General features: G+C 41.3%; 2 protein-coding genes across 5 annotated transcripts in view; one reads left to right on the top strand and one right to left on the bottom strand.

Moving 5' to 3' along the window:
* Window positions 1–25,481: 25,481 nt before the first annotated feature.
* LOC309590106 (rho GTPase-activating protein 8-like) lies at window positions 25,482–81,931 on the top strand (the record flags this gene model as incomplete). The annotated part of the gene is made up of 12 exons (XM_082311070.1): window positions 25,482–25,518; window positions 28,802–28,939; window positions 39,365–39,452; window positions 42,177–42,308; window positions 45,037–45,123; window positions 48,920–49,018; window positions 50,154–50,264; window positions 59,958–60,031; window positions 70,871–70,948; window positions 71,616–71,744; window positions 74,790–74,893; window positions 81,356–81,931. 12 exons carry the CDS (start codon window positions 25,482–25,484, stop codon window positions 81,551–81,553), a joined length of 1,275 nt encoding a protein of 424 aa, XP_082167196.1. The 3' UTR covers window positions 81,554–81,931.
* Window positions 81,932–104,229: 22,298 nt separating this feature from the next.
* Window positions 104,230–144,179, bottom strand: part of PHF21B (PHD finger protein 21B) — a gene marked incomplete at both ends in the record, with an annotated part of 165,933 nt that continues 125,983 nt past the window's right edge. For all 4 annotated transcript variants that reach the window (XM_082309743.1, XM_082309745.1, XM_082309744.1 and 1 more), the window contains 10 exons: window positions 104,230–104,454; window positions 106,960–107,063; window positions 108,015–108,090; window positions 109,122–109,280; window positions 110,672–110,694; window positions 114,293–114,347; window positions 117,232–117,308; window positions 123,294–123,345; window positions 128,616–128,738; window positions 130,508–130,858. In XM_082309743.1, the coding sequence (XP_082165869.1) occupies window positions 104,230–104,454; window positions 106,960–107,063; window positions 108,015–108,090; window positions 109,122–109,280; window positions 110,672–110,694; window positions 114,293–114,347; window positions 117,232–117,308; window positions 123,294–123,345; window positions 128,616–128,738; window positions 130,508–130,858 (1,245 nt within the window). The remainder of the gene's footprint in view (window positions 104,455–106,959; window positions 107,064–108,014; window positions 108,091–109,121; window positions 109,281–110,671; window positions 110,695–114,292; window positions 114,348–117,231; window positions 117,309–123,293; window positions 123,346–128,615; window positions 128,739–130,507; window positions 130,859–144,179) is intronic.

Below are 144,179 nucleotides of genomic sequence, written 5' to 3'. Positions count from 1 at the left end.
TTGGAAAAGGCAGCACGAGGGGCATACCATGCAGGCAAAGCTCTAAGGGCAGCCATACCGGGTCAGACCCCACATTCCATAGCCCCCCATACTGACAGTAGCCACCAGCAGAAGCCAAGGAAGGTGAGTCTGGCAGGATTTTCCCACAGCAGTGGAAGCATCCGGCAATTTACGGCGCGGTGAGGTGGTATCCTTGTGCCTCTAATTGTGTTTTTGTCCTTTTTTTCCCCCCTACCATTTATTTATCTCAGCTTATTTCCCATTCTTTTACCGGCAATGACCACCTCCTAGCATGAGTTTGAGGGAGTATAAAGAAAACATCAGGATCCTGGTGAAATTGTGGGACAAAAGATGAACCTGGAGTCTTTTGTCAGGATGCTGATGGTACTTCGGACTTCTCCTAACTGCATGGGGACACGGGTAGACCTAGAGGAGCTACCGGTGTCACACGCTTGTAAAAAAGGTATGCGAAAAGGATAAATGTTAGTCATACCGACTGGAAAATTACACTGGGCAGATATTGCCTGTTCACTCCCTAGGCAGACAGAGCAATGCCACCAAACGCTGGCCGCACCGAACCCGCCAGCACGCGTGTGCCTTACAGCGAAGGGCCGCATCTGACTCCTCTGCATCCCTTGAATGAATTACAAAGGGTGGGTCCCCCCCAGAGCTCTCTGTCAATATGTTCCTTGCTCCCCGCTGTAGTCAGATGGCGATGCTTGAAATCTTGATAACTCATTTATTTTTCCCCCTAAACAATAAAAAGGCAGCGAAAGGAGATTAATTTCCACATCGTGCTTATGCCTCTGGTTTTGTTTCCCGGCTTCAGCAGGGCCTGGGGAGTGGGCGCGGCGCCCGGGGCCCGGGCAGCGCCGCCCCAGCCCCACACCCCGCGGCCGGCGCCCTCCTCCTCCGGCCGCGAACCACCGGCGGGAAACGAAACCGAAAGGCCGGGGCCGGCCGGGGGCCGCGCTCTGTCGCCGACGCCCGCCGGCATTTGCTCTAAAAGCTGCACCCCCGCCCGCTGCACCTGTGCGGGAGGAGGGCGGCGGGGCGGCCCGAGCCTCCAGCACACCGCACCGCACCGCACCGCCAGCCCGGGGCCGACGACGAGAGCCCCGCTTCGTCTCCCCTCAGGAGCCCCTTCAGCCCCGCAGCCCCCCACGCCGCCTCCGCGTCGGTCAGCGGGGCCTGGTCCCGGCCCGCCCCGGGCCTGAGGCGAGGGCGGCCACAGCGCGGCCCAACAGCCGCCCCCGCTGCCTCCCAGGGGCCGGAGGCGGCCGCCGTGCCGCGGCCTCGCCCCTCCTCCGGCCGCCCGCAGGTGAGGCCGGCCCCGGGGCGGTGCTGCCGCAGCCCGCCTGCCTCGGCTCGGCCCGGAGGAGCACCTGTGGTGCCTGCGAGCCCCCGCCCGCCGCCAGGTACGTGAGGCCGGCCCGCCCCGGGGGGCGCGGAGGGGCCCAGGCCCGTCTGTCCCCGGCGGCCCGCTCCGCCCCGGCTCCTTGTCCTCGGGGCCCGCGCCGGTTTCCCCGGGGCGGCAGCGGTGACCTCGCGGTGAGGGGGAAGGTAAAAGCGGCTGGGGCTTCCCGGGGGGTGAGGCACTGGCGGCCGGGAGGGGCTTCGGGGGTGGAGGAGGCGCCAGGCGGGGCCCCGGGGGCTCTTCCAGGGCGCGCTTGGGCGGGGTGCGTGGGCGCCCCCGGTGCGTGTGGAACCCGGCGCGCTTCGCGCTGTGGCAGCTCCTGGTGCTGCCCCTGGGTGAGGGGGACCCCGCCTGACGGCGAAGCAACCGACGGGGTGGTCTGGGGTTCCCCCCCAGTTTTGCTCCGTGGGGTAGCGGCTGTGCGCGGGCAGGCTTTCGGTGTGTCCTTTCTGCCCGACGCTTTCATTTGTACAGTTTCCCACGTTAATATGACTCAAAGGTCGCAACGAGAGGCAGGTTCATACTGTAACAGGTATTACACGAGGCTGTTGTTTTACACCGGTGCTTACGCCTCAGTCCGCAAACTGAGTCTTGTGGTTGTTTGCACAAGGGTATGACTCAACTGAATAGGATTCTGCACATTAAGAATATGTGAAATAATTTGCCGGGTTTGGTGGTAGGTAGGTGAATTTGCGCTCTTGTGGCCGTCCGCACCGATTTCATGGGAGAACTTCATAGGGCAAAAAGTTCCTGCGTGTGAGTCCCCTTGCAGAACCGGAGCTTGCATCAATGTAAAAACCTCACAAGAAACACAGAAAATGGGGTAAAGATTACAGTAAACATTATGTGATTGAGGTTCAACACTATAACTATAAGCCATAAAATATCCCTTAAAGAACATCTCTAGCTAGGTATTGGTATGTTGTGCTTTTAGGGTTTTCTTTCGCCATCTTTGTTACCAGTCCTTTGAGAATGAATTCCTCATCACCCCCATTATAATAGATATATATATTTTATTAGTTCACTTTTCAGCACCCTGTCTATGTGTGTTCCGTCGTAGTTTTGGCATGTAGTTAAAATCTGTATCAGTGCGCATGTGCATAAGGGGCTGAATTCATGTTGTATATGAAACTTTCATTCTGACCTTTCCAAATGTCAGAGTGATGACCTTGTTATTTTGTAGTAAGTTTTCCAGACAGAAGGTGGCACAAGGTTTAGTTAAGGCCGATTTAACTCCGGGGCGGGGGGGCGGGTTGTGGAGCACAGACTGGAACCGGTTCCTCTTGTTTGCTGCCATTAGCATTCCTGCAATTCCTCCCATCCAGCCCCCCTTCCAAACGCACCCTGGTAGAAGTCCACGACAAGGCTGAAATCCTTCAGGGCAGACAAAAGAGGCTGAGCCTCTGTTCCCAGCCTTGCACAGCAGGTAAGCAGCTTGCCTGAAATCTAAGGGAAAGGGCCATTCCCGGTTAGGTGCCTTTTCACTTCCCGCAAGGGCGGCTGAGTGCGCAGCCAGGAGTTTCCTGTCCCTGATGCTGTACGTTGTATTGATGACCTTGCTGGGGGTTTGGCTTTTTTTTTTTTTTTCCCCTTCCACTTTAACACAGATGAGCTGTTGGCCTGTTACTGGGTCCATGAGCCGAATGATCACTGAGCTGTCTTTCAGTTCCACAAGTCCAGCCTAGGTGGCTGGATGCAGGAGTAAAGCTCCTCGTGGAGCAGTAGTCAGGACTGCTGAAGGCAGAAGCCTTGCCTCCATCTGACACCAAAGCCTCTTCCAAGCGGGAGTGACCCCTGCTTTTGGGAGGTGTCTTGGCATCTAAGTGTGATTTTTGCCACTAACATGTTATAGGCCTTCAGTATGCTGCCTAAAAGAGCATGCCATTTTAGCCTCAAATCTAGTAGTTTGCTGAGAGGTCTCTGAATAGATCTAAGTCAGGCAGTGATGTTTCTGTAACCAAAGAAATTCTTTTTTAAAGTTGCTTTTACACAACTCACTTATTCCAATGTCTTCAGACAAAAACATGCAGTAATGCTAGGTGGAACTAACTTTAATAAGGGAAATGAAACTGAGTTCCCTGTGTGGTTTTCTTCATTGTTAGATCAGGAATTCAAAAAGTAAATAAACATGGGGAGATGTAAACTGTATTTTTAAAGTTCTTCTGGATTGAATAAATGTTTAATAATAGTAATGCTGGGGAAATGTGTAAACAGTATTTTTTGTACTCACCTATGAACTCTTAAGCTTTTTTATAAGAATATGGATAGAGCCATGAAGTCATTGTGTGACTGAGCGGAGCAAGTATTCTACGTGCTTATGTGAGTATTGGTTTTTATTGGTTTTAAATGTAAGAGTGGGGTTTTTTTCAGATAAATAGTTCAGAGTCAAAACAGTCCTTGGTGTAAAGGGTTTGTGCATAGTATAGCTGTAAGTGTTTATGCTGTGTTGACTGGATTGGTTTAATTTTTAAATTCAGCTACAACAGAACAGCCATTGTTTAATAGGCATTGTGTTATTGAAACTATAATTCCCATTTTTAAAATTACAAATGTTTCAATTTTTTTTTTAATGGGATTTAACACAACATTATAACTCTAGGATCAGGATTGTCACCCTGCAGACCATACAAACCACAGTCCAAGATGTTACTGTGGCTATGGATGTAGGATGCAGCTCTGAGAAGTGGAAGTTAGGGGATCTAGACAGGCTGCTGCTCAGGAATGGGTGCAGCAGCCAAGGCCTCCTGGGAGTGACTGCAGACCCAGCATTAGCGTGAGTAGCTCTTGCTGCTCACCATGCCCACAGCTGGGGTTTCCGATTTCTTGCCAGCCTCCACACCATCATAACCCACTGCCAGGCAAATGATAGAGACCGACTGTGGGAACCACATATGACCTGCTTGTGAGTTATGCGAGGCTGGAGTCACACAGGTTGACCTCCTTGGCTTTTGAAGAAAAAGGAAATGACATTTGTACCTGGCAGCTTTCCTGCACATCCTCCACTTCATTGGCCCAGCTGAACCGCAGGAAAGAAGCAGCTATTTCACGTCCAGGAATGAAAAGGTCTGGTTAGGATTTATATTATATATTAAAAAAGCACATAATTTTTCAAGAAAAAACAGGCTATGTGGACAGTATCAAAATTTTAACAACAAAATAAAATAAATACAGAAAAAAAAATTTGGAAAATATAAAATCATACTTGTTTTAACTGATAGTTTTTTTCCTCAAGAACCCTTTAGAAGATGTGGGTAAAAGTAGAGATGAAGGAAGGTTTGAGTCAGCAATATCTAAGGCTGAAAAGGAATAAAAGTGCAGAGTAACTGTAAAAGTATTGCCAAAAGACCTTTATTTTAGCAACACTGCTGGATATTACTGTAATAAGACACAGATTCTGTTGTACGTATACACTGTTCAAGCCTGACAGCTTAAAAACTGACAACTTGGTGCCTTTTCAAGGAGACAATTATCAAAAAAGCCCTCTTTGCATCAAATGAGAGACTGGCAGTTAGTATTACCAGTATATTAAAAGAGTGGCTTAGTTGAACTATCAAATTTTCCCTGACCCTAACTAAAATAAGCTCTTTTGTTACAAAATATAAGGCATTTTTCAAAGAGAACTAAATATAATCATTGACTTATAATATATCTGGTTTAAGAAACAAGAACACTTGAGGGAAGAAAAAGAAGAAATTATTTCTTCTCTGCTTCTACTGGAAGTCTTACTTTGTTCATACTTACTGAATGTTTCATTCTGTATTACTGAATTCACTTTATATGATATTGAAGCAATCCATATTCTTTGAGAGTTTTTCTCCTCCTCCTGCTCACTCTGTCTTTTGGAGGCACAATCTTTGATCTATGATGACAATAATTTTCACGGCATATGCAGGCAGTGACTGCAGGTGGGGAGTAAGTAGCATGAGCTGACGAACATGTACAAAATAACAATCCTCTAATCATGCAAATATGGCATCCGATGGGTCAAACCACGCATTTCTAAGAAATTTTGAATCCTGTGAGTGCTGCCATTTACTACATCTGGGGCTGCAGGTGCCTCTGAGAATCAAGGACTGCGTGTCCAATGCCAGGCACTCAGCACTGAATTCCAGCTGTTGTTTGGGTTTTTCTGTAGACTGGTGGCTATACTCAGTTTTCTTTTATTATCAAGCCAGTTCTTTATGTCAGGCTAGTCTCCACATTCTTAGTTCTTTGAAGAGCAAAGCATCTCTCTCAGGAAAACCAACTATGTATGGGTTATTCCTTTAAGCTGTTTTATCATGCTTTTAAACTATTCCAAAAGTAAGGATTATATTTCTGTTTTCACCATTCAGGGAGCATGCCAGATGTGAGTCAAGGGGAGCAAGCTAGGATTGGCTCTCCTGAGGGAACTGCTCTGTTCATTTTACTTACATGTTGTCTCTTGGCAAGCTCGTAGGTAGTCTTCAAGTCATCTAAGAGAAGAGTTTTGTTTAATGACTTACAAAGTATCTCCTTGGAAATTGTTGGCAGAGGCAAAAATGGATTCCAGATCATCCACGTTAGCTCTGAGACCATCCCTTCTCCTCTTCCCTGTGTGCAAGCCTGACCTCTATGACTACATCCCCTGCGTTACTTAACAAGAGGGAAAGACAATCATCTTAGTAGAAACGAACGGTTCTTCTTCAGATCATGGTCTCCTCTGCAGAAGCTGAAGTAGGAATTGCATGGAATGAAAAAATACCGTTCTGAGCTTGTAATTAAAAATGTCTTTGCACACATGCACAGGGACCTAAAAATCCTGTTGTTGAGGCAAACTCATCTCTGGCATTCCTGAAGGTTTGCGTGCTAGGCTTAGGAAGTGCAGTGATACTCTTGTAACAAACTCTGTGGCTTATCCATAAATAATAAACTTTTAATTTTAAAAAAACCCATGGTAATTCTATTGTAGGATGTCATATTGACCCCAGTGTAGGTCATCATCAAGGCTGAATCTCAAGATTAGCTGTATGGACTTCTGCGTCTTGATGTGATGGAATAACTGACAGCAATTGTAGGCTGCTATTTCTGAGGCCAAGCAATGTAAGAGGATGTAACAACTGATGTGCCGATAGGAAAAAAAATAGTGAGATATAGAACAATCTTGGGTTTCATTTCAAGCTACGTTAGTGGGCACGGATTTTCTGCTTATTATCCCCGGTTGGGACTCATTCAGCTTCTCTCCTATCTCATTTCTTCTCTCTTACCTTGTTCAAATCCCATTTCTTTCACTTAGCCTTCTCAGTAACCCTTCCTGAACTCCCATCTTACTCACATGCTTCTTTCGAGGGTGGAAGATTTCAGCCCACAAATGAAGTTGTGAAGAACTGAAAATAGGGTCTCAGACTTGGAAGTTTCAGGTGATACCAACTAGACCATGATATCAATCCTGTCCTTAGTAAAGAAAATCCCCAGCACTGTAACTTCATTGCCTTTCAGCGATGTCTGCCTTAAGGGCTTTTTCTTTGATTTGTTCATTCTGAAGATATCTTTTATACTTTTACATTAATGTATTCTGGGAATATTTCTTTTAACTGTAAATTCTTAGCAAAGACTATAGCTGATACTGTGTGCTGTGCAGTGCTTGTATTTCACTGAGGTTTTCTAACGTTGAAATTAAGCCTGCTGAAGACTTTGGGCTTCCTCTTCTGTATGGCTCCCACAACCTCCAGGGAATACACTGGCTTTGGCATGATGCTGCAGGGTTGTGGCTGAACATCAGAGCTTCAAGAAGAACATTCACCAGGGATTAGTTGTTCTGTGACATACAGTGATGTTCTGTGACATAGTGACGTATGGTGACAGCATAGCGCAATGAAGATAACATTTAACAAGTTACAACATATACCAAGTTTCTGCAGATAGACACTTAAAACAATTTAAACTCAAGCTTAAAATCCTTACAGAGTTCTCGGGCATTTGCGTGCCCTCGTGGTAGCCTTCAGTAGCGGGGATTTTGCTGGCCATCGCAGGCTCACACTGATGAGCAGGGAGAACTTGGGCTAGATGCGAAAAGGGATACACAGGAAAAAGTTACAAGGTTGTTTACAAGGAAGTAGCTCTTCCCCCCCCCCCAGTCTCTGGTGAAGAATCTCTGTAAATATCCACATCTTCTTAATATTCTTCTGATATCATGTATCCTACACTATTCCTGTTTTGTCTGATGTTGCTCTCTCAAACCTCTGTTGCTTTATGCACACACACATGCATGTCCACTCAAAATTTTCCACTGAGATGCCTACCAGCTAAAAAGCTGTAGAGCCACCTCTGTGTGAACATTAAAGAAAACCTATTCCATGTCATTTGTTAGACCATGGAATGTAAGGTCTATAAACGCATGATAATGTGCACATTGACAAACCAGTGTATTGAATGCTACATCCTGAAATACTTTGTGGTATCTTGTATCACATAACTAAGAAGAACTAGAGAAGATTCAGAATATAAAGCTAGTGAGTCCATTTTTATTTTTAAGAAGGCATTGAATTATTAGGGAAGAATGTATAACCTGCCATATAAGAAATTGGAAGGATTGTTCACAGACTTTCCATATCTATCTTTACTATTATCATTCAGTATTTTAATCTACCATGTGAGGCAGAAGAAAGCACAAAAGTTATTTTGGTTGCTATATACATAATCTTTCATGTGTTTACACATATGAAATACATAAATAAATGGAAACAATTTAAGAAGTCAAGTGTTTTATGGGCTTTTTTTTCTCTAAATCGCACTCTCCTTTCTCATCTGGTAAATGTTACTAACGAAAGGCCTGTAGAGTCATGGGAACTTCCACTTTTGGAAGCTGTCCCAAGCTTGAGAAGCCACTTGCTTGAAGCTTGAGTTTGAGGCTGAAACTCAGAAGTTTGGCATGTTCCCTACAAAGCTGGCTTTGAAAAAAGCCTATGCACTAAGGGCTGATCTCTGTAGCTTCAGAGAATACTGAGGCTCCTAGCAGCTCGTTTATATCTAGCTTCAATAAGTGGTAGCATGGAAACCTTGGTAGCCAGAGCTTTAAATCTGAGTTTGATGTAACCACTCTTTTGCATGGATATAGCGCTTATTGTCACCTGTTGAACGAAATAGGAATTAAAAGGTCACTTTTCTGAAAAATATTCTATTGGTTTGCACCCTGTGTTTTAGAAGTTGAGAACTGGCAGCTTCAACCTACTCGTTGAATGTTAGCCGAGATTGTGTCCACAGGTGGATGCTAGGGAGTCCCCTGCTGAAGCTGGGTGCTGTGGGAGTGACTTGCCACAGAAGGCGGATAATTCTTGAATTCCTCAGAAGAGAGTTTTTAGTGTAAGCAATGATCCTATGCTTGGGAGGGAAAATACCTCACAACATGGGAGTGAGATCCTATCCCAGCTCGGTTGAGGTCAGTGTGAGTTATGGTGGTGACTTCCTTGGCCACAGAATCTCACTCTGTGTATGCAAGGATGCCATTAAACCTGTAGGTGAGTTTTCACGTAAAACTCAGAAGGAAGAAATAACCAGTGCCTGAAGGCTTAGTATCATCTTCCCTGCGCCAGTATGTCTGCTGGGCCTTGTTTATTTGGCAGTGGTTTCTTGATCTTCCCTTACGGTAGGAAAATTCTTTTGCAACAGTATTTGGGTAGTAGAGTAAGTTGTGGTTATGTTTGCAACTTTCTTTGTCTCTGCATCTGGACTTATTATACGTGCTGTTTTGCTTGACAGAAAGATTAAGCAGACTTGACAAACTCACAATTGTAACCTTATCTTTGCAGTCAGAAGCCTACAAGTCAGAATAAAAGATACGTTATTAAGACTGGCAAAGGAAAACACTGCAGGAAAAATGAGAGGGGGAAAAAAAAAAAAATCTGTGCTTGATTCAACAGCTGTCTTTGCAAGTAGAGCTTGGTCGTGTTTAACCCCAGTTGGCAACTAAGCACCACACAGCTGCTTGCTCACCCTCCCCCACCCCGGTGGGATGGAGGAGAGAATCAGGGAAAAAAAGTAAAACCCATGGGCTGAGACAAAGACAGTTTAATAGGACAGCAGAGAAAGAGGCAATAATAATGATAAAAGAATATACAAAACAAGTGATGCACAATGCAGTCGCTCGCATCCCAATGCCCAGCCCGTCCCCAAGCAGTGATCGCTGCCCCCCAGCCAGCTCCCCCCAGTTTCTATACTGAGCGTGACGTCATACGGTGTGGCATAGCCCTGTGGCCAGCCTGGGTCAGCCCCCCGGCTGTGCCCCCTCCCAGCTTCTTGGGCACTTGGCTCTGCCAACATGGGAAGATGAAAAGTCCTTGACTTATTATAAACACGACTTGGCAACAACTAAAACATCGGTGTGTTATCAACATTGTTCTCATCCTAAATCCAAAACACAGCACTGTGCCAGCTACTAGGAAGAAAACGGAACTCTATCCCAGCTGAAACCAGGACAGCCTGTCGTACTGCATATTGGTATTATACAAATGCAAGTGATATTATAGGTCTTTTTTACAAGTCTTAAGTTTTGTTCTGGGTGTGGTGGCCTCACTGGTTGTTTACTGTAACCTGGTGACATCCCATGTATAAATATGTGGTGATTTGCTGCAGTTAAAATAGAAAGAATTACACTGACATGAACCTGAAAGCTCGTAATTTTTAAGTAATTAATTGTAATTAGCTTCACATCTTGCATTTCTTATTTCCTCTGACAACGTGGCAACTTTTCCCTTATTTTTTATCACTTTAAAAAGGTTTCTTTCCCTTCTGCAAAAGACCTATGCAAGCAAACTGGTTGTTTACTGAAAAGTCTGTGAAGATATTCAAGTATCGAATGGTACCAACTAGGAACTATTAAAATTACCAACTAAAAGAAAGAAATTGTAAACCAGGGAGAAATCTTATCCTTAATTTCTTGTAGTTGTCTTTGCTCTTAATTGTACCAACAGTAGGTAGAAGTTTTTGGATAGAAATGTCATTTTAAGTATAAGATGCCTTTGAATGGTTAAAACAACTTCTTGTTCCAGCCTAGTAGCATCTAGTAGGGCCCAATTATTATAAATGGGATTATTATAAATTCACCTTTCAGTTTCTTCTTTATTTCCTTTCTCTTTCTTTCCTAGCAGACAGGAAGTGTGAATGAATTGGCTCTAGAGCCAAATGATCCTTATCTGCCCTTGGGATAACTTACTGAGGATTTTAAAGTCAGATGGTGAGAAAAATTTACACTAACATTTAAGAAGCCTCATGAAAGCCTACAGAAGCCTGACTAAATCTATGAAAAAAGAAAGAGGGGAATCATTAGAAGTCATATACCAAAGACTGGATGAAAAAACAATAGTACTTTACTCCCAAATGACACTTTTCAACACAAGCTCATAAAGAGCTGTGCTACGATACCGTTACCAACATTGAATAGCATGCGTCTCCTCGAGGAGTCCCGTTTATTTTCACGGAGTATCTACCAGGTGGGTGGAGGATGGGGTACAAGTAGTAGGTTTTGGTTCTAGCAGCTGTAGTCGGGGGGAGCAGAACCAAATTTCATTGTAATCCTGGTACCTATGAAAGTACTTTGAAGCAAAATATATCTCAACATGAGCTGAGAGTGGCAAGATCTGATTAGTTGAAGAGTGGCAGAACTGCTTCTTGATTAATCAAGCAGCTAACGCTTCTTTGAGGCATTGATGCATGAAAAGCTTGAACGCATAATTCATTTTAGCTGGACTTCAGTTGAGCGTGTATGTGAGCTGGTGCTTTACGCCTGTCCCAAATGCTTTCCTCAATCTGGGCCTAATAGGGCTGTATATCCATTTCACATTGAGACATGGCCAGTGACTTACAGGTGTTTGTTCTTAATATATAAATAAAAGTGAAGAAAAGGATACAAATCCATGTTTGGAAGGAGGCAGAATATGCTGTCAAGTGCTTTGTTGCATTGATGTGTTTCTCAAAGTTTACGCTTGAATGTGTCACTGTTCCTGAAAACTAATCTGGTAAGCAGTGTGCAAGGTTGTTTTTTTGTTTTGGTTGCATTTTTGTTGTTTGGTTTTTTGTGTGTGGGTGCTGTATAATTTTAATTGACCCTCTGAGAGAATAGAAGGCTGCTTCATCCTAGCCTTGAATTCTTTCCAGAGTTTGGCATCTAAGCTGCTTCTTAAAAAAAAAAAAAAAAAAAAAAAGCTGGCTTAGTAATACTCATTCTGACTGATTCATATGGCATTTATTGACTATGGCCAAGAGCTAGGACAAAGACAGCACTTACGTTAATCAGTCTAAAGAAATAATGTTTTTCTTGCCAACCATGTTGGTAAAACAAGTGTGTTACGTAGCATTTCTGGAGAGGTAAGCCATGTGTCCACATCCTTGGAAAGGGTATAAATGTTGTTCAAGAAAAACTAGGGATTTATGTAAAAGGTTAAATTTCAAATTATGGCAGTTAGAGGAGAAGGCCCTCACCTGACAACCTTATTTACTTCTGATCATTGCATTAATGAGTAATTTGTATGTTGTTCTTCTCTGCTATACGGCCTTGCTGTTTTCCACAGCTGACTTACGGTAGCCTTGTCCCCTTGCTTTTTTCTCACTCTGCACTCTTATGTTTATGTACTGTTTATTAAATATTTATTAAACGTATCAAAGGGAATATTGTTGGAAGGTGCATAATATGATAAGTTGCTGCCTGCACAAGCTTCTCTTTGAGGTCACCTGAAGGGCTTGAGTGCCTGAAAACCTGCCAGTTGTTCTGTAACCCTACTGCATTGACTTAATAAAACCCATAGTATTTCCCTCTATGCCTTGCTTAAACTCAGACCTTTGTGTTGCTTCTGTTGTAGTAGTACTTTAGCCTGTAACAACACTATAGACTGTAGCAACACTAAAGACTACTTCAACACGTAAGTAATACAAAATTTCTGCATGTTTTCCATTTTTGTGATGTGCTGACAGAGGAGAATGAGTAAACAATGTGGTCTTGTTAGACATTAGCATAGGTTTAAGTAAGCGTGTATACAACTGATGCACTCGTATTTTTAGATTTGTGTAGCAATTAGTATATGTATGTTTGAAAGTTCAAAAAGATCTGGATACCAGTGTTGTTTAAGTGCCTCTGAAGAGCCTACTAGTTGTGTTTCATGGAGATTAATGGCCTAATATGCGTCATTCCTGCAATATGTTACCGGTGTTAGATTTCTTATGTGGGAAATAGGATTTATTCTTTTCCAGATGTTAGAAATTTTGATTCCTTCCTAGGATGATAATTTGTGCCTGTTTGGGGGTGCAGTTAAAGAGGAACGGGTAATAAACCAGGTGCAATGACAGTAAGTAGTTTTATATGACAGTAGGGAGTTGGCAAGATTTCTTCTGAAGTTGACTTTTGTTAAAGTATGGAAAAGGTCTGATAGCAGGATCCAGTTAATAATGGTAAATCATCATTTCAGCCACCATGCTACTGCTACCACTTCATTTCTTTTTCTACAGTCTCTTACCTGAGAACTGCTCTGTAACGTGCATGAATATAGACAAATACCTTTGGATAAGGTGATGATGTCTTCAGGGTCGAAGCCTTTATAATGGGGCAGTGGTTCCACAATCATTATTACCAAATATACATGCAAGCGGATCAGCCAGCAATACAAATTTGATCCAGATCGTGCAGTGATGCACAATCCCATTTCTGTCAATTTAGTCAAAGTACATTGAGGCAGCAAAAAAGCCTAAGTCCTTGTTTATGTCAGCTTCAGGAGGACAGGAGATACTTGATGCCACCTAAATCTTTCTGATACAAAAAATTAACCTGCCAAAATTATTTGAACAAATTTTAATTTGTAGAGTTCGCTTACGCTGTGTCATTTCTTTTTTCCATGTGACCTCAGTTTTTCTGATCCAGTACAGGGAACTTGGAAGTCACACTTAATATATCATTAAACCATGACACAAGACACTTCTCGTGCGGATTTTAGCTAGTCTTTTTGGAGCTAGTCTTCTGTATGCCATACTTGATAAGAGAATTACACCTTTAAAAGATATGGGCATAGCAAACACAAAGGAAAATGGACAGGAAGCCGTTTAGCCATATTTCAAACTTTAAGTCTAACTTAAGGGTTGGGTGGGTTTTTTTCCACCCTTTACAATTTAGTATAAGAAGATCTGCCTTCTCCTCCCTTTTCCTCTTCTGTTTCTTTTTCTTCCTCTGGTTCCCATTACTCCATAGTCTTGGCTGACAAATTTATTATTTTATTCTGCAGTTTTGCACATACAAGAATTCTTTGTGCTCTTCCACAACCATTACCTATCACACAATTTTGCTCACAAAAGCCAGCAAAATAAAGTGTGTGTGAGATGCTAGGGAGTTTTAGTTTTGGTGGCAAGACGAGTGTCCTGCTTTCAGCTGGGATAGAGTTAACTTTCTTCCTAGTAGCTGGCACAGTGCTGTGTTTTGGGTTTAGTATGAGAATAGTGTTGATAACACGCTGATGTTTCAGTTGTTGCTAAGTCGTGTTTATAGTAAGTCAAGGACTTTTCATCTTCCCATGTTGGCAGAGCCAAGTGCCCAAGAAGCTGGGAGGGGGCACAGCCGGGACAGCTGACCCAGGCTGGCCACAGGGCTATGCCACACCGTATGACGATGACATGCTCAGTATAGAAACGGGGGGAGTTGGCTGGGGGGCAGCTATCGCTGCTCGAGGATGGTCTGGGCATCGGTCAGCGGGTGGTGAGCGGTTGCATCACTTGTTTTTCCTGGGTTTTGTTTCTCTCTCTCTCTCTCTCTCTCTCTCTCTCTCTCTCTCTCTCGTTTTCCTTTTCATTACAACTTATTATTATTTTTTAAAATTATTATTATTTTATTTTATTTCAATTATTAAACTGTTCTTATCTCAACCCATGAGTTTTCTTTTGCCCTTCAGATTCTCTCCCCCATCCCAACCGGGGGAGGGAGGGTGAGCAAGCGACTGTGTGGTGCTTAGTTGCCCACTGGGGTTAAACCACAACAATCAGCATTTTAACATTGTCTTTACAATTCTAACATCAGGAAGACAGTTGAAGCTCTTGAAATGTAAAATTGTTTTTCAATTCTTGTTCAATTGTAACTCCAAAGCATCTACAGAAATCTAGTGTGGGATGTGATTTTAAAAATTAAGATTCTGAGGATGGGATGTGCAGATGTGAATAGAGGGGAAATTTGAGGTGAACTTAATATGGAAGGAAGTTGCGTTCAAGGTTAGATTTGAAGTGGCTGTTGTTCCTGCTTGATGATATTGATAGTATCGAACGTGTGAACTGTTTTGGGCCCTGCTAAGCCCCTTGGCACAAGCAGATCAATGACTGAGTACTCATCTGAAACACTTGCCAGACTGCTTTGGCAGCTTCCTTGACATCATGAATTGAACTCATGTAGCAAAACACTACCAGGCTTTAGTGCTAAATTTCCTGCCTTGCACAGTAAGTTATGGTAAGTTACAATTGGATGGGTGGAAAACATTTAATCTTTATACTTGTGAATCAATGGGGAAATAGCTGTTTTGGGCAAACCAACAGCTAACTGGGTCTTCAGTGCACTGATTAAGAAACAAACCAGTGCAAATGGAGAAGCAGTGGAACAATAGGTGCTGTTATCGTCATTTTACTTGATTTTGAATTGAGATTTATAACTAAACATGGGCTATATATTCACCATATACAATGGCTTTTGGAACTTGCCTCCTTTGCTGTACAGTACTACTTCATTTCGGTGCAGCTTGGATGTGGGAGGGGTGATGGTAGGCCTGGGTATCGCTACATCTTGACAAGAACTGGAAACATTGGCCTGTGTTACATAAATATAAGAAGAATATTAATTTATTTTAAGAGCCCTAATTTATTCCAGCCAGAGGAATCCCCAGTGAATAATTATACAATTGAAAAAATCCTTTTTATCATAATACACCAACCCTTTGTCCAGTAACTTGTCAGATTAATTTAATTAAAAAACACAATCTTAAAAATATACTTGTCTGCAATTGAAAGTGTGTAATCCCTTGAGATGGAAGCGCTAGTTAAACATGAATTCAGCCCAACATAATTCTGCCACATTAGTGTGTATTACAGTATATTAATTTAGAGAGCAAGTTCCATAGATGACTGATCATTAATGTTTATTATGATTACATTATAGTAATCTTTGTTTAGTCAATAAACATTTACGCTGAACCAAAAAATGGTGGTGTAGTGTGTCATATTGCAGCCACTTATCCATGTTCAGATAATTTTGTCCTAACGATACAGCAAGCTTACATGGCTTTCTGTTAATTGGTTATACATTAGGCACTTTTTTTTCCATGTGCTTGTACTGTGCCAGATGAACGAGTGGATGCGATAAGAAAATAGCTGCACTGCTTCAGACAACAAAAGAGTATTTCCAAACCCTCTTTGCTAGTAATGGGTAGAAATAATCCCTTTACTTTAGTGCTTTCAGAACTGGGAATGGCTGATACATGCAGATATTTATACGCAGTAGGGAAACAATTTTTATTTCACTCTGACATGCTTAATTCTTCCCATAAATAGATTTTTGACTTCTTCCAGCAGAGAAGGTATGGCAGGCTGGACGGAAGAGATCGTGCTTATGTATTTCACGGTCAATGAAATGACAATGTGTCACTGGTTTCCCAGTAGAGGTGGAAAACAAGCGATGGGCAGTCTGTAGGTTCAAAGTATAACCTACTCTGTTTACATATCTGCTCCAGTCCTGCAACAGAGGTGATCATGCTCATTATAGAGGCCGGCAAGTTGCAATATACTTCGAGACTGGACATAGTACGTAACTGTGGGAAAATGTTTTATTAGGTGAGTGAGGTCTGCACGGCAGCCTGCAGTCCCAAGTCAGCTCTCAGAGGAAAGACGGGAGTGACAGAGTTGGGTTTATGCATCCCACAGGGGTTGTTCACGGCCCAGGCCAGCCTGTAAAGGACATCCCAAACCACAACGCAGCCCCTGCCGCAGGAAGGGTGTGCTTGTGCTGCGCTAGGCAGTAACCCTGTGCTTTCATATCTTTCCCACTCCAGCATCTTTACTATTTTAGGTAATTACGTCCTAAATTTTCTTGTATACAAACATGAGTGTATGTCTAAAATACCTAATGAATACATTGTTCTCCCCCAAGGTTCTCTCCGAGAGGAAAAATAATTCTGTCCAACAAAAACTAAACTTCTCATTTCAGGAGTGTGCTACACAGTGTTTACCATCTTCCCTGCTGAGAATTCACTTTCTTGCACAGTGTAGCATATGTTGCCTTATCTATTTTATATACAGTGGATGTTTGCTTTAAATGAATGCAGTGCTGGTTAAAAAATTACCCAGTTGATGGCATCGGAAACTGAAGTCTGATTTATCATCAGAGCAAGTAGCATGTAGGCACCTCCTCCCCTCCCTTCAACATTAATACATTTTTGTTCTAAACAAGGTTGGAACCAACGGGGGTTAAGAGGGTCCTTCAAAATTACATTTATCATCTTTGATAAAAATGCTTACCCTTTCTATTAAGTTACTTGTCTCTCCTGTCTTTGCTGCTGTACATCCATGTGGTGAACACAGAGTTTGCTTTGTATTCACACTGAATTCATGCTTGTAACTCAGTGATGAAAATTGTTTGTGTACCAGGTTATTGAGCCATCAAGCTTCACCAAACACTATATCACAAATGAAAACCATTGCTTAGAAAATTAGTTCTGGTTGCCAGTATAGTTGTAAGTACTAAGGGAATACGAGCAAATACATTTACTCATTCAGTCAGGTTTCATCATTAACAGTTTAAGCAGAAAAAGTATAGTGGGATGAATTCTTAAGCCTTAATAATTTAGGAAGTTGTACAAATAAGAGAAGATCTGTCTGCAAATTTCAGACAGAATTCTGTTCTAACAAATATCAGAGTAGCAGCAAGAAATGTAGTGGACTAAAGAAACACCTTTTCTGCAGTTAGGGACTTTTCATCCCCTTTCTTCCTGGAGGGTCTGCAACCCTGGAGGTTCATTTATTCATGTGCCGCCTGAGAGCTCGATATCTGATTGTGCCGGGAGTGGGTGAGATGAGAAGAGAGAGAACTTCAGGCAGGAGGACTTGGACAGCAAAGCAGAGGGTTGTGTTAACCAGCAGATTTGGTGGTGGTTGCAGGTGAAAAATTATGCACAGAGGAACTAAGCCGTGGTGAAGGAACTAGGGAGAAGGTGGAGAACATAAGAGTCATGGTGGAAGAGAAAACAAAGAGATGAACAAAGGGGAAGGCCAGACAGAAGCAAGGAGAAAGGAAGTACTTGGTGGATGGAAAGACAGGAAAACAAAGTGAGAGGAGTTAAATCAAGGGAGGAATAAAGAGCCACTTGAATGGGCACGGAGAGGTATGACTAAAAACACAGCCGTGGAGAGAGCAGCAAGTAGCAGGCCACTGACTCCCCCTCCTTCTTCACATTGCCAGCAAGCACCAGGATTACCAGAGGGTTGGCATTTGGCTGAACAGAAGGCAGGATTATCCCATCCCATCCCATCCCATCCCATCCCATCCCATCCCATCCCATCCCATCCCAAAGTGGGAGTGTTAAAAGAGTGTAAGCACAAAAAGCCAGGGGCAAGTTGCCATCAAAAATTGGCATCAAAACCAGAGTCCCTAGACCTAAGAGCAGTAACGCCTGGGAGTAAGGAAGTAGGGTTTGGGCTGCAGGCTCTGTAGGGAAGTCATGCACTGTGGGGATGAGGACCATAGAAGTGCCAACAACCCGTAGCACGCTGTCTACAGTAATTGCTCTGCCAAGTTGAGACACCAGCCAGGATTTCTGCATGGCGCTAGGCTGTGCTGGGTGGCGCTGCCATGTAGAGTGATTTTTTCACGGCCCAGATTTGCAACGCAGGTGTGCTCTGAGTGGCCCAGGTGTTGGAGGAGCAAAGCCACATTTCCATATGGCTTCAAAACTTGAAAGAAACAAAGCAATTCAGGTGTTTGGGGGGGGGGGGGGGGGGTGGTGCGTAATTAAAGAATAATGCTTTAGTATTTATCCCGGAGTAAATACTGAAAAGACCGCTGCATGAACTTGGGCTTCTTTCCAAGTTTAGTACAATATATACCATCACCAAGTAAATGCTCTTCTATTTTCCAAGCACTGAATGGATGAACCTAGTAGAAAATTGCTTTCAGAGAAATCAGTGCTGTTTGATCAGTGTGTAACTTGGTATGATAGAGCACAGAGGCTTGTGACAGGGAGACTGTCTTCCTTTCTTTCTGATTTTCAAGGCTGGGTCTCAATCCACCGCAGGAATTAACCTTTGTGTGTGCTCCTTCTCTGATCATTATATGAAAAGAAGCTCAAAATCTCCCAAACTAATGTGATATAGAAGGACAAAGTCTTTGTTTGGATTCTTTTTAAGGCCATATGCGTTTAATTTTTATTTTTACTCTTCCATTTTAACATAATATTTTTCATCTTAGCCTTAAAAACAGATAAGTTGTTACATTATTTCTGGGACAGAGAAGTGATAGTGCAGCACAGTGTTATTTTGTATGGAGATGGGTAGCTTTAACCATTATAAATTCTATACTGTTTTTGTTAATTCTGAAAAAACAGAGGTGTCAAATATACACGTAAGAACCCAAACCATGTTAAAATTTATGCACAAGTTTAATGCTGAACAGATGCAGGAATATTTCTAATATTTTGCTTTAAATTGCAGTGTGACATTTTTGTGTGTTAAGAGATATGGAAATCAATTTATATAGATGCAATTAAGAAAAGTGATTATGCATTTAAAGTTGATTGAAATATCCATACATAGTTGGATAACCTTTTGTAAACTGGCATATAATAATAATTTTCTAATTGTAAATATTAATTCACCAACCTGTGTATCATCATCCTTCAAATTCTTTAGTTTTTTTCCATTTTCTGAATTATATTTTCCTTTGAAAATGAATTTTTCATGGAAAGTTTTGGTTAAAAATATTTTGACATCGCAGAGAAATATGGCCTGTTCTAGCAATTTGTGTATATTTATGTTTACTGCACCAAAATCAGTGGAACTTATTACAGTAGTAAAATTAATTTGGGATTAGAGCCCAAATGGAAAATTTAATAAAATTAAAACTGTTTAAATTTTCCTGAATTTCAGGGTTCAGTGACACTTCTCATCAATAGTGATGTGTGGAAGTAACATTAGAATATTTACTTTTCCAGGTTTCACAGTATTTTTGTTTTGAAAAGGGTATTTCGGTTCTGTGCAAAACTGGAGATGCAGCCGTGCAGCTTTGGTTGCTGCATGCAAAGCCTCATCACGCAGCTGGCATCCTTGCAGAGGACGGGAGTCCAGGCTGTAAGGTGAATCTGTACTGGCTTTCAGTGTGGAAGGAGAAGTCATTGCAGCAAACAGGAGACCCCCTTTATTTTGAGAACAGTTTCATCCATCTGTCTCTTCTTTTTGCTTACACACTTCCCATTTCTCATCTGGTCAGTATGGTAGGTGCAGTTGGGTGTTTACATCGCGCACCTACGCATCTCTGCCACAGAGCATAGGCCTGACTTTAGGGCCCTCTATGTTCTCCGAAAGATGCAAGCTGCTGTCAGATATAACAGAGAGTGTGGCTGTGGGTTATAGGCTCCCTCTTCCTTCATCCCTTGGTGTTGGGTGAAGGTAGAGCAGCAAGCAGGGCTCTACCACACCTCCTCCCTACCTGCAGCCTCTCTCAGCGTTGCCCGCTATCATGTTAAGTGGATTTTTGTTTGTTTGTTTTTTCCCAGGGGAAATACTATACCAAATGCCTCCAGAAGTCTGGGGGAGTCTGGGTCCTATGTGTAAACCTCTGCTACTTGTTTAGTTATGTATACAGTATAAACAGCTGCCTGACACAAAGAAAGAAGAGAAGCAAGAGAGAGCAGAGGGAGAGAAAGGAAAGAGAGTAGCTGGGAAGTGTTAGTATGGTAGCTATAGATGGGGGGGGGGGGGGGAACAAACCCAAAAAATCCCCCAACACCTCTACCTGCTGCCAAGTGAAACTTAAGAGTTTCTGTGGTCTGATAATTTGTAGAAACTCCAAAGAAGAATGGATTTTCCATATTTTCACCTGTGATGCAGATCTCCGATAACTCCGATGTTAACAAGTACTGGTATTTTAAAATGAGTACGTACTCCATACCCTCAGGTTGCCCACCCCCACAGCATTTTGCACAAAATCGGGAGCCGAAGCTGGGAGAACAAGAAGAGTTGGCCTGTTGGTGCTGCTGCAGCAGAGGCAGCCGGGAGTTTGGGGACAGGGAGCTTGTTGGTGGAAAAGGCTGATCGGTGAAGAGGTGGTGAGCAGTGAAGGAACGCTGTCATCAACTGTACTGCTTGTATTACGTGCTTGGGTGTACAACTGCTCTGCTGCTGAACCAGAGTTTCCCTTCTAAAAGCTAATCAATCCATGTGTTGTACATGTGGAAATACAGTAATCCTCTTGATTTTATTTATTCTGTCACAAAAATCAGTCTAGGTTGTGACAGACCCTCTGAGTAGCAAGGCAGGCTTTTGACGTTAGCTGAACTAGACCCAAATCAGTCCTAAAAATAAAGGAGGCCCAAAGAACCACAGCCCTGTATGTTCTCCCTGGCAGTTTGTCCTCTTGGTGTCTCCTTCTTGTGCATGACCTAGCTGAGTTTTCACCAACGTATTGCCAGCAAAGGATGGTAGGTCAATAAAGAATATCATAGAATCACAGAATAGTTTGGGTTGGAAGGGACCTTTAAAGGTCGTCTTGTCCAAGCCCCCCTGCAATGAGCAGGGACATCTTCACCTAGATCAGGTTGCTCAGAGCCCCGTCCAGCCTGGCCTTGAACGCTTCCAGGGATGGGGCATCTACCACCTCTCTGGGCAGCCTGTTCCAGTGTTTCGCCACCCTCATCGTCAAAAATTTCTTTGTTATGTCTAGTCTGAATCTACCCTCTTAGCTTAAAACCACTACCCCCTGTCCTGTCGTTACAGGACCTACTAAAAAGTCTGTCGCCATCTTTCTTGTAAGCCCTCTTTAAGTATTGAAAGGCCGCAGTATGAAATACGAAAATAAATGAATAAATGATGTCAAATACCTGAAACAAACTGCTAATGAAGAACATCGACTTTGGTTTTGGTAGACGTTGTGTAGGAAATACACTGAGGAAAAATACTGTTTAGTACAGATAAACTATGGGAAGAAAAGCAGGATGCTCTGAATACACTTTTCATGAGTACATTATGTACTCAGCTCGTATGTTGCTGTGTTTATAAATTCCATAGCAAAGTCACTGCAGTATTATAAATAATAAAATAATCTTCTGAAACCACTTTACCTGGTTTTGTAGACGATACCCCTTAGCAAATACTGGGTGTACACAGAATTCTCATCCTATCAAAATGTAAATTGCGGACCGATGTTACATGGTGAGCTGTGTCACACCTTTTAAAAGTAACAAAGAATATCAGTGGAAGGCAAGAACATCAGAAAAAAAAAAGAAGAGAAACCACGCTATTTAAATTTGAAGAAGAACATATCTGACAGCTGAGTGAACAAAAAGAATAGGCATCAAAGACGTCTGTGCCTTGACAAATGTTGGGAGGAATCCCTCGCCTTTGTTTGGACTATCCGTAGATGCGAGTTCATTATCAAGCAGTTCTGTGTGCGTGACTGCCTTCATTTTTGATAAAGTAATGCTCTTTTAGGGATGTCAGTAAGTAATAACCTTGCCTGTGGAAGGATATAGGATGTGGTATTTTATAAAGTACTTCCAAATTTCTATTATTAATGAAAGGCTTGTAGTTTGGCTCTGTTTGGGGCTTTTTTTACTGCCTTTTTGGTGGGGTGAGGTGGGGGAAGGCACTAAATCTGACAGTTTACTAGAAACGGTGATACGTGGCATGGAACGCTATTAAGGAGATTACGTTATCTCCTAGGAACAGAGAATGCTGCAGTCAACGGGAAATCAATTTCCGAGGGTGCTACAGTAAATTTGTCTTGTAACTGGAAACTTTCTAATTGCTGCCCCAAGGGAACAGTAAGCTGAAAACCAGGCAGATGGTTTCTTCCCCATTTCCCTTCTTCTTTGATTCTGTCTAAATTATTTCTAGCTTCCTAGTAACTTTGTGCGTTAAACGCTTGCAAATGTTTTAACACTGTCATAGTTGCTCTCACTTGTGCAGTAACTTTGGTGTTCAAAAGCCAGATGTTTTTCAGCAGGTTTTGAGAGAGATTTAAATCTGGCCTCTTTAGATTGAGCCACTACTTCTAACTATAGCGTTAGCAATTAGTATGAAGGAGAAACTGGTTTTTATTCAGTGCTATGCAGCAGAAGGATTGAATCTTTTTTTTTTTCCCTTCAAGTGGAGGCTCAAGGAGATGGCTTTTTTTTTCCCCGTTCCATCAATTCATTGAGACTTTGATTACTCACGTCATCTGAAAAGCATTCTTATGTCAAAGATGCAGCCTAGTTTTTATGACTTATGATTTTATTTATGATTTATGCTTAGAATTCAATAGGATGGAAAGGCCTGGTGTAAACAGGTACTTTAGAAGGAAGATAGTGCCCCATTTCCTTATAAGAGCTCTGGGAAATATTTGGCGGGGATGAAGTCTGTGAAGATCAGATATATTGACTTACTTTGTTCTTCTGAAAGTTTGGCTGAATGCAGGTGGTAGTCTATGAAAACTAAATTGAAAAACGTAACAGAAAATTAAGTCACAAAGAGCTTATTGTGGTCAAGTTCCAGCTTCAGTAGAAAGCAGAAAGGCCTGCTTGAAATACCCGGAGGCTAAGAGGTGTGAATACAAGTGTGAGCTGTAGGTTGAATTCGGAGCCCCTTGAAAACTTCTTAGTATCATTACATTCCTACAAAATGTAAACATTTAGGAAAAAAAGTTGGGAGGAAATTATTCAGATAAGATAGAAAAAGTCAGCTTTCCTTTTTTTCACAACTACACTTTGCTTCAAGAACATTTTGAAATTTTGTTTATTCAAAGTGGATACTTATGTACCACTTACTCCTGACCATCACAGGCACACATGATCAGATAATATACCAAGTGCTTATGAGGAAGCTACGTCAATTACTAAATCATCTACAGTACCTGCCACAAATTAGTTGCTAAAAAAACATGCGTTGTCACACTGGTTGCTAATTGTTAATTTTAGAAATGTCAAAGTACCACTCAGAATAATAATAAACAGATTAATTACTGGTTGGAATATCAATCACTAAGTATTTTTTTGCATCATAATTTAAAAACAGCAATGGAATTATCATTTTGAATACCATGTGGTAAAATTAACATGAACTGAAATATGTCTGGCCCAGAACAGCTTTCATTTTTTTAATAAAATTGTTGCTCAGTGAGAAATTGCATAATTTTCTATTTTGAACTTAATGGGACTTTTCTTTGTGTATGTGCGTTTAAATTGAGAGTTTCCTGTAAATGGAGATAATTATTTTCCACAAGAAACAAATAAGATTGTTATAAAATAGTTGGTAAGTGTTTGAAAATCTTCAAAGTGGTAGAACCGTGTTCATATTTTATCTGCAGTGCAGCAAGTTATGGAAATGCATGGTTGCCTTTGGTGATAATTACTATTACATTAATATCAGATCTGTGAAATGTTTTGAAAATTTATATAACCTTAATTAGCCATCAGAAGCTCTTTTAAATATTATGATGGTTAGCAGGTACTTGTTTTACTGTAGTACCTGGGAGCTGTAGTCATATACTAGGATGCAAATTTGTTTTATCTGTATAAAGCTAAAACCCAAAGGATAGACTTTGCATTAACTGGTTAGAGCCTGGCTCTAGTTCACACATGTAGTAACTGTGGCTGCTCTAATGACTAATCCCTCCTCAGCAAAATAGGTTTGTTGATGTGCATTTTATTTCTAGAAAACTACTTACATATCCCTTCTCCAGTTAAAAAAAAAAAGGGGGGGGATGGTATCTAGCTTTCGGACTTGTGGGTCTGGAATAAACCTAGTTAACCTACTTAAGCTTTGGGACGTGCAGGGTGGGCAGCAGCAAACAGGCAGACTGTCTGGTCTTGTTTGGTTTTGATCCAAAATAATTTCCCAGTTTCAGTGCTTTGAAGTAGCAATACAATATCTAACCTCTTGGCAGAGGAGACGAACATGCTTGTATATGCCTTTTCTCAACAGCCAAGCCATAAATGTGCCTGTTTTCTTTTTATTTACCATGCTTAGATGAAACCAAACTGGTATAAAACAGGGGTTTAAAATTAAATTAAAAGGGGAGTATGAAAAGCTCAATTTCTTTCTCACCTCCACACCCGAGTCTGGGTTTTTAATTTGGGGGAATTACTCTCATTGCTGCTTGGAGCAGCTGCTGGGGGAACACAGATCTTCTAAATCTTATTCTTCACTCCTGATGCTCACTTTGGGTGTGTTACTTAGTATTCTGTTTACAGAGCACTCCGCAGAGTGTTTGACAAAAAGCAGTGATTACGCACAGGAAGTGCTGTTTTTTTCTGGTTTTTATATGTTAATGCTCACTTGAAATTTTCATGAAGCTCTTTCATGTGAAATGTGTGGTATAAAACGTTTCCTGTAGTAAAACTTGAAACCGCTATAGAATAAGTGACTTTGGTGTGAGGGTATGGAGTATACATCTTCATCAGAGAAATAAAATTAAGAAAGAATTAAGAAGGTGTATGTTTCCAGAAGTGAACTAATCTGCAATTCTGATGTTTATCATTTAAAATGTGTAATATGTAAATATTTTTTAAAAGAACTGCCCCCCACCCATAAAACCAGATCAGTTTGTTGAAAGTCTAGTTTTTGTACGTAGCTTTTCTTTTTTGGACCACTGTTTTAAAATGCTTCCATAGTACTCTATGTTGTAAGAAAATGGTGCCTAAATGGAGATGAGCTGGTTCCTTGACAGTAATTCGGCAGTTGGATTTGGGGGATGGGGCTTCTTTTCTTTTTATATCTGTATAGCGTGTAAAATATGCCACACTGTGATGACAGCAACTTTTGTTTATTTTTGTAGGGTTGACCCAAGGACCATTTCATCTTGCAAGAATTGGTTAGCAAGATCTACATTGACTTGTTCCTAAGGGGAAACATGTCTGAGATTGACTATGAGAAGTTAGCTGAAATAGGTAAATATTTTTTATTACACTTCAAATGGCATTTGTGTAGAGTTACAGGTGATTTAATAGAGCATCTTCAGTAAGTGAGAGGCTTCACCAACATTTTGTAATACTTCTTGGAGCAATCCAATATGAGTTACAGCCACTGTACTGATGTGTACCCTATTAAAGCCATTAGGGTTGAAGGTTAGTTTAATACATGCAGGTTTTATGAATTATTGGTAGATGTTCCTAGTGCAATTCTAGGCTATTGGAATATCACCATCATCACATATTGTGGCACAAATGGGAGTCATTACTCCAAACAGACAAGTATTGAATGAGCATAGAGATTGCTGTATTGCATGTTATCTCCAAAGATGTTAGTCAAGCTGAGCAATATGACCGTGGCGTTAGGGGCATCATCATTTTGAAAGATCAGTGTTAAATTCTTTTTCCTTGAGTTTTTGAGGATGCCAGGCTGAACCCCAGAGCAAGGGTCTTCCAGAGCTTTTTTTTTTTTCCTTTCCCTACCACCGCAGTCTCCCTTTCCCTGTCCCTCACCTTAGCTCTGATTTCCCCATGTCATCGCTTTCAGCAGCAGCAGGCTGGCCTTTTTACTCCTAGGGCCTGATTCAAAACCCACTGAAAGCAATTTCCCTCTCAGCCTTGGCAAGCTCTGGATCAGGCCCTTCATGTTTTCTCCCAGCCTGGGTTGAACAGTGATAACAGCGTGAGTAGTAACAGATGATCCTCTGCTATAGCTCATGGAGCAGGGCAATAAACTCCTCTGTCATTTGCAGGAGAAAAATGAAACTGAGGTCGCCCTCAGTTTGGAACAATGAATCTTCTTTTTTTATTTGTGTTTATTACGAAACATCTCTTGAGCTCCAGTCCTCTTGTTCACACATTAAAAAACAAAAAAAAAGGGGAAGAAAAAGAATATACAAAGAATTAGGTTAGGGTTAACTAGCTTTTCAGTATATATGATTAGCACTGGGGCTTCTTTAGTCCCTGTGAATGAGTGCAGTACAAATGGGTGTGTGTATTTACTTTGATTCTCTAGTCCTTTGGCACATCTCAAAGCCAGATATCTTGATGTCTATACTTTGTTACAAATCCTTACCCCTGCTTTTTGGAAACCTGGCTATTTTTATGCATAGTACAAAATATTTTTTTACAGAAGGAGTTAGTGTCTGCCTCTCTGTACCAAAGGCTGTGGTTAACATATTAGTTGTTTCTGTTGTGTTTAACTAGAATATACATTTCACTTTTAGTAAAGCCTGTTAAGTTTCCGTGGATTATGGTAAATAGTTCATAGCTCCCACTTCACATCCCCACAGGCTGGCGTTTTCTATTTTTTTTCTCTCTCCCCTTTGCAACTTTTTGTTACTTTAGGTGGTTACAGTGCTCAGATGTGAAAAAAAAAAAACTAATAAACAAAATGGTGTTTTCCTTGTTCTGAGTTTTAACATGACTTAAATATTTTAAAAAGAAAAAAATGTGAAATTCATATACTGCATTATGTTTGTATTATTCTTCCTAGCTCTTGGGACAAAAACATTCTTTAAAGTGAAAGAATACTTTTCCAGTTAAGGTTAGTGTAGCTTTTTATATATGATACACTTTTAAAGGGTAGAAAAATACACATTTTGGAGATAATAAGAAGAATTTACTTTTTTGTGTGTATGAAGAGGACTCTAATGGTGTATTTCTAAAGGCAGATTTTTTTTTTTCCTATAGGACTGCTGATTTATTTTCTGAGGAGGCTTTAATGTGAATTCAGACATAAAGAAATGTAAAAGTAGTACACATGTTCCTGACTCCTCTTTGTCTTTGAGAAGCCCCGCCGCTAGCGGCATTATTCATCCTTGTGAAATGCATTTTTGGTACAAATCACATTAAAAATAAAAATGAGACAATAAAGCTTTCATGTGGCTGTTTATAGGATAGAAAGATACTCAGAAACTGTGAGCGGAAAGCATTCCGAAATATTTAGTAACAGTTTTTCTCTAACACTTATTAGCTACTGGCACATAAATCTGGCTGAAATCAATACTTAATATATTCTTTCTGCCCTAGTGTGTCTTGTGTGGTGGTCAAGGCATATGAAATATGCAGGTGATTAGAAGGCAAAATGTTCTTGAAGTACTTTTTAAAGTGGCACTAATAAAGTTATAGATAAAACTGTTAATTCTACCTTATTAAAACTTGTGTGATAAAAGGAGATGGATGATGTACAGGGGGTGGTGCACCTTATCAGAACATTAATTTTTCTCTTTACATGTGCCTTGTCTTCTCTTAAGCCACCAAGACACTTGTGTGTTAGTTAGTGTGTCAGTTTATTGTTATTCCCATCAATTTCTAGAAGACGTTCATTTGAATAGTGTAGAAACATTAGTGACAGTAATTATCCCAGAATCTGTGTTCAGTTGGATGTGTGCTTAGGATCAGTTCTTTTTGAACCTTGCAACAGTTTGGAAAAAACTTGGGCTCCCTCCCCACCTCCCCACCCAAAAAAAAACCAAAACCAAAAAACCCTGGAGCAAGATCGATTGACTTTGTGTTGCTCATTTCAGTGCAGAGTAGATTTTAATTCTAGGATCTAGTCCAGAATCTACTGAAGCTGGGGGAAGGATGCCCATTGATTTTACTGGGCTTTTGAGCAGACTTCTTACACCTTTGCTTGGCCTCTAGCTGGAGTATGTGTTAGATGGACATTTTGGCTGCCTTGCCTTATCGCAAGTTCAGAAGGTTAAAGGATTTCAAGGAAACAGTGGATTTTGAGGGAGGTGAGATGGAGATTTGTTTGTGCTTTCCTACCTTTATGCAAAGTAAGGAGTCTGCTCTCAGAGAGCGTTCACATGGGGTGTTAATGTGGAGTAGCTGTCAATGCACACGTTAGCGTACTGAAACTTTGATTTCTCCATTTGGACAACCTTGAAGTAAAAGACAAGAAGCTGTAGATGGATACAACAAGCAGATTATGGGAGTGTAGGAAATGATGAGACAACACCAGCAGTCATGAATAGCAAGGTCACAGCTTGCCAGTCATTGTTGAGATTTTTGTGAGCATCACAGCAGATAGTAATCTTAATGAGGATGTGAAGGTAGCTCTGAGGTATTAAAGGGTGGCTTTTCCCACACATGACAAAGGGTAAAGAACAAGAAACTGATCTGAAACTGCAGCAAATGGTGATAACGGCCTGTGTTTTTGTGAAACTGAGCTAAAATTCAACCCTTGAATAATGTATCAGAGGCAAAAGTTTTTCTTTGTTCATTAGCACTTAAGCATTCTTGGTTGCTCCTTTAGAACTGCAGAAAGACGAAGCGGAAGATACACAGTCAGAACAGGAGGAAACATTTATGTCTCCACCGCTTGAGGATCCTGAGTTAAATATCAATCACCCTTACTATGATGTTGCGAGACATGGCATCATCCAGTTAGCAGGTATGTTTGGAAAAATACTACAGCTTGACACTTAGTAGCTCCTTACCACATTTTTCTTACTGTACTCCTCAAGGTGATGCACAGGAATCATGTTGATGCTTTCAGCCTTCATCCTGAAAAGCAGCTCAGTAGTAATATGTGAACTCAGTGCTTTTCTACAGATGAATTATGAGCCAAATATTGGAGCTTAATCTTGCTTTAAAATGTAACTATAGTAATATATTATAATCTAAGGCCTAACTGTGGCTGTAACACATCTGTACTTTATTTGTGATAAGCTGTTTTGTCTTCTGAATAACCTGAAGTGTTGTGTAGCCACATGTAATCATTTTTCTAGTCTGCCCTGGGAAGGGCATGCAACTGTGAAGAGATATGAGTCACTGTATAAAAACTAATAAAAGGCAGAAAGGAAACTGTTGATGTAAATGTTAACTGCATTTATCACCTGACTTTCTGTTGTGACATGGAGAAAAGCTGGGTACATAGCATATTTGAATATTGGATCATTTAATGTTTACATTTATTTATTTTTAAAACAATCTGGCAACATATAAGACAGGCAGGCATATTTATGATATAAAAGCACCTCTTTAAAGTATGCATTGCATATTGTTTTCCTTTTGGCTTATTTTTGGCATCAATGTGCTTGTTAAAATCGCATTAATAATCACAATCCTGAGCTAAAGAAATGTATACAATAAGAAACAAATAGCAGTATTTAACACTGCTCATGCTAATGAAGTCTAAGATTATATTGTGCACACTTTTTGTACCTCATACTTCAGTGAGCCTAGATTATGATTTTTCAGGAAGACGATGAACTCTATTGTACATATGTACCTTCCTGAATTTGAGCCATAAACAGAGTGTCATCCAGGTGAATATGAACTTTAGCAAAACCAGTCTCCTAGTGAGGTATGATTGACTAGGGGCAGTGAAATCCGTGGTAATTTGACTTCTGTCTATAGTGGGAGGAGAAATTTACCCATAGTAACTTCTCTTCTTGAAGCTAGTTGTACACAGGGTAATAATTACCTTTTACCTTCTTCAAAACTAACCCCCCAACATATGACTCAAATCCATAAACAAGGGAATAACAGATTCACAGTCTTGCGGTTGAGGAGCTACTGCCTGCTAACCCACTAGGATGTTTCTCACTCAAGCGCCAGTTTTGGGATGGGGCGATACCAAGATAGAAAAGTTATTAATGAAACCATTGAAGTCAAACTGACAAAGTGTGAAATAAACGTGTTAACAGACACACTGGATACCCCAGAGTCACTATAACTGTCCACCTAAGAACCTCTCCCATCTGCTGTATTAGGCAGTGCTACATGATAATGCTTTAAAAGAGATCTTCAAGAGTTTGTTTCTCCTGCTGGTATACTCAGTATCAAATTCTGATGGGCATTTACTGCTTCACTTTTAATCATGCACAACTATTTACTAAAATGTTTGTTGTTGCTCCTCATTCTTCATTCACTCAAAGCTGCCCTGGAGGTCAGAAGCACTTGATATTTGTCTGTTTTAGCTGGTTTTAATTCTAAAAGGTCCTTGTGTGTTTATTTTCCTGGGAGGAACCATCCTCTTTTTTGCAGCTACAGGCAGAGCTGCCAGGTGATGAGCTGAAACCCTCGAGTCCGTGCTTAGACTAAGCTCCTCTTCTCCATTCCTCTGTATTGCGGGAAAAGGGGACAAGTTGGCAATCTTATTGGTCAGCCAAGGAGAACTTACTAAGACATTCCCTGCTGATTTAAATAAACAAATAAATAAAAGTTTACTTACTACCAAGGCAAACAAAAACTGTAACTTTCATAGTCTCGGAAGGACTCTGTCATTTGACTCGGAAAAGTTAAAACGGTGGGGGAACTCAAAAAAGGGGGAAATTTTGGAATGGGAAGATGAAATATACTGGAACAGCTCCTTTTAAAAATTCATGCTTTTACTGATGGTAAAACAGCGAACATATGGTGGGGACAGAATGATAACCAGCCTGCCCCTTCCTGAGCAGTCCCGCCTGGCTTCATCTTACGCGTATGCCTTATTCCTGTGTTACAGAATGGGACCGTGCTTCAATATAGTGGAGTGAAAGCCACGGTATTTTTTAGAGACACCTACCTGTAGCTTCCATAGTTTAATCTTGGAACTTGTTCTGTATCAGTGTTTGCTTGGAATAAAGTCCAAACTTTAGGTATACGCCTGGTATAAATTCACTGGAGCAACTGGAGGTATTCACAAGATGAATCTTGGCTGAAATGTTGGATTATCTCTGGTGGTTTTGTCCTTGATATTGCAGTCTTTTGTAGGGAAAAAAAGTCCCCTAGCCATTGTTTAAGCTCAGAAAAGAGTGACTTTAGCTGCCATTTCAGTCAGAAATATATAATCGGGTTTTGCAAGTCTACTGGACAATTTAAATGCGAAGCACAAGCCCGGAGCCATGCTTGAGGCGGCAGCCTGCACCCTCCGAAGCCGCTCTGATAGTGGGATGTAAGAGGAGAACGCAGAGGTGTGCACATGAATGCAGAACACAGGGAGGGTGAAGTATGATCCGAAGACATGCTTCACCTCCACAAAACGAGGCCTCCCTGTCCCCAGTGTTAATTGGCATGGAGTCAGGTTTGAATGTTTTCTGGATTTAGATTCAAGTGAGGAAAGGATGAGCTCTTCAGATCTCCTTCCCATCTTGCAAAGGCCAGTCCCTTTTGAAACAAATAATTATCAAATGATTTGTACCTAGTTTGTAATGGTTTTAATCTCTTTGAATAAGACAAAATATAATTTCAGTGTTTGGAATGGCTGTTTTAAAGCAATTCTGAAAGCCGTTCCTTCAGTTTTAATTCTGTGATTGAAAGACAATGAGATGTATTGTTTGGAATGATTGAAGTAAAAGAAAGAATTTAGGTGAAAATATTTGCAGTAATTTATCCATCTCTTACAGTGATCTAGTTTCCAACAGTTAATTTAAAAAAAAATCTGAAATTCTTTCTTGCTTCTCACAAATTAAAATGACTTACACCTGCTTTCCATAACAATAACTTTGACTATATGCAAAGGAGATTTTTTGAGTTGTATTCATACAGTGTGAAAATACAGTTAATTAAATAAGAGTAGAGGACATTTTAAAAAGATGTAAGCTTTAATAATTGTTTATTAATTACAGGCTGATTTGTGTCACAAATACCAATGTGCAGCTGACTACTCTAAGCATATGTAAATGGATCAGTGCTGCAGTGCTGGTTCTTTTTATTTCTACTTTGAAGGAGAAATTTCAATCTGTTGCCTAAAAAGAAACTCAAGATTATTTTTCTTTGTGGCAAAAAGGAAGGGACATATAAGCATATCTGATGCATCAAGCTTCCTTATTTTCTATAGTTTGCTTCTATAATATGATTGCTGACAACTTTTTACAGTACCTTTTTTTGAATATGTGCTTGTTTAGTAGGACTCTGATGGTTGGTTTTCATTAACTGCCAGTGACATCCTTTTATGTGTTAGACAAAACTTTTTAATGGATCAAAGTCCATCATAATTTTAAATCTGTATTTCCCTTCTTAGCCTTTTATTGCTTTTCTAGTTATATTTAAAGATTCCAGGTATCCAGCCTGTGTCTTTGTAGAGACTGTCCATGTTTTTCTTCAAGATGCAGTTGATTTCATGCCTCTTTCTGACTTTGAACCAGTGCATTAGAAACTGATTAGAATAGTATTATGTAGATTAGACTGTGAAAGGTAAAGTTGTAGTTTAGTTTTTGTAACATGTAAGGAGAAACTGTAGTGAATTACCTGACAAGCCTAAGACACAAGTCCTGATAATTTTCAGTCCATCTCAATGACAGCTTTGCTACTTCTTGCAATACCTTCAGGAGCAAATCTGTGGTCTGTAAATTACCGTGCCATGGGAAAGAACTGGGTTTAAAGATTTTATTTTTTTTTTTTCCTTAAAAGATTTACTTTGTTCATTTTTTTTATTTCCAAAGGGTATTCCTGAAATCAGTATCTCTGACATTATTTCATGAGTGCCCTTTTGGGGAAAACAACAAATCAACTGGAGAGACCTAAGACTTGGGCACTTTTCAAGGAGGAAGCTGAAGGCTCTGGTTTGTAACCTGTTTGCAGCACAAGAGCAGATTTTAATGTGGGCTTTGCACTTTACAAAGCGTGTCCTAACCATTTGGGTGTTGTCGTGTTTTTCTCTCAATTGCTATGAGAGGAGCTCCAAAATAAAGGTTGATATCAATGAAAAGTATGTCCTGCTCTAGTGAAGAGGGAACTTGCCTGAGTGATAGAAGCATGGGTTCAAATCCTTTAGGCAGGAGTTGAACTTGGATTTTCCAATTTCTGCGCCAGTTTTCCTCTTGCTTGTTTCTCCAACTATTTTCTTCTCAGAATGCGAAAGGAATAAATCCTTATTTACCTCATTCCTCTCTTTGAACGTCAGACTGTAAGTTATAGTGTCTTTTTTAAAGACAAAACTGAGTTAATTATATCAAAATATATGGATGTGCTTTCTTGTTGAATCTGAGAAAATATAACAGGTCCGCTTTAAACATAATTTAGCAGAGCAACAGGCTAAAATAAATGATGGCTCAAAGTGCCAAATTCAAATGTGAATGTGAACTCAATTTTAGGTTTGGGCATCCTGACAATATACCACAAGTCATTCTACACCTGAATATACCTTATTAAAAAGAAAAGCCTAGCACTATTTCCCCTTTATCAAGTAAATGTAAATTATATTCCCTTTCTGTTTGACTATTCTGCTTTTTTCTTTGCTTTCCTTAAATTTTCTTTTATGCTTTCTGTGAATTATCACAATACTTAGTTTTGCATCACTGAAAGCAGTTTTGATTTTCAGTGCCCCTTTTAAGACTAGAGCATTGTTCTAGTCCAGAGAGTCAGCCAGATCGAACTGTACTGACATTAGAGAGGTTAGCTTCAGGAATGGCTTTAACTCACCCTTATTTCAACTTATTTTACCTACTTTAAGAGGAGTACAAATGAAATGTAAGTAATTAATTATATTAAAAAGCAAGCTGTCCTTTTGCTTTCAGCTGATCTGAAAAAAATGTGGTATGGCAAAGTCTTCTTCTTAGACAAAATTTAAAAGAAAAATTGCTCATGGAGGAATCTTTGATGGGGAGTCTTTGCTTTCTGAGGGGAATGAACAAGGTTCCCGATGTAGGAGATCTCCTGAATGTTCACTTATAGTCATTCCTATTTAGAAAGACACCTGAGCATGTACTTGATTTTAATTGCAATTTTAGCACTTTGCAGAATTAGCCAGGTGCCGTACAGGTGCAATCCTCTCACAGAAAGTTGGTTTCTAAATAAACAGGTGGACATGAGTGGAATCCAGAGGAATGAACACAAAAAGGCAACTTTGTGAAATCAAAATGAGTTGACTCTTGGAATTTAGAGTTGGTGTCATTCTCCATATTTCCTTGGTGGATCCGGTTTCTGTCCCAAAGGATAAACATTACAATGGATATTTTAATACTTCATCTTTAAGCTGTCTAATATCCGTCGTAATGTATTTTCGTATGATCAGCCGAGGTGGTCAACGCCAGGAGAAGGACGACTCAGATCTCTGCAGCTAAAGGTATAAGCTTCTCCTGCTAACATTGAGACTCAGCTGTGTTATCTTGGCTGTGTGTTTCTTGACTGACTAAGAAGTTTGCCATTATGGGTGGGCAGAGACCCATAGTGGATTAGTTGTGGGTGTATTTACTCTCCATTACTCAGCCTAGGCAAAACACAGAAGTTTCATGATGGCTTTTTTGCAACCCCGTATTTCCCTGAGTCGTAGAGAGTAGAAGGAGGCTTGGAAGCACAGTTTGTCTTGACATTTAACATAGTGTAATTGAGGTTTAGGCTCATTTTCTCTAGGTTAAATTCTATGAAAGAAACAAAATATGTGAGCAAGTGTTTTCATTGTTGTGGCAAGTCTCCTGGAGTTTGACCTTGCTTCCACTCCCGTTGAAACCAATGGCAAAACTTCTGTTGACTTGAGGATCTCACTTTGCTGTAATGTGATGATGACAACCTTCAGTGAAGTAAAATGATATTTCACTTTTCACTTATAAAATAGTAATGTTTAGTATCATCAGAACAAAAGCTCTTGAAAAGTCACGCTAAAATTACAGCATTCAAAAGATCTCATTTGCAAATTGGAATGAGCTGTATCATTAGAAAAAACCTTTTCATTTGCAAGAAGCAGTTAGGAAGTGCTGTGCCATCCAAAGTCTTAATTAAAAAGTAGAAAAGTCCCCTTTCCCACTTGCCCTACCTTGTGTCTTACTGTAACTTTTTTTTTTCTACTGCAAAGTTAGATATGAAAAGTGATTCATGTCTGTTTCAGTGAAATCCAGACAAATCAAACCCCAGCAGATAGCTTGTATTTTAACGTCCATAAATCTCATTCTGGACAGCGTGCGCTGCACACCCCTCTTTACTCACCGAGCGCAGGGGAGGAGGCTGGCGTGGCCGTGCTGGGCTCCCAGGAGCGGCTCCGCGGCCAGCGCAGCTGATAATCCGGAGGCTGCCCGGGAATGCATCTGCACCGTAGCAAGTGCCTGATCCAAAGGCAGGAGCCTCCTGCCCATGGGCCAGAGAAGTCTGTCAGACCTTTGTGTGCATGAGGGCAGAATCTGAGCCAGGGACTTTCAAAAAGGTGCGGGTAGGTGGCTAGAGGAGTCTGAGTGCCCAAGCAGTTAAGGCACACAGTCTTTGGGAATGCCTCCTGAATATTAGGAGCTCAAAACCAGTGCAGAAAGATACAGGAGGAAAGAGGAGCACATTTTCCAGGGAGGGCAGAAGGAGTTACCAGCTTTCATCTGAAAGTGTTTAGTGACATTAGACTGTGGAATAAACTAGGTTAAGATGAAACTACGTTTTTGACCTGAAAGCAAAACATCACAGAGCAAAGCTGAAATTGCACTACTTTTTTGGTTTGTCCCCTGCAGAGAATGAGGCATCTTTCAATTCTAGCTTGCTTGTTTAAGTCCAAGTAGTAGGGAAATACGGGTTTTGTGGGATAAAAATATACTCTGTGCTGATTTAAAATCGGCATACTTCCAAGTCCTTTGAACGTGCAGGTAATTGCCACTTCCCACTTTACCCTTCAAACTGCACTTTCACGTGTTTGGGTAAAAATTCTATCCTCAAGGTTATGGGATTCAAACTGTGCCCGACTGGGAAGCAAATGTGATGGGAATTTCCTAGGGTGCTGAGTCACAGCCCTTCAGGTGGAGGGCAAGGGAAGCCTGCTTCTGTTTGGATCAGCACTTCATGTGTCATGTTAAAATTTGATGTTGTTCAAGACATCATTGACGCCTCTGAAGAAAGAACAACCTCTTTCCTTTCATTAACAGTCATCACTAATGGGAGGCTGGCACTGCTTTGTTCAGTTTCTAACGCAGCTGAGGTCCTTGGTCACCTTTTCTGGTTTGCTCTCCTTGCCTGTGTGGCAGCGCGGGCTGGGAGAATGAGGTGCTCTGCTCTGCTGCTCATTCTGAGAAGGTTTCTTTGCCTCCGTTTTCCCATTATTGAAACTGGGCGATATGTTTATTTATGTTCTAAGTGTATCTGTTCGCAGTCTTTTATAAAGCTGGTTCTTTGTTTTCTGGTTTTTAATTCAAGTAGTCGAATGTGACCAATGGTAACAATTAGTGAGTCATTTAGTAATTTAACTGGAAACCTTTCTTAGATTTATTTTGCTCATAAAAATGATTGTCTCTAACAAATAAAATATTCTACAGGGCATTGTAACACAGCAATTTTTTCACAAACAAGTAATGATTTAGAGAACAATCTTTTATTAATGTTTTAATTTAATTTTAGTACATCATTCATATTAATGCATGTTACATTATAATGCCTTTATAAGTACTCTGAGAATATCAAATAAGACACTTAAACAGACCACAATTTATTTCATGAAGTTATTTTTAAGAACAATATGCAGACATACCTGAGTGCATGTAATTGTGTTATTGTGCATATTCTTCCTTTAGTGGTGCTCAAGCACCTTATTTAACCCAGGAGTCAGAATTTATTTTTAATGTGGGAAGGGACACCAGGCCTTGTGGGATGAAAAAACACCTTTAAGAAAGATAATAAAAATAAGCAGTCAGCCAGAAAAGAACAGGAAGAAAGAACCAGCCAGCAGAGAAAGCTATGTTTTGGAAGTCAAAGCTACAGGACTAAAGTGATAATTACCAAAATTCAAGCTGAGTTAGATCTTTGAAGGATGTTAAAGCAAATAGCAAAAGGTTCTTTGGTTGTATAAATAAAAAAAGAGAGAAGTGATCTTCTGTGAAATAAGAGCGGGGTGGCCATCAGAGATAATCCAGTTATAGCTGTCAAACTAAATTAATACTTCATTTGGTTTTCAGTAATGACAATGATGTTGATATTATTATGAAATCTTTTTAAGTCCTGTATATGATGTTCATCTGCAATTTATTATCTACCTCTTGTCACCTGCGTTTAGGAAAGATGTGTTCAGACTGGAGCAGGGTAGAGAATAGCTAGGTCGGGGAAGAGATAGAAGATCTAACTTGCTTACAAGCAGTAAAATACAGGCTGAGAGGGGATATGATTATTGTCTAGAGAGTCCTTCGGAATGGTAAATAGTACTGAAGGAGAAGTGCTGCTTCAGCTGAGTGATGTCATCGTCACACGAACAAATTGGTACAAATTTGTTATGACTTTTAGACTGGAATTGAGAAAGCAGGTTGCTAGTTGTCAAAGCAGTGAACAGGAGGAGCAAGAAACAGAAAAACCTAACTGGTTTTTAAGATAGAGCTCAACAAATCAATGGAAGGATGATGTGGTACAGTTCCTGGTGATAACACATGCAGAAGATGTCTCCATGTTCATATGTGAAAAGTCACTAAGCGTTACCGTCATCTCTTCCCTCCGTTATCTCCTCTACACCTAAAATGGAATGGGTTTAAATAGATGCTGTCCCATCATGACCTCTGTAAGTACTGTTGAGCACAACCAGGTAGGAACCGGACAAAGCAAATGCAGGATTTTTTTTCTTAGTGTGGAATCTGTCAGGTGAGGACAGCCGCCTCTTCCTGAGTTGAATGAAGGAAAGCATATTACTGTCAGTGGTGGGTTTTCATGGAAAATGTGTGTTTGCAAACCTGGGAGGTGTTCTGTTTGTTCAGATCAAGTAATTTGAACCAACATCAGTAATACAAATTAGAACAGCTTAAGAAGTGGTCTGAGGCTGGTCTACCCAGTTTTCATAGAAATGCTCATATGATGTTATTTATTCATGGAGAGACTCCATTACAGATTTAACTTCCCCCATTTTACTTCTTTTTTAATTTGTTTATTCATTACAGCTACTTACATAATTAGGGATGAAAGGGGAACAACAGAATTATAAAGAATATCTAAAAAAACCCCAATTCTTAACTTTATTGTACTACTGATATAAAAGCCAAACTTTGATGTTTTAGTGGCAATAGAAGTAAGTATTAAATATCATTTAGTTTGAACATTGAAATTAGATCAAGAACGTCTCAACTATGAATTCAGTCTAAACATTTCTGGGATGTTTCTGTATTGCTTTAAAAGGAATGGTATCTTTCATGTAGATACACGTTAAAATCTTAACAGCTCACGGTCTTCAGTGCTGAGTTACCTTCAGTACGAGCATGACTTAACCTCTGCACCTGGCTTTCCAGATAGTGGAACTTGGGTGTGGGGTGGGCATGGCGTGAACACAAACCTTGTCTACACAGGCAGTGTGGGTGAAGCCGTCGTGAGTCAAAGAGTAAATGAACTTGAGTGCAGCAATATATGCTCTTCTAGAGGGACTAAGGGATGGACACTTGGAGATCTTCAGGTTATGAAAAGCATAGGTGTATGCCTTGCTTGTGTGTTTTAAATGGGATCCGAATGTAGCAGTGCTTTGGAAAAGAGTGTCTGAGAAAGCTTAAGATGGTGAAAAAATCTTGACTTAAGTGTGTGACAGAGCAGATGCCCAAAGTGCTTGTAGGCGTAGCGGTGTTCTTATAAATTGTGGAAATAAGGCGTGAAGAGTTTGAAAACATGCCACTTCCAAGACTACTAGGGAAAGTAGGCCTGTTTTCTTCCATGACTGAATGCTGCAGGACTTAAATGTTCCCTCTCGGGAGCTGAGCACTACTAACCACCTTTGAACACGACTTTCTCAGCTGAGCTTCCTCACTTGCTTAGCAGCTGCTTCATTTCATTGCAGCGGTGGCCAGATTGCTTTCTGTAGGCAACATGTGATGTGATAGTGAAGTTTCACAGTATGTTTTGAGTAACGATGGGAGATACAGAGGTAGCCCCAAATATCAGAAGGTACAAGCCATTCCTTCAGATCACTGCGGTCCCACTGCATGAGTAAATGAGCGTTGTCTTTACTAACTGTTTTGTTCACTAGGTGATGACAATTCTGGAAGGAAGGTGATTACCTTCAGTTGCTGCCGTCTGCCTCCCTCCCATCAGCTCAATCACACCAGATTGCTGGAGTAAGTTTCTCTCGATCTCCTGCATAGACTACTTTGCATTTTATATGTGAACTTCTATTAGCTTGTTTCCAGGTGAATGAGCTTTCAGGGAAGAGAAGCAGGAGGCAGGGAATGAAATGAAAAAAGGATGTAAGACCTACTAGTGTTAATATTAAGTGAATGAGATGTGGATGAAACTGCCAGAGTTAATTCACCTGGAACCTTGACTAGAAGAAGCAATTCACAATGTACTGAAATTAACTTGTCGTCTTGATTTTATTAACGAGTTCTGATAGTATTTAAAAAATCGAATTTATGATGAGGACCAATGAAAGAGAAATTCTAGTGCTCATACATATGTTCTCATGAATAGCAGTGTTTGCCTTAATTTGCTATACTTTATCTCCGGAGTCACTCAGCAAGAGTGTTGTTTAGTTATTTACATCTTAGTGGTTTTCCTCTTTTATTAAAAGATCTGCGTTATGGACAGTATACTATGCTTCACATTTTTATATGTATCTCACGTTGTAAGGTTTGGGGGTTTGTGTTATAAGAGGTTGTCAATATGTAAAATCACAACATTCTTCCTTATAAACTTGCTGTAGCAAGGTACCAGGACATGTTTCTGCCTTGTGGTTTGTCACTGTGAGGAGATCTGTTCTGCCGTGAGAGTCCTCTCCTTATTAAGCATTTTAAACCTATTTGGAGTTCTTGCACAGTCTCCATTGCCAAAATATTTGAGCACCTTCAACCGTCGGTACCCACCACCTTTGGAAAGGACCAAAGTGCTGTTATCTCAACTTTTCGGAAAGAGGGAAGGATTAGAAGGCAGGTTATGTAAGAGATGTGTTTGAGACCGTGTTGCTTCATTTGTGTGCTCTTCACAGCTAAGGTATTTCCATAGCCTTAAGCCAAAGCTTCCTGTGTAGCATGCGCGCCCAGGAGGGAGAGCCTCACCAGTCAGCTCCTCACCTAGAGGAGCTACCTGCACCGATTAATAGGAAATGCCAAAGAAAGGAGTGTGACAAACCATGCTGCTACCAAATCTCAGTTCTGCGAGGAGGCACCTTGATGAAACTAGGATTTCCAGCCCTCAGACTCTTCTGGACTCGAACACTTGCATGTTTTCCATCAAATTCACTTGGAAAGTCTGTGCTAAGAGAGAAATGAAGGCAGGTGCCTGAATGTGAAGCTAGCAATGTAACTATCAAGTGATTCGCTTTTGAGTAGTTCGACCCAGATGTTGAGTTTTGAGGGAAAACTGCAGAGTAGGCCCAGATTGGTAGGTGTTATGTGATGAAATCACTTAAAAGAATTGATTTGGTAAAGCTTTTGTAATGTCCCTGCAATACTGTTATAGCCTTGGAACAGGTAATTGGCTGTACAAAAATACTAGTTATTTTATGCTCACAAAACTCTCTCAATTATTCTTAGAACTACAGGCTTTCTGGATGCAATGTTACAAGGAATTTACATGCTGTAAAATAAACCGTGAGGCACTCTGTATGTAAGAGTATCTGTTTAGGTATATTTTAATTTCAAACTCTCTCTAAAAAAAGTCTTGAATGACTGTTACTACTACTACTTCTTCCATTAAAATACCTTTACTACTTAAGTCAGGGATCAAAACAGCATTATATTAGTTGATGTCGCAGTCCTTGTCCCAGGCGATTCGCAGCCTAAGATTTACAGTTCGCTAAGGGAATAAGCAGATAAATGAGACTGTGGGCGTACAGTGTAACAGTGAAGTTATGTGCTTTTTCATGCAAAGGTGGATAGTCAAAGTGGCCTTGATACTTGCAGATAGCCACAGCCTAATAAATGGCACATGGAACTATCTATTTTATTGAATGAAAATCGCTTACATACAATTAAGAACAATAGCTGGGGCTCTGTCGCAGAATAATAAGATAGCATTGAGAATGACATGAGAAAGTTGAAATCTGACACAGCAAGAGATGAGGCCAGATTGTACTCCTCCATCATTGCTTTATTTGAATCATTGAGCTGTGTAATAGGCCATATAGTGTTCTCAATTGTAGGAGAAAGGGAAGAGAAAAGCATTTTAAACTATACCGTAAAAGAATGAACACACAGAAATCTGCTTATAAACCATGCAGTATTATTTCAAGATGGGATAAGTAGTATAGTTCTTTAAATTAGTTTTAAGGGAAATGATCTATGAACACAGTCCCCACAATACAAACAAGGGAAAGGCAAATACATTCAAGAAAACAGTTTACAGTAACAAGTTGTAATTGGCAGTAATTAGGGCTCATGGATTTTTCAAAAATTTAAAAAGTTTTAAGTTGAGAGGAAAACCCAAGATTTATTCTTTATTATTTTGAAAAGTCAAAATGACATTGTTTGCTTGGCTAAAAGGAAGGCATTTACAAAGACCAGAAGGAAGCAAAATATGAGTCGCTGTCCATTAAAATGCATCTTTTTAAAAATTTCTTGGAAAACACAGTCCCTTATTGTCTTCATCTTTTAGCGATTCATGAGCACCATAGTTTTTGTAACTAAGTACGTTCTTTCAGATTTTGGGCTTTGCAGTGATGTGGAATTATTGGCAACACTGTCACTAGAGCAAGATGAACTTGTTAGATAAATACATTGAAGCAAACATGAATTTGCAGTCACTAGCATTCTGTGCAAAAATAGCACATTTTCTTTGCCAGTTACTGCTTTAAAAATCTCATCTAGTAAACTGTCTTAAAACTAAAATGTTCTCTTTCTCCTCAGGTACTTAAAGTATACTCTGGACCAGTATGTAGAGAATGATTATACAGTTGTCTACTTTCACTATGGCTTGAAGAGTCTGAATAAACCGTCTCTGAAATGGTTACAAACAGCCTACAAAGAATTCGACAGGAAGTATGCCTCCAAAATATTTGGTTTATTCTTTCGGTTGTGTAATGTCTGTAACTAACTTCCATGAAGGAAGCAGATCTTTCCTGATCCGCCTGCAGCTAACTGAGTTCATTTTGCCGTTGCAAATTTTTGTAATGATATTGGTGCTCTTTGTTCTCTTGTAAGTGTCTTCTGTGCAGTACTAAGGAATGGCCTGAGTGCTGCAGTGGTTGTCCAAAGTTATAAAAAGCCTTGAGAACAAAACCAAGAGCCATTGCCTTTTCTGTGCACTATTTAACAAGATACCTCTGACAGCTTATTAGTCATCATTCTCTATTATCTCACAGTTGTGTTTCAACCTTTGATCATCCTGAGGCTAGGTTGTATACAAAAAAAAGGAAAGATTAGTTTTTAACAGTCTGCATCTCACAACCCTTGCAGCATTCATTGGTTGTTGTATGTAAGGCCCCGAAGGGACTTTGGAGTAACAATGGCTACAGCTCACGGCTTCATGTTTTAGTTGGTTAGGGTGCAGTCGAGGCCAAAGCTCCTAGATAAATAGCATTTTAGTAGTGGAAACTAAAGTTCTGATGTTTATTCTCTGAAAATGCACACTTGGCAGTGGAGCTGAAAACTCCTGTTGAAGTCAGTCTTGTTTGCAAGTTATTACTTGATGTACTTGTTTGTAAGTTGGCCTCAAGAGGGCATGACTGAAAGCAAAAATATACACAAATAGCTCTTTCCTGATAGTGAGAGTGTATGTGCATGTGCATTTTGGGGGGATAGATCATACATGGCTGACTTTTTCAATTTCGGAGCTGGAACAAGAAGCAAATCTCACAAAAGATGCCATGAAAAAGATTATTGGCTGTTTCTAGACTAGACTGAGAGATAAATGCCTGAGCATTTCACAGGACTGCACACCCTGCTTTGAAAACTGAAGTTTTTGCTGTGCATTGACAGTGCCTGAAAATAAAGCACTGTATGGAGTTGGGAAGCCTACCCTACCATACTGTTTTCCTTCTAGGAGAATCCCAAGCCAAATTTACAGTTGCTGTATGGGGAGAGGCAGTATGAGGGCAATAGCTTCTTCAGTTTTGTTTCCTGCGTACATCCCAAGTGCAAAAAGTCGCTCTCATTTATGCCAGAAATCTGTTTTCTCCATTCCCATACCCTGACCCAGAAAGCAGGAGAACCAAAGAGGAACAGAGAAGCCCAGGTAGCTGGGCAAAACCAGACAACCAGACACCCATCATTTTATTCACAGTTGGGACTTCTTAGCATACTGTCATTGAGAAGCTCAAAGCAATATTCACAGCCCAACATGTGTATTCCACTGTACTAGCCAGAGCGAAAAAAAAAATAAAAAAATAGCACCTTTCAGACTTCTGTGTGCATGTTTTGGGGGTCAAAGGAAAGAAAGAACAAAAGAGAGTACAAGGGACATTAGTAATTAGCTAGCATCATGAAAGCAAATGTTTAACAGGAATAGTTTCAAAAGAATAGATCTTGCTTTGAAGGTTTGCAGCAGAGGCTTAGTAAAATCTTGTGGGCATTTAATTGTAATCTAGGAAACTATGAAGTACATAAACTTCCACAGAAGCAATGCCTTATGCCCATTGCTTCAAGGTACAAAACAAAATTAAAATGGAAACTTCATTAAAGCAGCTCGGGTGTTTTGCTTCTAAGTTTTTATTGTTGATTTTGGGTTCTTATCCACATTGGTGCCAATTGCACAGGGGTAGTTGTTTGCTTGTGTATGATAGTGGCTTTGGGAAAACAGCTTTTTCATTCAAAGATGTATGGGCCCAATTAAAACCCAAAAGGAAAAACTGTGGTAATTGCTGAGTTGGTCCCTTTTTCCCCTCTTACCATAGCCTGTTACAAGAAGGTTTTTCTTAGGAGTTCACAATCATTCTTTTCCCATGATCATGGTTTTTCTAACAATGAATGGTGAACACTTGGGAGGGGCGCTCCCTACTGGGAAGCAAACTCGGCAAAGTAGTAAGCAACAATTTACATATAAAAGCGGGATATTTCATTACGCGTTTCTCAATTTCATTTTGCAATAACATTGAATAAGAGCAGAGTCTTTTTGTGTAGCTTGGTTTCCATTTCAGTTTCAGCCTGTTAGAATCTATGGTTTATGTATCATGATATGACATGATAGAATTCAGCAATGCTATAATGGAGAAAGGTTTTTGTTTCATCCAAAGGGGACCATCCAATATAAAACAGCATGCAGTTGGCTTCACCTTCAGTAATTACTAGCAAAACAAGACAAAAGTAGTCGTAAAAATAAAAGATTAGGTGTAAGTTTTACATCTGAAAATTTAGGCATTTTCTCTAACACGAAACTCCTGTAAGCAGAAAATAAAGGGAGATGAAGGAAAGTAGTTTTTTCATATCACAGAATTTTTTATAGACTCTTCGTTCACTTCTCAACTTTTTTTTCGAGTTGCCTAATTTCCCTTCTGTCCCCCTGTTATTAAACTTATGAGACAGCAGACATTGGTTAGGAACATAATAGTGTTATCTTGGCCTACTATTGTATCATCAAAACTGACCATTTTTTAAATTTTTTTTTTTTTCATTTTATATTCAGTTTCTTCTGAATTAGGTCTTTTTAATGTGTTTGAAAAGAATGCTGTATAATGTTCCTGTAATAATACCTCCCATTCAGTTGTAGCTATTCAGTTCTACTGCCTATGATATTCAAAAGTCTTCTAACAATTTCATTTTCTTTTCCTAGGTATAAGAAAAACCTTAAAGCACTCTATGTTGTACATCCAACCAACTTCATAAAAATTCTGTGGAATATCTTTAAACCTCTTATAAGGTACTTGGCAGTTTATTCAACACATTTTCCCGTTCAGTTTAAGGGTGGTTTGTTCTCTAATAAGTTGCTTTTAAAAAGGCTCAAGGTAAAATACGTGAGGTAACAGCACAATAGCCATTTAAACTGTCTTAAACTAATGAGTAAGGAGAGCTTAAGCTTGGGTATGAATAATAGTGTAGAGTTCTTTCTAAGAAAAGGGAGTCTCAATTCATAGTAGTTTTACTGGTATGTTAAAGTAAATATCACTTTAAAACATAGTTATTCTGTGGACCATGAATGACTTTTTTGTCCTCTTTGACAGCACTTAGCACAATAGAACTGGGTCTGTGACTGGAGTTACTAGATGGTACGGTAAAGCAGGTAATAAATGGTTAACCTTCAGTCTGATCTCAAGTGCTGAGATGAATAGGAATGATACTACTTGTGTGTTCGAAGTTAATGGATAAGCCCTGAAGTGCCCATAAGAATTTGCGGTGGAGGGTATAATGGTGAAGGTAGATGTATTTTACTGGTGCGTTCTTTTTCTTTGCATGGTAAAAATTGATGCTATCTACAAGGAACTGGCAACAAGGGGCAGACATGGCTAAGTGCTAGGATGGTTGGGCTTTCTTAGTTTCTGCTCCTGAACTTCTGTCACTTTCAAAGTAATTCTGACATTTTGCAGATTATGTTATGAATATCCTCAGGGCTGAAGGACGAAAACAGCTTATCTTGAGAAGCCATAATGAACCAACTAAAAATGTCCATTACAATAACTTGCAATTGATTCAAATCTGACTGGTAGAAAGCTAATTAATTAGAAAGGGGAAGTTTGACTTCTAGACAGATCAGAACATGTAAGAAGCATGTGAAAATAAAAAAGTAATTACAGCTAAAAATCCTCCCAGAATATGCCGTTCTTGAAACAAGAAGGCTGACTATAGATCTTTGTTTTAACTGGCAGTAAAATAAGTGCCAGAGATCCAGCACATAGACCAATGGTGAGAAAAGTGTGACAGAAGCAGGAGGTCCAGTAGCTGGTAGTATCTCAGGGATGGGCATGGATTTTTTTTGTTCCTGATTCGCTGTAGGATGGGTATGGAGGGCTTTCTAGGAAAAAAAAAAAACAACAATAAAACCAGAAAAACTCTTGATGTACATGAAAACACTCAGGTGAAACCAACTTCTTTCTCAGAGGCAGCCGAGAGCTCCTTGGGAATAGCTCCAGGCAAGCAGTTTTGGGACACTGATGATTTTCAGTCTGTGCATGTTAATGCACTCAGTGGAGCCACAGCCGGACAACAGCTGTGCTATTTGACTTAGAGTAGTAATTAGCTGCCAATTCTTGCTAAGGAAAAGTTTACAGATACCTGTTGCAAATACTCATTTTTCCTGGATCTTACTATGTCTGTGTAAATAAGATGAATACTTTTTTTCTTGGAACAGTACAATACACCGGCAATTAAATTCTTGTTTACTTTGGATGTGAAAATGGGTGATCCTGATAAGCTTAAGCATTCATATCTAGCACGGAAAATTCAAACCAGGGCTTGTCATGCTAGGTGCATCATCATCTTGACCTTCTGAACGCGCTGCTTTCATGTTCATCATTGGATGTTCTTGTTTGTGCTCGACTTTTACCAATGTGTAGCTGGATACTTGTTTTGAGTCTAATTTAGCAGCACTCTACTCTCTGTTGTTAAAATACAGGACCAACAGAAGCAAAGATATTTGTACGCTGGCACTGACAAAATAATTGAAAGTATGAGTAAACTCTGAAAAGGTCCATAAGCCAGAAGGCAGGAATTAGCTGAAGCTAGGAAAAAACCCTCTTTACTGCTTAAAGTGGTCTAATTACCAAATGCTTACATGCATTTGTGGTTTGGGTTGACTCAAGTTTGGGTTTGTCAAGTAAAGGAAAACATAAGATATAATTTTAAAACTGAAGTGTGAAAGTGCCCATGTACAATTTGCCTAAATTGTACTCTCATTGAATATTAAAACTTTTTAACGTTGTTAATTTACTAGAATAGTGCAATTTAAAATTTGTTCACAGTACCTTTTCCTCCCAGTTTAGAATAATCTTATCTTAGCAGATCATGCTTTTATTTAAGTGTAAATATTAAACCAAAGTTCAGAAAAGGAAGGGAGAAAAATCCTGTGGACTTTCTGTTTCCTAGCTTTGCTGAATTATAGCTCAGACTCATTTTTAGATTTTAGTGTTTGCAATAGATGTAAAATAAATTTCATTATCAAGAAACATGTTTTTATTTTTCAGAGGTCTGTTAGTACATTTGGTACCTGTTAGTACCTGGCCTAAGTACTTTTACACGGACAATTTGCTTGCTAAGAAGTGGACAAATACAGAATTGTTAGAGTGAAGAACAAACATAATAAGTATTTTAGCATACTTGTATTTGAAAGTATTTAAGAAAATGTAAATACTTTAAATTTTTCAAGTTCCAGAAGTTGATTGATCTCCTTTCCAGTCCCAAAAGAGATGAGCAAGAACATAATGTGTTGTCATATGTATTTTTTTCCAGACTGCAAAAAACCTGTAAGAAGAACACATTTCTATGTGTGAGCTAGCAGAAGCCACCCACATGTTATCAAAATAATATACATTTACGTGGTGGTGGTGATGTGGCATTTTTAAGGAACAGCAATAATTCCTAATTGTCCACAACTTAGTTACAACTTACGTGTTCTGTAACATGTCCTGTATTACCGGAGGTGATTAGTTACAGAGAATTCTGTGCCAGCCCATGGCTTAGGTAACATGTTGAAATCGCAGGCTGTTTTGGATGAAAGACACACTGAAGAGCTCTGAAGTTGTACATGCACAGACTGATACCCATCAGTGTCCCAAAGTCGCTTGCCTGTTAGCAAAATTTAGCTCGTTTCAATTAAAAGCTTCTGAAATGCTGAAGTGACTTGTATTTGTACCATCTCCCACTAGAGGGAGTGTGTGTATGTGTATTTGACAATCCAGGGATAAATTCATTGAAGCGAGAGAATTTTTCTCCAATTTTACTATCAAAGTAAGTTGCAGCAACGTTCACTTTTTATCATAAACACCTTACAGGACAGATATTTTGTGTTGTGGAAAAATATGAAATTATTTCAGACCATGTGTATAAATGTGTCTCTGAACCTTGTTTGAACATCTCAGCCTCTAAGTAATATATTCTGGCTGAAACTCAAGACCTAACTAGTGATACTTGGTGCTTCAAATTTGGAAATCTGTTTTGTGCAACTCATAGAAAAACCTTATTATTCAGGATGTTTCCTAGAAGCTATCCAGTCCTTTTCAAAACGGGTAAAGCTGATGGCCCAGCACTTCAAGGGTATACACTATCCACGCTTTGAAAATTTTGCCTCTTGCTTACTACTTTATAGTTTGTGTCTACAGCCCCATTATTTTGTCTTTTGGCAGGGAGGAATACCTAAATAACACAAACATGTTGTTCTGTTGGCCGTGTAACATTTTCTCCAAAGTTAACAGTTCTTTTAGTGAGCTTTCTAATGCTGTGTGAAAGTTGTTTTTCAGTGGCTTTTAAAGCAGTGTTTTTCATATCTATGCAAATCACAAAACATTCAGATGGAAGTCAGTTATTTTTATTCAAATCAGACTCTCAGGCATGCACTGTATATGTTTGATCATACGAAATGAAATACATCTTATGTCTCCTGCTGCTTCAATTACAGTCTAATTTTGAGTTGCATCAGCACTTACATTTTTGTAATAGAAACTAAACCCTTCGTAAGTGTTCCTCCCATGCTGATTTTTATACTTCTTTGTGATTTTTCTTTTTAGCCATAAGTTTGGGAAAAAAATCACCTACTTGAACTATTTAAGTGACCTGAGAGAGCATCTTAAATACGACCAGCTAAATATCCCTCAAGAAGTCATCCGGTACGTGGCAAGTTTAAAATACGTTGTCTCACCTTTTCTCAGGTAGAGTTGCATCCTGTTCATTGTATTCCAAGCAGAATCTAATCCTATTTCTTCAATGATTAAACGTCTAATTTACCTATTTGTGCTTGGTTGGATTTAATTCTGAAAGCTGCATTGCCATCAAAGATGTGCTGAAGTGCGTCGGGTGTTTAGAGGAGAGAACACTATATGGTTTTCTACAGATTTGAAACATCTCCATCTCAGTTGTGGAACATTTTCTTAGTATAACTGCAGCTTCTGTGTGTGTGCTGGCAAAACCAATCCATGTGTCATTACTGCTTATGAGTATTGCGTAATGTTCATGGGCAAAAATGTAATCCTGACCTCTTTGCTTGCATATGGTAACAGATTAAGTGACTTCCTTTTGCTAAGGGCATTCCCAGTCATCAAAGTGTTGATTGATTTTAAACTTCATGGGTACGTCTATTGTTAGCGGATCCATTACTTTCATATCGTGCGTGTATGTGTGTTAGGGAGGGGTATTGGAGAGGGGGCGGGAGAGGAAAAGAAAAAGAAATGCATAGGGTTGGGATTGTCAAGTGCCAGTATTAGTATCAATAACAGTCTTTTCGACACAGCGCTGTACATGGAAATGCTTTGATGTACTGACAGGAAATGATTTTATGTCACTGCTGAATGAAAGTAACTGGAAGCTTTGATTATGACTGTTATTGATGCCTGGTGCGTTTTTACACCCCTTATGTGTAAATATGGAATAACAGAAAATACCTTACAGCTCTAAGGTTATAAATTGGATTGCATGGTTGCCAGAGAAAGGGGAGTTGTATTTTGAGTAGCAAATAGGTTTGAATTTTGCTGTTAAATTATAGTGCATTCCTATTTTTTGGACACATTTATTACTGTATTCCATTGGCTGAAGCAAAAGAGCTCTTCTATGTCTTGCTTAAGTATTCTACCACAAATACTACTTAAAAATTTCCCTGATGCTTAAATTAAATGCAAGTTCTGTAAGACCTGCAGCATATACAATATTGTCAGGAGATCAGCATCATGAGCAATACTGGTAGCTGTTCATATATATAGTTTGTCAGCCGTGGTGCACAGAAAATCAATGATTTCTTGATTTTTGCAGACATGATGAAAATCTTCGGGGGAAACAGAAGGGAAAACTGCCACCTGTGGTTAAGGTTCCTCCACCACGGCCACCTCTACCTACCCAGCAATTTGGAGTGAGCCTGCAATAGTAAGCTATGAGATTTCTAACATATGAGATTGCTATACCCTGCAGCCTTCTGTAATGTGCAGATTCACTGGACAGACCATCTGCAAATATTTTGTTTATTATATGTTTAGTTTCTCATTCCGTTTGAAAGCCATGAAACTATGAGGCTAGACAATAGGTTTTATGAATTCAGGACAGGTCTCTCACTCCCAGTGACCTGCCTGGTCTTTATGTTTACAGTATCTTTGTGGTAGTTAGTGCTAGCACGGCTGCACAACTTTTCTCCCAGTGGGCAGAAATTTGCCCGTATATGACAGAGCCCCGAGCTAATCTGTTGCTGGTGGATGCTGGCAGTACAAAAGTGTTTTGGAGATATTTAGATGGTGGATAGCAAAGCCAAAACAAAGCTTCAGGCTCCAAAATGGCTGCATAAAGCTAAAATGGATGCTTGAACCTTTATATATTGTTGTTTTGTTGCTCACATATTGTTCTGATCAGAGTTTTATGAAATGAATAAAATCACTCTCTTCCAGAAATGCCCTGACAGCTGTTTACATAGATTACAGCACTGTATGTGGTATAAAAAATGATTTACTTTACACAAGGAATGGGATGGCAATAGTACTTGCAAGATTCAATTTTGGTAAAAAAACAACAAAAAAAACCCACAAAACCTTCTAGCTTCCTACCCACAGTCATTTCTGTCAGAGCGCTATGGAAAACTGTCTTTCTATGGCATCCTTCTCAAAAACAGCCAAAGAATATTGTTCACATTCAGCAAAGGCAATTTAGGCTGTCTGATACATGGACATTTGTCGAATCTCCTCCCACCCCCAGTCTACTTTTCTGGTTCTAATGATTCAGCTGTAAATGAGATATAAAATATAATTTTCCCCTGGTTAAATGTTAAACATTAGTCCTCTCTGGAACGCCTGAAATTAGAACAATCAATATCTATTGTGTAAGAGCTACTATGACATTAACTTTTATGATACCTCTTTAGAGTTCACCCTAACACTTGAAACATGGCTAACTTGCTTGCCTAATTCAGAGGAATAGATACTCCCTAATATCTTTTAGGTGGACTCCACTGCGTCATTAAGAAGGAAAATGTTTTATGCCACCACTGCAGTAGTAAAACCAGGACTGTTTGCAGGCATCAGGGCACACACTCACTTGCCCCCAGCCCAGCCTGGCTGCTCAAGCAGCTCTATTGAACTTCTCGCAGGTTTATGTGATCAGACAGCATGTTGTGTGCCACTCTTACATCTGCTAGTCATATTTTATTTCTCTGACTGTGCCTGAACAGTGAACAGTGTCTTTCGCTGGACTGCACGTGGTGAGGGTGTGGTGGCCCCCCTTCCTGGCTCTGCCACTCTCCAGCTGTGTTACTGTCAGCAAACCATGCCCTTGCTGCATGCCTTAGCTTTCCCAAGTATAAAAAGGGTGGCTGCTTATAAAGTAGCCACTTTTCTGTGAAAGATCTGTGGATGGAGAAACACCAAACGAGGCATTGCTATCACTTTTGACCCAGAGAGTTCCAGTGCTGGCGATGGAGGCGCTGACGGATGGACACCCTCCATGTGTGGGTGCAGTTCACAGCGCTCGGGTGTCCGAAAAGGACATACACAGGGATATTTTTTCCGTTTGCCCACCGTTGTCCAAACTCCCTGTTGCAGAAGAGACGGTGCTGCATCACCACATAAAAATCACAAATAAACAAATCCCCTATGACCTCTAAATGAGAAATAAAGGACTTAATTTAGATTGCGTTTGTGAAGAAAGGTAAAGTTAATGGACGAGAGGGAATGATATGTGTGGAGAGCTTCTAAAATCTGAACCAAAAAGAAGTATCAACTTTCGTCTTTATGAATTAATTGCTTTGCCAATTCCCTCTCCTTTTATGATTTCTGTAGACTGTAATGGCAAAATGGCAGTGACCTCCCACCTGTCTAGCAAAGAGGCAGGTTTGAAGTCCTCTCCTGGGTGAGGCTCTTCCATTTTTCTGAAGACAGCTATGGGGAGACCCTGATTTTATTTTGTATAGGCTTATGGGAATATGCGTGCTGTGTATTTAATTAAAGTTAGTAAAAATTGTATTGTCAGAGATGCTGCTGAGAGAAAGCTGCTGTCGATAAAGGACTGTTTCTCTGTGGAGTCGTCGTCTTCCGTTTAGGAAAAGAAATTATAAGGCCCATAGGCCTGAGGTTTCATCAGATTCAGTGCTTCTGGGATGACGATTTTTATTCAGTCAGTAAAAGGTTGGTGAATGGGATTTATCCAAAGCCCTCATAGGTGGCCCGATTTTGATAAGATGTTTGATAATGGTATCCCAATGACTTCTGGCTGTGGAAGGTGGTAAAACTGTACCCTTTTGAATTTGCCTCCCTAAAGGCAGTGGGCAATGCTGCCTCTGGTAAGACTTCCTCATTTAACTTTTTTCTCAGTTTATATTAGTTAATACATATGCTTTCCAGAGCTGTAATTAAAAACTAGAAGAGCAAAAAGTGACTCTAAGCGTTGGTTCAAAATATCTCACCTTTGTCCAACAGGCAGGGGGAAAAAAACCTGTTTTGTTAGGGCAGCAAAACGAAGCTGAAGGAAGTTTCCACCTAGACACTGATAAATGACTGTCTGGGACCAGTGCCTCATCTTGGAGGAATCTGTTAACTCACAAAGACATTTTTAACCTTGTAGAGTCGGATTTTCAAACTGACATAAGGCAACTGGGCATTTAAAAATCATGGAAGGTCTGTGAGAGCTGGGAATATAATTCTTTAAAATGTAATCTGTACTGAATTGGGTTTAATTTATGAGCGAGCTGAAGGGCTTATTATCAGGTTAGTTCAAAATTTTTCTTTCTTACGTTACCCCTATCCACTCAGGATCCAAAATCTGAATTTACAATGGCTGCGTTTGATGTCTTTAATCCCTCAGTGTCACCCTAAACTCTTTGTGGGGAGCAAAAAACAAACCCACACCAAGCTGACTTCATCTTAATTGTCCATCCAGCTTTGTTTACATTTACGTGTCTGGGATTTAAGTGTGTACTTTATGATAGGCACAGATGTGAAGTGGAAAACCTTCCTGATTGTGAGCTCCTGTGAGGACTCAATAATTTAGTCTTTGCAGCCAGAACTTGAATCTAGTACCAAGTTGTCCTGAAGTTACCGCTGAAACTACGCTAATTCAAACAATAATAAATGAGCTTAGTAAAGGCAGTTAAATCATCCAAAGCTGGCTTATAGGATGTCTTTAGAAGAAAGTGTGGGGGACCAAAAAAGATTAGCTGTCTCCCTATTTAATTATTTATGCCTACATGTACAGAGCAGATTTGTCCAGTTTACTGAATGACAGTCTTTCCATAGCATTTCTGATCCCCAGCCTGGATTGCCTGGTTGCCAAATTGTACCTTTAGAGGTCTGAACTCATGTTAAAAACTATGTGATTTTCTTGAAAATATAAAATAACACAACTGAACCTAATGTTCATCTTCATGGGGATATCGGACAGAACGGTCCTCCTGAGGAGGTTTTGTCCACACTTAATTTTTCAGTTATAATTTAATGGGAATACATGCTCAGGTTTGACAGGTACTTAAGAATGCGTAGCACAGAGTGGGTGGGGTAGTTTGCATGTTTAGTGTTTATTATGTCCTTCTCTAACTTGCTAATTCAAGCTTCTTATGTGCAGATAGAGTGAGGAGAATAACAACTGTAATGAGCTAGTTTAAAGTTTTATCAAGCCTCACGTCAGCGTCTCCAATAGAGGGCAATAGCAGATGTTAGCAGGGAGCAGTGTTAGAACAGGGCAGGTGTACAGCGATACTTCCTCAGGTATAATGTCCCAGCTTGTAGTGATCAGAGACTGACAGAGGAGAGTACTACAGTGCTATGGCAATGACTTTCTGTTACTCACCAGTAGCTATCGCTTTTATAAATCCAGGCATTTCAAAGAATGTTCATGTATTGTGTTGATATAGCAAGAGTATTTTTCTGTTCTTTCAGCAATGCTACCATCACACACAAAATGTAGAGCAGCAGGAATTAGCTATTCAGAATATATCCTCTCTAGTTTGCACTGCATGTCAGGGTGAAAAATGGGATTTTTATTCTAAAAGCCATTAGTAAAGATTTAATGTTTAAAAAGGCAAGGAAAAATTTGGGGGACCCTCTGCTTATGTTGATCAGATGAATCTAGTTAAAATGCACAAATGAAGCTTCCTAAATTTGCAACACTTTAAAGGAATTAATAGTTGACTATATGGGCCAAGCAGCATCATTGTCCTCTGCTGTATGTTCAGCCAGCTCCTATAAACCCCTGTTGCTGCACCCGATTGCCTCTGTAATCAAGGAAGGCTACAGCTGAGCTCCAGCACAGAGCCCAGAGTTGACCTTGACTAGCTATTGACATTGTTCTGTTTTCTCTGATTGGTTCTAAAATCTAAAATTAAAGATCTTTTGTGGGAAGAGAGGAAATGTTTTGTTCTTCTATCTATTGCTATGGATGGGGAGGGGAGGCAGAGAAAATGCACAAAATTGCCACAACTGCACAGCTTTTGTTTGTTGAATTGTTATCATAAACATTTCAGGGTGCTTTCCTTTTGGTCATAATCTTTCCGCTTGCGCATGCTGTGCATGCGTGACCGGGGAGGAAGAATGCATTCTAAACCAAATCTCAGCATGTCTCAGCAGGGAAAAAATGAAAAGGAGAGGAAAAGCAGAGAGAGAGAGAAAGATTATCAGCCAAGAATACTTAATGACACTTCAGAACAATGTGTAAAGGCCTTTCGTGATAACTGTCCACTGTCTAGAAATGAGTCATTGGGTATATAACGCGTTGCAGTAACTAATCATATATCCTATAGTGAGGCGTACTCATCCTTCCTGGCTACTGTGTTTACCAGAAGAGATCCCTCTTGAATCTGACACGTTGCTGCACTACGATTCAGATCTGTGAATCACTTACAGAAAACTACACTGTGCACTGAAATGCTCTGTTGTGCTCGTCTCTTAAGCAGAAAGAGATCTCTCATTTCAAATTGCCCGTAGTAGTGCCTCATCTCCAATGTCGGTTTGCATTGTCCATCATAAAGCACAGCTGCTCATCACACCATCCTGAACAAGGCAAGAAAAATGCAGATTACTTGACAGGATCCACAAAGAAGGATAGAGGTGTAATTTCGTTGACCTCTGAGCCGGTCTGATTTACATTAGCTGAAGTAATGTCCCTATTATTTTCTGTCACCTTAGGTCCAGTAAACTGAATGCTACGTCCCACATTGTGAAATGCCATGAAAATATGCATCCCAGCTTTCCCCAGTGTTGCAAACACAGAACAATCCTTTGCATGTGACTTTCAGTGAATATCCTACTCTATTTTAAAATACCATTTATCTTGAGGACCTCTCTCATTGTACTGGGAATGGAACCTTTCCTTCGAGGGAAACAGGAATCCTGTAGAAAATAGTAGAAGTGCAGAAACTGTATCTTTTTTCCTAGAAAAAGAAAAATGATGTGTAGGTTTTATTATTACAAATTATAGCCCAGTTATTTGTCTCACCTCTCTGACAGATAAACTAGTGCTCAGCAGGAGCAAGTGCTGTAAATAATCAGTTTCCTATTTATACACTGAAATGGGAAACACATTTATGGGTAACAATAATAATTAGAAAACATTTATAAAAAGCTGCTGGGTTGCTATTTGGTGCCTCTGGAGTGAGCAGCTGTAAGAAAGCAAAAACAATCAGTGCAACTTCAGAGAGACTGAGAATGGGTTCCACGAGCTTAAATTGTCAATAATAAAGATGTAACAGCTTCCAAGCAAATTAAAGTCTTGATGATGTTCCCATTTAAGTGAATTAGGCTTTCGACTAATTTTAATAGCAGTTGCCCTAAATGTTTAGGGTACTGACCTGAATACACGAAACAAAATTATTTCACGCACAAGGAATGTGTTATAACTCCCCTATCAGAAAGGCTAAAATAAATGTGGGTTGTTTTTTTTTCCCTGACCTTAATTTGCTGCAGGCTTTTCCTCGCTGTATCCCGAACACTGACCTTAGTGCTGACCTCATCTCCCAGCCCCTTTTCTTGTTTAGTCCCTTACCGGGGGATGTCATTTCACTGGGGATTTCAACTTTGCATGCTGTGCAAAGAACCCCTACAACTTCCTTCCTTGTGTGGTTTATTAGCAAGGCTAATTTATTAATGGAGCTGCACAGTCACTGCCTGTTTTGTTCTATGTTGTTGCAGCAGGGTTGTTGTTATACAACACTGATCTGCTGCGAGAGAAAATAATTCACATACAGAAGCTGCCTTTCAGAGCAGGGAAGGGGGTTCACGTGTTCTGTGTTTGCGTGGCTCTGTTCCCTTTGCTGTGGCCAACTTTTGCAGGGGCTGGTATAAGAGCTCATGGTACTGAAGCAAAGTTACTTATTAATTTTTCCTCTTCATGGTCTAGGTGGAAGGCAGGGGGAAGGGGAGAAGAACCTGGGTCTCGGAGCTGGTCTGAGAGCACTGCGTGGTTGTAACACTAACACTGACCTTCTGCTCCACAGTGTCACCAGCATGCGTGAAACTACTGTAAGATTGTTGAAGCTGGAAGGAGCAGGAGAGACTAGGAGTGACGGGATACATATCCTGAAAGGGGCTGAGAGGATTTTGCTGCTAGGAGAGATATTTTACGGAGGTACCTGATTGTCACTGTGGGTAAGAAAAGGATGCTGCTCTGAGGACTAGGTCATAAACTTGGTCCTGGTAGCATTTCAAGCCATGGCGTTTTCTAGTTAGTGAGCTTTTTTCATGAAGCACTTACGGCCTCTGGTTTAGCTCACATAAGATGTCTGTAATAATGGGGAAGATTGAGGTTGGACTTGGTCTTACAAGTCAGGTCATAAATCTTTCTTCTGGCCATTATCATGTTCTTATGATACTGCAGAGAATGATTAGTCCAGCAAGTCCAGTACTGTTTCATATTGAAATTAATGGTGCCTTGCCAGTGTGTAAGGACAAGAAGTTGTATCATTTCATCTAAAGATCATACTTGCGAGCAGCAGCAAATGATGAGAATTACTAACGTATAAAAGATCGTGCTTTAGGATTATCTGAATTAAACTCGTTCCTTGCCGTTAGTCTTTCTTTCTGCAAGTGCATTGCATACATTGTAGAATTTATTTGGTCAAATGTCTAAAATTATCATGTTGTGAACGTGATTTTGTGAAACTTGGCTATATTTTTTATCAAAATCCTTATGTCTGCTTACATCAAGGAGAATTCGCTTTTCCTAAACAGTTCCTGTTAGATATAGATACAGCAGTGTCCACAAAGTAGTATTAACCCACAGACGGAGGAGTAGTGCATTTTATACACTTCAGGTTCTTGTATGGATACTTTGTTGAAAAAGAGCAGGAAAAATTTGTTCAATGGATTGATTTTTAGTTAAGTTCACAGAAGAGCTATGGGCTTATGTCAACTAAATTTGACAGAGGAGTGGAGCTCTCACAAATACTACAAGCTTTTAAAAATCATTGACTGGAAGGAGAATTGGTCTGCTGGCGCACCGGTTAGTGTTTAGATGGTGATTAATTATGAGCTACTCCTTACCTCATGAGGAAATACACGGTAAAGGGGGGAGGAAATGAAAATGCTGTGTAAGGGAAGTGAGGTTATAGGAGACATAAAGAAATGATCTCGGATTACTGTGATGAAGAAACAGGTAGAACACAGGATACAAATCCGTATCAGATCAGCTTCATTAGTTCTGCAGCTGAAGGAACGATTTATTTCCTTTCAAACAGCAGGATGGTCTAGGTATTTGAAATAGTAGAAGGAGCTCTGGGAGCTGGATTAACAAGTTTGTTGCAATCATGTAACAAGTTGTATTGGTTTATGTAGCACTCGGGGAAGTGAGACACAAAATATGAAAGAGGAAAAACAGGAAAGAGGAAGAGTAGGACTGGGTGGGCGACAAAACTGTAACTGGGAGAAATGGCGCTGGTGGCTCAGCATTGTGTCCCTGGAGTGATGAACGAGATCAAAATGTTCGATGGCTGAATGACTGAATAGCATGAAATATATTCCCCTGTCAGTTTATGAGAAGCAAAACCACAGGGTGATTCAGTACCCAAGTCAGGATCCTGCTCTGCGTCTTCCCGTTGGAGGAACACCCCCACCGCCCCCATATGTGAAGCTGGGGATGACCAACCTCCTTAAGCTTGGAGGTCCAAAATTAACCAGTCTACATAACCTCTTCTAACTCCCTTCATAGGCATAGGGAAAACAAATATGCAGAGGGGAGGATTTGACAATTTCCATACCCCTCCATGATTTTAAAGTAGTTTTTATATGTAGTTTAAACACAAAGTATAATGCCTAATTGCTCATTCCATGCAATGGTGTTACAGAAGTTGTATCAAATACACTTCAGTTATTATCAGTTGTTTTATATTAATAAAGTAATAAGCAAGCCTAGACAGAAAGAGAAGAAATCACAGTACTTGGAAAAGACTCTACGAACCATTCTCCTCTGCAGGTGCAATCTCAGCTAGCAGCACTAGGTTAAGGCTATGTTACATGTTGTATAAATATCTTGCATTTTCTGTGGATGAGCTGCAGCATTTGCAGCCTCTCATGATACAGTCACAGACCTCTGTGCTGTTTTGTGCTGGTGCTTTGGAGTTTGTCAGTAAAGCTGGTCACCTTTTAAATATCAAATATGAAATTGCACACATAAATTATTATTATTAAGTCTACTTTAAAATCTGCGGTTGATCCTTTATTTTGTTGTTGATTACTATAAAAATGTAGCAGAATACTCAGCAGATACTGACCGTCTCTTTTGCTATACTTTTTAAACTGCCAGAGACTTTTTTTTTAAATAAGGAAGATAATTGCAGAATTTTCTGCGCTGTCTAGGTCAAGAAAATGCTATGTTCGATTTTTTTCCTCAACTGTTCACTCATGAAAGAGAAAGAAATCTCATTTCATGGGAATCATTCAAAGCGTTGATAATCTCACTGCATCACTTTGCCTTCAAAATAAATAGTACAATATCCTTTTAATTATACACATACTGTGGCTTAAAGAGAGACAAATGACAAAGAAAAATCTGCATGATAAAAGGCTCCTAAACTTGCAGCATCCCTTGATCAAGACTTGTTATGAAGCATTCGCTGCAAACTCCTTCCTCGCCAGCCTCTAAGCTGCCTTGAAAGCCCGTTCCACCAACGGCGTCCCACCAAATCCAAGCGGAGCCACCACCACTGCCATCGCTGCGTCATGGTTAAATGCAGCCCTGCTGGGGCATGGCAAGCGAGGGGAACAAAACTAGAGCAAAAACAATCTTGAGTAGGGGCAAAGTTAGCCTGGAACACTGTTCTGCTGCTCTGTCTTTGACTCCCCTTCAGTACAGTAAATAGCACTTATTTATCACTCGGCGCCATTGTAGTTGCACAGCTTCTCTAGCAAGAAGAAAGTGTTTAGGAACGGCTCTTTGAATAGAAGTCCAAGTCAGTTGTTTCAATGGCTCGTTCAGCACCTGTTAGAGTTGTGGAGGACTCTTGTGTTTGGTGCAGACTCCTTAATTTGTGGAATTTAACATACGCTCTCAGATATCTCTCAGGTTTTTGCTGAGACTGTTCTGTCTTAGTTCTGACTCTTTGTCTATAAATGCCATTTAAAGGCTGTTACTTTTTCTTTTTTTTTTTCCTAACAGTATCAAGGACAAAAATAAAGGCGAACTAATCCCCCCAGTAATGAAGGAAACTGTATCCTACCTAAAAAGAAAAGGTGAGTTTTGTGTCAAAAGAGGATGTGTCTTTCAGAACAAGGACAATAGTATGAAACTATATAACACTCAGGGCCTGATTCTGCAAAGTTTACAGCTACACAGGATATGATTATATCCTGAAAGCTTGAGTGACAATTGGGCACTGCCTTGAGAGCTTTGATGGATAGGGAATACTTATTAACAGATTATTGTCCCACTATGAAAAAAAAACAAAACCTTTTTGCCCTTAGGATTAATTGGGGAATAGCAAATGAGAGAAGATGTCTTGAAATACACATCATCAACCCATATCATATTGTTGGTTTTAAGTAGAACTCCCAGTAAAAGTCAATGAGAAGTTCTGTTTTTATAGAACTAGTGGCCATAAAGACTCATTGAAAAACTATGTTTGGCAGGAGTAAAGCTGAAGTCCTCTCTTCACAAAATATTTTTACTGGCATTTACAGACCCTTTGACTGCAGTTCACAGCTATAGTTACATTATATAGACATACATATTACAAACACCCATATTTAAAATGGGAGCATCCAAATCTGAGTTCCCTATATTGCCGTCAGGTACAGGGCAAAAAGAGGGTAGACTTTGAACCGCTGGCTATACCACTGAGCTCCCCAGTGCATACCTGGCCAACATAAAGGACCAAATATCAGGTGCTATCTGTAGGGTAAGTGCCCTGTATTCCCTACATAGGGACAAAGCTGCATGCAGGGAGAAGGTTGGAGATAAGGCTGCAGTCTTGAAATTCCTTTTCTCAGTGTAATGTGATTTTACATTTTGATCCCTGATTTTTAAGGCAATCACAGCAACATTTCCATAGCCGTTTGTGCTCCAAGGCCTCAGAGTCTCACAAATGTTTGCTAAATCTTACAGTACTAAATCTATAGCCTAGGTACATTTATCTTACAGGTGACGGAACAGAAACAGAGCATAGCACACTTATGTGACTGGCACAACATTACACAGTGGTAGAACTGGGAATGATTCCTAAGATCCCTGAAAGAAGGGTGTGAATTTTTAATAGGCGTGTCAAGCGAAGAAAATTAAAATGTGTTTGGTTCAGTTATTTAAAGGGAAAAAAAAAAGGAAATATCACTGGTGTTTAAAATGCCGTTAAATTTGGTTAATGTTTGAACAAATTTTGAGGATCAGCATGATTTTTATTAAGGCAAAAACCAGGCTTAGATCTCTATATTGCTGTTAAATTTGTTTTATCTGAGATTTTCCTCGTTTAAAGAGCTATTTATATTGACAGCACACAAATAATATAAAATATAAATTTTGAATAAATTATATTCTTCTGTAGACAGGTTCACCCAAAACCTATATCCCACAATATTCCCAATTCTTAATTTGCATCCTTGAGCTGTCATTCTGAACAAGGTAAATTTTGCTTTCAGTATTAAAATACTATGCATCATTGATCTCGGTTCATTTTAACTATTGCCATTAGAGTTTGGTCTGAGTTTGAGTTTATTTGAACCCTAAGTGAGAAATTTCAAACTTCTTAAAAATTGTACTGCATAGGCTTCACATTTGTGAAGACGAAGGTGGTGGAGGGGCAAGAAAAATGTTGCTTCTCAGCTCTATTGCTGATTCTCAAGAGAAATTCTGGCTTCATTTAAATCAGTGCAGGATCACACTGATTTAAATGAGGACAGACAAGACACGTAGTGTCTTGCCCTCATTGCTAGGCTATGCTCCTTCGTATTTTAGCTTACCCCATGGTAAATAAGAACATTAAATATTATTTTTGTTTGGGTTTCATACCTTGAGTGAAGCTGATTAATGAAAAGCATAGCAGAATGAGAGAGAGATCTGCTGCAGTGGATACCTGCTTACAGTTTGCAAGCAGTGGAGCGTAGCATCCATAGGGACGCTTGTGTACAGAACAGCTACCTCCTTGCCTCTTGAAATTGCTGATTTATCTTCAAAATACCTGCAGCCGCTAAGGCCAAGTACTGGAGCGGGGCCAGTTCTGCTATTAAAGGTATCTACTGATCTGCAGTAGACTAAGAGTTCCTAATAGACTTTATTGAAGGCCTCTTGGTCCAAATTCAAAATTTCCACTCAAGCCCATAAAGCTGTTTGGATGTGCTGTTTCCAGGCTGGTGCTAATGATGAAAACTTTGCAGGTGTAGCTTGTATGAAATATTATGGTTGGATACAGGGAATGTAAATAATGCACTACTAAGAATGTTGAAGGCAAGTGACTGGCAGCTTGAGACAATCCCTGTAATCATAATTGTAAGTGGATAATTAGAGCTTGTGTAGTGTATCAGTGCATGCCCCATCTGCAGATGAAAGCCAGACTTTTTCGTGTTTTAAATTGTTGTGAAACAATCATCCTTACATATATTTAGCTTATCTTACTAGGCAAATACCTCTTCCTCACTAATCACAGGAGTCAAGAGAGCTAAAATGAGGATGAATGTGCACTAACATCATTACTTCTCACAGCTGTTATTATTTAGAAATGGAGTGAAAATTTAGTCACTAAAATGTTAATTGATTTAAACTTTTGGCCGTGCTTGGGAGGAGGGCTTTGCATATCTGGCACTTCCTTGACCTATTTAAAGATTTTAAAGACACGGGAGGTTTATGGCCATCATTATATTGTGCTGGTGACTAGTAACTAGTAATTCTTGCACTGATCTGACACAAAACCTCCTCCGTGTCTTGCTTTTGTTCTTTCCGGGTGTTTTGTCTCATCCCTATTGCACCAGTCCCATACTCTTCCCTCTCACCGATTGCTGAGTCTAGCTCAGATACCCACAGTTTTCTGAAGCAGCAATGCCAACTGCACAGTACAGGGAAAATAAGCAAGTTTTAGCTCTCATGGTTGTGATAAAAGAAAGGGTTGGCTCAACCTTGTCATTGCAGAATTTCTCCTAGATGAAATGTTTGTTATTCTGAAAGCAGTAATCATCCTTGGGTTTTCTCCAAACTTCATCTTTTTTTTTTGGCTAAAAACTCATCTGTTCAGTGCAGTATCAGCACAGTTTGTAAAGGATAGTCTCTGAGGAAATGTGATGATACTTCTGAACAAAGCCATTGTCCTACTTTATGCATCTCTGCAAGTCAGTGGCATGGTAATGCTGGCCACTGATACGTAGTCCAGCCATGTACTTGCTAGCCGGACTATCTCATTTTTTCGCCAGCTCCCTGTTCTTCTGTGCCCCCAGGAAGGAAGGGCATGGGCTCTGTCAGCGTTGATATTTTCCAGCCAAGCCCAGGTTTGCTCAGAGCTGTCATGCTCCCGATCATAAGGAGATCTCCACAAACCAGATTTCTAAGGAGAGATGGCTTGTCAGGTAGAGTGTTTTCTGACATTCTCAGCCAGCGGATGCTTGAAAGCCAAGCACCTGCCATGCCAAGGCTGTTAAGCAGTAGGTGATAGACATGCATTTTTTTGCACTTGATTATAAGTGTGCAGGTATCTGTTGTACCTGCTGTCTGCTATGATTTTAACTCTTTCTCTAAATTTGGAATATCTCAATTCTGCCATCAGCTTCAGCGAGTGTCGGATCCCATGCTGACAGCCCTGGGAGGCTGACTGGCAGCGTTCTTTGCACTCCAGACGTGGCCGTGAGCACAGCGAGAGCTGCAGTTCATCTTCCGGAAGTGACAAAAATTCACTGTCGTTACCCTATTCCATTTGATTTTGGCATAGTTTCCAGCCTCGCAGAATTAGCAGGGAGTGGGTTTTGTTATTCACCCTAGGTGCAGTATTTCCACTCTTTCTTCCGATTGCTGTGTTTTCACTCTTTCTTCCCATTGCTATATTTTCACATCTGTGTACCTGAAATCAGTTTCTGAAACTCTGACTTAGATCACGAAAGCTTCTGCAAAATCATGCTTCATCAACAGGGTTAAGAGTTCGTGGAACATCAGAGACCCTCTGACATCTGTTAAGTCCATTCTGTACTGCTCAGGCTCTTATTTCTTGAACAGATCTGATGCAGGATCTGTGGTGGTATTCGAACTAGGCACCAGCCTGCAATAGTATGCTGCCAGGCTAAGGAAACTTTCAGTCTCTAAAGTTCACCCAGCCTTTTTCATCTTAATGACTCCAGTCCCTTTGACAGATTGCTTCATGTCACATTTTTCTTCCCTGATGTTTAAATTTTCTGCCTGAGTTTCAGACAACACTGTTGGCAGAAGTGTTCTTACCAGTGTGGAGGCATCCTCATCTGTACAAATGAGCCAAAACTCCCCGTCTTGTACCGAGTTATTGAGTGGGCTCTGACAGCAGCAAGCATGTCCTCATCCCCAACAGCCAAATCAGTGTTATGACAGTGAGTGCGGGTTTCTGCCTCATATATTTGTCCGACTGCATATTTAGATAGCTGTTTCTGACCAAAATGACTCTCACTGGATCCAGTTAGTAAGTCACCCACTACCTGAACAGAGACTAAAGAATCTACCACAAGCAGAGATTCCTCTACCTGTGTTTGTATTATATAAACGAGATCTATTATGGCTGATGCCTCAGACACTATTACAATAAACACAATAAACTAAGTTTGTTTATTTCTATAATAATTTTCATGTTATTTTTTCAACAAAGGAAAAGAAAGTAGCCATTTCGCCACTTTCATTCTAGCTCCACTTTAGAGTGAAAAATGTTTTTAAAGTTTTTAATACTGAATTTTAAAAATGCTTAATTTCAATTCCTGCTAACCTTCACAGGGAAGAATTGGTTTCCTAAAACGAGTTCTGAGTATCTGAGAAAACCATCAGCTCATTAAGACTAAGCCTCAGAGTTCGGTCGTCTTCTGGACCAAACCAGAGAGGTGCTCTTAATTTCAGAAGTAAGGTGTCGGTATCATCCTGAACCCAACTGATGATTTAGTCAGGCCAAAGAGGAAGGGCAGGTTTAAAATAGCACATCTGTGACTGGATCTTCATTGTAACCAGCAAATCAGAGGTCATTTTTTTTTCTATGCTCAGCCTGAAAACCACAACCTGTTAATCTGTCTAGTTTATAAATGCAGGGCTTGACTTGCACTTGCACTAAATAAGATTTTTTTTGTGTGTGTACTACCTTATCTCTACCATGCTGTGAGAAATTACCTTGCTTAATTAAATATTCACTCTCTTGTCAGAACAATTCTTAAGTGTTTCTAACCTGGTGTCATTCCTTTGGCTGTAATGATCTTGATGCTTTGCTCACAGGCCCTTTTCTCCAAAAAGCCCAGCTTATGCCACAGGGTAGTAATTTTCTTTCTCTGGTTAATATGTCCCCACGTGTCCTCAGCAACCTATTTTGTGCTGGAGTGAGACTGTAAATGGCGGCTGTCACTTCTAACCGACCATTTTGGTAACCAAGGATGTAAGGAATGCCGTGCTATGGAGGATGCCTCTTTGTGTGTATGGCTTCTGTAACGCTCAGGGACGGGGTTGTGCACGTGGCTGAAGCTGCTGGTGCTGCCCACACCGACCCGGCACTGCAGAGAGGGGCCCGCTCGCTTCAGCGCTGCCCAGCCTCCGAGGCAATTTTATCTGTCGTAGGCGTTAGGATTCAGAAATACACTTCTGCTTTTTGAAGTCTAATAAGATGTCACAGCAGAAGTTCCCTTTCGTGTCTTTTGCTTACATGTCTTTTTTCCTAGAAAAGCAGGTTGCAGACTGGATATAAAGTATCGTGATAAATTAAAAGCTAGGTGGTGTGTGGCTGGTGGTTTTGGTGTTTGTTTAGGTCAGTATTAGTACAATTCACCATGCTCTCTTAGTTTTTAAACTTTGACTTGCAGTTTGAGTGCACTAACTGATACACGCTAAAAATAAAACTGCATGGCAAAATCCATATTTTGTTTGCAAACCCCCCAACATCTGGAGGTCAGGCAACAGCTTTTAAGGGGATTTTTATTTGATTCATTATGGTGGGTATAAACTGCACTGTTCGGACCTGCATGAAGATGTCAAATAGGTTACAAAGGGCAGGAATGTTGCTCAAGCCTATCTCAACTATTAATACACTGCCATTTGTATTAGTCTTATGCAAAATACCAATTTGAAATACATAGGTAGGATTATTATTGTTAATATATTTTACATTTTAGAGAATATCACCAAAGGTATAAACGACATGCTTGTCCATGGTTTAAACAATTTAAAACCAAAGCTAACCTGCTGATGTTATTACTAAAATTTCCAAAATTTGGTAACATTTGCGTTCTATAGAATGGCCATATAAGGAAACAGCTATAAAAAAATGGCATAGAGAACTGATTACTAAAGAGACCATGTGAGATCAGCAGCAGCTTAGAAGTGATGGAACAATAAACTCACAGTGAAGGAACCACACTACAGAATTATAAAGCAGAAAAGATAACTGTCCCCTATAGCAAAATTATCTCGCAGTAGGCCCCACTGCCGAGTCTTTCTCTCTTCCCTCATCTCTTTTGTTGACTGGAAGTGCTTTGCAGCACAAAGGTTTTGTTCGATGTTGTCTCGTGGTACCACAGGAGAGTCCTGGACGATGACTAAGACTTCTAAATGAAATGGTAATAACCATGCTATAGAAGTTTAATGATAAAGTAGTAAATGTTCTGTGGTATGATTATAGTGACAACTAAAGCTGTCCTTTATCTGTTCAATAGCAGAAGCAGTGGTAAACAGTGATTAATCTTTCCTCCTCGTCCCCTCCATGAAACACAACAAATCTTGCTGATGGAGAAAGTTTGGGTTCCATTTTTTAATGTGAATGAATACATCCTGGTGGTGATAGTCAGAATGGGTAGAGATGGATGGTTATGCATTCTGAATATATTTGGATTGCTGCAGCTTAGCGAGTTTGCCTCCTGGCCTCCGCTTCTTGTGATCAATCAAATATCTTTTAAAAATGCAACACTGGGAAAGCTTGACATTGGCCATGTGAATGTTTCTGAGTTCTTGGCTCTTTTGTTTTTACCTAGGGTTCATGGAGATGAGATAAATCCCAAGACTGGTTCGTGTGCCATCAAATAAAAATGAACCTTGTAATAAGCACAGTTTGTGTTTTTGGTGCTCAGGCATTGTAAATAAACTATGTTAAGAGGTGCCAAGCATAAACTGAGAATATTCATTCATAAATCCAAAGGCTGGAGACTATGCTGTTCAAAACTGCAAGGACACAAATACGCTTTGGGTTCTGTGGTGGATGCACATCCTTGCTGCTGCTGCTCAGCTTTTCAGTAGGGCTGGAACTGTCCCTTCTCTCCCCCTCTGCCCTTGATCTGCTGCGTACCTTCTTGCAGTGCAAATCATCTTTACAAACTGCAGACATCACGCTCACTTGTTCTGTATTCATTTCACAGAGTACAAGGGAAAGGAAGGCTGTGCAATCTCCTCCTCAAACTTGTACTGTGTTATAGCTTTAAAAAAAAAGTCTCGAATTTGTCTTAAGCCTAAAAATTCATAATTGCTACCACTTTGGGCATTGAAGATGGACAATTAAAATACGCTATAAACTCATCGGTCCTCGTATTAGAAATAAATTAGCTCTACTTTTTAAAAAGGAACCTTACTAGAATTAGGTAATCTGCAAGAAGATGTCTAAATCAGTTGTATTAATGAGAATGAAAACCGCTTCCAAATCAGGATGGACACTTCCTGAGACTTGGCACGACCCCAGTCAAAAGAAACATTTCCAAACTCAATTTGGGACAGAAGGAATTCAGATGCTCACTCGTGTCTGCTTTCAGAAGAGAAATAGCAAAATTAACAAAGGTTTTTGATGCCAGCAACCCTCAAATCAAGGATGATTGAAAGAAAAAGAATGTAATTTTCTCATCTCTTTCTCTTTGACAAGTTTGCAGCAATGTGACAGCATGTGTTGCTTTAATTTATCTGTATCAGTTTTGATTTTCTGTGTCTTTCCTGTGGGACAACTGATCGGGGGGGTAGAAGAAGGTTAAGTATTTTTAGCAACAGTTTATTAATTCGGAGTGTGACACAGTTGTGTCATTGCACTGTGAAATTTTGTCTGCTGTGGTAAAAGCCATCTTATTTCAATGTGGAATGAAGTGCCTGCCTGTTTTCATTTATGATTACTGACATTTAAATAATTACTCAGTTAAGTTCTCAATCGCAGAACCACTTTTCATTGAATACAGATGGCTCCTTCACATCACATACTATGTTTTTCTGTATAGCTCTTAATATTTAAAATAAAATGTCACTCTCTTTGGTCTGGAGAGTTTAGTGCAAGGTAGCAAAAGTCCACTGATCTCTCTATCTGTCTATCTACCTTTTTTGGTGAGGGGCAGGGAGCAGCTTGTGGTGAGTTATCTCAGCAGAGGCTCTGCAGCATTGATAGAATATGTGAGTGACATGCAGCTGTGTGTTTATCAGAACTGGAGAGCCCAGGCTAGCTGCTCGTGTCTGTCAACCCCTAGCAGTATTCTGGCAAGCACTCCTGCTCCAGGGTTGGTATTCTCTATGGACTGTGTTACCCATGCTATTAATGGCAAAATAGTTCAACTTGTACACACAAAAAAATATTTCTCTTTAAAAAGACAGCTGACATGAGTCATGCTGTAAACGGGATTTGATTGAAGAGCACTACTAACAAAAATTAAATAGGCTACTTCAAAATTATTTTTTTAAAAGGACAAAAATCAATGCTTTGAGCTGCAATGACCAGGATTGTCTTCAGCCAATTTTGTTTCCTCATCCCGTAGCTCTGGTGGCTCTGGCACATATTTTGTCTGCAAAATGAAGACAAAGTGATTAATTTTATTTTAGTGTGGACACCTTGTGTTAGCTTAATTATGGTAGTTCCAAGAACTGTTTTTTTTTTTTTACGCCTAGTGTCTGAAAACGAAAAGACAGGTTTGGAGAAAGTAGTTCTTGACTGTGTATAAGGCTGTGTATTTATCCATCACAGTGGAATAACCAACGAGAGGCTTCAGGTCCCTTTCCTCCTTCCCATCCCTTATTATGAGACCCCAGTTGGGGGCACAGGATAATGCTGTTCAGGTGATCTGACATGTGAAACACCATCATTCAAATCATGTTTTCGGGTAGCTTTCCCTTGCCCTGCCTAAACAGAAGCAGCACTGAGAGCAATTAGTAGACTTACAGACTTCTAAAAAAAGTATCCTGCTCAGTTCGTATGCATCACAGAAGTCAGAAAAATACACTGCAAAAGGGCTGTCTCTGTACCCAGGCTCATCATTTCCCCCCTTCCATAGCGTAATTGCTGTTGACTCATATTTCTGTTTACCAGTAGGCTGAAGTTATGACCCATGCTTTATTTAAAAATTGCTATAATATATTATTTTCTGGTCTGAGCATCTTTTATGCAAAAAAGATGTGGCTCTTTTGCTGTTGCGGTTCTTTTACTTTAGAAGGAGAATATAGCATTTTCTTTTTTCCTAACAATTGCACTAACCTACATTTAATTAGTGTCACGTCATTTGAATAGGTTGCCCACAAATATAAGAAGGATTGGAGATACCTGCTTTGGTAGTTGGCTTGTTGCCACCAAAATTGCCACCAAAATTGCCACCAAAAACAAATTGCTGTATATTGATTCAGTTTCAGCTGACCTGGAAAATGAATTCTGGAAGAAGCACAGATATCGCCCGTATTCCACATTTCTGCAGATGAGGATAAAAGTTGCTTTTTCCCCCTCAGACCTCCAAAAAACACATCCAGCAAGAGGTTAGCGTTATGTGCCGTTACAGTAACATTGATGGGATGCAGGGCCAGACAAGTACAGCTCCTGTCTACGCTACAGATTAATGTCTTTAATTAGACTCTTGAAAGCTTAGCCAATAAAGGCATAAACATGTTAAAAATTGATATTTATTACATTGTAGTTTATACAGTGAGATTCACATCAGATTAAAGCATTAACTATTAAACCAATTCCTGCAAACCAAATTGCAAGCGTTTATGATGTCCATTTTCTGAAAGACTTGTTTCTACAGAAAACCTCTAGTCCACTGACAGCCAGCATAATATTCTACAAATTCTCAGGAAATTATTGTATTTCTTGTTTGCTGAAGGCAATGCCTTGATGAGCTAGCTGTTCACAGCTGCCACTTCCAAAACCATGTCTTTAGACAGGTTGCGCTATAAATCTAATGGAACAGTTTTACTACAGTGATGCCATTTGCCGTAACTTTATTCAACTGAAACATGACCTGGTCGGGAATAAAGCAAGTGGTCGAATAGATCATAATTATTTTCCATTTGGTCCCTTTAGTAACCACACGTGTCCTTTTTAGATATTGTAGTTTGAGATGTCATGCTCCTTCCAGAACTGAGTGCATGGGCTAAAGTTTTAATATTCAACCTGGAATTTAACAGGCAAGGGCATAAGTGCTTAGAAAGTAACAAGGAGCTGTATTCGGCTAAACTCCAGCTAAGCCTCTAAATCTAGTCAGCGGAGCACTTTCAAGTAGAGCTTGGGGTTCTTTGCACAAGTCTCTGAAACACATCTATGAAAATTTTCTTCAGTAGATTTACAGGCATGGTTTGGGGCTCAGTTTGCAGATGCGCTCAGCGAGAGTGGGTACAGAAGCAGCCTAGTAAGTCTAAATCTCCCGCTTCTATGTCATTAGGTGCAATTGAAAGCTACCGTTAAAGAAAAATGGTAGTTGGCAAGACACCTTAAGGAAAAGTGGTAGTATTTCTATGAGACACGTTAAAGAAAGTGCTGTAGGCAATGCTGAAACATGATTTGATCCTACATTCTATTCTCAAGGACTTTATTTCCAAAAAATTAGTGTATCAAGGGGCTTTCTTCCCAAACCTTCTCCCTCTCTTCTGTTTTCAACTGAACCTATAGAGAAAAACAAGACAGTGACAGCTTTTACAGATGAGACCTGCATTAATTGTTTTTTCAGGACTACAAGTAGAGGGCCTCTTCAGAAGGTCAGCCAGCATCCAGACTATCAAAGATGTTCAGAAACTCTACAATCAGGGTAAGTTGTCATCATACCATTGCCAGTAATAGTGTGAGGGCTTTGTTGATCTTGTATTTGTTGGTGAAACAGAAATGCTAGCTTTCTTATAATTAGTTAATCATAAAACTATTTGTAACATAAAATAATAAGAGCACTACTAGTACAGAAGCCTGAAAGATAGCAACAGGCACTTAATGCTTACTGAATAGTAAGCTGTCAGTTGACGTCAGACCAGAGCTTACAAAATCTGTAGCAGCTAATGAATGATAAGGTTTGAGTCAAAAACGGTCTGTATTTTCATAAACATTCGTATTGCCTCTATGCGCTTTACTGTAGTTACGAAGTACAATGTCTCTGTGTCATTTTGCCTCTGGTGTTTTTCCATGGTTATGGCAAAGAAATATAATTTTACCTAATAATTTATGAAATGTGGTGAAGTAATTTTGAAAGTGACTGACTTCCCTGGGAAGTCATTTTATGAAATGCCTTTATGGGAAGAAACTTTTATAGCAAGATTAATAAAACTCTATGAAAAATACAAAAATCAAATGCCAGGAGTTACCAGTAGCAGCAAGGCAAGAGGTTTTCTGTTCAGAATGTAGTGTGAAAGAGTTTTTAAGCAGTAGTTTGAAGACAAAGTAAAACATATGATTGAACACCTTTTTTCTTCTTTTTTTCCTTTTAGGCAAGTCTGTGAATTTTGATGATTATCATGATATCCATATTCCTGCTGTTATCCTAAAGACTTTCCTTAGGGAACTCCCTCAGCCATTACTAACGTTTGAGTGTTATGATCATATCCTTGGAATCACCAGTGAGTATAAATAAGCTTTAGAAAAATTTATACAGCAAGTTGAACTGGACCTGGCTAATTCGTAATCACTGCTGTTTGCTAACCATGACGCAGTTGTGGATATATAATATTATTAGTGCTTCACTGCAGCCATGGATGGACAACCTCATAATCCATACCAGAGCAGGGTGGTCAGGGTTACCAAGACCTTCTATGCTTTTTACAAGGTTTACTGGTTATCTATATATTATACTGTATTACTGGGTCGGACTTCTCACTGTTAGGGCTCCATTTTTATGTCATGGCACAGCACTGAGTCAGTCTCAGCAATACAAGTTATGTCAAAGCAGTTTTAGTTTTAGCAGCAGGATTGGGAAAATTGTGGAAACAAAATTTAGTTGGTCATTTGTATGCTTCTTTCTTTTTTTTTCCTTTTTTTTTGTGGGGAGGGGATTTGTTTTTATTGCAGCTATTCCCAGGGGATAACATATTGGGGAAGAAAGGATCTAAAGCCATAAGACTAGAAGACATTGATTATCTAAAGATCTGGCACCACATAAAACTAAGAATTATAAAACTTTCATTATGTGACCTTTGTCAGGGACAAGGAGTTTATAATGTTGGCAAGGCAACCCCATAATACATGGGGCTTGAATATCTGAGATCCCAGAATATCTGGGAGTTAGTACCTAGTACTTGTAGAGACTGGTATTTTGCCATCCGGGCTATAGTCAAGCTAGCAGGGAACCCATAGGTCTTCCAGTCACAAGGAACAAGCACACATTTTTCCAAAACCTGCTTTTTGAGGAAATTATATCTAAATGGAGTACGGCTTCCAACAGAGTCTGTTAGCGTACCTCTGGTAACCATGGGCTGATGCCGTTGCAAAGTGTAGGTTATCATCACTATAATGACTGTTGCTGTTGGGGTAGGGCACTAAAATAATTCAGACTGGGGATAAATCTCAATTACTACATGTTTGTAAAGTGTAGAAGTATAGCAAGTTACAGTACCCAGGTATACTGTATTCTAGGTAAAATTCTTATACTGTGCCCATCACTAGCATCTGCACGTACTGTTTCATATCATTAACTTTATTCATGTATTTCCATTAAAAAACTTAAATCGGGTCATGTTCAGAACGCTCTGAAGTTCTCTACTCTTTTGCTATTTGCAAGTCTGTAGATCACCACCTTCCAAATTAAGGATTCATCTGTTCCCACAATAAATATCTCGGGGCATTGAGAAAAACAGTTCTGTTCACAGGAAGGTGGTAGAAATGGAGGGACTAGGGATAGTCACTCAGAACTGGAAAGAAAGATGTGTAAATGCTGATTTTTACTGAATTAATCTTGTGCTGACTTTCTGGACATGATATTACTTTGTGATAGAGCTAAGTGAAAAATGGGAACAAGTCTGAAAAGAATCTGAGAGCAATGCATTGTCCTAGGAGCACTGTGAGGTTTTGCTTGGCAAAGTGCCTGTGAGACATTCATTCCATGTTATTTTTTTTACTGGCATTTTAAATGTTGACAAAATATGTTGAAAAGTGGAGTTTAAGGGAATTTCTCCTTGGGCTTTCTTGTTATGCAGTGTGATGTCCACTATCTTTCCTTGGTGCTGTGGTGATATCCTGATTTTAAAAGATCTTACGCTTGAGAGCCAAGCTGGACTGCAGGAAAGGCATATTCTGTGTGAATACAGTGCAGAAGGGAGCTTTGAAGAGGTGTGAGCAGAGACAGCTGTCTTGGGATGATTTGTAAATTCTCATTCTGTCTTCTGGAAGACACCAGAGCAGTGTGTGATGTATCTATTACATCTCTTAACCTGCAAACCCAGAAATACAGTATCTCTGCTTTGCAGTACTTTGAAATAATACTGAAACTTTTCTCTTTAGTGTCTCATCTAAAACATTTTTTTAAAGAGTTATTGATGGGAGCTGTGAAATAAATTAGCCGAGTGACTGACTAAAAAAAATTAATAAAACGCTGAAGCTTGTAAGTGTCAAAGAACTTGTTCTTTGGTTATGAAAACTGCTAACAAGAGTTCCTTTGCCCAGTATTGCTGCAATTCCTGCGTTATCTGCTCTGCAGAAGGCTGACAGAAAAATTCTTGGGATTCAGATTATTGTGTCTTATGGGAACTGGTAGCTTTGCAGTAGGAGAAATGTCAACACAGCTCACCACAGTATAGCTTCATGTATTTAATCCACAGCTTAGGGGAACATTTAACATGCTGGCGTTTTGTGCATGCACACATACTTAGGAGCACCTCTAGCTGTGTCAGGGAGAGAGAAATGCAACAAATGCAGAAAAAACATCATCACAATGAGCTGGTTAGGTCAGGCATGATTGTAATCATAAGACCTTTCTCCAAATTGGTGTTAAACTTCCAGTACTAAAATAATTACAATATTTGGGGGGGGAAGTCACTTGGAAGAATATTTGAAATATTATCTAGTGTTAGTGTAATTCTCACCCAGACTGTCTAGATGATGCAAGGAGTTTGAGGGTCCAATTCTGGTTTTGCCCATCTGTAGAAATGAGTTAATAAACCTGCTTAGGTTCATCTCTAGAAAATTCCTACCCACCCAAGCGGCCATCTCATAAATTTCTGCCAAGACAGAATAGTGTCCTGCAGAATCACAAAAGTGTTTTTAAAGTTATTAGGGTGCCAGAAGAGCATTTTGGGCAGGACTATGTCTCAGCAAGAATAAAATCAGAGCATAAAAAGTAGACGTCTGGATTCAGTGCGTGGAGAGATAATGGGATTCAAATCAAGACTTTTGAAAGTCCTCTCTAGCAAAGAAATTATTTTGGCTATTTCACTGAATTGAGAAAATACTCTGGAAGTTAGTCTTAGCCAGATACATGATCATACAAAATATGACAGGGTCATTCAGAGGGATAACCCTAACTGTTATTGTGGTTGTGGAGGTTAGTAGAACTGAATTTTGTGGTCAGTTTTACAGATGGATACCTAAAGTAATTCCAGCAGATAAAAATAAGGTATTCTTTCTTGGTAATATTTGATCTTTTGGAGTTAAGACTAACTTTGACGTTGCAGGTGTGGAGAGCAGTTTACGAGTCACCAGATGCAAGCAAATCATTCAAGGACTTCCTGAACACAATTACGTTGTTCTGAAATACCTGATATGCTTTCTCCATATGGTGAGTACAGGCAAAATTGCCAAAGTAGTGCCAGTCTTTTGTTTCTAAATCTGTTCTTGTTAGTTCAACATTGAAAATCTCCACAGAAAATAAAACTGAAGAATTTTTAAAGTATGGTGAGGTGGTGGTTCAGTACTTGCCCATGGAGTGAACTCAGGATGCAGAACCCGCCAGTTCTAATAAAAGTCAGTGCTAAACAGTGGCCTGGCCGTCCCTTCACCATGAAATTCTTTAGATGTAATGAAAAATACTGTGTGAATTTAAATGGAACTGTGCCTGTACTGGAATATTTAAAAGTTCTGTCCCCTGACTCCACATTCAGAAATGTATGTTTTTATTGATTTAGTTTTTGGTTTTTTCCTATTTTGCAGTGAGAAAAGGCCTGAAAATAGTGGTTGTGTAATTTTCGGTGCCAGAGAAAAGCTAGGTGAAATCACTTTTTTTCTCCAAAGTATAAATCTTGAGCAACTAAAACACCAAATAAATTAATGTCATTTTAGAAAATGATAGAAATATTAATGAGCTTTAGAACAACAATCAGCAAAATATTTTATATTAAATCTTTAAAATAACATTTTCCTGTTTAAAATAACCTTTCATCCTGTAATTTACTACAGTGTTAAATGAAGAACTTTGACCATGCCATTTTGCAAGGATTTTTAGTATGCTTCAGGATAAATGAGATTGTGTGTCTTTTGTCCTACTTTTTGATTTGCTGATGTTTTTTTTAACCTGTTTTTGGAAACCCCACGAGTGTGAGGGTTTGGGGAACATCCATTACAAATAGTTCTACAGTTAGCCTAGTAACGTCCTTTGGTTGCCAGTTTATGTGCAGGAAAAGACAGTAGTAGGAGTGTTAATTTCTCTTCCTTCTGCCTTATCCAATGCATTGCCTTTTCCAGATTGGATTTTCAAACCCAGGTGCCTAAAATTGAGGATCATTGTGTAGTTGTCACCTAATTAAAGTGATCTAGCCTTCAGAGCCCACCAAAGCAATCAAGTATGTGCAACGATGCTGATTTTCACCAGTGGAGGAATTAGCCCTCAGTAACTGTTCTTGGGCCACAATCTTGTTTGCCATATTCTAGCCAGTAGCATATTTCAGAAACAAGTACATTTAATCTCTTTTTCTATCAAAACACTACAGAAAAGCAAGATTAAAGGAAACACGTTGATATGACCCTCACTCAGACAGCACTTGCAGGGTTTCTGTAATACTCTTGTGTTCGTTTACTGTTGCTTAGCTGAACTCTAATGCTATTAAGAAAATCCTCATGCCATTTACTATTATTTCAGCAACTGATCCTCAGTGTTATGAATCGTGTAAGTGACTTTGTTCCAATAATAGATGCACCATCTCAACGCACTTCTTAAGAGCTGAGCACTTGAGGTGTTAATGAGGTGTGCAAAAGTACTACATAGTGTTTTCTGTAATTGGGCAACAGAACATAGCCTTATTTTTGAGTATGCCTTGTTATGTAAAGCACAGCATCAAGTTGATACTAGTGCTCAGATCTGCAATTTTTGCTGATCCATGGCTTCTCATCCTTAATGTCTCCGGGAATATTTGCATTTGGAAAGGTCAAGGGAACATGAAACAATCTAGGAGCTAGAGACTTCTATTCATTGCAGATCGGTGTGCTGCACAAGCTGCCACAATTCAAACTTTAACAGAGCACTTTACCAATAATCCTAGTTTTTACCTGCAAGCATCAACCTTCTTACATGTAAGAGGCAATTTAATTCTTCCATGAGCTCAGCCTTGAGTAGTGCAAGAGGTACTTGTGGTAATTTCATGAAGTGGCATGAATTGTAATCACTAGATACAGGTTTTGAACACTCCAGGTTTGATACAGGCTTGTGGAAGAAGAAAAAAAAAAAAATCCCCATTTTCCCTGCAGTCTCAACCCCTTTACTTAATGAAACAGCTCCTTCTAGTCCAAGGGTGCAACACAGTGCAACTCCTACAGAAGTAAAAGACTCAAATTTCAAAAATAGGTCCAAATTCTTTAACCTTACATTAGGAGTGATTTTTCCAGTAATGAGCCCAGCGTGCTGTGAAAGGTACAAGCTGTCCATCTCCCCCTTGCAGTGCACCTGGCTGCCAGAGAGGGATTTGCAGGGTCCCCTTGGAGCTGCAGTGGACTGAGGTCCCTAGGCAGCACTGCGCAACCAGGAGCAAGAGGGAAAACAGAGACTGGTTTTCACAAGTCAGTCCCTGAATTATGTCTTTAAAAATATCCGTGCTCGCTCAGCTGATCTCACAAGAGATGAGTGGGCACAAACAAGTGTTTGTGTTCCACCAGCCCTGTGTTGCACATGCAGTGAAGTGGATTTATGAATGCACATGCAAACTTAAAGGGCTCAAAGAAGTCTTCTTGCAAATTACTTGGCAAAGCATGCTGAGGGCTACAGTTACCCAGTTCTGAAGCCAGAAACCATTTAGTGGAAAACTATAATTGTAGTTTTCCATGACAGTCTAAGGCTAGACGATCAGGAAAGTTTGTAGAGGCAATATCATCTAGATTGTGTTTTTATAACCATGTCTTTGGTTTTGGTACCAGCTGATAGAGCCCCCTCTCTGCGCTTACACACTTTCCCTCTCTGGTGCTTATTTCTGTCCCTGCAGTCATGCCTGATGCAGGGGAAGGGTGGCTGACTTGACTGAAAGAACCATTGCAAAAACCCGCCAAATTCAAAACATCAGACTTGAACCAACTAGAGAAAATTGACAAGGTTTTGGGGCCCATGAGCAATGCTTCAGAGCAGTAACTGAAGCAGCAAAGTCAAAGCCAAGCACAAGCTGGAAAAAAAAATGCTCTGAATTAATGTTTTGTCTCAATCGCTTGTCCAATTGAGAAGTGTAATTAGCACCAGCAACGCTTGGGGGTGGCTGGAAATGACAGGACACATTGGGAAGGATTAGATGACTAAGCCTCGTGGAGCAGTTGGCGTGTCTGCAAGGTAGCTGAGAGTGGGGGATAGAAACTTATATTTCCAGTCAGTTTGTGGAGGCGTTTTAATATCTAGTAATTTTCTTTTGAAAATGTTTTGTGGAGTTCCTTTCAGCATTGCGACTGAGAAGCCAAAGAGATGGTGATGTCCTTATATTTTTAAAACAAGATGGTAATTGGCTGTTTCTACTCTCTGTATTTCACTGTTTAAGTTCATTAGGCAGTGTAGTGGCTGTCTGCTTTCACTCCTGCGGTATCCATGAGGGTGCTGGGATGCAAGTATGTGGAATCCAAAAATCGTCACGATTTTGCTGGGGGGAGCTGGGTGTTTATTCTGGGATAGTGAAGATATATATTTTGTATTTGTTGATGTGGCACTAGGTCCTTGGAGAATTGTCTTTTATTAGCTTGTCAAATTGACAGAGCAAGTGTATTTTCACTTGAAACAGAGAGAAGAAGGAGTCAGGGGGGTTAGTCCAAATGCTAAAGATGTCATTTGTATTTCTTAGATAGAACGTAGCTTTGGGATGCAGTTATTTAGAGGGGTAGCCCATGAAGAGGTTGGCTGACTGCATGCTGCCCATACATGGTCTAATGTTGGAAGAAAACATCAGCTGCTCATGATAGTGCTATAGATGAAGTGGATGTGTTCCTGTCGTTCAAGAAAGAAATCTGGCACTGGAGGAGTGAGGGGGTTGAGACAGTGTGAAGCCTGATCCCCTCAGGGAGGAATAAAGCCATTACCACTGGTGTGACGACGCTTCCTTGCTTGCAGCTCTTGATGAGCCAGCAGCGATTCCTGTGGAGAGAGTTGGATTCAGTTGCACACCACTTCTTGGATCTGCTGAGGAAGGGATTGCTGTGCATTTTGGAGTGAAGCAACGTGCTGTGTCTCCCTTGAATGCCTAAGTGTCAGCCTGATTGATGACTCAGAGATAAGGCTTAGTGTAGTTCTGCCTCGGATGATATAATCACTGGTTCATTTTACCTTAAGGATTTTCTCTCTCAGGGGAGAGGCTGTGTCATGAGTATTTTTGTTGATCATTTCAACATTGACTGTCTCCTTGAAATGTTCACAGGGTGGTGGCAGGTGGAAAGAGATGGTTTCATCTTGGAGTTAGAAACATTCTTTGAAATTGTTGGCCTAAAGAAAAAAAAAAAATCTAGCTCTACCAGCAAGTCGCAGTGGTGTTGCTTTGGGCTGAAACTTTGGCCTTCGAAGGCAGTGGCTAGGTTAAGGTGGGTGTGTTTCAGCTATTGCTTGAAGATAGCACTGTACACAGCTTGTGGGATGGAGTGTGTCAGGGAGCACTCCCAAAAACCAGGGGAAGAGAACTGCAACAGGTTTGGGTCCTGCCACCCTCCACTGTCCTCCAGTACTATACCACGTGCTTCTGTATACACTTAAGGTACCTGCCTTAGGATATACAGCACATATCTTTGGTTTCATGCTATAGAAAACACAATGTGATGGGCTGTAGCTCTGACATTATTTTAGAGACTTTCAACTGAAAGAAACACCAAAAAATAATTTGTCCTCAATCCACAGGGGTTTCACAGTACAACATTACACAGTGTAGATGCAGCCAGTATGAGCAACTTGACCCCAGGGCCAGAATGCAGTCCCTAACCTTGTTATATGTAGCAGTATCCAAATGCCAGCTTCGTTGTCCAGCCACCTTCAGGGTAATACCCAGGTCTATGTCTCCCTGCTAACAGGATACTCCTGTTAACATTGTCCTAATTGTTTACCCTCATCAGTTATTTTGGTAGTAGTTTAGCTTTTGCTGCATTGCTGTAGTATAATGAACTCTTATGTGAGCTGATCTCATCTGAAGCAGATTAAATGAACAAGATGGGCTTATTGGTTTTTCTGTATAGTTAAATAGTGCATTGAGAGCAGTATGTGAAGGTCAGCAGGCTATACGTGGTTCGTACTCTAGAGAGAATGATGTGGGTTTTGCATAAGGTCATGAAGCAGGCATTGCTGTTTAATCTGATGACTTTTTATTCTCAAGTTGTGAAGTCAATCCTTTGAAAAGGTGGTTATGGCACCAGTATCTCCTTATTAATACCTGCTTCCTTTATCCAGCCCTGCTTCATGACCTTAAAAACAATTGAAGCCTTTAATATTTGTAGCAGAAGTAGCGTCACGGTAGCTTTGATGTCCCAGGAGGGTGAGGCAAAGATTGGAGGGAAAAATAGTACCTATTATTGGAAAAACTAACATGGTTAGGAAGAAAATGTTATGGTTTTGGGCACATAAGTGCTTCTTCATGTCCCCCAAGGAAAACACTTCCATCCTGTACACATGTCTAAAGGGCGTCGCATCCCCATATGGCTGAGCAAATAGGCTCCTTGCTAGGTAAAACACCAAGGAGGGTGGAACTGTGCTGTAGGAGATAGAGGGGAATGAAACCTGTGTTACTGGGCAGAGGGCAACTGGACTTTATGCATATGCTAAGAAGTGTTCACATGATCATAATGTTTCTTAGATTTTCCTCTAGTGCCCTCAGGCTTTTCGTAGTACTATAGAGCTGCCTTTTCAGGAGGCTTTATGGCAAGGCAGAAATGGAGAAACACTGAGAAGTAGGATTTTTGCTTTCCTATTCCACCTGAAATTGTAGCAGGAAGAATACGGGGGAGATTTTGCCCAACAATTCCTTGTTCTGTTCTGAGATGACAGTTTACTGATCAACAACTGCAACCATCAGCCTGAGAAGAACTGTGAATTACCTAGGTGAGGAGGAATCAAGAGCACCTTCAGCTTGCTGGCTCTTTACAGTAACAGAGAACTTGTCAGATAGGACACCCAGACCATATTGGGCTTTAGATACCAGCCATGCAATGCAGGAGAGAAAAACAAATTCCCTGCCAAGCTCACACAGAGAAAAAAAATACTCCTGCTACCCAGTTCTGGGTTCACATCCACAGATATAAGTAGGAGACATCATCCAGGTGCAGACAAGATTTCAGTGCTGTGTATTTTATCTACAGCCCATTTTCACCTCCATTGCTTCAGAGGAGTTGGGTGGCTGTGGAGGTACTTGGAAGTGAAGTCATGCATCAGTGGGAGGAAAAAAAAAAATCCTTCTAAAGCCTTGCAAACAACTTGAGAAGTCCTCGAGGTTTATTCTATAGAGGACTTAGTACCGAAGCAGATGGGATAGCTGTTTGTTCATGCTGTCCTTCCCTGCCCCCCAGCAGAGATAACAATAGATTCCATACAGAAGGATTGAAAACAATTAATTTTTCTAGCATAAGGAAACAATTCAGCCTTTTTGCTTGACTTACTGACATCTTATCTTGTACTTGAGGGACACAGGCTCCAGTGGCCCCGTAGCTCTAGGCTGCACAGTCAGCCCTGAGGCTGTTAGGAAGCCAGTGATGCACCTGTGGCCAGGGTCTACTCCCGTTATTGGTTCATCCTCAATACAGGATGGTGTCTTGTCTCTTGCTCTCTGGGGCACATGTCTGCATATACCTATCCATGTTTATGTTTTTCCAGGTTTCACAGGAGAGCATATATAACAGAATGACAGCATCCAGCCTGGCCTGTGTCTTTGGCTTGAATTTGGTCTGGCCGTCAAAAGGTACAGCTTCCCTGAGTGCTCTGGTACCTCTGAATCTCTTCACTGAACTGCTGATAGATTTCTACATGAATATATTCAACTCCCGAACAGTGCCTGGTGAGATCTTACCTTAATGCTCCCAGAAGGGAAAATGGAGTATGGCTGCCTGAGGGAAAGGTCTCCGTGCCTCGACTGGTGGGAGCTTTATATTCAAGGCTCTCTCCTGCAAAGAAAACTTCCCATACAGAGCAAAGTTTCTATAGCTTTCCAAATACCAAAGATGTTGGGAGAAGCACATTGCCCCATATAGTCTCATCACATGGGGGAGAATATGTAAGTGAACATTCAAAGACAAATAGGTCAGCATGAATCCCCTTATTAAACTTGAGCAGCTGACAGAAACTGGTATGCTAAAAAAAATCATGACACTACGTGCCAGTCTGTCATTTCTTTGGGGATCTGGAGACCTTACTATGTGGCATTATTTTCTGGGGCCATGCAGAGCTGGACCACTGGACCACTCCTGAATGTACAGGTTTCTTCTTTTTTTTATTTTTTTTTATTTGAATACAAGTTTGTTAGAAATTTCCCTATTAAGTTAATAAAAGATGGAATCAATTTTTAAGATACTAAAATTTCGAAACTATTTTTCCATATATGTAAGTGTCTTGTTTTACACAAAAAGGTGTGGGCAGTTGTGGCACATCAGGTTTGCAATTACCATGGAGAATAAAGTGTTTCCTGGGTAATTGGAGTTGTGCAGACAGCTAACTAATTATGCTTGCAAATATCTAATATATGCAGTTAATCACTGTAGCTGCACATGCAAAGTGTGTGGAAGTTTTTTTTCTTATTATAAGTTCAAATGGGGAGCAATAATCTTATGGTTTTTTTTCTCTAAATACTTGGAATTTTCATCAGTGGAGTTATATTAGTGAGTACATAATACAGAATGTAGACTAACTTTGAGAAGAGTACCCCTGATGTTTGGGTTGCATGCTTTTGCAGTTTGACTTGAAAGAAATCTGCTCTTCACATCAGTTTCTCTAGAAAGCAGTAAGAGCAACAACTTGGATAATATACCTAATATCATTTTTATTCATTGAAAGTCTATTGTTAGTCCCAATGTGAATAATTAGCCAACATAAAGGGAGAGTTGTCAGTGTTTTCTTTCTAACTATGCCATTAATATCGCTTGTATTTGATGAACTCCAGCACACTGCTATTTTATTGATTAACACTGATTGGTAATGGGGTGGTGTAACAAAGTTATCATTATAGTTGCCTGCAAAGCAAAAAATTAATCAGTGGTAAAAAAAAGGTAAGCAGTGTTTTCCCTAATGCTCTGGTCTTCCTGCTTCTGTACAAAGCTTACAAAACGGAAGGACTATTTAGATGTCAGTAAAAGTAATAGTCTCAGGAGGGCAGTTTGGGCATCCCCTCCTCTGCAAACACAGAGACACTTTTTATCCTGTAGGTTCTAGCAAGCTGAGGGTTTTTACTTCTGGCCTTCCTCTTAGCAGTTACGAACTGCCTGCCTGCGTAAAGGGTGCAACAAAATCTTATTGCGGTGGGTAGAGAGGATTCATTCTTGACAGCGATTTCAGGAAATAACCAAGTATTCAGAAGGCTGTGAAATGCTGGATGTGCCAGGCCTTCATTTGCCCAGTAGGTGTCATCTATAGCACTAGGCAATGATTAAAATTTGAAAAATACAGAGGCTTTAGAACAAGATGTGTTAGGACCAACTTCTCACTTCACAGTCGTGTGTTTTCCTGTTCCTCGGGCGTCTTAAAGACAACTTTTTGGCTTTTGAATATCTGTAAGTAATAACCACACATGACTCCTATTTAAGTATAAAGTCTTGCATAATACAAAGAGAATAATTAACAAGCATCCATGGTTGTTGCATTTCAGCAAAATGAGATTGCCAAGGATAAAACTGTCATCGTTTTGTATTGCAGCTCATCAGTTTTACATCTAAGTTATCAGCGACAGCGTCATAGCCTGTTGTATTATGAAAACCAAACACAATTACGCTCAGCCCTGCTTAGCGACTTGGCAGCGTGGTTCTGCGCATCAGCACCCTGTTCTTACAGGGGAGGAATCTGGCCTCTAGGAATTTAACTAAATCTCAGTATTTTGCCACTCTCTGACCTCAGTCAAAATACATATGCCTTAGTTTTGCTGTCTGTAAAAAGAAGGAGCACCTGGCATTAGAAAAGCGCTTTGGCATTAAATGCTGATAAGTCCTATAAAATGGTTGTTTTCCATTTGCCCATGTTCTCTTCCAAAATCCGGCAACATCAAACGGCATTTAGTCTTCAGGCTATACTGCGTAATGGGAATGTGAGTCCTGGATAGTTTTAGCACAGTAACATAGCAGGCCCCTGTGGGGGTGAAATCCTGAGTTCATGGAAGTCAGCTCTGCTCAGAAAGTCCCCAGAGCCTGGGGAGGGGACTCCCTCATGGATTTAGTTCTCCAGCTCATCCTAGGTTGGGAGAGAGCGGGAATTTGGCAGCAGCAGTCGTGCTGGTGAAGTGAGCCCTCAGGGCGCAGCTGCCTCTGACCCCTTTACTCTTACAAGTAAAAGTACAAGCAACAAGCATCCCTTCAGCTAATTTGCCTGCCTGTAGACACACAAGATGATCGTTAAAACCAGACTCACTCTCGGTATTGGTCACATGCCAAACTGCAGGCCTTCCTTTTAGTGCTTTGTAAACTACCATTTTCCAGCAATTTATAGCTCCTCTCATTTAGTGAATGAAGAACAAAATGGCGTTTTCCCATCTCAAGGTGCCTTCTTCCGTTAAAGAACAGATAACATCTGTTATCCGCCAGTGGGGGTAATTTGATGCTGCTTAAGAGAAGTAGAGGCTCTGGTTCTGATTGCCGTTAGCACTGGTGGGGGCAGAGTGAGGGAGGGGGACGGGGGCTCCCGCTCCCCTTTGCCTTCCTGCCTCCCCAGCAGGCAGCCCGAGACAGAGGTAAGGAAGGTACTCGCCTCCACCCCAGCCTTTCCCTGCAAGCCTGCTCCTCACGGGGAAGGGACTTTCCCAAATCAAAGGCACCTGGGTAGCAAAACCCTCCCAGTGATGAGACCCCAGCTCTGTCCCCCCTACCCCAAAGGAACTGGCGAAATCCTCCATCTGCGGCAGAAGCCCCCGATCTCCGTCCTGAGTGCCAGACTTAACTATGACATTCAATCAGCTCTCATGAATTATTCACAAGGGTTTGGAGTGAAATTCATGTTAGAGAAATATATGTTTCAAATTTCCTGACTCTAAGAGGAGTCCTGGAGGTGTCCCCTGCAGTTACTTTGATAACAGTTTCTCTTTACAAATGATAATTGCACGATTCGAGCTTTTGTACAGTGTGGCCTTGTGAACTCTTCTCTCATATCAAAGAACAATTTTCAGATCATTTCCATAGCAAAAAGAAAGTGATTATGGAGATAATCTGTTGGAAACACACATGCTGGATTTCAGTTTAAAACAATAAAATGCAGTCATGGAATGAGAAATCAAGTGTTACCTAGCTGACAATATACAGAGAATAAATTGCCTAAGCATTTTAGTTTACTGAGCTGTTAGGAGTTGAAAATTGGTCCCAAGATTAGTCTGATTATCAGGATGCCTCTAGCAACAAGCACCGAAGGGGGAAGGGAATACTTTTCTACTCTGAATCTATGAAGAAATGTAAGAAGACTGAACAATGTCATTAACCGAGGGGGGTCTTTACAGTTCTTACAAAAAACTTCCATAAATGCAGATTTTCTGTCTGTGTGTGCTGCAGCACTCCTTGAGCAGCATCCATCACAGAATCTCTCAGAGCCTTATAAGCTTTAATATATTCATCCACTCATGAGGAAACTAATAATAGAAAAGCCCCAGATATTTTATTCACATGTTAAATGTGTACTTAGGTAGCAAGTTGAACTTTTAATGGGATTGATGGTACAGACATCCCCCCGCTTCATTTCCTGACTAGCTTGTCTTCACAACCCTGGAAGATGTCAGTTTGCCAACACTCCCACTCCTCAAGGGGTCGTGGGGGTGTTGGGGCACGGGGGGAAAACGTCAGGGAGAGTTATTGCCAACACCTGTAATTTATGAAGTGAGAAGCTCCTGCTGAAGCTCGACTGGCCAGTCATGTTCCTGCCCATATTCTATTCATTTCTAACACTTTTTTACCTACAAAGAGGAGTCGGAAGCAAACATACCCTGCTTTAAGTAGGAGCATCTCCATTGAAGCCAAAGGTATGACTGTGAGAAGTATGTACACTGTGTGTTAAATGATACATGTGGCTGGCGCGTGAAACGTGTTCTGCCTTTCCTGGTGGAATGATGCTCATTTTCACCATCTGAAGAGTTTGATTTTTGTCTTTATCTGTGCACATCCTGGAAAGGCATTTCGGTGTATTCCACCTAATGTAGCAAAGGATTCCAGTGTCCTCCAGCATCATCTGAGAGCAGCGGAGGATTGCAGTGGGGTGCTACAAACGCTGTCTTCAACTGGGAAGCTTGAGAAAGGACTGCCTTAACCGATGAGATTTCTTTGGGGTTAGGTTGGGGGTTTGGACAGTGAACTGGCCTGGAGACTAAGAAGGAAACTTTCCAGTGCAACCAGGAAAAAAGCCCTTTTCCACACCAGGCCTGTCAGCACCTAAAAAGCGTTACCCAGAATTATCAGTCTGAGGGAAGAGAGTCTTGGTTTGCCTCTTCGAGCTGGAGATACACAAACACATGATGGTACATGAGTTCTCCTGTTTCTTCCCAACTGGGGTCTGTTGCCTGTAGTGTTAGGAAAGCCACGGTAATTGTACACAGAAGGACCATAGTCCTACTATCCTGGATATTCCTCTCTAGAATAGCTGGCAGCAGCTCAGTCTTAAAAATAATTAACTGATTGGAAAAAATATTTCTGCTGGAACATGCCAACTCAACAAAAAATAAAAGCATTTTCTTAAAAGGCTCAGGTTTGGTGCTGTTCTTTCAGAAATCATTACGTTCTTCCAGAAAGCTGCCTGCGCGCTTCTGAGCCGTGGACCCCCAGGCTCGCCCAGGGCCTGGCTCCAGCTCTGCCGGCCACTGTGGCACTCCGGAGCAGGGGAAACGAGCATCGCTGCTTCCCATTCATGGTCTCTTAAGGTGGCATCACCTTTCTGCATGCGGTGTTGCAGTTATTGCCAGAGGTAAGGAGGGAATTCTGCTGCAGCCGGGGGAGATGACACACATAGCTGACTGATCATTAAAGCTGACTTCTTTTCTGCAGCCCAGATTTCTCCGTGGTGCAGTCATCATGCAGAAATGACTGGCAGTCTCTCTGTAGTCCCCAGAGCACGAGCTCGTCACTCACAGGGTTAGGGCTTGCTCCTGTAGTTGGGAGCAGCTGGATCTGATGCCTGACCCAAACGCTTGGGGGGCAAAACTGCAGACTGCAACATGGAAACATGCTTCTCCGAAACACAGCCTGGTATACTACCTGCTTCATTTTCTTTTGCTTCGTTCCTCAAAAAATGACTCATTTAAGCTACTGCTAGCCCAGACACTCCTGCCAACCTCCTCAAGCCTAATATGAAATCAGGGTTTCTATCTTTTTGGTTTTTTTCTGTACTGCGTGGATTGTGTTCCCCAATACTGAATTGTGCTCTCAAATTATTTCTGCGCTTCAACCTTTAATTGCCCACAAAAGCAGTTTACAGCCTCTTACTCTTCTACCATGAAAATTATCCCCTTAATTAATGGGACAATAAAAAGCAACTGTAAAACGCACCAAACTGCATCATCTTTAGTGTCTGAACTGGATTTCTGCAGCAGTCGTGGAAGAGTCTTCAGATGGGTGGATTTTTGACACTTCACCAAGGAATTTCTTGACCCAAAGCTCTAAAAATAGTAAGGGCTGTAGTAAGGTACTTAGTTTTCCTGTTTCAAAAGCTTCCAAAGAAACACGTTCTCCCCCTGCTTCACCTGCCAGCGTTGTATTTTGTTTTCCCCTACGTATTTTGCACCCCTTCAAAGCCGCATCCTCTGCCTGTTGCCATTTACATCCTTCGTCATCTGCAGTCTGTCAGCAGCCTGCCTAAGTTGGGGAGTGGTGTTCACGCTCGCGCCCACCACCGCGCTTTTGCGAGGGTAGGACTGGTCTGAGGCTGTCGTGGCTGTTCTGCGGCTGGATAAACTGAACTGAAACCGCAAGAGGTTTGGTTCTGCGAGTAAGTTTCCGATTACAGTGTTTGAGTGAGTGAAATTGCCCAAATCATGTTTCCCCCATCTCTGAAGCAGAAAGATGGCTATGCTTTTGATAACTAGATTGAGCTTTTATATGTAATAACCAACACTTGTTGTGATGAAGGGGAAAAGAAGTTAGGAAGATCTTTTCCTTTCTGTATTTCCCACCACCCACAGCCTTCCTCATCAGCCTCTATCTTTTGAAAAACCTACTCTACAGGTGCATACATGCAATGCAGCCACAGCTGATGTCCAGTAAAGCTAATATTGTATTTAATAACCATGCCCAGAATAGAAAGAGCATCTCGTCAGGCTGCATAGCTCTCCACTCTGAACACATGCATAGAGCTGAGCAAGGCACGGGCTGGTGTCAGTGTCTGCCCTGCTCCATCTTTGGGGGCATAGAGAGGTGCTCCCCTCCTCCCTGTCCCTCTCATACAGGAGCTCCCTCACACTCACTGGGCTACCAAACAGCAGCAGCCAGTAGCCACCAGATGCTTTCATATTAGTCCCATTGGCATGAAGTACTTAATGCTGCTACAAAACAATTATACAAGTAAGATGATGAACTATCACAAACCACTTCCACCTTTGCAGAAGGATTAGCAGACCTACATTCTATTCCCATCCCCACATTGTATTCTGAAGCTTGAATATTTTTTTTCCTTATCTTTGGCTTGTGGCTGACCTCCCAAGCAATACCACGGCAAAAGCCTTCCAGGGTCCAGAGTGCACGCTGCCAGCCCTGATGGGTAAGTGCCCACGGCACAAGGACAAAACAAATCCATTCCATTACCAAATAACATTAAAATTCAGTAAGATAATATCACTGTCTTCTGCAGCAGAAGAGCTTTTACAAAATAATATAAATGAGAGGATGAAAATAATGAGAGGCTTTGTAGAGCTCGCTCACAAGCCCTGACACCCGGCATGCTCCTGCGGGGAAGGCAATAAACACCCCATTCTCTGCATGTCACAGTATCACAACTTCTCTGGATAATTACCACTTGAAAGTTAATAGGACTCTGCTCCCAGCGTGACGGCTGCATTTTCTGTAGTCGCTGCATGTCCTGTGTCCACGGCTGTCACTGGGGACCCGGCTGTGGAAGCACCATCTTGGAGGACAAGTTGTTTGAGGCTGCCTCAGAAATCAAGCGATTTCCCTATAGGAAACCCTGTTGCGCTGAGGTGCTGAAGGCGATGGATAGTGCAGAGATGGAGAGGCGGTTCCTCCCCCTCGCAGGAGTCATGATGGAAGGGAAGAGCAGGGAAGGATGGGGCAGATGAGGAAACCAAAGCTACCTGGCTAACATCGCAACCAGGGTGACAAACAAGACAAGTGGCAAGCCCCTCAAGCTCATGAAGCTCAGCCCAGCACCTCTTCACTGCTCTGTGCACCTAACCACAGGCACCGGCACCTTTCTGGTTCTTCTAAACAACCAGTGTTTTGGTCGATAGGCACAGTGAAAACAAAATAAAGCGGTACACGCTGGCCAAGGCAGATTACAGCAGGCCAGATAGTGGTCTCTTAATGACCCTTTAATTCAGCCTTATCACAACTGCTGGAAAAATGTATTTTGGCCTAATAATTGTTTTGAACGCCCTTGTGTGTCCAGCTAAATTTAACAAAACGCAGTAAAACTGTACATGAGAAATGCCACCTGAAAAGTCATCACAGCAGTCATCAGTTGGAGGATAAGAGGCACCGACACTAATGAAATGTGGTACCACAGGAGTGGATTGCTTTGGCGGGGTTCCCTGGGTGTCTGCTCCTGGTTAGCCTGGTAAATCAGCTGGGGCTGATGCCTATCACACACTGCTTGTGCTCTGGGATCATAGCGGTTTGGGCTGGGGAGGTTTTAGACCAAACATGATCTGGACAGAAAGCATTTTAACAGTAATACATGAAATCATTCTTAACCTGTTTAAATATGATCATTAGATTGAGTATCGGGATCGGTGTAAGTGTCCGTCTGCCACAGCAGCCAGCCAAAGCTGCTCTGCTAGAATTGACTGTCGCGAAATCCGAGAATTGACTGTGTGTCAAGTATGAGTGGGTTGACGTTAGATGTGGTATGTCAAGCTCTTCGTCTTCTTCACGTCTCTTTTGGTCTTCCCATTAGGGGGTCCCAAAGTTGAACAGCAGAAGAAAAGACACTATTAAGCTAACGATGAGTATCAGAAGACGTACCATACACTTTTATACACCCAACACTTCTGTCTTGGGCACATTCTTTTCATCTTTGCGCACATGAGTATAGCCAAGTGCAAATTAACCGTTGATTTGATTGTCATGAGCAAATGATCATGGGGAGAGGATTTTTCAAAGGCACTTCTGCTTGTCCTTCATGCCAGTGAACTTCTCCATCTACTCGTAAGAGGTTTACGGTGCCCTGCCCTGCCCCTTGCCAGCGGGAACCCCAAAACTGGCCAAAGGCAGTGCTTGCTGCTCGCAGCCCCAAGCTGCTTCAACTTCTAAAGGAGAGGAGGACGGCAAGGTGGGAAAGGGAAAGCACCCAGACAGACACATTTCAGGTGAATACACGCTAAATGCTGTGAGTGGGAAACGTAACCATTTTATAATGGCTGGTTAGGTGTCTCCACCTGTGCTGTGCCAGATTTTGTCCCCTGCACACTAGAGCATCCTGCTGCTTGCCTTCATCGCAAGTACCCAACCACCCTCCTCATGAAGCCAGCCTTGGTCTTTAAACTGGACACTTTGTCTGAGCCTAATCCCATTTGCTCCATTCTTTGTCCATGGAAAGCAAGGCTGGCTGATAAGCTAATATCAGCACATTGGGAAATTTTTCATTCCCGCATCTTCCCTCGCCCAGGACTTTTTGACAATCATTTTATTTGCCAAAGACTTCGTCCTTCATGTTGTACAGAGAGAAATTAAAAAGAAAGACGACTGAAAATACCCAGAAATCATCTAGTAAAGAGAGTAAAATTAATTATTTTTAAAAAAATTGAATTCCCTTTGTGGCTGGTTTTTCTCCGGCTGCTCTATCAAAAACGAGCTATCAAAGAAAACTATCATTAGTTTTTAATTCAGGATGACTTCAGAGAGCGGCTCTGGCGCGGCGGCTGATGGCTGCCTGACAGCCTTCTCATCTCCGCCAGCTGCTGACGGGCACAGCCACGGTGGCTCAGCCTGGTGGTGCCCCCGCTCGCCTGTTGCCCGCACCCAGGGCCACGGCACCACCTGCCCGCCACAGGTACGCCTGTGCCCGCAGCCGCCGGGGGCTGGGGCTCTAGTCTGCCCTGGGAGCAGGGCTCAGAGCCGGGGCAGCAGGGCCTTGGGGAAGGACTGCTGCAAAATGGTGAGATATTTCCTCTGCATGGTTATTTTGGGGAGAGGGGGAGGCTGTGACGGGAGGGTCCCCAGCACACCTGTCTTCACCAGGAGCCCTGAAGCCCTTCCGGCACAAGGTCCCGCCACCAGCCCAGCCTTGCGTACAGCCGCTGCCGACAGCAGGATGGTGCTGTCAGCCAAAGGGCACAACTCAAATCTTGCCTCCAACTGGGACCATCTGAACTCGACGCCCAGAATTTAGTATTTATTACATAGGAACAACCGAGATGATAAAACAACAGCCTAGCAGCTCGGGCCGGCACCTACGAGACAAGATGTGCACCCACACATGCTGCTTAAATGCTTAATTTCTCCCTGGCCCTGGGAGGGGGCGGGGGACAAACATCAGAGCAAAGCTTTATGGATGCATGGGGCATCTGCCTGGCAAAAATCCTGTGTGCCACGGCCGTGGTGCCTAGCCAGCTGGCTGGGCCTGAACGGGCGTTTCTCAGGCTGAAACATCTGGTGTTAGCAGAGGGTGGCTTTGGTACTATGCTGAGAGAGCTGATCCCTCAGGGTCAATCCTGTCTCTGCCAGCACCCGTCCCAGGGTGACCCCTGGTATCTGCTGACCACATCACGCTGCAGACACCAAAGGAAACCAGGGCTTAAGTAGGTAAATTTATTTTTAGCAGTGGTGTAATGATGATTTGGGGGCAGTGATTTGTTTCTGTCTGGGCAGAGAAAAGTAAGTAAGTCTACACCCTTTCTGTAGCTTTTCCTGGAGGTCCAAGTGTTTGCCCAGAGCCACCAAGGAGAAGCATAAAGCTCTCGTGACCTCCTCCAACACATGGCTGGGCATCCCCAGCTCCCGGCACCGTAGTTCCTGTGCTCCTCCAACTGTGCTAACAGCTGCCGAAAGGGTCCTGGGAGTTCAAGAAGAGTCAAATTCAGTCTTGGTGCTTTAAAACCTGCCTGAATCAAAATTCCTAATGTTCATCACAACCTTAGGGCAGCGGGGCACCCCAGGCTTTTACGTTAAGCTTAATTATTTTCTGCACTATTTTCTTTGAAGATGCACATCTGTGGCACCGCTAGTATTATAGTTATGCCCTGATAAGACATGGCATGTTGCTTTCTTCTCTCCAAGAGGATTTAGAGTGCAGTTTATTTTTCTAGACTGTTAGCTGAGCTCAGAAACAAGGTCTGTCTAACCTGCCCCTGGCTGATACCCTTTGGGCTGGCACCATGTGGCCCTCTCATAGCATTGCTACAGAGAAACAACTCAGATGGACTGCTGCCGGCAGCCGAGGAGCTATCCCAGTGAACTGACGCTGCCCCATGCAACCTCATCTTCCAGCATTCGGGAAGGCAAAGCCCTGCAGCGCATCCCTGGCTCCTTGCAGCTGTGATGGCGGGGAGTCCCACCACCCTTCAGGCATCTCCTGGAGGCTGGGGCAGCTAGGGGTGGGCAAGCTGGTAGCCCAGCTCCATCGAGGGATGGAGGAAGGCCCCCTTCTGCCTGCTGGTCAGGGAAGCATGTGGGGACGTCCATCCATCTGTCCTCAGCCCTTTCTGTTCCCAGGGAGACCCCACTTAGTTACAGATGGGCCAATGCTAGCATCTCTATAACATGATCGCTGCATATTCACACCAACGACCTCAGCAAGTTGCTGCTGCGAACGAGTGGCACCCACATGTCAACTTGCCCTTACAGGTTGAGAGCCGCATATGCTTGGTGCAGCCACAGCAGCTCCCGCTCCTCTGGGCACGTGCTGTATTTTTGCTCCCTGATGATGCAGTTGCATTGATGTCACCTTTGCAGAGGCTGCCAGCCTGGCTGGCTGAGCCAGGATGAGTCCAGATTTCAGGGGAAAATGTCCCAAATTCAGGGTGCCCTCCCTGGCTGACCTGCCCCTGCCCTGCTCCCAGCTGGCCCTTGCAATGCCATTTCCAATAAACTAATCACTTGTGTTGCTCATAAAATGAGCTTTTGACCGAGGAAAGCAATTTGATGACCAGAGGGGTAAAAGAAAAACCAGACAAACCACCACACATGAAAGCCTGGCAAGTCCCACCTTCATCTGGCGAAAAAGGGGACTAATGCAAGCTGAGCGCCACAGGAGTGGGTGCCCAGCCCATGGCATGGTGGAGCTGGGAGCACATTTTATTTATAAACCTTGTGAACCCACTCCTGCCTAATATACAGCCCAAAAAGGAAGGCTTGTTCTAGTGTTTTAACATGGAAATAAACGTTTATGTTACTTGATAATACTTCATCTTACCAGTACGCAGAGGCTTGATGGCATTTGTACAGGGATTTATTTGTATTTACAATTGTACAGCACCGAAGCGGCGCTGGAAAGCCTTACCCAGCTCCACGGTGCTTTTAAATTTCAGCGTGAGGTTTCACCACAGCAAAACCCACCACTACTTTTACACCGTAGGTCTCCAGTTTTGAAGGCAAGTTTGTGGAGTGAATGCAAATCGGGAGCCGCCGAGTTGAGACCCCTGGAGGCAGTGACATCTGCCTGTCTTTGATAAGAATTTCTGAGAGTGAGAGTAAAGTACTTAGAGTGAAATTAAAAGCTTTGATCTGTTTTTTTGTTTCATTATTATTTCATGTCTGAGGCCTTTACATGTGCCTTTCAATTCTTATTAGGCTGCGGTGTTCAGTTACCGCTCCGGTGCTACGTGGGCAGGGCAGGAGCCGGCGGCCGCCTGGCAGGTGACAGGCATTGCCAGGGCTCGCTGCCCAGCTCTGGTCTGAGCCCGGTTAAATGAAACAAACAGGTCACAGCCACACACCCAGAGCAGCATTGCCTCAAAAAAGGTGCCCCTCTGGCCCCAGCGCATTGGGTACCCCCATGCGAGGCAGCCCTGTGGCAGCCCCGAATGCCCAGGGAAGAGGTGATGACAGAATCATAGAATCATTTAGGTTGGAAAAGACCCTTAAGATCACTGAGTCCAACTGTTAACCTAACACTGCCAAGTCCACCACTAAACCATGTCCCTAAGCACCACGTCTACCCGTCTTTTAAATACCTCCAGGGATGGGGACTCAACCACTGCCCTGGGCAGCCTGGCCTGACAACCCTTTCGGTGAAGAAATTTTTCCCAATACCCAGTCTGGATTTAACTCCATTCGCCACAACTCTTTGGGCCCAGCCATCCAGAAACTCCCAGGAGCCTTTGCTCCCCGGCGCATCATGGGTGGGGCTGGTATGTCACAGAGGCCTGGGCTGTGACGCTGGGAGCTGCTGACTGTTGCCTGCACTCCTGGAGCAACCACGGAGGTGGAAAAAGGCAAGAGAGGCGGCTCTCCGGTTCCCACACCCCAGGAGCTGGAGGAGCACTTCCACGTGTCCTGTGGCATCGCCAGCTCAGCGTCTGTGTCTCCGAGTGGCCTTGGTAGCCTTGCTGTGTAGGGAAGGGCAGAGGAAGAGCCGCCCCAAGCAAGTCCGGTTCCAGCTCCCCACCAGGGACTGGCGGGAGGAGCACAAGTGGGAGAGGAGAGAGGCTGCTGCTGCCGAGCCCTCAGCCCCAGCGGCTCCATTGACCGGTTCCCCGTGTGTCTTGGTGGAGCATGTGCAGATGGGCAAGGATGGCCGGCCACCCCTCAGGCAGAGCTGGAGCAGGAGGAGACGTCTCACTCATCTGCGTGGATGGAACAAGCCCTGCAGTGGAAAGGCAGATCCCCCGGCGCAGGCAGATCCCCCGGAGCAGGCGGATCCCCCGGAGCCGACAGATTCCCCGAAGCAGGCAGATCCCTCGGCGGAGGCAGATCCGCCGTCGAAAGAAATACCGTTTGGACAGCGTGTTAATTCTTACTTTGTTTTGACTTCTGTTTGTCTAGTTCTCTAATGTTTGTAATTTCACCTTTAAAAAAAAATGGTAGTTCTGTCACTGTCATGTTCAAAGGAAGAGTTTTAAAACTCCCTTCTATTGTGTTTTTTGAAAGTAAATGGCAAGTCTACTTACCACTTGTGTGTTGCTTTGTTTTTTGGTGATGATTGCCAGTCACACTCAGTTTTGGTTGGTAATGGGTGGGTATAATGGTGCAACCCTCAGAGAATGGCTGTTTGTTCACACTGTTTCTGCTTTCAGGAAAGCAGCCTATGGTTTTCAGCATTGGAAGGAGACAACGGGTAGAGTATCGACTTTCCACCAAGCTCTCAGCCCCAGCAGGTCCACTGACCGGTTCCCTGTGTGTCTTGGTGGAGCATGGGAAGATTGGCAAGGATGGCCAGCCACCCGTCAGGCAGAGTTGGAGGAGGCTTCTTGCTCATCTGCGTGGATGGGACGAGGCCTGTAGAGCAAAGGCAGATGCCCCAGTGCAGGCAGATCCCCCAGCAAAGGCAGATCCCCCAGAGCAGAGCGATCCAGTGGCACAGGCAGATCCCCAATTGAAGGAAAAGCCATTTGCACAGCCTGTTAATCCTTACTTTATTTTGACACCCCAACCCATGCTTGACATATGGGGACATGGTTCTCAACTGTGACCCTTTTGCCTTTGCTTTGGCAGATGAGGGGCGCTGCCATGCGTCTCAGCCACGGGCAAAATAAGAAAGCACAGTTTGCATCAGTGAATGTGCAGAGAGCAGCTGGAGAGCTGCTGGCAGCCATTGTGCCCCACCAGAGCATTTGACAAGGGTTGTTCACATCCTCACCATGGTCTTTCATTCCCCACCCAGCACAACCCAGTGGGAATCCCACCAGGTCGAGTGGTTTTGAGCTGTTCGTGCAGAAAAGCTGCTTTGGGAACATGAGCCAGGGAGGAGGAGAGAGCTCACAGAGACTGAAGCACTTTTGCCCCTTCCCATGAGGTATTAAGCCCATCCCAGGCAAGAGCTCAAAGACAGAGGTGACCATCCTATGTGGAGGTTGCTTTGTGTGTGTGTGTGTCTGTCCCTTCTTCTGTCCAAAGCACTGACACAAAACACACTTCACCTTGTGCCGGACACCGTCCTGCCTGGCTGGGGACAGGCACCTTTGCAGAGAGATCAGGTTGATGCATCGCTGCTTATACACCTACTAATCCCGCCACTCTGAACACTGGTGGCCTTCAAAGAGCCCTTCAAGCTCTGGGTTTGTAGATGGCGCTTGTTTTGTGGCTACTTAAACACTTTTTATTCTTAGTTAACCCAAAAATAAAAACAAAAGACTTGGCTTAACGTCCTTCAGCTATTAAAAAAGTGAGCAGTGGGGAAGGGATCCTGAGCTATTAATCAGATATTCCTAAGGGCCTGACAGTCTGAGGTGTTTGAGATGCATCTGCCTTGCACAGACTGCGTGGAATGGAGGGACTGCCCGGAGACTGTCCATTACAAAGTTGGAGCCTGCCCAGGGCCAGGAGGGTTAGCATTCACAGACTGTTAAAATTTTTTTTTAATTTTCTGCTGATTCCCCTTGCCCCTGCTCTCACCCCCCATCCACCCCGTCATGCTGATGGCAACCAGCAGAAAAACCTGGTTGCCGTTTCTTGAAAGAGGATCTTCACCCATGAAGTTTATGCCCCAGCCTGACTTAAAGATCAACACCCCTTGTGCCAGGTCTGAACCCAGAAATCCCTCATTCTCTGGGCCAACTCCAGGCTTTTCAATAAACAGGGGAAAGAGGAGGAGATGGAGAGAGACCACAAGTGTTTGCTGGAAGCAACAGCCCTGATTCCCTGTACAAGAGTTAATGCTAGACATGAGGGACTGATAAAGCAAATTTCCTTTTGCCTAAGGGCCAAATCCTCCTCTCGTTCACCCTCTTCCAACCCAACTGACTCGAGGAGGAGCAGGGAGAAGCAGGAGATGGCCGTGCACCAGAGGGGCCTCTCCTTTACTTTAAATATGTCATATTTGACCATGACAGTGACGGGGTTTGCTTTGGAAAAATCAGATCAAACCATCATTACCACCACAGCCTTTTCTAGCCCCATTTCAACGCTGCACAGCATGAAGTCACCAGAGAGCTGACATCAAATCAAATCCCAACCCAGGCCAATTCATGCGCTGACATCAAATCAAATCCCAACCCAGGCCAATTCATGCAACCTGTGCTTGACTGGTTGTGTCTCTCTTCTCCCCCTGATGCCAGCTGGATGAGGCCCCTGGAGCCCCTCAGCAGAAGGAGAGGGGAAGGTCAGCTGGGGCAGCGGCTTCTGGTGTGGTCCCAGCTCTTCCCCACCTGCTTGGAAACCCTGAGTGAAACAAATTTCACTGGGAGGACAAAAAAAAAAAAACCATGTAGAAACATGTTGTGTGAAAAGTCCTTGGAATCAGCTATTTCCATCAGGCTGGAGCCTCGCAGAGCTGAGCAGGGTCAGACGAATGAGCCTTGCCACTGGATATGGCCAATGGGGCTTGGTCAGATCTGTATCTGGGCAAACCATCCCCACAGGTGATGGTGATGGAGGTATTGCTGCTTCTGTCAATACTGTCCATGAAGAAGAAGGGATGTGTCTGGCTCTCCTTTCCCCTCTCAGCTCAACACTTCGGCTTCATTGACAGAAAATAAATTTTATTTTTTCAAAGCATGATGGGGATGTCCGTTTGTAGGAATGGGCTGGCCTGGGCAAGTGAACTGGGTAAACCCTCAGGACCCCTGTGGTAAGTATAGTCCTTTTTAGAAAAACTTCTCAAGGTCAGCATTCCACTGAGGTCCTGAGTAGCAATCAAAGCCATGTGCGAGGTAGGAAAAAAAAAAAAAAAAAAAAACAACCAAGGAAGTAGAGACTTAAACCTGTTGGGAACTCTTCCAAGGTGCATTCAAACCATCAGCTGGGAAGCCATTAAATGTTCCCTTGTCTAGCCATGAGCTTAAGAAAAGGCGGATAAAACAGAAGAGCCATCACAGGTAAAGAATAAACATACTGATGTAAGCAAAAGCTCTCACGGGATGGCTTAAAAGTGCTTAACAGCATCATGTGGCCATAGCACAGAGATTAGGTCCTGAGCTGGTAAGACTCATGCTGATGTTCCCTAATGCAGCTCACGCTCTCTCCTGTGGCCAGCGCCCAGCACAGACATGGACTCCAGCCTTCAGCTGGCAACAGGGATGTGCTGCGGTGGCTGTCGCCCATCATCAGTCCCATAGCAAGGAACCTCCCAAGCCACAGAGAAGCTGGGTATTTAGTTTGCCCTGGCAAGTTTGCAGCTAGAAATGATGCACCATCAACCTCCTCCACGGTCTAAGAATGGGACCCAGGAATAACGTTGCAATGATCCAGGTGGCACCCCCAGATGAAGTGAACTATGTGGGTGGAACTTGGTTTATTTTTTGCAGTCATGAAGTAATCGAGAAAGATAAGAAGAATGTAACACATAGTCAGTGCCTCAACGCATATTTTTTTATGATGCAGTTTCAAACCATTAGAAAATTTCTGAGTCATGCAAGTGCACTTTAAATAATAACATACTATCCACACCAGAATTTCATTTTTCTCAATTTGCTGCTTTGTGCACTTATTTCTAATGCCACCCCTTCTTAATTCTCCTTGGGTTTTTAACTAAGACAAAGCAATAACATTTCCATGGCCAAACAAAGCAGAAGTGGCCCCAAGAAGCAGAAGAAGACAACTGGGAAGTGCTGCCGTGAAGGGACACGAAAGCCCATCAAGGTGAAGGATGCTCATGTCCACGTTTGACAATGGCACGACCATTTCTTTTTCAGCAGCTACAGCTTAAACCACAACCCTGGGTTTCAGTAACGTAGAGCACATTGGCAGTGGGACAAAGAGATGCCCTGGATGATGGAAGAGAGGGGTTTGGGGTTTTTTAAAGATCTCAGCTCCTCTGGTACCTTAAGGGTTGCCTGTGCTTGGCTTCCAAGGGAGGAGGGCTCTCCATTGGTGCTGCCCCATGCCTGTTGCTCACAGGCGTGGAGCTTTGCTCACCCATGTGTGGGGACAAAAAGTCTGTTCCTGGGGCTATGTGCTTCTCTCGTTCTCCCTTGTGCTGCTGCAGCAAACCTCCCTACTTCAGAAAATGAGGAGTGTGTGTAGAGGGGGGGAGATGTAATTTTTAAAGAGATATTGGGCTCACTCATGAAATTATTGTTTCAAGCCTCCTCAAACGGAAAATAATGAACCTAGCATCACTCTGATTTTCCGGGCAATGCCTTAGCCATGATTCTCCCTCGGCACCCCGGGCTCCCCTTACATTTCCCTTCGGCTTCCTGAGAGGGAGGTAAGCGTGCGGGAGTTCAAGAGTGCAATGAGTGAGCCAGACCACCCGCTCGCCGGGCCAGCCCACCTCCCCGGCAGGCGATGGAGAGCTGCAATCACGGGAGCACTTCTGCTCTGCAGTCTAGCCACAACCATAGTGGGGGGCAGGAGCAACGAAATAGCGCCGTTCCCATGCGGAACGGACAAAGCACAAGCACTGAGATGTTCACGATGAAGTTTACATCTCAGCAACTGGAAGATTGCTTTGTCAACAGCAACTGGACTGCCGGTCAGCTATGTTTCCAGCACAAATATTGAGGGGAAAGGCTATTTATTGCTGCAGCTCAAGCCCAAAGATGAAATGCAAAAGTGAATTAAAATTTCTGTGGTAACTGCTTAATGAGCAAGGCTGATAATCAAAGGTTGGGGTGTAGCATTTCTGCCGCATTCAAACAGCACAGAAGTCATCTGCAATCCGCCAGTACAAATGCAAACAACAACTTCAAAGAGCAATGGCATCTTTTTTTTTCCCCTTCTCCCTGGCTAGAATCTCTATATGCCTGTGTACGCTTTGTAGTATTTTTTCTATCATGACAATTTAATTTTTTGTTTGCTTTTTTAAGGGAGGAAAAAAAACCCTTTTGCTTTAATGATATTCACCATGGTGAACTTAAAAGTGGCTTACAGAAGCGGAGTCTGGCATTTTCTGTTTGCACCAGTCAGTCGCTAGTGATTGATCTCAGGAGCCAGGCTTCATTTTCTAAGCAAAATAAGCTGCCATTGGCAAAACCTGATTAAAGTGAGTGGAGTTTTATCTGATGTGGCTGTTGCCACTCATTTCAGTGTAATGTCTCTCTTTTCAACTACAGAGGACCTGCAGAACACAGAACAAAAAGTACGCATCAGTTTATAATGCACTCTTCTAAAAGTTTAAGTGTTCCTAATAGGCCATCAAACTGCTAGGAACCCAGCATGTTGGGTATGTATGTTGGCATGTAGAATAAACTAATATAGCTGTTGTAGCGTTTGTGCCATCATCCCTACATAGAGGTCTACCACAAGAGAAGCTGCTGGCTGAACTGACGCTACCGTTAAATCCATCGCGCAAAAATTGCTGCCAGTGATCATGAACTAAATATAAAAAAAATTGAGGGGTCTTGACTTTGCTTCCTGATTTTTGAGCCTGGAGGGCATAGTGGATCCACTGTGGCTTCTCCCTCTAAGAGTATGAAGCCCGAAAACATCTGAGATCCGGACACGAACAAGTCATGCCAGCGTTCCGCATTCTGCTCACTGGGAAGGGCTGGCATCGCTCCGTGTTACGTCCCAACAGACAGAAGAGTTCCTTTTCCTCTCATTTCAGAGGAAGGGGAGACAGTGAGAGAAGGAAGAGTAGGCGAAATTACATTTGAAGAGGTGCAAATATAAAACTGACAGGCTTGGAGACAACACGTTTCATTCGAATGGCTATTTGCAGAGCAGCTCCTCTGCAAGATAACTAATGGCATGTGAAAAGGTCCTACGCACAGAAAACAGTCTGTCATGTTAAAATAAAGAGCTCTGAAGCTGTGAAGTCTGGCATAGCTGTAAAAATAACTTACGCTTGGGAGGGGAGGCTGGGAACCCCGCGGCTCCCGATTCTTTTCAAAGACAATGCCCGGTGCCGCAGCAAGGAATGCTGAGGCTACCGTGGCTCCTACAAATCTCCGCCAAAACCTTAATTTAAATTACTATCGAAGATTAAAGGCTAGCGTAAGCCTACGCTTCCTTGCAACTGCATTAATTATTAAGGCAACACGCAGAGCTCTGTAATTGGCTGCTGTCTGTTAGCACAGAGCCGAGTTTATAGGTTAGGGTGGTAGCAGAAGGACGATGATTACAGATGATTTCTGGGTTTGCTGGTTTGGAGGAGAGGTGTCTTCTAAAATTGCAAGCAATGTTAGCAAAAATCAGGGTGCCCTTCCCATAGCAGAGGCCAGGAGGGAGGAGAGGGCAGCCTAGCTGCAGGGGAAGCAAGAACGCAGTGCTGAGCTCCCCCTGCCAACTGCAGCCCAAAATTAAACGGTGACACTGCCAGGAAGTGAAGACAAGGCAGCCCCCACCCCAACCAAACAAAAAATACCCTTTCCCCCTACCCCTGGCAAAAAAACCCCAACCCTGCTTCTGCTCTGCATAAGCATTAGCCACTGTGGTAGGTTTTATGCAGCTGCAACACTGTCTTGCTTTCATTTGGTTCATTTTATTGGGAAGTTCAGTCTCTTCCACCGGCCAGAAACCACACAACTCCTGTGAGAGACCTATCGCTCATTTATTAATTACTAGACTTACAGTGAGTTATAAACAGATTAATAAAAGGGGCCCACCACACATCTGAAGGGCACCTGAAAGCGTGAGTCTGAAACCAAAGCCCACGGGTCCGCCAGCAGATCTGCTACAGCCAACTGCCTGTCCTCGGTCTGCAGCAAGTCTCTCTCCAGTAACCCGTCGTCAGCAAAGACCACGCTGCGGGCAACGTGCACGGAGGATGTAAGGAGCACGCGCAGACAGCCTGGCTGACATACAGCAACGTGTTACCCTTTTTCCCATCTCAGAACCCTAAGCTTGCTCCCGAGCTGACTCAATTCATCTCAATTTGGGCCAAGCCCACTGCAGTGCTTAAATCCTGGTGAAAACTTCAGAACTGCAGCCCGTGAGAGATGCAAGAGGAAAAGGGAGAGTTCTGAGGTACCGCCAACATCTCTGCATACAGATCTGGGGAAGAGTGGAATAGGAAATTATTCCAAGAGGTGGGAAGCCAAGAAAGGGAGTGGACAAGGTGTCCCTGCCTGGGAGACGTGACGGCCTCAAGGAAGAGGCCATCGTCCTGCAAGAAGGAAAGCAGAAAATATTGTAGTCCTGCTGGCATCATTTAAATCTGAAAATCTAAGACAGTGGCAGAGAAATCAGCACCGGTCACTTCCCCGCCTCAGCCAGAGTCTGGCTGGGGAAGGGGTCACAGCAGTGGGCTCTGGGCAGGCCACGCTGCATCCCCTCAGCAGCAGAGATCACCACGACGACAACACCGTTAAATTGTCAATCAAGTTTAATGCATCATAAAGAAGTAAAACTACATTGGCATATTTAAGACAAACACTTTTTTTTTCTATGCACACTATCCACTGGACAGTCCCCTTTTCAAAATAACTACTTTTAACAGTCCAAGACACTTCTTCAGAAATTCTTCACATATTCAACCTTCCACATTTTTCCTTTTATCTGTCTGAGAAGGAAAAAAAATCATTAAACCTGAAAACATTTACATTGCAAGCCACGTTAGAATGCATAATTGGCATACAATAACCAATGTATAACAATTGTGTTTTACTTAGTTCACTTTGTTCATCAATAAAAGAATATAAAAATCTTGTTCAACCGAGTGTTGTGTATTAAAATAGATTTGTATAGTACTGCACAGTTTCTCCCGGAGTTGTGAAAATGGTTGAAGGGACCATGTGCTGCCTAGTGATGGGCGACGGAAAAAGCCAGTCCCTCATGTTTTTTTTTTATTAAAAAAAAAAAAGATATTCGGCACCATGTGATATGCTGATGTGAGAGACTAGCCTTGTGTCGTGCTCTGGTGGCTTCTTGCTTTCCTTAAGTACCTGTTGTGCTAATTGACGGAGAACTCATAAACGACAGAGACGATGGCATCTGGTGTGTGTGTGTGACGTTGAGAAAAACCGGGGTGCCCATCACTACCTTCCCGGGCAGGCCGCAGGGTGACGGAGGGGCCTGTGGCCTACGGGGGGCCAGGCGGACCCTTGCAGTATCAGGAAGACTAGCTAGTGAAACAAGCAGGCGCACTGGCATTTTCTCAGGCTAATGCTAAACACTTCCCAAATGTGCTAAAATCCAACAAAATCTTAAAAAGGAATCAAGTTTCCAAAAAAACCCCAACAAACCCTTAAAATTTTCCATGGCCTCTCCCTCCCCCAGAACTCTTCATATTATCCAGTATGAGAAACAACCCCTAGAGGCAGTTGTTTTTTTTCCTGTACCGTTTCAGCAGACATTTCTGCAAGCAAAAAAGAAAAATAATAATAATAATAATAATAAAAAAAAATCACGTTACATATTTTTAACAATAAAAATGCAGTACAAAAATGTAAAGTTATCTTTTTGGCATATTATCTGTACTGGCAAGAAACAAAAACCAGAATATTTATTTGCTTTTTTTCTTTTAAAAAAAATCCAAAATTAACAAAAAAGAAAACCCCCAAAATAATCTCTTTAAAAAACGAAACCCAACCTGCCAAAGATATCCACTATTATGGTTTATGCTAAATCTTGCACAAAAACTCCATGAGAAAAATACACCGATAGCAAAATAAGTAAAAAGGACCTGCAAAAAAGTAAGGAGTTTTACAGTCATACTTTTTTAAATACTTCGGAACGCATATACAGAAGCATCAGCATGAAAATACTTCAATATTTTACTAGAAACGCTAACTTCATACAGTTTCTTTATTTAAATATCTGCAATTCTCAACTCTAATAATACTGAAAAAAAACGATCTTTTGTTTCGAAGGCTCTGTGAGTGTCCGTGATGCCGTTCTGGTCAAAACGGCCCCATCTCCAGGTCACCTGAATCAACGGGGCCAACTTTGTTCCTCTGATAAGAATCCATGTCGAGTCCTAAGTAGTTCAGTTTCTGGTTACCTCACCGATTTCCCTCCCACAAACAGCTTTCAACCCAACTACTTCTCTACTAGCTCACTAACTCTTTGCATTGAAAATTTTCCCCTTAAAGCAGAACTGGAAACCTGTCTGCCCCCCACAAAAGGATATCCCGCTTCCTATCGGCCATACTTCTCCTCTTCATCCTTAGTCATAAATACATTAAGGCCAACATAACAAAAAAAATCTCATAAGCACTGAAGGTCTCGGCAAATACAAAACCGCAGCACAACCCGCTCCGTGGGAACCTGCTGCCACAGTGACCTACAAACTGGACTGATTGGTTTGCAAGTTTCTACGCGTATCAAAACTGAGATCGTTCCTTCTCTCCTTTGTTTCAGTTTAATCTCTCCTCTGCGCACGTGTATAAAGTTTTTTTCCCCCCTTCCTTCGCTCGCTCGCAGCCGGCGCTGTCAGTTGTTACCCTGTGATTGCTGCAAGGCTTTGTGCATGGCAGCAGAGGCAGAGGAGGGTTTGATCCAGGGGACAGTTAGCAGGGAGGAGGTGGTGGTGGTCGTCATGGTAACCTGAATCATCTGCTCGTTTTGTATCAGTCTAATGAGGGTTTTGAGACGTTCCAGTGATGACTGAGTCCCTTTCTGCTGGGCCAACAGGCTGGTTTTTAGCTCTAAGCATTTCTGTCAAATAAAGAGAAGGGGAGAGAGAAGGAAAGACTGAGAATACATTCAAATTGGTGTCAAACATCTCTCCAAACATCCTTTCGTGTCTTGAGTGCACGTCCTGCTCAAATGAAGTATATTCTCCTTTGGGGATAGCAAAACCACAGCTTAACGAATGGAGTAATCACCAGCGCCGCGTACACTGCAGCAGCTGTCTGAGGTAACAATGTTCATCCCAGTCCAAATGCATTCGGAGGATGTTTCTGACCTCATCCTGTCGACAGCCTGGCAGAAATGCCTCCTGCACCCCAAAGAGATTATTGGCACGGGACTGTAATAGCTGTACTACTGGAAAGTACCGAAGCCACTAGTGACGTCTCTAAATCTTACCAAACGGCATTGATGATAAACGCTTGAGGGATAAACCTCACCATGACGCATTTTGTATGTGCCACAAATTTTAGGGATTCAGTACTGTGAAGGTAAGCTGATCTCTCTAAACATGATGTCAATATCTTTCTGGCAGAAAACTTGATCTATGACACTACTGTTATACCATTGCAGTCACAAGAAAGTCTTTTTCCTATGGGGTGGCCAAACTGCACCCCACAATCACTTGAAACGTTGCATACAAACCTACATGAAAATGAGCATGACAGCAGGAGCCAAACAAAGGCATCCCAAATCTCCTTCTTAGAACCATAGAATCATTTAGGTTGGAAAAGACCTTTAAGATCATCGAGTCCAGCCGTAAACCTAACACTGCCAAGTCCACCACTAAACCATGTCCCTAAGTGCTACATCTACACATCTTTTAAATACCTCCTCTTCTCCAAGAAAATATAAGGAAGAATCGGTAACGATCCTTTCCCTCCCCAGCCCCGTACTGCTGCAGCTAACATCCCATCCTTTACGCTATCAACGGGCCTGAGAGGGACTACGCAACAGACCAAAACCCTGAGCCTGTCTGCTAGGTGGAAGGGAACGGTGGCCTCTCTAATATCTGAAATTTCCTGTTTTCTTTCTCCCAGTGGGCCCAGGGATCTGGCAAACTGGTTACTTGTCTGCAGATTGCTCCTCTTTGGCTATGGTCTAGATTACCCGGGGTAAGGGGTAGTCTCCAGTCCTGGGGAAGGGGGAAATGCTCACTTGAAAGTCAAGTTGTTTGAAAAGCAATGGCGTGGAGCTGGTCAGAGGTTGGTTTAGACAGGTGAAATCTCAGGTGAAGGATAAATCACATTCTGTTTTTCCAAATAATACCATTCCACCCGTGGTGTGTATGAGAGTTTTCTCTTTAATGTATATCCCGTTAAGGCAAATGTCAGAAATGAAATTGCTCTATGCTGGAACACCTTTAATTGCTTTTCTCCTTTCCAGTGGATATATCTCCAATAAATATAATCATCAGCTGATATTACCATTTAAATAAGACAGTGTTGCCCACTGAAAGAACCTGATTCTGCTTAGGTAGAAATCTTACTGATTTTGACAGCCCTAACATACACTTGATAGCTGACTGCATCCCCAAATGCTTTTCTTTTTCTGAACACCTAATCCCACTGCAGTCTCCTACCTACTGAAGATATTCTGTACCCCAGAGTCACTTCTTCATACACATGTGTGTTTCCATTAGTGCTGACGGGGGCTATACATGCTTAGAGGGAATATTCCCCACTGTGATGTCTTTTAATAAGTTATTGCTTTTCCTTCCACTCTATTTTAAATGTGATAAATATTTTAATATGCCTCCTCTTGATAACTGTAGTGGTAAAACAACTAGTGACCAGCTACTCCTGCAGCTGCCACTTTGATTCTTCCAGGGTAAGGAAGTTTCAAATATTTATGGAGACTGCCAGGCCAGCTACCCCTTAAGAGTGGGCCTGAGGTGAGGTAGCCCCAAATAAGTTCCTTCACCCATGAAGGATAGGAATTATGGCTTTGAACTCAGCCCACTCATTACTGCTAGAGACTGGTTCTCATAGCATGGTATGTGTGGGAGACATCTCCAGCCAACGTGTAGCTTGAAACAAGTTCACGGAGAAAAGGATTGTGAATCTATTTCCAGTCATGAGGAGGTTACAACATTCAGCCTCTAAGACAAATACAGATGGTAATTTCTACCTAATCTCAAGAGTTTCGAGTGGACAAGCAGCTACCTCTGGAGGACACACTGGTGACTAAACTTTTCACCCAGAGAATGGAAGTGCCTTAAAGTCACTGGACAGATGAAAGCTGTGTACGGCACTATAAGGAAGGCAGGCACAGCTATGTTGGGGGTGGCTTTTGCGCGCAACAGGAATTCAGTCACTGGTGATTTCTCCTCCTCAGCCCACCAAAGCAGCTTGCTTTTGTGCATAAAGAAAATCCATGTGTTTTTTCCTTGGAGAGAAACACACTCACACTTGAACATCTGTAGCTTGGGAGCATAAATCATTTTCTAGCCACAAAATATCAGGCTTTCAAGCATAAATTCTTTATAAGCATCTCTGCAGGAGACTCTGTGTCCCCAGTCAGGTGTCCTACCTTCACTGCATTGTTGAGAAGTCGATCTTTTTCTTCTAACTGTCTATGCTCACTCTTCAGCTCACTGCTTCTCTTTAATAACTTTCGCTTCTCTTCTTCTTTGACTGTGGAACAATAAGATTAAGGATGCAGAAGTTAAGAAAAGGACATATGGCAAAACTCTGTGCTTGACAACAGAAAGCAGAAGCATGTATTGTGAATGCTGAGTTTCAGGTCTCATTAGCCTTTTGTCAGCAGGTACAGCCAAATAAATCTGGGGTTTCTGCTTGCATGCATGTGTCTCTGTCAGCAGCTAGAACACAGGACAAACCAGAAGCTATAGTGCACCTTTGAGATGAATTAAAATTAATCCTTGGACCACATGTGGTCCTGGAGGTCTCCAAGAAAGAGATGAATGGTATTTAAGAACAGGTCAGCCACCTGGAATGGCAATAGTTCAGCAACCCTGGTTGAAAAGCACAATCATAGCAGTACCAGACCTCTGCAAAGCTCTACACAAATACGATCTAATGCCCCAAAGAGCCCACTGTAAGAGTGCACCAGGGAACTAAAAACCAGTAATGGTCAATGCACAGATATCATATGACATCTGATACTAATGACTGCGATACCAAATGATACTGCAACAATTAGGAGCTGATATTACTCTGGTACCTGAGACGCTAGTCCAGCATCGTGCTACACACCCAGTTACACGGCTCTGCCTAGCCTGACTGTGTCTCTCTGCCTCCCAGCCTGATATGATTCTGCCTTAAAATCCTGTTTTCAGCCCTGTTCTCAGGAAGGCACCACTTTGATGATAGCCTCCTCCACAGAGTGAAGTTCCTGAGAGATCAATCTCAGCTTCCTTAAAGAGAGAAGATAGCAAAGGAGCAGACCGAGGGGAAGGGGAAAGAAAGTGACCTGCTGTTCCCAGCCACAGGCCCTTTGCTTAATAATGTCATGATACCTGGTATCATTACAACACCACTTTAATATTGGTGCCATGAAGGACTCAAATGGCATCGCCCGTCACGAGCAGAGAATCCCTCGTCATTAGCTGTGTTAATCCCTACCTGTTTTATGAGTAACATAGGAGTGAACAATAGCCAGAGTTCCAGTCCATGGCACATTTTCATCTTTCTTTAACACCTATAAGCCCAGGAAACAATAAAAAGTTAGGACTCCACAAAGACAGACATTAATGTTTCTCTTCCTCCAGCCTCACAGCTCTGCAGGACCAGATCTCGGGTCCTTGTCTCAGAATTCACAAGCTGAAAAGTAATGAGACAATAATGTGAGTTGCAATCTCCATTGGGGCTTACTCCTTCACATATGACTACACACAGCGCTGCCAAATAGTTCTAAAAAGGGGTTACAAATCCTCTGTTTCTTGTTGCTGTGGCTAGAAGACATTTTTCAGCCCCTGACATGCAGACCTCCACACTGCCAGGAGCGTTGTCTTCTCAGCGTGGGAGAAGTTCCTGGTCCATACGAAAACATGACTGCACGGATCTAATCCTGGGCTGCTCTGCTCTCTGCAACTGCATGCTAGAATTTCGCCTTGACATTTTCAAAAGAACATAACAGTGATCTCAATGTTAAACACAAAGAACTCTAAGGCACAAAATCTAAGCCTCCACTCTACAATTTAGTGACACTGTACTGTTTTAGTAACTGTTTTCCTGTTCATGCAATCAGCGTTGTTCACAGCAACTAGACAAATTAGTTTTTCTGACATGACTATGATGAACAGTTGTGTGTAATAAACATGATTTACAGAAAAGGAAGTGTCCTCACAGCTTTCAGATCCACTGGCGAACAGTGTCTCCTTCTGACACTGTCTCCCTCTCTATAAGATTTACATTACTTGTCTGGCAACCCTACATGCTGGTGGCTTTATGGTAAAGAAGGGAAACAAAAGAAATGAAGAGACATTTTAAAAGGACAAATCTCAGGAGATGTGATTACACGGAAGCTAAGGCACTCAGTGTATGTTGTAACTCTAGGACAATGAAAATGCCACATGCAAATGCTGCAATCTGTACTAAAAGCCTCTCAGTATTACTTTAGCTAATGTGGTCCCCTAAACTGTGACCATAGGTTAGATTAGTTTAGTGGAACACAAATTCGAGGTTTCTCCCATTTTCTTTCCTTGGCATGCTATGCTCCATGTAGCTTACCTTCTGTTGGCACTTTGGACAGACCCAAACCCCCTTGGGGGCAGTTTTGAGGGGCGGGTCCAAGCAGTTGAGGTGATATGCTCTGGGACATGTGCCACAGGGCTGCAAGTTAACGCCACGCTTGCAAGCAGTGCAGTGCTCGTCGTGGTGGATCTCATTCTGCAAGAGAAGAAGAAGGATGGCCTGGGTAAAAATCCACTGAGAACTTCTCTCTATACAGCATTCAAAGCCTCGTTTGAAGCAGACAGGTTCATTCAAACACAAAATCTAATTTTCAAAAGGACCCTGGCTGCTGTAGAAGAAGACAGAAATAATGGTGTATGATAGCAACAAATACAAACAAAAAACCAAAAAAGCCAGAAGCACGTTCCATAAATTGAAACAGATAGAAAAATAAAAGCCAAGTAATCAAACACAGGAGGGAGTCGACTAAAATAGCCAGCTTTTGATGTAGGAATTATTTCACTTGGTTTTGATAACGTGTTACTCCAACACATGTATCACCATGCACAGCTCTATTCCGAAGCATGGGTCAAAGTCGATATGTGGATCACTTGTCCTTCAAGTCCAAAGCAGAAGGAAGCAAGCAAGGAGGAGTTTCTGGGGAAAAAACACAGTTCCGTGTTTTATGCCCATTGCCTCAAAGAGCAGCTGGGAAAACAGTACGCTGGAGTACAACCTTTTGCTAGGTACCCTCTTTTGTGAACTCCTCTAGAGGGCTCCTCTCTCCCTCTGTTCTCCCGGGCACTAATTGTTCTCTGTTCAGACTTGCTCTGACAACCTTTCTCCAACAAGACTGATTAGTACTTTGTCTGAAGCAATATATAAAATGAACTAAGACTCATCAACAAAGTTACAATGTCATGTAGTAAATTGCTATGCTAATCTGGTGGCAACGTTAATTACTCTTTGTATAATTAAGTGCATTTTAATAAAGGAGATACTGATTTTGAAACTCTCATGGCTTGTGAATCATTATAAAAAAGCCTAAATTTTCCCAGTGCTTTTCCAGGAAGGAGAATAATAATTTTGTACCTTTGTTAATTCCAAAAGCATATTTTCATTTTTAGGGATATTAATTATAATGTTTCATGATAGTTTTAGTCAGGCTTATATCTTGAATTCAACTCAGTCCTGTCAAAAAATCGCTCTCCAAAATATTACTCTGTAGAAATTACCTGCTCAAAAAGTCTTAATTTTAACCTCAATGTAAAGAGATTTAATCCATATAAACTAGAACGGTTGCTCATTTTTCCTAACACTTTCATTAAAACCACAAATCTGGACTAGCAATTTCTCAATCAGTGGATTCTACAAAGGGATTAAACTCAAGCCTTGCATATGAAAGCCCAAGAGTTCATCTCTTTGAAATTCTAACTTAGAGGCTCAGAGATTTAGTTAAGTGGGAAATGTTTCACACGAGCAGTATGAAAGGCAAAGAGAATACTGCAATTTTGTACCTTTACAGAGAATATAATAACCAGAAGCAAGCACGGAATTACACGATGGTGAGAAAGACACTGGTAATACACAAATTTTGCTACACATACCTTCCAGAATGGATCCTCATTTGCTAGCATATGAAAGAAGGGCAGAGAACAGATTAGTGGGAAATACATCGCTGCAGTGAATGCTAGTTCTCAGCTATGGGAGTAATTTTAGTCAAGCCGTGACACAGGGGATCAGAACATTGCCAAAACTAACGCGGGCAGGAAAGAATGCAACAGCAAGCAGTGGAATTAGCATTTGAGATTTAAAAATGTACATTGCAGGAATCCTGTGTCTGAAGATCTGACGCTAAAAAGTCACGGATGAGAAGCACAGACTCTATTTCAGATTTCCAGAAATTTTCATGCAGATCTCCTCTCCGCATGTCACTAGTCCAGAAGTCTTCCTTAAGGACTTCAGTCTGCTGGGTGATGAACAGTCTGGCCATGAACCAGCAAGGCACTTAAGCAGGTGCTTAACTTGGAGTACGAAAGTGGTGCCACTGACTTACCGTTAAACGCATGTTTAAATGTTCAGCTGATTCACGGCCAAAATGTGCGACTTGTGCAACTGAGCTTTATGTTATCATCAACTTTTTATCATCAAACTACTCCCACCCAAACCGCCAAGATTTTCTGACCTTCTGATGAACCGAGTCTGTAGTGATTGCATTCACAGCCTGATAAGAACAAGAACCATCAGAGCTCACTGGAACGCAGGCCAAGCCTTTCATAAAAATATTTGTGAAATTCATCACACTTTGGTCCAAAAATAAAAAGCCACAAAATTTTAACAGCTTTATAGAAACGGCACAGTGGGTTGTAATTTTTGCTGCTGATTTGTAAGAGGCTGGTGCACACTGTACCAGTGACAAGGTACAGGCCTTGGTATGTATGTCCTTGGATGGACAGGCCTTTCTTTGGACTAAAGTGGAGAAAACCAAACTGATATTTCTGTCCTTCTGTCCTCCTTCAGCTCCCTCTCTGATCACAAATGGGAATATAGCTGCCACAGCGTGATCTCTCATATACAGACCAACCTGGGAGTTGCTTCCTGCTGTTACACATTTGTTTTATACACTGATGTACGCATTCATGTGAAGATGCAGACATTCACACCACACACACGTAATAAGAGGACCATAAGAATGAAGGAACAGCTTCACCTAAGTTAGACTGAAGGCTATAAAGCCCGGGGTCCTTTGCTAACAGCATCCAGCACTGCCACTCATGCACAGAGCGCAAGAACAGGGCAAGCAGCGAGTAAATTGTTCTGCTCCAGAAGTATCCTTCCAGACACTGGCAGTTTATGGGCTTCCCTAACCTGGAGTTTGCATCTTCTTTTTTATATTTAACATCCTTAGATATATTTTTCTTCCATAAATTTGTCTACTTTTTCCAACAATTGTAGCATCCTTTGGCAATGAGTTCCATAAATAACCACAGACTTATAAAATCTGCAGGTGTCACTTCCTATACACAAATACACACACAGAGATCCACCACGATATGACACTGTGATTACTCAGGGGATATAAATGTTATTCAGATAAACAGGGGCTTGATAATTGAAGAGTCTTTTCTACAAATGATACATGTCAGGGGATGTGACCTCATTTCAGGTAAGACATTTTCAGATAAATGAATCCTGATTAATTGACATTTTGCTGAAAATTTACAAGAATTGTTCTCTTCTGCATTTCTAGAAATGACAGTGGTTTCCTGTACTTCATGGGGATTTTTTTAGTTTGTTTATTTCTCTTTTCAGCTCACTTTTACTATGAGGTTTTAAACATTTTAAAATATGTACACTTCTGCCTTCTAGTTGCTGAAAAATTAAACTGAAAACAACTTTTTAAAATAAGCATTTTACAAGAGAAGGGGCAGTCAGCTGTGCGCTGAAGGTGGACAACCACATCACTGCAGCGCCGAGCTGTCTGGGACAGCGTCTGCCTTCAGTTCAGGGCTTGCGCAGCCTGGTGCCCGTAGCTAATAAACCCCTACAGAGGTGGGGAGTTCTGCTATGAAGAAGTCCAGATTTAAATTGACAGAATATGCAGAATCCCAGCACAGATTCTGGATGCTGGGAAAAACCAAAGATACAGGACTCGAAGAGGAATTAAGAATTAAGGAGAGAGTGTGGTGATTTCCAAGGGGCTCTGAGACAGCTGCATCACTGGAACTCTATCATCTGCCTCCTTCCTCGCAAATAAAATGGGAAACACGTGGCGGAAAGGTGGTCAGAGATATCAAACCCTAACTTAAACGAAATGCACTAAGGGGCTAACAGCACAGTTGGCTAACATTGCCATTCTCTCCTGTTTTTCCCATGCGTTTACTTGGGAAAAACAAGTGCTATGATAAGACAAATTATAATTTCAATTTTGAAGATAAAACTAAGCCAGGAATAATATTCTTTCCACTGGGGCTCACATGAGCATGGGCTCCTGCTAAGAGGCATGTCATCATAGCTGTTTACCGTGTAATAACCTCTCATGTCCTCTGAGACCCTGTGCATCAGAGGCATATGGTAAGTAGGGCAATTGTCTGCATCTAGCACATGAAGTTTTGAAGGTAGAGAGAAACACTGCTGCCTTTCAGTTGGCGATCCTGTGGAGCAGGAATTCAAGGCAGGGCCAGAAAGGTGAATCTCAAGTGCTAAACATGACGCTTGACAGGGATATTGAGCAAACACTGAAAAACTGTCAAAACTTCAGGTCTTAATTGGAATTACCCTTGTAAATGCTCCTAATACTGAAATAATATTTGGCTTAGAAAAAGGCCTGTCTTCCCTTACTTCTAATGCACCACAGTAGAGCCTAAGTTATAAAGGCAACACAAGGGCAAAGATGCAATCACATTTCTTTACTGACTTTCTCTCCTCTTCTGAAATGCAACTCAAGCTTCTCTCCTTCTCTCTTAAAATCCTACATGGGCCTCATCTGAAGAATTAAACTGTACTCGGTGTTCTCCTTGTTCCATCTCCCACTTCCCAACTCTTTGCCTTCTCTATATGTTGCATGTTTTTCCTGGAATGGGCTTCTTCACGTGAGCTAATCATCATCATCCCCAAATGACCCCTCTGAGTTGTTCATTCTCAAGGCTTTTACCATGAAATTTTCAGCATTTGAAGTTCCTATAAATACAAGATTGGAAGGCATCTTCAAGGCCATCAAATCTAGATTCATGGCTCCAGCTCTCGGAGTTAGAAAAATTGAGTGGTTTTCAGGCGGTGTTTTTAAAGCAAAAGGTATGGTAAATGTCTAGCCCTTGAGGATGGACAGCAGTTTCTTAAAGCTGATGAAAAGAGGCAAATGAAAAGCCCAGAATAGTCATTATTTTTTAAATCCCAATTTTTCAATATATATTTTTAAGCACTTGGGGTTGGCAACACTGCCTTCTTCAATCAGTCCTCTCACTGCATGTTGCTTACAATACTGGAGATCGGATTTTCCACTGATTGCAGAGACTTTGGATCCGTTTCTACACAGTTTCGACCTTTAGCCTTATCCTTCAATTGTCTTTGCAGGAAAACCATCTATTTTCACTGCACACTAAAAAGTGCAGGGACCTTACACGAAGTAATGCCCTATGGTACCCTAGCAGTAATTCATATGAAATCCTACCAATAAATATTTAATATATCATTAGAATAGTAGTATATTCATTTTAAAATATGCTTACCTCTTGTTGAAAGGAACAAGGGGTTATTCAAATAATTTGATGCAAGGCGTTTCCGCTACAAGGGAAAAGAAATCAACCACAGTGTCATTGAAAAGTATTCTGGTTGTCTCTTACAATGGTAAGAGACACCGTAACATATTACTATTAACTCATATTAACAATCTCCATGAGCTTCCCTCATACCTAACCAGCTATCCAGAAGCCAGTTCTGTGCTTAGAATATTCGTTGCTAATCCCTGAGACAGTCATACAAACAGCTGTTTTATTTACCTTTCTAACAAGTTCTTCATAGAGCAGTTAGACGTGCATTAGATTTTATTAACGAGAGAGAAATGCAAATTGCAAATGTTATTGATTGAGTTTCAGGATACGTTCCAGAGGTTGGTAAGAGCAAGGCAACAGCAACAGTAACTCCAAACCTAGCAGATAAACAATGTCCATAAAGGAAAATCTGCATCATAAATTGTTGCTGCGAGATGCCATCTTTATTTGCATATATAGAAACAGTGATGGACTTCCCACCTGCAGAAAAACATTACTACCTTCTGTGAGACTTGCCTACAGTTGGTAGGAACGTATTTCATTTGCAAGCAATGTATTAGGCCCTAAGCAAAATATTTCTCTTTCAGAAGTTAATGTGTGTGACTTCTAGGAGCTGGCAGCGATCTTGATCTGCTGAGGTCACCAAAGATTTTCAAGCTTGCAAACACAGACCACCGGAAACCTGACTGAGTTGTTTAACTAATTTAATGCAGCCCATCACCAACTTGTCAGATGGTAAAAGTTGGTGGTCAATAGCAAGCCGGGCTTCATTAACAGTCTATATAACCCCTAATTGTTTCTCTGAGCCATCCAATACTGGTACAGCAGAACTGGAAACAGTACCATTTTCCTCCATTACATGTTGTTAGACTCTGCTTGGAGGAACATTAGAGGGTTTTTGCTAATAAATGATTTATTCTGTGGTGAGTAAACTGTTCTCTTATACACGGGTGCCTGCCAGTCTGTTAATGAATTTTGCATAGATGTTTCTTCCTTCAAAAAATACCCAGCTTGAAACTTAACCCTTTCTTTAAAAAAAAAAAAAAAAAAAAAAAAGGAAAAAAAAGAAAGAAAAAAGAAAAAAAAAGCTACTGAGGGTGGTAAAATGGAACGGTATCTCATTTTTTTTTTAAGAAAAAATCTTTGAAAAGAAAAGGCACAACATTTGCGTGAAGACATAAAACCGTGATCACATTTTTGTAATCAAGGAAGTTAGCGTCACCACTACAGATGCTGAGCTCCTGCCGTTTTGAGGGGCGTTGGCAAATAAAAAGTCTAATTTATATGCAATTTCAATTTAAACAATCATGAATTAAAGATCATTCAGTAGACTAACCGTAAATTAAACTGCACCAAAATGCCTGAAATGCCACAAAATACCTCAACTCACTGATTAGCAAATCAATCTGAGCAGCTAATTGATCAGAGAAAAACCATCTGCCTCCATTTTACTTGAATGGCATTCCCCATGGTCAGTACTTAATGACAACTCCTAATGAGGACACAGCTGATCGGCCACAGGACTCTTTCACAGACATTTCTTTCTCCATGCCATCTTTCATTTCAGATATGCTTTTGAGAATAGACATAATGAGAAGGATGAACTAGGGGTGCAGCAGACCTCCTTCATCACCTCCTCCACCCCTGCTCTAAGATAATTGAGTTTCTCACAAACACCAGTCAGACTACAGCCACAAAACTCTGCTGCCACTATGTTAATAAACTCATCAGGATAAAAAGGTCTAAGAGAAGACACTACAAATGTAATGCTAGCACGGCTAAGGTTCCTACTGTGTTAAATACTGGACGTATGGACATCAGTATTTGCTCTAAGAGGTCGCTAGAGAAAAGTTGAGGGGTTCTGAAGAATTCAAGTGCCCAGAGCAGCTCTGGGGTATAAAAATCTCCAATACTTTCAAAAAAAGAACAATCAAGCCACTAAGCAGCTTGACTACAATGGTGGGTCTCTTCTTAGCCTCATCTGTCTGCTGTCTGCCAACAAACACAGAAATCTGAAACGTTGGCGTACCAAAGATTCTGGATTGCTTGTACCTAAACAAAGAAAAATCACTTCCTTTAGCCTTAAAGAACGCAGAACAGAGAGAAATCTTGCTGAAATGGAGAGCTGGCTGCAAATCAGTTTCATTCCTGTAGGAAGTTCAAATAGTAACCCCAAACTGTGCTGAAATTTTAAAGGAGGAATTTTAATAAGCTGATTAAATGCATATATGTCAGTTCAGAAACAAAGAAAAAAACAATTTCAGAAAAAGTTAAGTCTATTTATATGCTGCTTTTACACCAGGTTTGCAATCCAATGTTACGTAGGACCAAATTTTGCTACTACTATAAATGTAATAGCATAAGTGTAACAGACAACAGAGATTATCCAGAGCATTTTATTTTTAATTATGCATTATTATATTTATTATGCAGGCTTCCATACCCCCTGCAGAGCACACTGATTCTTAAACCAACACATCCCTTTTATGAATGTCACTAATAAAAAAAGCAAAGTTCTCCATTTATTATTTGGCATATAGGAAAAGAGAAATAGCAATGCAAGTTTGAACATAATGCAGCACTTCTGTTCTTCAGTTCTGCCCTAAAGGGACTGTTTGTGTGGGGGAAAGAGTAATTAGGTCCCACATTAATCTAGTCCTTTTGGCCTTTATTAAAACTAAGACGAATTCTAGTTTGAAGCAAGTGATGTTGTGGGGTGAAAACCTGTTGCTTAGCTACTGAGATGAGATCTTTCCTTTCCTTTCCTTTCCACATCAATATCTCTTTACAAGTAAATGCGTGGTTCTGCATTCATATATACTTTTGTAATAAGAAGCACTTAAACCTTTTATTGACATGAAATAGAACGGTGGTAAAAAAAGCGAATGATAAAGTACCTCTGTTTCCAAGAGTCCACTGTAGGCTGGATTTGCTGTGCTTCTTCTCTTTCTTTCCTGACGCTTGCTCTGGATTTCTGTAACCATGGAAAGAAACATGAATTGTGCGTTTCTCATTCATCAGGGAAAAATGTAGATCTAACTTGTTAAGCAAGACGCTCTTACCCTCAACCCCTTGGGCTTTGTGTTCAGTTTCAGTTTCTAAAGTATAATTGGGTTGCATCAGCACTGATATTTGCTGCAGTTCAAGGTTTGACATTAATAAGCTTTTCCTTGTAAGATTCAGAACACAGGCATTTTTTATTTTTTCCCTCCTCCAAGCTGGACTTCTGCTGCCCTACAAGATCTTTATTATGATCCCTTCAGACACATATTCAGCAAGCATCAACAGATAGCTTTCAAAATACCATCAATGTCTGCTATTAACAAAAATGAAGAATTTAAAGCAGTTAAGCCTTTTAATTCATATCAGATGAAAGCACAGAGATCCTTTTAAATTTAATTTACATTACTTTTCCTTGGCGGAGGTTAGAAAAAGCATGATCAGAATGGCATAGCTAGATTCAGTTCTAACTAACTAGGGTGTGATGATTTATCCATCAAAAAATATACAACTTCACGATCCTGAGCATGCAAAATGTTGTTATGAGCCGTACAGGTATTTGTCTCACTGCAAACAGCAGCGCAAAGATAGGCTCATAGAATTGCAGTCCTGTTCAGAAAAGGGTGAACACAAAAGAACTCCTTTCCACTAAATGGTAACACCTATTGAAGATGGTACTTGCTGAGGACTGCATTTAGCAACAATTAGCCATGTGCCCACTTCTGTAAACACACACAGAGAGAGTGAGTGGATTCCTTGACCACTGAAATCTGCAGGTTTAATGCTACTTTTATCTGAGCTAGGATTTAATTTCCATCATAAGGAATTTCTTTTTCCAGCTCTTGATGTCAGTTCAGAATGGTGAGATTATTACAACCATGTATTTTAGAGCCTACTTTTTATTTTGATAATAAAGTAAGAGCAGACATACTTCAGCAAGGAGAGCCACCCAGCATCCATCCCAGGACATGAAGTGTGCACAGCTGGGCTGATGCTCTATTCCAAAATATTTCCTATGTGAATATTGTAAGGCAAAGTTTAGACGCTGCACTGCGGTGCCAGAGGGATCTCATTAGTCTAAATGCCCCTGTGATGCTGATACCTCTGTTCCGTCTTACTCTAAGTAAATCTTTCAGAATGAGAGGAACTGGCAGGAGCGCTAGCTCTTCAGCCCAGAGGACCAGGAGCACACCCAACAGAAACTCAGGACACCATCTGGTTCTGCAGAAGGTCTGGCATCTTTCATTAATGTTTGAACTAAAGAGGCCTATCTCAGAAAATCCTCAGCATCAGAAAATGGCCTTCAGGGTACTGAGCACTATCTCCCACTTGCAATCCAACAGTAAGATACAGTCCAGCTTTCCGGATGTTTACGATACATGGGAATTGGATTCCCATCACATAGTTCTGGTTTCCAGGCACCCTTTCCAAATGTTGATCACTTCCCCACAGAGTAAAAGGGGCCACGTACCACTTTAAGCATTGCTACAGTAAAAGGTATTAGTATTGTCGGTCATGTCTTGGACACGGTGTCCCTAGAGATGAGGCCAACACTTTGCATGGATTTTGTACTGGCCTGAGTTCCAAGATATTGATTTGAAACTTTTCATTCACGAAAGACTATTGGCTAAGTCACCACTCTTGGAGTGATGGATGTATCAGAAGGAAACTGGATAGACAAGAAAAACAGAAGAGCAACTACTTGCATATTCTGGCTGGGTTTTCCTACTGGCACAGGAACATGTCACCTCTCACACTCAAAAAGTGTCTTCTCCTAGGGCAATTCAAAGAGTACCGGTAGGTCTGTATTCACAGTCTGACATGAGCTAGACATATGCTGCCATGTGACTCAGGGAGCTATACAGAATCTCACTACCAAGAAACGTGTGATCCGAGGCTGCACCGAGACGTGTGATAAATGCCATGGCTGCAACCACTGCCAGCAACTTGTTAACATCCACAGTGCTACACAGACTCCAAACCAGAGGATCTTGTATGGGTAACAGTTCTATCCCACTGTGAAAGTATTTCCTATAAAACACTCATCTGGCTACGCTGAAATCTCCATCCTGAAGCTTCCAGACCCTTTGGCATCCTCTAAAGTGAATCGGGCCTCAGCAGCAGGGTAAATAAGTGCTAGACACGGATCCAGTAGCCTGCCACAGAGCCACCAGAAGAGAGATGGTTGTTCTTGATGTCAGCATCAGTTCTTGTAAGGGGAATGCTCTCGAGGCCAAAAGGTGACAGAGATGTCACAACAGAGGAACCATGTGCCTTGATGCTGGCAAAGAAATGGAGGAAGTGGCCCTCCACTGACCCTTTACTTTGGTCTCAACGGTGTGAGCTGGAGCCGTGGTTCTTGCAGGCAGGCTCAGTAACCCACGCTATTTGGTCAGTGAATCCAGGGCTTGCAGCATCTCGGCACCCTTGTGGCAGCGTAGGGAGAAAGCTGGAGTTAGGGCAGCCCAGGTTTAGTCTTTCACAAGTGGTGACAGGGATACAAGAATGTGACTTTTCACTGGCCCAGAAAAAGAAACAAAGAATTCGACACAGCAGAGCTTTGTGTGTCCATAGCTGGGTCGAGTGTCTTCACAAGAGGACTGTGATGGATCTGTAGCTCTCTGCCCCTTTGGGACCCAGGTTTAAGAGAGAATTTCTTCAGTACATGCTCTCACCAAGGCAACAGAAATATTTGATGGAGTCTGAATCACACATGTGGTAGATACCTGGAACGCAGCTTTGGAAGAGACATCACTATGGTAGAGAGATAAAAGCTGCTGGTGGTGGGGGGGTTAGTAATAGCAGTGGGAATAGATGGAAATAAAGAGAGAGAGAGTAATGAACTGAAACGGCTCTAGATGTACTCCACCCTATGCAGCCATCAGGGAGAGAGAGCACAATGTCAGCACTTTATTTATGGGAACAGTGAACAAAAAATATCCATGCTTGTGATATAAGGAGTATGTACATCTAAGAGTGTATCTGTCAAAAATCACACCAAGGTAGAACAAAAGCATACACTGGTATACTATCTTTTGTTACTTGTTACTTCTGCTGAAGAGTATTGTGTATGTTTCAAAGCAGGGCTTAATAAAGTAAAAATAAATAATTTGTTTTAACTGATTAAAACATCCCAGTAACCTAGATGGAAATATTTCAGGGTTTTTATTTTGCCATGGTAAAACAAGATGTGCATTTTTAGAACCTGAACTAAAGAATTCTTTTAAAGTTTTGCTTTCTATCTACTTTTTTTTTTTTTTTTGACACAATGGTATTGCTAAAAGGTGTTCTAATAGCCTAGAGAAACAGATTTAATATGTTACAACCATACACTGCATCACAGAATTGGGCTATCTTATTCTTTAATTTATTAATTTAAAAAATATAACCCAAACAGTAAAAAAAAAAAACCTCTAAACTGTAACACATTTGACAGAGGTGAATAAATCTGAAGATATCTTTATGTTGGAGGCAAAGCTTCAATGAGCTGCTGCCTTCCTCAATAAACACCCTGTACGGTCATTCTGCGAGGCCCGTAATGACGATTTATCTTCAGGGAAAGCCGTACCTTGCAGCATGTCAGTCAGCGGAAGCGGCTGTGTTCATTTACTGGTAAAGGCCTCTAAAGATGCCTCACACTCGGGCTCTGCAGAACAGAGCTCTTTTCCCAGTAAGGGGAAAGATGCTCCTCTGGACGTTAGATGGAAAAGCTGACAGAAAAATCCATATAGAAGTGGATCATAGCTCTTCACCACAAAATTAATGAATAAAATGAAGAAAAGCAGTAACATTGTGAATTAATGATACTGAGTGAATAAGCTTTTAATGACCCAAGCTTGATACGGTTTAATTCCAAAAACGTGAAATTGAGAAATACATTAGAAGTACTAAAATAAACTGAACTGTGTAATGACCACTGCTTCCCGATAAATAACAATGGCTGATAACCGTAAATATGACATAGCACTAAAATAATAACCTTTAGCATGTGAAAGCTAGAAGGGTATTTTTGACAGTTGTAATCACCCATACTCATGAAGAAATAGCCTTTCCATAGTAAATAGCTCTTGGTGGAAGCCATTTATTTAAAGCTAGTAGGAATATAAAAAGTGAATTTGTCTGAAAGAATTGATTCTGCAGGATTAGCATTGTAGCAGTTAGGTTCAAAATGTGTGTCTCCGCTCTTACTGTAAAACAAACAGAGCAGTGCGGTACTTGGCGTTTTGAACATAAGCATTAAATCCACACAAACAATTTATTAGTTCCAATAAAATCAAAGGGTAAAGAATTATTCAAAATGAAGTTGTCTCTGTTGTAAGCATAATTTGCACTTCAGCGTAATTACAAATGTTGTCCTATTTTCCTTAGACAAAGAAAACAAGAACCAGTCATCATTTGCACTTTTTGGATTATAAATCTTCTCCCAAAATTGCTGTAGCTTTTTAATTTCCATTTCAATCCATTACCATTAGGGGATTAAAAAGGCCGATGGCTTAAAGTTTCTTTAAACTACTTTCAAATTCTCAGTCACTGGGACATTAAATGATTTTCTAAAATGCAGATTTAAAGAGGAAAGACACTGAAAAAAGTCAACAAGACCCACAGAAAACCTGCTGCATATATTGAGGAGTCCTTACAATTAAGATGCTATTTTCTCCCTAATTCACAACCTTGCTTAAGACCATGGAACAGAAGCACAAGAAATCTTACTAAAAAGAAATCAAGCTGTAAAATGGTAGATATCTCTTGAGTCAGCAAGGTATCTAAACATGTGCCTAACTCTAAAGCACATGAAACTTAAACTCTGTGCACTGTAAACTCCTAAGTATTTTGCTGACGATGGTCCATGTGGGTGGTAAATCTCAATTACCGTTAACATTTTTTGTGATCAACAGTCATTGTCAGCTGACACAGATAGATAACAGATTTTTCTCCTTATACCAGTGGAACCACACCAACTTGTATTAGCTGAGCATGTAACTAAAACACATCAAGTTGTAGACTTCTTCTTAAAAATAGCTGTATCTTCTCTGTCCATGAGAACTAACCCATTCTGCCAAGAAACCCCCAACTCATCTCACACCACTGGCAAACTTGCTGAACAAGCTCTTTTTTCCCCTTGTCTATGTTTTCAGAAAGACAACGTTAAGGCAAAGAAAGGTACAAATCTGCTAACTCTTGCAAGGCATTTTTGGAAGGTTGGAAAAATAAGCTGAACACTATGCGATACTGCATTTAGTTTATGTGCAATATTTGTTTGAACTCATATTCAGAAGCCTAGGAAGGCATGCTAGCAGCTCTCACACAAAAGCAGGATCGGACTGGAAGTTTGTTTATTTTCTGGCTAAATGGGGGGAAATGGACGGAAGGAAGTCTTTGTGAGAGGCAGTTTTCTAATTTGCTTAAAATCTTATAAAACTAATGTCAGATTTTCACCACTATTTTACATATTATTCTGTGCAACTCTAGAGATGACAGATGATTAACTCAAAAAATGAAAGTCCATCTCACATGGGGAAAGAGGAGAGGGCATGCTTGCTACAGAAGATCTGGGTAAACATCTTTGAACCTTGCTGATTCTTCAACCAGATCAGTGCTGGTCAGAGCCTTTGCAGGCTTTTTGCTTCACTGTCATCCTCCAGTTGTTGACATCCTTTAAAGGACCATGATGACTGAGTGAGCCCAAATGCCATCTTATGCCAAGCCTGCTGGTGCTGGCTGCAGAGCCAGGTCTCACGCCCCCTGAGCTGGGCAATGGGATGGGAGGCAGAGCAAAGTAAGGTCACCTATTATTTTGAGGCTGAAAAATTGTGCAATTGTGCATAGATAACATTTCACCTGATTTTTCATTGCCCTTCAGAAAACAGAATCACCAATTCCTGTTGGCTGCAGAGCAGAGCAGCCAAGAGAAAAGATTTCACTCAAAAACTGAACGGTAAAACAACATATGCCAGCTTACCTTCCAAATGTTCTGTTGTAACCAGTCCTAATGCTACCATGAAGGCAATTTTCTAAGGAAAAAATAAGCAGCAGTTAGATTTTCTACTACAACAATCATGGTAGAAGTAAGTAAATAAATAAATCTAGCATTGACAGAATAAACCCGGTAAAGGTCTTTTAGAAATGTATCTTATTTGAATGCATAGTAATATGAAGAACTTTAATTGAAGACTTGCTTCAGATATGCCTGGTCAGTCACATCCTACTTGCATGACTATATGAAGTTTAGCAATTCAGAGACTGATGAAGCCAGTGCTGTATGACTATGATTTTATACAGCGCATGATCAAAATTCAGTCAATTCAATCAGTTCAATTTCATATTGCTAGCTGCTTTGTTACTCCACTCTTTAGAGAAGTAATTGTGTATTATTATTACTATCTGGACATGGCACTGCTTTTATTGGATGTGAGCAAGCTGTATGAAGTAAACCAAGATACAATACATTCCTACTGCACTTTACAACACTAAACAAGGTATCTGAAGCATATTGACAGTCCCCTCCCCCCAAAAAAAACTTTCAGAAATTTCTCTTCCCAAGATACAGAAAGAATATCATGTGCCTGAATTATGAAGAGGTACATTGAACCAATATTTTCCCTCAATGGGAAGTGAACAAACATCTCCTGCTGACACTGGAGAACTCATTTTGCAGTGAGGAACCTGTTTTAAAATATTACTCAGAACTCTGGTACACCACATATGCACAAAACACATCTTCATACTAAGAAATCTTCAAAACATGCCAATGCAGTAATAGGGCAAGTACTAGAGCAGATTCTAAATTTTCTGCCAGTGATTTTTCACTGGGAAATTTTCCCTTGCAGAAAAAGTTTTCCTGAAGCTTTTATTCCATCTTTTTGATGGAAACCTGAAATTCTGCTATGTTTTTCCAAGCCCAAACTGACTGAACTCCTTGGTTTTGAGATGCATCTGTGGTACAGTGGGGCCTTGGGGATCTCCTCCTCTTTCTGCTGTGCTGAACAATCTTGTTGGATCACGTTACCCTAGTGGCATTTTCACAAGGCGCAGTTCCACAGGAGAGACAATCTGACTACAAAACCCAAGCTATTAGGAAATCCAAGCAAGCAAAGCCCACAATCCAACTCTGATAAACATCCAAAGGCCACAGGAAGATGCAATTATCACACTCACCTGAAATAAAATGTGTAGATTTAGGTCAAACTAAAATACAGTGTTTAAGCAGTAGAAGGTCAAAACATTCTGTTTCAATCAAAGAAGAGTCAGGAGAACATGTTTCAACACTTCCAAGTCAAAAGTAGTTTGACCTTCTTGTTTTCTGAAAAGCCTTTTCATTGTGAAGTTTTGTGAAAAAACTCTTCATTTCAGTTCAGGATAAAATCAACCAGTACGTCCCCAGAACTACCGTTTCCTTTGCAATTCTGACTTTCACACAGTGAAAGGGTGAAAGCAAACACATCCTCACTTTGTAGATGAAAAGATCTAGCTATGAGGTGGGTTCTTCAAAACCTGAGGGTCAGGATTGTACACCTACATCCCTCTTACATATGTGAAAATATCTCTGTCAAACAGGTGAACTAACAACATCATAAGACAGGAATATTTTCTTTCCGCAATCTCCTAGTATGTAATTTTCCCTGTACATTAAAAAATGGTGATGTCGAATCTCATCACTGGCAATTTAGATATATTCATGCTATATTTCTGCCTTCCATAACTGTGGTAATGACAAGCATGTGTGTTCATTTGCATGTCAGACCTTGATTTCAATAACATTCATTCCTTACATGTCTAAAACACCAGCTAGACACAGTGGGGGCTCCACACCTGAAGGGAAAGATGAATATTTGATCCGAGATCCACTGTGCAGATCTGAGAAGAAAATTAGTCAATTGAGTGGAATTACAAGCTTCCCCTCACCCCCGCCAAAAAGTAACTTTGTGGCAGGATACGTCTCTGCGCTCTGAGCAGAAGTAATAACAACATTTAGGCCTAGAATCAGAAAGCTGGAACGGTTAACATGCAATTGTATTTTCCCAATGGAGCACAGAATGCCTATATTACCCGAAGATTAAACTGTAGGGGGACCATACATTTTCTGACATCTAAACTAAAATTATTTGAGTACTGGAATGCTCGCTAAACAATTTCCTCTCTTCATACTAGAATTATTTGAATACATACCTAATTAAATGTAATGACAGCATACTCGCTTAACATATGAAGAGCCTTCATAAATGGACTTGATAATTATCTCACTATTAAACACAGGAAGGGTTAGCTTTTATAGATATTTGAAAGATGGTTTCCTTTTAAAAAATCCCAGTAGAAGCTGTATTCTTTTTAACAAGCATGTTATATTAACAGCATATTTGTTTTTATGGGTTTTGCTGTTTCACACTCATGTAGGTCATTGGATTAAACTCAAAATACTACTTCCACTGCAATGCTTTTCTTTCAAATACGACAGAGTATATTGTTTCTCCTCTGTGCAGGAAACCATAAAACTGAGGCTTCCGTTCCTCCAGATTTCCAATCCAGGCCTAAGACTAGCATATGGTTCACAACTGCAATGTGTCTCTCTTGTCCTTCTTAGGTCAGATTAAAAACACTGTTAGTTAAATAACCAGCATTTATGGTCGTATTTTTTCTTTTAAATAAAAAACTGCTAGACTGTCCTGGAAAATGTTGCCAGAAATATAAAATTTTACTAATATAAAATTCTAAAAAAGCCAAAAGTTTTGGGCGGAATTCCATTTCTTTCTGTGCTGAACTCAGGTCCTTTTAAGAAAAAAACAAACCCAAAACCAAACCCCAAACACCCAGGCACGTGCTCCCCAGAGGAGCAGCTCCTTTGCGTAATTCCTTCATTTCTTTGCAGAAGCCATTCTGGTGGGAGAAGGCCCATCACTAGGTGGGCAGTTATTGGCCTCCATCCCCAGCAGAGCCCCGCTGACGGCAGGGAGCGGGTGGCCCACTCCTCCAGACCCTCCTCAGCCCCAGGGGGACTGAACCCTCATGGCTCATATCCCAGGAGAGGGCTTTGACCACTGGGCCTGGGACACCCTGGGTGGCGGAGACCCTCCATCCTGCTTCTGGGAAAGCCACTCCACAGCCAGGCGTCCAGGCATCCTGGTTGCAAGACAGCGGACGCAAGGAGGTTTGCTTTAGTCTAATGATGACGGACTTGGGAAAGGAGAAATTTTCGGCTTATGCAAAAGGCATACGTATTGCAGGGGGGCTGTGTCCAGGATCGGCTTCACGGCTTCCCAGCAGAATGACCAAGCCAGGAACAAAAAACAGTAATTATCCTCAGTCTTTTCTGTTTGTTCAGGTACGCTCAGTAACCTCATACGCGATTTCTGGCTACTGGTAAGTCTGGTGATTTCTGGTTTATTTGTTTTAAATTTTCAATTGAATTTGTTAAATCCCAGTCTGTCAGGACTAACATTTATGTAGAGTCATATTGGAGTTCCTGCCTCAGTTTTGTGCTTTGAAGATAAATAAAGGTGTGGAGAGAAGTGCCTAGAGTACTTATTTTCTTTTAAAAAATATCATGGTATCTTTGTTGCTCTTTGCCTTAATCATCTGTTTAAAAGCCATGAGTGCTTTTAGAAATGCGCAGTATCTCTTTTCATGAAGCAAAACAAAGATTTTTACAAAACCATTTCATTTTGTAATTACATGTTCTATTTATGTCATTACATGTATTTACACTAATTATGCTGTTAGTTCTAATTACACTAATTGCATAAATACATGATAATCAACTAAAGTTTACTTTCAAAGAACAAAAGAAATTAACTCTAGACCTACATATTTATGGCCTTGAAACAAGTCTATGGAAAGAAAAGAACCGTCATACTTAAGGGTATAGCTTCAGCATCTGACCCAGAAAATCGTGCTTGCTGAGACCTCCAGTATATACGGTAGGAACAATGTTCTCGGTTACAAAAAAGGTAGTCAGGACATTCTAGTTAGCAATTTAATGAAAAGCTCATTGAATTTATGAATGCTATACCAAAAAGTGTGCCCAGTCCCATGGTCTCTTCCTGCCTCTCTCTGGAAGATTTTTGCTCAACATTCTTTCTGTGGGGATAAGCTACCGGCAAAGGAAAATGGATGTTTTTTTCTAGCATTCTGTTTTTAAGCAGGATCTACTAGCCTGTCTCCCCACAAGGTGCTACACAACAAATAACCTTTCGGAAATACCTCCCTAAACAAAACAGGACCCTACAGTCCCATCGTTCAGTGGCAATGAGGATTCATATGAGGGTCAGATTTTATACTTGGGAGGTTTCCTAAGTGTAGCTCTGCAGAGCTTCTGCATAAAGCTGTGATATTCTAGGCTAAAAGCCACTATTTATCCTTAACACTGTTTTAACTATACGAACCTCTTAAAATGGTAAAACAAATGACCACCCACATGCCTCAAGTAACATTACAAATTTATATTGTAATAATCTTCTTAAACCTACAGCTCCAAGGATGCTTTCATACTACACATTTATTAGACTAGTAAGGTTAAGATTTCACATGAGCTGAGCATTTCCACAATAGAAATAGATTCAGTTTGTATAACTTCTCAAATTGCCTCCAAAGTACACACAATCTATTGTGAATACATCTGGTCAAAACCCAAAATGCCTGTTAAAGAGAAACCCCATTTCCGCAAGGACTTGTGATTTATATTTTTAGTTTACATTGCAAATATAGTTCATGAAAGAAATTTAATCTTATAACCTGCTTTCTACGCTCTTACTCAATTTGAAGGATTTTAATGTCTTTCAGACTAGAAAGAATCTGTGTACGTGTGGGAAGACATATACACAGCAAATGCATGAAACTATTTGTTAAATACAATCTAAATATTGCAAGTCTCATTACAAAGAAGATGTAAAAGCTCAGCTTACAAAAGAAACGTTAATTCAACCTCATATGGAGCCTGGAAACCTGATGTTATATATTTGATAACATAAAAGAAAGTATCTTAAGCTTGTATACACCTTTCACAAGAAATACAGCTATACCCATGCAAGGTGCCTAGATTACTGAGACCTACAATTCTTTTATTTTGTGACACTGGATGGTTTGAACGGTGCAAACTAAATTTGTCAGAGCACCTCACTGGCAGGGAAATCACCCCGACTGCAGTGGTTGGGTAGAGGGATGAACAGCTGGCAGAACCATCAGCACAAATGCAGTAATTACATATGCGCACAGAAAAAGCTTTAGAATTGGCCCCCATAACTTAACCATACTGTAGCTCACTTATTAAAACAAAAAGAAAAAAGGTCACCTCTGGATTCTCCTCCTTTTTCTTTTTGGTAGCAGGGGGTCCCTGAGCTGACTCTTCAGGAGGTTTCTTTGTCTCCACTTTACTTTCTGTCTGGGTTTGGACTTGAGGCTGAATAATGATAACCTAAAAGACAATGTACAAATGAAAGAAGAGCATTCACTATACGAAACTGGATTTTTTCACCTGAAACCTTTGACTCTTCTTTGAAGTGTTACTTGATACCCCTACAGAGAAGTCACAAGCCAAAAATATACAAAACTGGATACCTAGGTTAGGCTTCTAAATCCATACTTAAGTTTCTAAAAATTATTTTTTATTGGTGCATTATAAACCTACTGCAGCCTAAGGGAGCCACTCGATCAGTGCCTCTGAAAATTAGGACACTTTCCATTTAGAGGACTTCTGAAGCTGACTCAGCAGCCTAGCTTCAGCACTCATGTCAACAGTGATTTTAAGGTCTTTCCTTTGATTTTATTTTGCATACAGGTAGAAGAGATGGGATTACTACACATTCAAAACCACAGTCTGATCTCAGTCATACCAGTGTTATTTCAGAGTAAACACATGTGGATGGGAAGGAAGATACTCCTCAGTATACTCACGTAACTGAGGTCAGAGTTCAGTCCTCAGCATTTATGTGTTATGAGCAGCGGATGTCCAGTTTTGCATACAAAAATTAAACTATATGTGTTTTACATTAAAATTAGTTCTGGTTTAGAACCCATAGGAATTACTACACAGATCTCTCGTATGTGCATGTACGTTGGTATATCCAGCTGCTTGTATTTGAATTACCACATGAAGTTTTACACGGTGCAGATGATAACATTATCTCAAAAGCTATTAAATTAAAAGGAATGAAAGACAATTTCTGACCACAGAACTACACATGTGACTTTATACCCATAATCAAAGCTTCATGAAGGACTATGGAAGACCTTCCCAAGCTCACCTTCTTGATGAAGGTTATTGGATTTGAATGCTGGGCCTTTTCCATCTATTTCATTGCTAACTTTCAATTGATGTTATTTAATTGTTAGATACTTTATCTCAACTCAGTCACTCTAGAAGATTCAAGAGCATAAAAAGGGACATTTTTCTTAACCAGCAGCCAGTTTAAGAGAAAAATAAATTATGTTAGACAAGTGGGGAAGAGATGCCTGCTTTTATTTACCTCAAAAGCCATCCTACATCCTGTATTCTTTTTTAGCACTGTATGAGAACCTGTGCTGCCAACAAGACCCAAAGTAGCAGGATCCCAGTAGCGAATTACAGCAAATGTCTGCTGGGTACATTGGCAGCCTTTAGAATCTGTTTCTGGTATAAGAGTGGTGAAGTTCTTGCACTTCAAAGCTGAAAAGCAGTACAAAGAGGAAACGCGTAATTCATAACTTGATTTTTTCCTACTGATTCATCTGCTGATCAGTTTTGAAACCCTGAGCTCTCATTTCATTTGGTCTTCCCCTGAAACTGTAGAAGGGAATGCCTGATTATTTGGTATACTCCCCTGGGGTCAGTTGATATAACTAGTATCACTGTATAATTGAAGAGGGAGTCCATAGGAAATTTGAGCCTGCACAGAATTCAGGGATATTATTAGTGAAGATTGGTTTAAGGAAATGGAAGATCATATGGTCCCATTAATGTCAGGCTACATAATGATGCATTTTGTTCCCACTAAAAAATATGCTTGTACACAGATAAATGTCTACTAGTGTCCATGTGTCCCCTTAAGAATTTTCCCATTGCTTTCTGATTATTTTCTTCAAAAAGAACCACTGACACCACTCCGTACAGGGCTGTGCACTCCCAGGGGAATATTCTGCTTACATCTGCAATGTAATTCCTGTGTTTGATAACCAAAAAAATATGCCGTGAAAAGCAGAACCTACCTTGCTGTCGGCACTAATGAGGAGTGGTTGCACTTTAATGCTATCGTTGACCACAGAGACAGTCGCGCTGGTGCTGATAGGAGTTGCATTGTTGGGGGAGGTGGAAATGATGGCGTACGCCACACCTGCACTGCTCAGAGGTGATGAAATAGCTGTAGACTCGGTGACACTTTGTGACTGGCTGTTAGGCGTCTGTACATGGCTGACGGTGTTATTGGCAGTTGGGAGGGCAGGGCTGGGGTTTTTGATGCTGACTACGGTTGCCTTCTGGAAGGTAGGAGGCTGTTTGGAAGGTTGGTCTCTGCACGGGGAGATAGGGAGGCTGTCTGGAATCAGGGTCTTTGGCCTAACCTACAAACAGAGAGTTAGACATTATTAGGCATAGCCTCACACTGTAATGAACACTGCATGCATGCACTCTCCCAGTAGAATCTCTAATTGCATTAACCATGGAACAGGGGCGTCTAGAAAAAACATAATGTAGCAACTCGAAGAAGCCAGCCATTCATTTACTTGTAGATACATTCCCTGCACTCCTCAGTTGGGTCATTTTGGAGTCCTTAACTCATTGCAATGCTGAACAAGAAGGGAAGAAAAACTCAATTCCTCACTTCTATTAGCACACATCCATACAAATGCTACTCAAGTCACATCCAGTTCTCAGTAGGGATGTTTAAGCCAAAGCCTTTGCGAAGAATGGAAACCCCAGACGCAATAACATCCTGTTCTGAAGGACACAACACTCTTGCTATGAACTAAGGAGTGAGAACTGATTCACTAAGGGAGTTGTGGGAAATCATTTACGGGAAGAGTAAGCGTATGCATTTATACCGGTGGATCAGTGAATGAAGATCTTCACGCTTTTAAGATGTGCCATGTCTAATGGAGAGGAGATCCATCATGCAATCACTCAGCTCACCCAAAGAAAAAAAAAAAAAGAGAGGGGAAGAAAAGAAACCCACAACCATCGAACTTCATATTTTGTTGCCGTAAAGAGGCAGTTTGCAGCTGCAGGTGGATGCAGAAGGCACTTCCACGGATGGAGGGAAAAACTGTTTGCCAAGATTTGTGAAGGCTGCGGCTTTACCCAGAGCCATGACTGATAGCCGCGAACAATTGTTTTCAGCTAATGTGATGTGTTTCCAGTGGGGTAATTAACGTCACCCTGTCAACATGGCTCTGCCTTAACAACATGTTAAGTACAGTTCCAAGATTGAAAATAAATAATTTAAACTGCTTCACATGAAGTTAACTTCACTCCCAGCTTATTCGTTAACACGGCCAGATAAAACAGTCGGTTCCCTCTGTGCTTATTTAGTCCTGTCACTTCTCGCACCTTCCATACTGTGAAACAAAATGACAAGTTGTAACAGACGGACATGGGAAACAGCTGCCTGTGTCACCGCGCTGTAGTCTACAGGAGGCCTTCCAATGATGCCGACTTCCAATCTTGAGCCTAAGTAAGCAATTTAATGAAAACGCGGGGCTTTACTGATGTGCAGAAAATCATCTCTCGTGGCTGGCCATCATACTCTATCGCGTCAAGGAGGAGCCGTACCCGTTCCTCCCCGCGGTGAATATTAAGCGCAGCAACGCACGTATTGCGAGCTCATCGTGTTTTGATAACTCGGCCCTCAATTGCTGATAGGATCCTAACACCTACGAGCAGTGCAAACGTGTATTAGAGGCACAGTCCTGCTCAAGAGCGTCTAAATTGTCAGTAACCAAGGCAGATGGAAAGTGAAAGAGGAAACAGAGCCGAAGAAGAGCAAAAAGAGGAGGGTTTGCCCGAGGTCCTGCAGCAGACTTGTGACAAAGTCAGGAAGCTGCTGCATTTGGCTCACAGCTTTGGGGTAACGCTGGAAGGCCTCATAGGCCCACTGTGAAATGATGCAAAACCATGCTGAATTATGACTAACCATATTCAAGATACACTGACAGTAACTGAAGGGGTTTTTTTGCTCTTTTTCATCTATCCCATCACTTTATGTAATGAGTATTTGATTTATTTAGTTAAGATACCAGACAAATACCCTGGCCAAGTTGTCTAAGAGTCTATAATTAGCTTCATATCCATAATTAGTTAATGGTCTTATTTTCAAAAGTAGTGCACAGAGGATTGGTTTAAACCCATCTTGGCCCATGCATTCTGCAAAACCAAGGCTTCTGACATAAACAACAGGTCAGTGCAATAGGAGACATGATACTTAAAGCAACTTGTTTATGTCTGTATCAGAGTCAGTTATAGAAGCAGATCTTGTAATATCTACATTTATATTTTCATGATAATATCATTTTCCTCCTATGTTATATAAGTCTCTCATATGTAAGCCTTTCACAAATTGCTCATGCTCATGTGCTCAGAGACACATTCGCAGAAATAGTATCATTATTCAGAAAAGAAAGTCTGAGAAGCTTGGCAAAATACAGTTAAAATGTATTGCCATGGGTAAAAAAACCAAACTGAATTCTTAGCTGTTTGGCTAACATCTAAATTTTACCATGTCTCCTTAAAATAAAATAATTGTCTTGTAAATTAATGTAACATCTGTTGCCAACAGAAATACTGTAAACACACAGATAAGCACATATATACAGAGAAAAAGAGACAGAGAGAGAGAGTAAGTAGTAGTTCAGATCAAAGATTCAACAGAACAGTCACTGAGATCTTTAGAAAAAATCAAGTCTGACAAAAAATCAGCTCAGGAGTTTTTCTAGCCAAAAACTGTCATGTAAGTCTACCAGGATCTACTCTATCTGTCAGTCTTAATTGCACTTTTATATTTAATCAAAAGCCTAATTAAAACTAAATGCCTATATATATTCCAGCTATATAATTATCTTTTCTACACTACTACATATCTATATTGACTGTCAGATGTAATACCTCAATGAATCCTATACACACACTTAATACACATTCTGCAAGTTGTGGATGAATGCATATTACTTCGCTATAAAATAAGCTCTTCCTGCACAGACAATTAAACAGGCTTAATTTTCCAAAGTAACGTATTCTCTATAAAGTGCTGCATACTGAAATATCTGATACGACTCACCAAACTGGTACAGCGCAGGAACATATGCCAAGCATTTTCTGCCACCGTGTGATACAAAGGAGGTATAGCGGTCTTCATAGTCTAAGCCTCTGCAAATTCCCTGGCAAGTTCAGCTAACGTAGCGAGAGCATATTTATTTGCAGTTATAGAATAATAAAACGGGTTGACTACAGAAAAAGTTTCACGTGCTCCTGAGTTAAAGCTAAAATAAGTTCAAGTTAAAATAATGTTTATTTCTACAGCCCACAGGCATGAAGCCAGAGCAGAAAGCAAGCATAGAAGCCCCTTGTGCTCTAACACCTATGAACCTTCTCTCCTTGAATATAAATGCTAAGTGTAAGCACTTAATAAACAGCCAAGTGAAAGACCTTTAGCAAAGTTTCACGTTAAAAACCAAACTGCTACAGTAATCTGTGAGAATAAATGGTGTCAGCTGGGAAGAAAAAAATAAAGGAAAAAAAATAAAGGGAAGAGCTAGCGTAAATTCCTTTTCCTCATGGCAAAACTGTAGCTTCAATTTGGGAGATGAAAGGAGGACAGTGGCACTAGCAGAAGTTTGGAAGTTGACAGTCACCGAAGCAGAACTGGTGAAAAATTAGAGCGGGGCACGGACTGCATGTCACATGCAAGGTATGAAAAAGATGTTTCCTACTGAAAGCAGCACAGGCTGGATGGCACTGGTCCCCATTACAAGAGCCATGAAAGAAAAGGTGCAAAAGTTTAGCAAAGGAGAAGAAAAGAGAAAGAATAACAGACAGCATGTGTGTTACCAAGTGAAAACTGCAACTGTTGGCGAGCGCTGCAAATAACAATTCTCCTGTAGCTCAGCCCTCCTCTCCCCAAATATCTTTCACTTAACTTCTGACAGCTGTCAAAACAGAATGTGATACTACCAGGGCTTTAAATGCAGGAGAAGAGAGCGCTGCTTCTTGAATATAATGATTTCACAAACCCGTGTTGTTCCCGAGTTTCCTCAATACCCACAATAACAGACACATTTGATTTTAGGCGGCAATATTCAGACACCCCTGGTACTTCTCGAATAGCCTGCAGGTGAGCACACTGTTCAAGAAGATATTCCCAGACCTGAGAATTCACTAGGTGGGGGCTGTCTGCTTTTCAGACAAGGAAACAACAGGGAGCCCAATCCTGCGAGATGTGCAGAGTGCTTTTTTGTTCAGCAGCCTCTAATTTCATATATTTTAAAGTTTCAGATCAGGAGGGAATCAGCTCCTGTGACTAATATGACTTCTTGTATATCCCGTATCATTACGCTCCATCCAGATGTCCCTATATGAAGCCCAAAGGCTTCCATTACACCGAAACATCATTCCACCTTTCGAGCACAAATTGTTGAATACCGCAGAGGTGAACGAACTGCTGAGTGGCGGAGGTGGGAGAGCCTGATGTGTGTCACCATTGACAAAGGCAACTGTGATCATGGGCAATCTATTTCCTGAGCTACATCCCATCAGGTGAGCCGCTCCGATGCTGTAGCAAAGAAAAAGAAGGTAAAAAAGAAAAACTCTTACAAAATAAGCCCTCAAGATCCAACCCAAACAAGTATGGGGGAAAAGGAGGAGAAGGGAAGGAAAGCACACAATTCCTCCCATCTCTGTGGGCAATCCTATGCAGTCCTAAAGGACGGGATTTAATTAGAACAGTTATCTCTGTGCAGATCTGCAGGTGCTATGAGAATTGTTAAGGGCAATTCTCGTAAATGTGTTCTCCTTACCGCCTAGCAAAGAAGGGAAGTTAACAAGTGCACTTCAATTACAAAACCGAAAGGGATCACCATGATCCTCCAGCTCAGACTGGCCATAGGATTTCTCTCAGAAACTGAAGACTGATGTTAAAAGAAAAGACTGAAGACTTCTTAACGATGAATTCATCATGAGCCCCAGTAAACTGTTACAATATTTTATTATGCTCATTACTGGCATTTTATTGCGAGGTTGAATTTGCCTAACTTCAGCTTCCAGTCCCTGGATCTTGTTATAGCTTTGTCAGCAACACTGAAGAGCCCTCCCCCTCCCCAATATCAGATATCAGCTGGATCGTCCTCAGCATCAATCAGCCCTTCATACTGGCAGGGCCGATCTGTATGAGAGTAAATTTTTCAGCTCAACGCAATATCACATTGCCTTTGAGAGAAAGACCATTATTCACACTTTATTTTCACTTCACCCTTGTACTCAGAGCTTAAAAACAAAAACTCAAAATGGATTTGGCACAATTCATATGTCACAGAGGCAAAGTGCTGGGAGCAGCAGACAGAGCTTTCATTCTTGAAAAGCTTTAGAGGATCACACAGAAAACATTAGCAATGGCTGATAAAATGAGTGCAATATGGGGTAATTATATCCTTCACCAGAATGAACAGATGCACACTGACTTCAGTAAAGCTGCGTCTATTTATGCCAGCTGAGGACCGACTCTCTCCCTCTTCTTTTTTTAATCAATAAAAATTATGCAAAAGAAAAGGTTCTGCATAACTTCACAACAATGACACACCCTAAAACCCAGGTTGCCCAACTGACCTGAATACAAGCGTTTCCAGCTTGCTTGATTTTTGGTTCCTTTCCTGATAAGCTCCTATTATCTTCAGCCTGGTCTGAGACCACAGTCAAAATAAACACAGTTTATTTTATTGCCACAGGAGGAAGATTTAAAACCACACATGACTATGGATCCACATACACTTTTCTTCCTTCTCCTTGATGGGGCTACACAAAAAAAGAAGTTACTCTTCAGTGTGCATCGTGAGGAAACCCCAGGCAAGATGACCCAGTTCAGTGAATCCTGTGTTCACATACAACGTAAGCCTCTCCTTAGCATCTACCTGGAACATTAGCCTGGGAAGCCACAGAGGAATGATATGAAATGCAGGGCAAAAGCCAAGCAACTTCTCCAGCCCACGTTTCCAATCCTGCTGCTCTGAACAGCGAGGACCAGGGAAGTAATCTTAATCTGACTGAAACCAACAGCAAATTTGAATAGGCTTCAGTAAGGCCAGAACTGCAACTAGCACCTTGAAACAAACCCTAGTCTCTCATTTTACATGCCACGCAACCCAAGAATCACTCTGTGATATTTTCACTCATATTCAAATTACGTGCACTGTATCAGACATTTTCCACTGGACTGTATACCTACTGTGCTTTGGTATTTCAATTTGTTGGTCATGGATAGCCAACTTTAGTGTAAAGGTGACACACAGATAATAGAACCCCTGTGCAATTTTTAAGGAGACAAAGCTATTTCGTTTAGTTTTCTTCTCCTTCAGCTTTGCTTGATACTATAGAAATGGAAGTTTTGCTGAGAGGGATGTTTGTGTGGGAATCCGACAGCTCTGCTTTTTGTGGATGTTGGCATAAGGCAGTCAGGTGGGAGTTCTTTATTAAAAATGCCATCACTGTTTTGAACACAAAACTGTATTTTCACAGGAACTTGACTGACTTTTGCTAACGAAATGTACATTTTCTCCTCAGCTATACTGCTTGTATTTTCTGGTTTGGCATCGCTGCTATTGAGTTCATGATTCATTAAGTGGCTCTTTTCCATTTGCAAAGGGGAAAACTACCATTAAACCAGCAAATTAAAATCAATATTATTCCAAAAAATAACAAGTAGGGGTTGAAGTTGACAAGGATTTCTGCTTTTTTTCCTTCTGCACAATGATTCTGTCCTTGAATATGCAGTTATTTATGTGCCTCTGAGGAAAGAATTTAATCCTTATTGTTTAGGATTACAATAGAAGTATAATGCTAGACTGGTTATACACACCAGTCAATAACTTACTTCCATTTCTACTCTTTTCAGCATTACAAGTCAGCTTGCTTCTCTTGCAGATACTCATCTATGATTAACTAACTTCAGTTGAAATATAAAGTGTCCATAAAGCCTTTAGGCAGAAACAAGTGAACATCTGTCTGCTTTCCTCCTGTCTGTATATTTTCATAGGTGAGCTCTGGACTAATCCACGCAGCTGGGCATCCACTGCACTCAAACTCTGGTGTCACTTTAAAGACCACGGATGTCACTGCTTTGTACTGTCCATCACTTTAAGAGCTTTTCCTACTTCTAGACAACAATAAGGGCACATTATAATGATTTGACCAGTCTCAACACATTTACTAGCCAAAATCAAAAAAATTGAAAGACAAAATAATAATAAAAATAATGACAAAAATAATTTCTGTCTGCTGACAGCCTGAGCAAGATGGAAGCTTACAAAAAGCTCAGACATCGGGAGATGAAAATGAAGGTTTTAGGGACAGGACGCAGTGCAGTGAATTCCTCCAAGCCTCTGCTGAAGTGCTGCAGACAGAGAAAACCTTCCTATCCACCTGTCATTTGGCCAGAGGCCTACCACAAGCTTGTACAACTGGCATGGAGGCTCAAAGACAGAGCACGTTCCAGATCCAAACCAGACATGGATCTCAAGGCACATCATTCGCATGGATGCAAATGGTGTCAGTGAAGAGAGGGGATGTTTCTTCTCATCTTCCTGATACTCTGCAAAGCAGCATTTGACGTGGAGAAACATGAGTTTTCACCTGGGAAAAACTTACCATGTCAGGTGTTAAAATGGCTTGAATCTTTCCTGGGGGTTGTATGGAGACTTTAGGCTCCTACGTACAGACTGTCATGGAGATCTGACTTCCATGGAGGTCTTTTTCAAAACGTTCACAACACTGATTGGATCTGAAGGTCTTAAGCATCAGTAACAGCCAGTTCTGCTTCTCCTTCCCCACCACCCTGGGTCAGTTCTCTCATTAAGAACAGAAAACTGACACTGAAACTCAGAAAGGCAGAGGTAACAGAGGGAGGCACTTTGGAAAATTTGCATCTGGGTGTAGTTGCCCTCGATACACCATACGCGTTCGTCTTTGTCCATGCTGCAGAAGACCAGATTTCTCGTCACTGCCAGTCTCTGGCATACCACCATCCACAGGGAACAGTTCTTATTGCACCACCTTAGTCATACCTTCATCTGTCTTGGCTGTACTACAGCAGTGTAAAATTCATACTGTGGAGCACTCCAGATACTCCAACAAGCCCATGGCTCTCTCAGCAACACAGGCTACCTATCAAACCTATCCACTAGTGCGTAACTGAGATTCCCACAGACCTTTCAATAAAGTATCATGTTTTCATCCCAATCTTCACAGCTCTCCCTGTAAAGACTTAGTATGAAAGGCCAAGGTGGCCAGGTGTTTCTGGTGCAGGGAGTCTCTACAGCAAGGCTGATGCTCATATAGGCAGGTGTCTCAACCTTCTTCTCTATGAATTAAGGGCACAAACCTCATCACTTTCTACAATAAACATTTTCTATGTTATACTCCTCTGACAGAAATATATAACGGCATGCAATTAATAGTAGCATGCCTATTAAAAATAAGCAAACTGATAAAAAGGAACCCTAACCAGAACTCTCAGCTGTGCACACTTCTTCCCAAAGGGAAAGGATGAGAGAAGAAATAGCTTACAACAGATGTTAATCTTTGTGCTTAACACATTACTGGAAGGTGCTTCAAATATAGTGACAAGCACAGTATAAAGGCTTATACAGAATAAAACAGATTAACAACTATATTTATTAAGGTCTACATTTTCAGCCGGGCCTCTGCAAACCTTTCTTTTGAAAAAGCAATTTTGTTCCTGTTTTCTGCATGCATACAGTCAATGAATATTAAATACTGTTGCAAAACCCTTAGCTTGGTTATATACCATGCTGATTAAGTTACCTTGAATTAGATTATCTCTCTTCTCCTCCACTAGCATTCCAACACAGCCCCCTGGAAGCGCTGAGGGTTATATACCAGAAAGGTGCATGACGTCCCTTAAGGGATTATAGTCCTTTTCTCCTCTGATATTGTAATAACGACTTTACCCAATTCAATTATTCCTTACTCAAACAAACAATAAAGTGCTCTTGTCTCTCCATTGCACAATTCTGTGTAACTTTTTACACAAACATGTATATCTGCTAGCTTCTTTTCTAGTTTCACAAAAGGCTGACTTGCATTTAGTATTTTTCCACTTTCTAGTGGGTATGCACAGTCTTAACACATTACACTTAAAAATAATGATTTTTTTTTCTTTTTTAGACTTATGATGCAAACAGAGAGAGGCTTTGCCACAGCCCAGTCTGTTAACACATTCCTCCTACAGTACACAGTGGCATTACACAACTTGGGTCCTGTCTATAGGAGTCATTTTCCTTTCAAGAAATCTTCCAGAAGCCCTGTCACCGGGGAAGCCAGGAATGGTTGGTTTTGGTACACATGTGAAGAGAAGCAGCTACCAGTGGAACCGCACTCATGAGAACTATGACAAGAAATTTTAAAAATGAGAATGTGCCTTTAAGTTTTGGGAACATCTAGAGACCACAGTCTCTGGCTGGGCTCACACAGTACCCAGTGGTGAACAAACACACGGTAACAGAACAGCCCCTGTCCCAAAGCAGCCTGCAGCCCAGTGACCAAATTCAGACCCTACTGAATTATGCATATTAAAATCACTACAGAAGATAAAAAACAAGCAGCACTTGAAGGCAGAACTGGCTAGAGTCGATTGAAAAACACGCACGTTTCATCTAAAGCGGTTGTGCGTACCTGTTTCTTTTTACCACTAACCTGCGTGATAGCTCCACCGCAGGCGTCTGCTACGCAACTCTCTGCTCTACTCTAATCAGCAGTGTCATGAGCAAAGCCATCCCAAGCCCCGCCTTCAACCAGGACTGGAAAAATAGGTCAGGGAAATAGCATTATAATCTGATTTAACTGCTATTCAAATCATCACAGTCTCTTCATTAATTTGAACGAGAATTGGATTGCACCCAAATTACTGACAACAAAATGGGAGGTTTATTTTAATATCTTCACCGTTTCATTTAAAATCTTCCATTCAAAGAACAGAAAATAAGATCTCCCACGCACCTTCAGGTGGCTACAGCGCGACTTAAATTTTTATCTAAACCAGTTCAAAATAGACAGACTGTCTGCATTGCAGCTGGCAACTGGAGCCCCAACCTGAGATAAGGCCAGTCGATGGGTGCCATAAAGCAGAGGAACAGCTCAAGAGCAAGAGAGTGCATCACCCATGGGTCTGAGTAAAGGACCTCCAGGATTTGCTTCCCAGAGTGCAGTGGAGAGTCTGCAGCTTCAAAACATCTCACCCAGCTGGAAACCTCAAAGGCCAAAGAAGAGAAAGACTATCTGGAACTAACTTCCCAAACACCTCAGCTCATAGCAGAAATTTTATTTACTTGATGAAAGCAAAAATAACTTCATATTCTGTAAAAAAAAAACAATTAAAAAAAGAAAAGAAAAAAGGTCTGCCAAAGAGGCTTGTTTTGGCAAATAATGAATGCCTAAAGAAATATTGTTTGTATTATGCAATGAACTTGTAATTAATGTTTGTTTGCTCACCATTTAATAGCAGTTCTGCACTAAGTGATGGGATTTTGCTGCCATTTGTGAATGTGCAGATTTTGAAACTTCATTCCCCATATGGAAGAGCTCCCAGGGGGTCATATCATAAACCCATTCAAATGAACAAAACAAATGGCAAGTATTTGTACAAATGTGGAAAATGAGAAAGCTGTATGTATTAATTTACGTAAGTATTGTTAAGTGCCTCAGTTTACTTGTGTGGTATTTTCCTGCTTGACTGCATAGAGGTAAATCAAAAGAGGCTGTCTACATGAGGAGAGTGAAAGCATCAAAAATATAAAACTCCTTTAGATGTGATGAGGGGCCCTTAAATGGAGGAGTCCCCTGTTTCTTTCCAGCCAGCCTGGCAATGTTTATGCCTCTCATGCCTCCATCTAAAATCTAAAGGGAGTCTGAAATTCCAAAGAAATTATAAGACTGGCCAAAAGGAGAAATGTCAGGTAGCAATCGGTGTGCTGTGAAGAATGCAGACACTGACCTGGATTAATCCCACTTATCTACATGCACCTGAACCAGAAGTGCAATCTGTCTGGCTATGAGTGAACCCACTTCCAGACGGCAACTCAGAGACAAGTAGGCTCCTAACATGGCAGGGATTCCAAAAGGGATCCATCCAGGCCTTCCACCCCTCCATAAACAAGAAGAGAGGCAGCAGCACATACAAGCAACATTAAGTCGTCTTAGGTGATTACCACTGTGCCTGCCACTGCACTTGCACAAACTGCACCTAGACTTAGCTGCTTCAGTAAACAGGCAGACATGCAGGTGGGCTTATTGAAGCCTTTGCTACTATGGTTTCATTGCTATTAGGGCTCTACACAATTCACTGTTAAAGCTAGACTTCACAGAGATGGAGGTCGGGGAAGGTGCAATACCTTGCAGAACAAGATTCAGCTATAGCTAACATGCATGAGTACGGACATAGTACTGCTTTAAAATTCTGTGTGTGAAATACTATGGACTTCTTGGCAGAGGAGTGATGAATATTGTTTTGTTTTGAAAAAGCTGTCCCTCTAATTTGGTGCTACACGGGCACCCAAAACAAAGGTTTTAGCAGATGCCAAACTCAGTTGGACCCTGCTTGTTAGTATGCTTGGGAGACAGTGGCAAAGTCAGTCCTAGAATGGTAGGATTGTGCCACTAACTCAGAGCAAGGTACAGGAGCCATGCCTGTCACCCAGGGGCGACAAAAGGAGGTTAGTAGCCAGCCTGCTCTGTAACCAACTCTGATGCATAACAGCTGAGAGGACATGGACTGTGATAGGATTTAATTCTGCACATTTTCCAGCTCCTACTGGAAAATACTATACGCCCCTTAATTTCCAAAATTGTTTTTAATTTGGTGCTTGTTTTCTCAGAGCTATGAGGGAGAAGAGGGAAGAGATGTTCTTTACCATAATACCTTCATGGTATTACATGGCATTGCTTCCTGGCATTTTTATATTTCCATCTGAAGTTTCCGGTTCTCGTGGATCACAGATTCCTGTCAACCCTCAAAATTTGCCAGGGATGACTATGCACTCACCTGCAGCTATTACAAAGGAGAGCTTTCACAGTGATACAGTGCTGCAGCTCACTTACAGTGGCCTCCCAGATCACCTGTATCCAGCTGTATCTGGGGAATGACAGCTTTACATCACTCTGATTTATGGCTATACTAAATATATTTTGAAGGCATTTGAGTATTTAGTTAGCAGCCAGACTTCCCACTTGTAGATGAAAACTTCACCTCTCTTAAGACATCAAGCAGAAAGCTTTGACAGGTGGAGGGAGCTCCCCACTAGGAAACAATATGGACATTTTAAACTTCTCCATAAGCTTTGAGAGGGAGAGGAACATATAGACCATGATGAACTGCAAAGGAGGACACAGCCTGTAAATGGGGCAGGCTGCTGCTGAAGAAGGAGGTATTGGCCTGTGAAAGAGCCAGAAAAATCTCAGAACATAAGACGTACCTCTGATAATGTGGTCATACAGCTGCCTACTTCATTTTTATTTTTGACAGAAATAAGATTGCTATGTGGTTATTTCCCATGCTATCTATAGGAAATAGAAAATTTAGTGAACTATGGCTTACGGCTGTTGAGGAAGGGTTGGTCTTTCATTAGTATTAAGTATGATTGCATAAACAGGTCTGAAATTGAAAGCTATGCTAGGAAAGGAGTGAAACAAAGCAAAATACAAACAAAAATATTGCCATGAGCTAAACAGCAAGACAGAGAGGATATGTGTTCTTTTCAAAAAGTTGAGGAAATCAGCTTCCTCCACTTTTTCCAATCCTTCAAAATTGAATCTAACACTGAATGAAAATTTTTCTACTTAACAAAAGTATAGAACATTGATGCATCTCTAAGTGCAGCATTTGCAATGCCATCATCATTGCTGAAACATAACCTTAATGATAATTTAAGCCCCTGTTACAGGTCTTTCAGCTGCTCTTGAACCTCATCTATTTTCAGGAGCAATCTGCTCATCTTTGACACCCCAAAATGGCAGAAATCAATGTGTTATTATGCTGTAAGAACAACTGAAAAGCAAAGTCTTGAACTTGATAAGAAAACTATAACCTTCCTTTATGTTCACAACTTTGCCTTCCACAAAATGCAATTTAAAGAGAGCATTTAAGAACTTTATCTTGGAAATACTCCTTCCTCCAGGCAGATTTAACTCACAGATCTTCTACTAGATTCTGCCACTACGAAAATATTAGGAAAAAAATAAAGGAACAATAGGAAGATCCAACATTGACTTCAATGCTAGAAAAGTGTTCACATATGAGAAATAGACCTCTAAGGGCCACACAGGGAGAAATATATTCATACTTAATAATCATGAATCCGAAAAGCAAACCATAGAACTGCAGTAAAACACTTGTTGAAAATGACATCCAAAGATTTTGAGAAAGAGGGTTGAAATCGGGAATAAAGTGTATGGTTAGGGAAATACTGATGGATATTCAGAAAAGGAAACACAATTTGAAAAGATTTTAAAAATCTGTGAGTGTAAATCTCCTTTCACCCCTACCCAGCCAATCTTGCCTCAGTTTGGCACCTGGGTTAGTTGGGCCAAAACTTTATACTGGGATAGACAGGGATAAGGCAAGTAAGTTAGTAAAAGAACGTCTGAGGCTAAATCTTGAACAGAAAGGTTAAT

This window comes from Platalea leucorodia, assembly GCF_965183815.1.
Source record: "Platalea leucorodia genome assembly, chromosome: 4".
NCBI classification, from domain to species: Eukaryota; Metazoa; Chordata; class Aves; order Pelecaniformes; family Threskiornithidae; genus Platalea; species Platalea leucorodia.
This window is presented reverse-complemented; position numbering and strand designations above follow the sequence as displayed.